Source organism: Falco cherrug, chromosome 2 (assembly GCF_023634085.1).
Source record: "Falco cherrug isolate bFalChe1 chromosome 2, bFalChe1.pri, whole genome shotgun sequence".
NCBI classification, from domain to species: Eukaryota; Metazoa; Chordata; class Aves; order Falconiformes; family Falconidae; genus Falco; species Falco cherrug.
Genome location: NC_073698.1, coordinates 60358414 through 60502592, shown reverse-complemented (window position 1 = coordinate 60502592; position 144179 = coordinate 60358414).

Sequence of the window (144179 nt, the reverse complement as noted above, 5' to 3'; positions counted from 1 at the left end):
CACTCAGCTTGGTGTCATCAGCAAACTTGCTGAGGGTGCACTTGATCTCACTGTCAATGTCACTGACAAAAATGTTAAATAGCATTGGCACCTACCCTTGAGGAATGCCAGTTGTCACCTGTTCCCAACTTGGACATTGAGCCATTGATCACAATGGCTTCTATGAAGTTGACCACAACTTTTCTATGAAGAGTGTGGAAATGCCATTAACGAAATGAGGCACAAGTTGTTGCTTTGTCTGGATGTTCTTTGGCAACAAGATCTACCTTCTCCCCACAGGCTTAGGTTTCTGAACTACTTTTATCATTATGTCCTTAAATGAGCTACTTCTCACCCACAAAACAGTATGTAAGGAAGTAGGAAATAGCATAAATTAATATAAGAAAAAGAGAGAGATGCAAAAAAGGTCTAATTTCTCCTTACCTTTTAAAATGAAACTTATCTGTGGTGAAGAAATAGGAAATGTCATTTAATATCAAAGGAAATTGCTCAAGAAAATGCTGGAAAGTGAAAGCAAAGCTCGTTACATTAGCTGGAACTGGGCCCGAATTAGCTCTTACCCTATATGACTAATTTATTGTCACAGAGCTATAGGTAGATACTGCAGTCTTTGAATACATAAAAGACGATTGCTGTTATTCATGTAGTAACATTCAAATTAGAGTGTCAGCAACCATCAATTTTGTCACTAATGTCTCACTAGTTGGATGTACAAAAAAAAAGCAAAACAAAGCAAAAACCCCAATGAAATTCAAAAAAAGTAAACTTTTTCCATTATATTCTTCTTTTAGATGTATCATTTTTTACGTTTCCAGAGAGATGACAAAGGTAATAAAAATGGATTATTTTTTTTTTAAATAAGATAACTTAGAACTCTTGTTTACTTTTCTCTTAATCTAACATAATCCTCTAAGAATCCTTATAAGACCACATAAAACATTTGGTGGCTTTAAAGGAATAGTAGTTGAGTACGAGTTTTTCTCAAAGTTATTAGTTCAAATTTATCGTAGGTTCATAACAAACTCTAATTCTTTCCCAGACTTTTTACGTCTTTGTATGGCCTGTAGAAAATAAAACATTGATCCTGCAATGGCTCCTTCTACAGCTTATGAATATTTCTTTAGAGACTTGGGTGGCACAGAGAGAGAGGGACTGGGGTGTGATTTGCCTTGTTCCATTATGGCTCTAGGACTGTACAACCACATCACCTGTTTATGAGGAATGAGGTTTATGCCAATTGTGAGTACTGAGTATGGGGCCCTGAGTACACCCACAGGCCCCAATGGCCCTGCTCAGCCTCACCTGGCACCACTGTCCATGGCTCAGGAACACTATTGCACCTCAACCTAGGGCACTCAGGCAAGGTCTGAATGACACCACAGGCAAGTCATCACCCAGCCTCATCCCCTGTTGCTCCTGACTTGGCTGGACAACCCAGCATGACCTGGGAATTTATCTTTCCTCTTGCCTTTGCCTGCTAGTTGTGGGCCTGTGGTAGGCCCTGTTACTGTCAAAGGTTGTGGGCCTGTGGTGGGACTTGTTACCATCACCGCCACCATCACCACCCTGACACTGCTCCCCCTGTGCAGGTGCTGTGGGACTGCACACTTGAGCAAGGGTCAGCTTGTTTCAACCCCCAGCTTATCACCCTTTGTAGAGCAGCCCTGCTCCAGCTCCTCCCTGACATGAGATACCTACCACATATCTATCAGGTGTTAAGAAACAGATGTTTTTCTCCCAACTGTCTCAGGTCTTCTTGCCATTGCTAAAAAGTCCTGTATGTGTGTGGAACACTAATTGCTAGGGGAACATGCATTCCCTTTGCTCTACCTGGAGTTTTGGTATGTGATTTATGTCTGGTACTAGTGGGAGAGGACCAGGCCTGAGTACACCAGTGATCATGTCAGTGCATACTATACCAACTAACTACAGACACGAGGTAAAATCATCCCCAAATCCCCCTTTCTACTTTACTAACACAGGTAGGCTTGTGAGGTCCCATCATGAAGACAGTCCAAAATCATAACTGTGATCACTGTGAGAAATCACAGCAGATAAGACAATGATGAAGAAACACACATAATGAAGTGTAATCTGATTCTTTGGCATGGGAGATAAAGAACTTGGCAAGAAAAAATGTGTGGCTTTAGAGGTAAACAGATGTAGATGTGAGATGTGCTAAGGTCCACCTTCCTGTTACTTAAATGAGACTATGATGGGGCAGCTCATGATGCTGCTTATCTTTTCCACCAGCATGTATTCTGAGGGATAAAAAAATGGGTATATTTTGCACAGGATCAAAACCTGCTCATTGCAACTACAATTTTATCAATGAAAATGTATCCTGATACTTAAGTATCTCTTATTCCTACTAAATGAATATCAAATTGCTCTCTGTACTCGAACTTTTGCAGCTCCACGTAAATTCTAAGAGGATTCATTTATGATGGAAAAGGTTAAGTTTTCAGTAAGCTTTCCACTCTAATGTGGACATTCCTGCACACACTTCCTTCATTGTTAGAGGTTATGCAATACAGTTCCCAGCTTAATAAAAAAGACCTTGAGATGAAGCAATAGACTTGCTGTATGAATATTTCTGCAAATATGTGCACAACCACCTGACTACATGATCTATGAGCAAACTTCATACAGTTCTGAAAGTGTACCTGCCTTCAGTCACCCACAGCAATTTTCTAAGGTGAGCTGCATTTTGCATCTTTCTGTTTAACAAAGATTGCACACTAGCCAACATGCTATCATAATCACAAGACCTAATCAATGTGTGTCTGACCTCCCAAAGTTTATCCGTTAAAGCTTATTATAAACAGCAATGAAAGATGTGAAGCTGGAGCAGTATGAGATCATCTGTTCACACTGTGCTCTTTTATAAGCATCTTCACCAGCTGTTCCATGATTTTTCTTAGAATGGTGATAGTATTAGACATGTAGAAAAACCCTGAACTAGTTAGTCACTTAATCAAATTCTATACAACTCTAAGACAGAGGCAGTCTAGCAATGCAGACAAAACTTGTAAAAAAAAAGCAGTATAAAAGAGAAAGAGCAAAGCCAGTCATCTGATCTGCCTTGCCAGTCCTCTAAGTAACATACAGAAAAAAACATTAAAAATCTAATATTGAAAGGGAATTGATGTTTTTACTGTGACATTTACAAGTATTTTCAACTTCATAGGTTTGGTTGTGAAAGTAATCCCTGGAGAAGGAGAATCTTGAAATGAGAGAAAAGCAGCCATTCCTTTATAAAGTATCAACCCTTTTAAGGTTTTCTGGTTGTTTCTAGACCTATCTCTTCAGGTATACAATGAAAAACGTTGAGTATATATCCTTCCTCCTTGTCCCCTCCCAACTAAGCATAACTGAGACTGTAAAGTCTAACCTCATAGAATCACAGAATGGCTGAGGTTGGAAGACACCTCTGAAGTCATCAGGTCTAACCCCCTCTGTTCAAGTAGGGCCACTGAAAGCCAGTTTCCCAGGACCATGGCCAGATGGCTTTTGAATATCTCTAAGTATGGAGACTGTGGACCATCCCTGGGCAATCTGTACCATTGCTCAGACACCCTCAAAGTAAAAAAGTGTTTCCTGGTGTTCAGGTGGAACATCCTGTGTTTCAGTTTTTGCTCATTACTTCTTGTGCTGTCACTGGGCACCACTGAAAAAAGGCTGACTTCATCTTTGCACCCTCCCTTCAGGTACAGTCCTGTTGTACCATCAGGTAAAATTCTCTCTTTCTTTGTAGGAGACATGCTCCTGTCTCTTCAGCATCTTACTGGCCCTTTGCTGGGTGCACTCCAGTATAAGCATGTCTCTTTTGTACTAGAGAGCTCAGAACTGGACAAAGTACTCCAGGTGTGGTCTCTCCATTGCTGAGAAAAGGGAAAGGATGCACCTGGGGTGGAGTAATGCTAGGCACAAGTATGAACTGGGAGAGGAGTGGCTGGAGAGCGGACTTGCAGAAAAGGACCTGTGGCACTGGCAGCAGGCTCAGGATGAGTCAGCAGTCTGCCCTGGAAGCCAGAAGGAAAACCACATCCTGGGGTACATCAAACACAGTATAACCAGCCAGTCAAAAGACATCATTACCCTGCTGTATTCAGCCTTGGTGCAGTCTCAGCTTGAGCACTGTGCGCAGTTCTCAGTCCCACAACTTAAGAAGGATGTGAAGGTCCTTGAATGTGTCCAGAGGAAGGCAACAAAGCTGGTGAAAGGGCTGGACGGAATGTCCTATGAGGAGTGTCTGAGGACACTGTGTTTCTGTAGTCTGAAGAAAAGGAGGTTGAGGAGTGACCTCCTTGCTGTCTACGGCTTCCTGAGGAGGGGAAGAGGAGAGGGAGGTGTCGGTCTCTTCTTCCAGTTATCCACTGATAGGATGTGGTGGGAATGGTTCAAAGCTGCACCAGAGGATGTTTAGACCAGACATTAGGAAGCATTTCTTTCCTGGGAGGGTGGTCAAAGACTGGAACAGGCTTCCTAGAGAGGTGGTCAGTGCTCCAAGCCTGTCAGAGCTTAGGAGGGATTTGGACAACACCCTTAACAACAGGCTGTAACTTTTGATTAGCCCTGTAATGGTCAGGCAGTTGGACTAGATGAGCATCGTAGGTCCCTTCCAAATGAAATATTCCTATCCTATCCTATCCTATCCTATCCTATCCTATCCTATCCTATCCTATCCTATCCTGTCCTACTTTCAGGTCTACCTTCATTATGACCTGGACCTAAATACATGGTATTCCATTACCACTCCTGGTTGGAGTTTGAATCATATGTATCAAATATTTAATTAGAAAACCTTCAACAGTATCTCAGTTTGCGGGGGAAAGTATGAAACAGCCAATGACAACAAATTTGTAAGATTCACAGCTTGAAAGACTGGTTTCAACAGAGTAAGACAGGGGACCTATACCTGGAGGGATGATATGTAAGCGTGGGAGAGTCCTTTGGTTTCTATGAAGCTATGGGTAGTTCATTGCCATTAACTCACAATCAGTTATTGGGAGACACAGCCAAAGATATAACAAGCCTAATTTTTAAAAATAAGTCCTTCTTGTATGTTGGCATTAATTCCAAAAAAAGAGAAGGAAGTGTACGACTCTCAAGTAAAATGTTATCTTCCAAGTCCTTTGTATCATTTTCATTTTGGAAACAAGTGTACCACATTGGGTAGTAAAATCTTCATCTTCAGAGAACATTCATCCAGGGGACAAAGTCACATCTACATATGGCGTCTTCAAGCCTATTATCTGCTAATACAGTGCCAAGTTTAATTTTTATATCTATGATATCTTATTCCAAATGTGAAATATGACAGAAATCTCATAAGCAGTAAAAGTAGTAAATGACAATTTAAAAGTGTACCAACTGCATCTGCCTTAGAAGGAAAAATAGACGTTTTCACCTGTCCCAACTAAACAACACAATCAGAACAAAAAAAGACATTATTAGAAAGGTATTAAAATTATGTGCATGACGCTAACATTATTGAAAGTCTAATATCAGTTCATATCTGTGTATCCCTTAGGTCGTTATTTCAGCGCAGTTTCTTGCTACATGCATGCTAAAATTATAAATCTCTTTGAAGTGTTTCTAATGAAACACTTTTTGGTGACATTATTAGATATATTCAACAATTCAGCAATGAAATATTTGAATACAGTGCCAAACTTTTTTTTTTTTTAGATGAAAGCGTTTTTATTTACTATACTCCTTTAACTAAATGTTGTTCGTTTTTTTTTTTTGAAAAAAAACCCCAAACGACAAACAAACAAACTAAAAAAAAACCAAATAAACAAACCAAAAAACCCAAATAGGAAGTTGATTTTCAGAGGCAATTTGAGGTTATCCAGTAATATAGGAAATACAAGAATGTCACAGGTAGATAGTACAAGGCAAACCTATCACAAGACAATGAAAATCATGTTATAGTGAGGAACATGATATTACAGTCAACACAACCACATTTGTTTATATGAAAGTTAAACATTCTTAATAGTACTTCACAGCATCTTAAACCATTGAACATCTTTCTTTCTCAAAATCCATCAAAAAAAGGAAAGCCAAACAAAACAAACAAACAAACACCACCCCCCCAAAAAAAAAAAAAAAAAAAAAAAAAAGAAAAAAAGAAGAAACCCACAAAACCCCAAAACCTCAAAAACCAGGAAGAAAGCAAGCATATTCACCTCAGCTGATAAACACTCTACGTGTAAATGACACTGAAAAAAATATAATCTATATTTGACTTCCAGTACATGACCATCGAGGTTCATGAAAAGTTTATCCTTTAAGAGCCAGTAATATGCTGACAAAAAAATTTGAAGACTTATATCTGATAAATTGCAAAAATATATTTCCTGATTTTTTTCTTTTATTTCTTCTGATATAAACATTGCCTCCTGGATGTGGAAATCTTTTGACACTACTATTTAAAACATCAAAAGGAAGTGAGTTATGTCTTTCTCCAGAAAGATATACATCCTTTATACCTTTCTGGTTCAAGCTCATAATGTTATCTTATTGCCAGCTTTTTATGGGAGATTAAGTGCCATCATGTTTTGGACTATCTCATAAAAAATGCCATAAAGGTACTGGTGATAATGGATTATCAATTCCATTATCGTCTCCTCAATAGTATATTAGAGCATATAGATTAAGCCATCCATTCTCCAGAGGTTTTTGTAAGAATCTTGATCACAAGAACACATCCATAGAAAGTATTGTAAGAGAGGCAGATAGAAAATATCCAATTAGCATGAGTGATGAAAGTGTTAAGAAACAGTTTCTGAGAGTCCTGAAAACAGCAGAAAATGTAGAGGAACAGTAGAGGAAATTTGTGAAAGTTTAGGGAAAGACTGCTAAAAGAGTATAGAAAATAAGAAATTATCATTTGGCTTAGTTATTTTGTCACCCCTCAATTTGTTGTTTTGCTTCCAGTGGCGTAACTTGTGCAAAATTAATCAAAGGGTAAGGGATATAATTACAAAAACAACAGACAGAAGGTGGGTAGCATCACTATGGCTGTATGTCTAGTTTAGGGTATATATCTAGTATAGGGGACCCAGAAATATTTCCTATGTTTGTGTTTTATGCAAATCTCGGCCTTGGTCTAAGAGTCAGAACTGAGAGATTTCAGCCTCCTTCTCACTCTCACAATTATTCTCATAGAAAGGAAATTCTGGAGGCCTTAGTCTTTACTAAGAATACGAGTTCAGGAATCCCAGGTCCCAAAGACCAGGGGGCAAATCTGGAAAAAGTAAGATGCACCCTTGGTTGAAAAGGATCAGGTTAGGGGATACTTAAGTGAACAGGACATACTTAAGTCCATAGACCCTAAGGGGATCTACCCATAAGTGATGAGGGAGTTGGCAGATGTCATTGTGAGACCACTTTTGATAATCTTTGATCGATCATAGCAATTGGAAGCAGTGCCTGCAGACTGGAGGGAAGCAAACATCACTCCTATTTTCAAGAAGGCAAGCAGGACCCAAGGAACTGCAGCCCCATTAGATGCACCTTGATCCTTGGGAAGGTGATAGAACAACAAATCCTGTAAACATCTACAAGCATATGAAGGACAAAAAAGTCATCAGGAGTAGTCAGCATGGATTCACCAAGGGGAAGACATGCTTGAGAAATTTGCTAGAGTTCTGTGACAAAATGAATGGCCTAGTAGGTGAAGGGAGAGCAATGAATATTACTTGCCTGGATTTCAGTAAGGTCTTTGGCACTGTCTTCAATAAGATCCTCATAGACAAAGTTTTTAAGTATGGGCTGGATGAGCAGACAATGAGGTGAACCGAAAGCAGGCTAAACAACAGGGATCAGAGGGTGGTGACCAGTGGTAGAAAGTCTAGTTGGACACCACAAAGCAGCAGTGACTCCAGGTGTTGATACTGGGTCCAATTGTGTTTAACAAAGAATCATGAAATGACAGAATCATAGAATTGTAGAATGGTTTGTGTTGGTAGAAGCCTTTAAAAACCATGTAGTCCAACTACCATGCTGTGGGCATGGACATCTTGCGCTGATCAGGGTGCTCAAAGCCACGTCCAATGTGACCTTGAACATTTTCAGTGATGGGGCATCCACAATTTCTCTGGGCAACCTGTCTCATCATTCTCATTGTAAAAAAATTCCCCCTTATGTTCAATCTAAATCTACCCTCTTTCAGTTTAAAACCATTGCCCCTTGTCCTGTCACTACAAGACTCGGAAAAAAAGTCTTTCTCCATCTTTATTATAAGCCCCCTTTACATATTGAAAGGTTGCAATAAGACATTCACGGAGTCTTTTCTTCTCCCGGCTGAACAACTCCAATTCTCTCAACCTTCATTCATAGGAGAGGTGTTCCAATTTTCTGATCATTGTTGTGGCCTTCCTCTGGACCTGCTTTATCAGGTCCATGTCTTTCCTGTACTGGGAACCCCAGAGCTGGACACAGGACCCCAGGTGGGGTCTCATGAGAGCAGAGAAGGAGAATCACTTCCCTCAGCCTTCTGGCCACACTTTTGATGTAGCCCAGGGTATGATTGACTTTCTGGGCTGCAAGTGCACATTGCTGGCTCATAACAAGTTCTTCATCCACCAGTATCCCCAAATCTTTCTCTGCAGGGCTGCTCTCAGCACATTCATCCCCAATAGATAAATCACAATTTACTGGGACATCCAATGACAACAGAGAGGAAAGGCATATTCAGCGGAATTTTTGATGGCCTTAAAGTCACTCACTACTCCAAACTGCACTGCTTACTGTGGAGAAGAGTTAATAAGATTACCACTGGTTGTCATTTCTATTATTCAGATGGTTGATGACAGTCACAATTGTCTATAACAGGGCACAAAATAAATGAATATTTTCATCCTTAAAAGGTATCTGCATGAAAGAAAATAAGCGATGAGACAGATAAGACTATACAATGATCAAGATAAAGTTGACAAATAGAAATGTGAGAGATGGTTTTCTTTTTATTTTTCTCTGATTTCCTCTTTCTTTCCTTTTCTCTCTCTCTTTCTTCCTTTCTTTCTCTCTTCCAGTTTTTTTCTTTCCTTCCATCCTTTTTCCTTCCCTTCCCTTCCCTTCCCTTCCCTTCCCTTCCCTTCCCTTCCCTTCCCTTCCCTTCCCTTCCCTTCCCTTCCCTTCCCTTCCCTTCCCTTCCCTTCCCTGCATTCCCTGCCTTCCTTTCTTCCTGCCTTCCTACCCCTTAGCTGCTCTACATGTGTTTATAAATCAGTGCTCTAGGCCAGAGAACAAGTATTTTAACCCCTTCAGGTAAAAACTGTATGTACAAGTCTGGGTTTCCTATGATCAGTTCCATCAGATAGTGTCCTTAAAGCATCACTGTCTATATAAAACTAAGATGGCTATATTTGTACAGTACTCTCACAAAGTGCAACTAAAAACTTTTTCACTGAAAATGAAAAGAGATTTTTATACTTGTTTCAGTCTGACTGAAAAGGTTTAAAGAGTTACAGGTTCCCAAGTGGATTGCTTTTCATTAGTGCTAAAAGACTATTTTCCAGAAGAAAATAAACAACCCCCCCACATGGGTATACACATTCTTACATATTCATACACATCACAGAACATGTGAAAACTATAAATTATAGGTATCATGATAGAATTGTACATCAAAACTTTTTATAGTTTTTTTCTTATATGAGTAGAGGAATAAACATTTGAGAGATGATCCCGTCTGTGAGTATGTAGGAAAACGTTTAGAATTGTATTTTTTTTTATTTACAAAACATTGCATATAGCCTATACCCTTATAATGCATTTCTCTTTTACAATACAAAGAAGAAAAAAAAATAGAGAAATTGTAGCCTCACCTTGATAAGATCTGATCAGCCAGACAGGGCAGAAGTGTGACCATATCTAAAATGTAATCTCAGCCATCTTGACAGTTAGATACAGCTTAGAAACAGAGGTACATAGTGACTTTGAACCAGCCTGATCAAATTGTTTTTGAAAGATCCTCACAGTGAAGAGTACATTGAAATGTTATACCTCCAATCATTGCTTCAGAAGCAGAGTCCGACTTCCCTTCTGATAAGCCTTGGCACAACGCCACGAAAGAAGCAGGGGTCAGCTGGATTCTTGGTATAAAAATCCTGTGAAGCCAGTAAGGATACACTGCAAAGACATATGGCTAGAAGGTGAAATCCTGTCTTTTGTTAAAATACCACAAAAGACTGTTGCATTAAACAGATATTACTGAAGTAGACTAGTTCTCCTTGTTTGGTATTTTAGCCAACAGTATTAGATAAATAAAGAACAAGCAGGCAAAAAGTTTATTAACATGGTACACAAATCAAACTTCCAAATAATATTTAATTTTGGGCTTTAGATAACTGATGTGACCATTCTTCCAGTAAAAATGAATTAAAATCACCCTGTATTATTTTAGTATTATTTAATAATATTTAGCAATCACTAAGCCTCAGTTTGTGTGTTTGCAGTGTAATAGAATGAGATCCTCTAAAGAGGTTTGTGTATACTGCAGTCATTTCTATAAATCATAGATGACATTTAGCAATATGGTATCTAAGGTTCAAATTTTGCACCAAATTTAAACACCTACATAAATAGGCATTCTGAAATCAGATGATTATGCCACAACCACTTCTAAGTCTGCATAATTTTGTGCTTTGATGGTAAAATCACGTGGTAAGACATTCATTACCACTTGAGAGGTAGTAACTGAGAAATGAGTAAAACTGTTCTGGTTCTTAAAGTTTGTGGGATGTTTAAATATTTCACTGAATCATGCTGTATTTGTCAAAGCATGTATTTCTGAATTTTAGTTCTAAAGATTTTAATTGCACAGGAGCAAACTCATACCCAAATACATATCTGAGTGCAAGATTCTCATAACTTCATAGTAAAGGATGAGGAAAAACTATTAGCAGACACTGAAACAGAAAATCTATAACAATATGTCACTCCAAACAGCTATTAAGACAGATCATAGCTGCATGCACAAGAGGAGAGAAAGCTATCTCACAGTGTAACCAAATTACAGGACCACACAGCTGCTTCTGTCAGGACCAACAATTACAACCTACAATCTGGATATTTTCCATTCATGACATATATCACTGTTCCAGGGAATTTCTCAGTTTTTTTAATAGGATGGCTAACCAGCGATTAGCCTTTATCATTTAAAATTTTAATATGCTAGAGGAATAGCCAAAAATTTATGCAGACTTAAATGTGTGTTTCCAGCATTATCTCACATTAGAGGGTTAATTACTTTCTTTTTCTTAATATAGAACTGCATTCAGTTGCTAAGGAAACCGATGATTTCTTCATGTCTACAAGTACTTGAAACCTTTTGGTTTCATTGTTTTCAGGGCTGTTTTCTGGGAGGTTTTGTTGTTGTTGCTGGTTTTTTTTTTCATTAATATTAAATCAGGAAAGGAGAAGTAACACCAAGACTTGAAAAGGCAGGGTGACCTAGCAATGGCCAGATTTGTGATGGTGAGGCAGAACAGTGTTGCCTATGGGGAAATGAGCTGTAGGCTCTGCCTTTGCTTCCTTCCAGAAAGCAAAGTCAGGAACAGTGAGCGTGACCTGACTTTGAGCCTGAAACTGGTGGTGACTCATGTTTTGATACAGGTCAAGATACTCTGTCCGTTGACTACAGCAAATCATCTTTCCTTTCACATTCTTCTTTAGGTGTTAGATGTAACAAAAGTGTATACTTCGTGGTGGAAAACATTCAAGTTAGCTCCAGTTGGCAACAGTTCTGGAACCAGGGAACCTGAACAAAGAGAACAGTCCTGAAACACCTGCTCTGGTACCATGCAAATTGTCTGAAACTCAGAAGTAGATCATAACAATGTGCTCTACTGCATCAAACAAAATCATCCCAAGAAAATGCATGGTAGGCTACTAACCAGAAAGATATGATTCAACTGAGAAACTGTTTTAATATCAAGAAGAAAATGAAAAAAAGGAGCTGGGGGAAGGAAGGAAACTAGAGAAGTCCCTTTGAAGAACGCTCCATTGAACATTGATGCTGGAAATGGAAATGTAGAGTGAATATAATATTTTACATTTTTTTGAGCCAAATTTAATTCTTTGATGTCTGTTATGTTCCAGTACTTAAAGTATTACATTACCCACTTTTCCACAAGGCAAAGAATATTATTTAACATTGCAATGTATAATAACATGTGATCACTTTATTATAGTTTTGCCTGGCAAGCATTTAGTGGTAAAACTGGCAACTGAACTACTTCAGAATTTACCCAGAAGTGGTTCTAAAAGAAGTATGCTTATTTCTACCTCTTACAAGGAATGCTATGAATATGCTTAACCACAGGAACATATACAGCATCATAAAGGGAGAAGCTGAATTATAAAAAACAACCAACAATAACCAAGCTTAGGTTTCTTCTGTGAAAGGGTTCATAAAATTAGATAGGCATGATTTGGCCATTTAACTGCATTTTAAGTCCCTAAAGCTATCCAAAAAATCATGTCTGTTTGTCTGTCAGTACAAACCTCTTTGTGTATAAGGGTCTGAAGTAATGACCTTTTGTCCTGGTTTTGGCTGGGATAGAGCTAATTTTCTTTTTAGTAGTTGGTACAGTGCTGTGTTTTGGATTTAGTATGAGAATAGTGTTGATAACACACCGACGTTTTAACTGTTGCTAAGTAGTGCTTACCCTAAGTCAAGGACATTTCAGTTTCCCATGCTCTGCCAGTGAGCGGGGCACAAGAAGCCAGGAGGGAGCAGAGCCAGGACAGCTGACCCGAAGTAGCCAAAGGGATATTCCACACTGTAGAACGTCATGCTGAGTGTATAAATTGGAGTTGGCCAGGGGACACCAAATGTTGCTCAGGGCCTGGCTGGGCATGGGTCAGCAGGTGGTGAGCATCACTCCACCCACCCCCACCCACCCTTGTTTTTTATTCCTTTCTCTTTCACTCTTCTTTTCGTTACAGTTGTTCTTGTTATATTTTATTTTATCTATTTCAATTATTAAATTCTTCTTATCTTAACCTAGAAGGTTTACCCTTTTCTGATTCTCCTCCCCATCCCACTGGGGGTGGTGGGGAGTGACTGAGTGGTTGCATGGTATTTAGTTACTGGCTGGGGTTACACCAGGACACCTTTTTATAGGCTTACAAGTATGTGCTAGCTCAAAGGCAAACCCCTTCAACACCTTCAGTTAACTGTTCATCTGCCTATTTCTGCTATTGACACCTTTTTCGGCAACGGTCTCAGCGCAGGTCTACTTACTAGGCTCTAACCTGAAGATACTCATGGAGCAACAAGTGCTCTCCTAAGTGCTCACTCTATGCAGCTTAGCTAACACATCACAAGACAAGCAAATATCCAAATACAGCAAGAATTAGTTGAGGTTTTTTGGGTTCTTAAACTAATACAATTTTTATCATTGTAGATTGTAGGATATTCTGGCTGAAATGGGACAACCCAAATGGCTCCTACAGAAAGAGATCTGGGAGTTCACGTTGATGGCAAGTTGAATATGAATCAACAGTGTGCCCTGGCAGTCAAAAGGACCAACCCTGTGCTGGGTGCATCAAGCACAGCACAGAAAGCTGCTGGAGGTAGCTGATTGTCCCACTCTACACTGCACTGGTGTGGCCCCACCTCAAGTACTGGTGCAGTTCTGGGTGTCTCAATATAAGAAGGGCATCAAACTGTTAACACGTAGAAGGTCGAACAAGGTGGTGAAAGGCCTCAAGGACAAGATGTACAAGGAACAGCTGAGGTCACTTGGCTGCTCCTCTGGAAGAGAGAAGGATGATGAGGGGTGCCCTCATCACAGTCTACAACTTCCTCAAGGGGAGCAGCAGAGGAGAAGTTGCTGATCTTCTCTCTGGTGGCCAGTGATAGGACACAAGGAAATGGATTGAAGCTGTCAGGGGAAGTTCATCTTGGACATTAAAAAAAGGTTCTTCACTTAGAAGGTGGTCAGTCAGAGGAACAGGCTTCCTGGGGAAGTGGTCATGGCACGAAGCCTGTCAGAGTCCAAGGATCATCTGGATGACACTCTTAGTCATACGGTTTAGAGTTAGGCAGGCCTGTGAGGAGCAAGGAGTTGGACTCTGTGATCCTTATAATTCCCTTCCAACATAAGATATCCTATGATTCTAAATAATTTCATTTTCTGGAATAGTTAAATATATTCTGAGAAAATCAGAAAGATGGTAAATGAGACACCGAGTCATTAAACAGTTTCATCAATTGCAGTTGAAGCAATTTTTTGAAGCTTGGGATCCATGGAAATTGCTAGAAGTCGAATAATTTTAGAGGTAGGATTTTTCCAGTAACATCTGGGTACTGCTCAGGGTATTGTTCAATAGATCGGCTTTTGTGAAACTTGGTTTTAATCATATATAATTCATAATTTGTTAGATTTTTCACAATTATATTCAAAGCTGTAATGGAAAGCATAGCTTTTAGGAAAAGTTTTTGCAGAGCTGCTGCAGAGGTTGTCCAGATCTGTTTGGGACCAAATTCCCTCTGGTCTGGACCATAGCTACTGTTTATGGTGATAATGAGAATAACTTTACCTACTGATGATGTTTTCTAAGTATAATATGCATTATAAAGGATATATTTTTTATTTCCTCTGATGATCTTCAGTTTTATCTAACTTCCCTTTATATTTCAGTAGTTTATTTATGTTTATTTATGTTTAATTACATATCAAATAATGCATCTTTCATTATAAGTCCTATTAATGGATTAAAATGTTCTTCATATTGTACATCACACATCCCTAGCATATACTATCTTAGTATTTCTAAAGAAGCTTTAAAATAATGTATATTGATAGAATCCTCAGGAGTAAAAGGCAAAGGCAAAAGCAAAGGAGAGAAACTTGGATATAAAAATGAGTCTTAAGTACCTTGGATACACAGTGTCTGAGAAAGGATGTTACCATTCAGAGTACATAGAAGTCGCTCAGATATTAAGGATAGGAAATGATATATGCATCTAAAATAGATTATGAAAGTAAAAGGTCTTTTTTAAGAAAAAAGATTTACCACTGCATTCTGGCTGTTTTGTGTAGCTTCAGTGGCACAAAGCAGTCATAAACTCAACTTTAGTAGGTGATTCAACTATCACATAATCATAGAATCATTTAGGTTGGAAAGATCTTTGAGATCATAAAGTCCAACTGTTAAACCAGGACTGCCAAGTTATTCCACCATGTTTCCATGATTGCAGCTATGTCATTGTTTTCCTGCTGGGCAATGGTTTCCAGCTCCTCCTTGTTGCTCATCTTGCATGCACTGCTGTAAATGCATTTCAGTTGGGCTATTGATTCTACCACATTTTTGGCAGGAGGAGCCGCATTCCGTGAGGTTGTTATAACCCAAAAGCAGGACCCAGGACTTCTCCTTGTTGAACCTGATACAATTGGACTTGGCCCATCTGTCCAACTTGTTAAGACCCCTCTGCAAAGTCTTCCTACGCTCAAGCAGTTCAACACTTGTGCCCAAGTTGGTGTTGTCTGAAAAGTTGCTGAGGGTGCACTCAAGCCACTCATCCAGATGATTGATAGTTATTAACCATGTTTGGCCCCAGTAGTGAGCTCTGGGGAACACCATTTGTGACTGGTTACTAACTGGATGTAACTCCACTTACTACCACTCTTTGGGCCCACTCACCCAACCAGCTTTTAGCTCAGTGTAGCGTATATTTGTCTAAGCCATAAGAACCCTGTTTCTCTAGGAACATGCTGTGGGAGGTGGTGTCAAAGGCTTTACTAAGGTCCAGGTAGAAAACATCACAGCCTTTCCCTCATCCACTAGGCGAGTCATCTTGTTGTAGAAGCATATTAGGCTTGTCAATCAGGATCTGCTTTTCATAAACCCATACTGGCTGGGCCTGATCCCCTGGCTGTCCTGTACATGCCACATGATGGCACTCAAGGTGATCTGCTCCCATAGCCTTCCCCAGCACCAAGGTCAGGCTGGCAGGCCTGTAGTTCCCTACATCCTTCTTCCTGTCCATGTACATGGACATCACATTTATTAACCTCCAGTGCTGTAGGACCTCTCCAGTTTGCCAGGACCATTGATAAATGGTGAAGTGGCTTGGCAAATTCTTTTGACAGCTCTCTCATCACCCTCAGGTGGATCCTATCCAGTCCCATATAAACTATATTTAGAGCTGATTTGCAGAATGCTCACTCTCTTCATCTTAGCTGCAAAAAATTATTGAACACCTAATTTTGACATGGCACTCACCATTTAGTGATCAATATGAATCAACAGCTACAATACAACATAAGAGCGCACATGCCTACTTTCTCACAATTAATGGGTAAATAAATGCAGTAAATCATCTACCTTGGTACAAACTGTGGTGAATGTGATAATTCTTTAGTGGTGAGCATAAATGGAGCTGCTATAGCATCTCAGATAATTCTTTTGTTTCTGCCTTTACTTTTATGTGGCAAATGCAATGAGCTTTGTAACTGACTGTTTACTTGTCAGGCTGTATCTGTCAACTAACCTCTGAGCTGTTTTTTGGTTTTGTGGGGGATTTTTTGTTTGTTTCTTTGTTTGTTTTTGGTTTTTGTTTTGTTTTGTTTTGTTTTTCTTTTTGTGTTTGTTGTTTTGTTTTGTTGGTTGTTGGGTTTTTTGGTTTGGTTTGGTTTGGTTTGGTTTGGTTTGGTTTGTTTGTTTTTTTTTTAATACTGAAATAAGAACCTACAGTGACTCTAGTCCTGCTTTAAATATTTTCTTTTATTGGAAAACAAACCAGACCGAAAACTGTAATTAGTGTGAGTTGATTCCAGTGTCAAGAATGATAGCAGATGACAAATTGAGGAAAGAGCTAAATAATATGCATGTTCCTACTTTAATGCCTTCAAGGTCAGAGAAATATGTTTTTTAATCCTCCACAAGAAAAAAAAAAAAAAGTCCCAAAACAATGGCATTCTGTTTACTGCCAAATAACAAATATGCACCAAAGCAATACAAAAGCCTTCTAATTCCAAACTGACAAAGTGTGGGAGACTTAAATCTGACATACTGTTTTAACTCTATCATTAGTTCATTTTTCTCCATTTGTAGCATGGTCTAAATGAAGCATCTAGCCCAGCTGTGAATTTTATTGGTCTTTTCTGTTCAGGGACTGAACAATCTTAATTTTATTTAACCTTATTTTTTATTAGATTGACCACAACCACAGTGGAGAATTGCATTTGCCATTTTACAGAAATATTGAAAGAAGAGAGTTCCTTAACTTGCACCCAGTCTACTAATCCAGTCAATAATGCAGACTGGCCAATAGGAAAAGCAATTGCCTGCAGCTATTGCAGTCATGATTGAACAGGACAAGCAAGTTCCTTACTTCAAATAATCACTCTCACTATTTCTAGCAGGTCTGTTACATATGGAATGAATTTTGAAAATTTAATAAACCATCATCCTTCATGTGTAGCCTGACACTTCTGAATTATGGACTCAGAGACTGGAGGCTTGAAAAGAGGAAAGGTGATGTCTGTAAGCAAAATAGGGTCAATGTAGACAATGCACGTATTCATACAACTGTACAGTTTGCAGCAGATTGCCTCTGCATTGTGAAGCAAGTAATACTTTTGAGCCAACCAAGACATGTATGTACCTCTCTTCACTCTGATCATTTAAACAAGCAAACAAAACACACAGAAGCCCAACAACAGAAATGCAACAGCAACACATAGCATTAAAACTTAAGATGCTTACAAATAAAGAATGAGAGCCAGTCCACTTAAACTGGGACCAAAGAGTTTTCCAAGGATCTTCTAGGTTACTTCTTACTGATTTGGGTAGCTGAGGTGGAAGGCATCCAAATTGGTGTCTCTACATTTAACATATAGCTCCCATTAGAGCCAACAGAGCAGACACAGAGATCCAGCTGACAAGTCACAAGATTCCTGGCAGGATGAACTAAATCACTCGAAGTGAGTCATGTGAATCAAACAATGTTGTTATCCTTTCAGATGTTCCCATTTCTTCTCAGACCTAATGCCAAAATTAAGCACCTAAATTACCAATTCATGCTTCTAAAAGAGTTAAATGCCTTTACTTCATGTATCATCTCCAGATAAAATGTGTCTAGATAAATGTCATCTTGTTTCAGGGCTCACTTTCAAACGTAATGTCTTTCCTTTTGCCTCTTTGAAAGATTATGCTTATCTCACTGGAGAGCTGTTTTAACCAGCTGGTGTGTTTTTCATGTCACTGGGGGAAATTTTTATCTCACTGGCAGCATCTAGGTTTTTCTGATGTCATCAACAGAAAGCATGATAGTCAAGTGTTCTGGACTGGTTTAATTTATGCTTTAAGGTCTGGGTCCTATCATGGGCTGTGATCTGGTTCACAGCAGGAAATTCATGTTTTGCTCCAGAACGGTGTGAATGAACGTATAAGCAATGTGCCTAAGCAAAGCACCAGCAAAAAAAAAAGGGACGAAGGGAGTGAGCCAACTCTATAGTATTAGTGAACCTTTGCACAGATCAGGATTAGATTTATCTTATAGATTTAACTGTATTAGTACAGTGCTTGTGACTGGAGTGTGATCATTCCAGGCTATAAGTGCACTCAGTGAGCAGAAGCTGACAACTCTCAGAGAGGATATTGTCTGCTAAAGATTGTCTTAAAAGGCTAACCTTTTTCTCTAGGCGACACAAGGAGCTAAGGCTGACAAGTCCTCTAACACTGGCATCTCAGTTTACTGCCTAAACTGTTTGGGGTATGAATACTGCTTCTTCTTGGCACAAAGTCCTTTCTTTAAAATATGTTCCATAGAAAATAAAGATTCTTCTTTGTCCAGTGATTATTTCTATGTACTTCTGTTTGTGGAATCATATTTTGAGACACTCAAGAAAAGGCTCAAAATTTTCAGGAATTCATTAGGACCAAAGTTCTGAATTTTATAATGAAATGAACAACATTAAAGCATATTCTGAAGGGTAGTAACATATAATCCTAATAATATATTCATTGTGATCATGTGATACAGTTTCTTTCATTGAATGTTTAAATTGAATTTGCATAAAAAGAACAAAGCCTTAAAATATATATAGACTTGTCCCAGTAGCAAATTTCACCTTGGGATTTTCTACATTCCTGAGCCATGAAAAATAGCTGCTGGTTAATTCTGCCCTTCTGGCATGACTCAGTAATAGAGTAATGATGTGCTTGAGATATCATTAAAAGTCTGAGCACTGCTTCTGGAAGTTATTCTCCTATTTAAATAGCCTGAGAAAGAAAGGTTGAAAATCTTTACTTCTTGTACCTCTTTTATAATTCTGTAGAAATGGACTGGGAAAAATAAACTGAACCAATATATATATTATTAAAAAGTAAACAATTTCACAATATTTGTGAAGTCTTGGGCCATAATATATACATCATTCATTATTTTGATTCATAACTGCCATGTCATGGCATACCATGCCATAAAATGTGCTTTTACATGTGAATTTTAAATAGGAAAGGAAAAGTGATGGGAAAACAGCTATTAAATTTCCTATTTGGAAGATGAAACAATAGGAGGTTTAGAAAGACAACTGCAGATATTAATAATTTGCTTATTTTGAATTCATAGTTATGTGTAGAACTTTGAGTAAGAAGTAACATCTGGCTTACTGTATTAAGAAAGTAAATACAATACAATAATGTTTACCATACATTCTCAAGGCAATGGATTTAGTGGATTCATTTTTCAGGACGATGGATCCTATGTTGTACAACTATGAAGAGAAACACTGAAAATTAGATACACTCCTAGTAAATGTGAGTATACTTTCCCTACCACCTTGAGAAGAACAATAACTATTTTAAAGTTGAGAATACAAGAGAAAAACAACATTTTATCTTTTTATGTTAGTCTATTCAAAGGTAAACAGTTTCTTCTTCTTTCCCTGAAAATACACAAAAGAAAATGACCTTTTTTGTCAGGTTTTTCTTCATCAAACCTGGCTGTTAAGCACTGAAAGCGTGTAGCAGTAATCTGAGACCTAGCAGAAAAATGACTTAACAGAGGGTAGGAGAATGTGGTTGCATTTTGTTTTCAAGGTGAGTTTTCTTATTAATTTGGATTATGGAAAAATAAGAAGAAACATGAAGAATTAAGTATTTATTTTAAATTCAAACATATAAAGAATAAAAATATTTCTTCCTTTCTTTTAGGGAGAGAGGAAAAAAATGATGCAGCTGCAGAGCACCACAGTTTTAGCAGTGAAAAACATGTTTCTTGCAGGATGAGGTCTGTTATAAAATTGAAACACTGTTTTCAAATAGATTTTAAGTTTAACCTAATATTTTCACCTATCCTTGCTCTTTGATACTAAGTAACCATCAAATATTTTTGATTCCTTCAGATAATAATTCCCTCTTGCTTCCATTGTTTGGAATTACAAAAAAATGTAAAAATGTGAGTCTTGGGGAAAAGTAACAGCTGAATGCTTCTGGGATATTAGTAACATTTGTGCAGAGTTCACTGAATATAAGATGAGCTCAAGCTGTCATGCTCTGCAGTGAGTTTAGTACCCACAAGACTCTCCATGTTATTTGATTTTATTGCAGTTAATATACAGGATAATTTATTCTAATATTGCTGAGTTTTGGGGTTGTTTTAGGTTTTTTCCCCAAGTATATTCATTAGTGTGGTTCTGGGTGGTGATGGTGGGGGGTGGGGTGAAGAAGCTTAACATTGCTTAAGTGAAAGTGCACTATGAGCCAATAGTCAGAAATAACTAATGCAATGGAAGTCTAAGCTGCATTGCAGGTACATTACTTTTCCCTAGTAACAACTAGTAAATTCCTGGATCTGTCCAGTTTGTACTTGGCCCAGATTCATGGTATCAAGTGTACCCTCAGTTCATCTGACATTTCATCCTTTTCTAAATAAACAGTATTACATGGGGGTTTTTCTGCTCAGTATCTCTGAATACCCTTAATAATATAAGTGGTTTGATCATGAAAGAGGAAGCAACCCATGTCCCAAAAGTTAAGCAATGCCCCGGCCCTCCCACCCAACTCTGATAATCCTAATATATATTATCAGCAAATAAAGAGTCTTCCCTCCCACTTAACTCATCTTGCCTAAATTGCAGTACATTCTGTAGCATTCTCCACTTGCAGAGTAAGCAACTGAGTGGAGGAAAAGGTCTTTAAACAGTTTTCTGTTGGAGCCTCAAGCTACCACCCAACCATGTGGATGCGTTCTAGACCCTTTGTCAGCAGTTGCCTCAAACGAGAGTTTATCAAAGGGCCTATTAACTGGTCTTCATGTAACACTCTGCTCTCCCACTGTTTTGTACTTTTAGAACTGAATAAAAACACAATCATGCAGGACTATAGGCCACTGAAAAAAATTTTATTCCAATAGCACAAGTATGATATATTTTCAGATGTACAGGTAAATAGCTGTTCTATGTGAATCCATAAGGCAGCTGGACAGATCTCTTAAGTGTAAGGTTCCCCAAGACATTTTATGAAGCACTACTCTGAAGCATGGCGTCAAGGGCATATCAAGACCTTTGCACAGCTGTTTGTAACTATGCAATTAAACCTAAAAAGATGTTATGGCACAAAAGAAAAAATAAAGTGCATAGCTTCATTAAGTGATTGTGCTTAATGCAGGCTCATTACAAATGTGTTTAGGCAACTGAATAGTATAAACACAAAAAAATAAGGAGACTCTTGTCAAGTTGTTACCAATCATGTTTAGAAAGACTAGTTTTAACAGTAAAAAGTATGCTTTTTAGCAATCTGTATGAAACTCTCTAAAACATTCATTATGCACAGTATTGTGTTGTTGACCTTTGTTCTGATAACTCTCCAAGCATTTACGTTAGTTAATATACTTTTACCTTTGCCTCAATGGTAATTACGATAAACTAATTATATGCACTAGAGTACCTATCATTTATCTTCTGTTTGAGTTTTTTACTGTTATAGCAAAAGATTAACTTTAAGCAAAGAAGAAAATTAAGTAAGATTTAGGCTAAATACAAGGAAACAAAATCAGCTGATGAGAATTGTATAAATCTATGTATTGGAATCTAAAATACTATACCACATTTAAAAGACAAGTAAGCCTAACAGTTTGATTCTCAGGGGTGTTTCTGATCTATTCGATTTATAGCAGAAGCAGAGTTTAAAGATTCTCAACACCTTTCAAAATTGCTCTGCTTTTAGTTGGGTGCCCAGATGAAGATTAAGGAACGCAACTTCAGGCATCCCGCTATGACAATTTTCACTTCTGTCCTTTTTGCTCTCTCTTCTAATGCCAGCAAAAACCTGGTGGAAATATACCAATTTAATAAAGATAAAGTCTAGAAAAAAGAAATTGCTCAGAATTCCAGCTGGGTTTTCCACTTTGCTGGTAATTATCATAAGTGCCTCCCCACTACTGGAAACAAGAAGAGAAACTGCTGTTATTGCCACTTACCTGCTCTCTGTGTTGCTTTTTTTATCCACAGTAGCTCCCTAAACAAGTTATCCAAAACCAACAGGCTGTGAGGTTCAACTACTATGCACTCATTTCAAATGCTTTTGAGTGCAACAGTACCCATGCTCTGCTTTTCTTCTCGGTTATTAACTTCTCTGCCACCACATAACATGCCAATAGAAAGATGGTATTTCACAGAACTGAGGAAACAAAAAAAAAAAAAACAACCCCAAACCAACCAAACAAACAAAAAAACCACCCTAAAACCAAAAAAAAAACAACCCAGAAGGACACAGGAAGCAATGAAGTATTGCTACTCAGGGCTCTAGCTAACTGAGCCTTACATATGTTCCTGTTAATACATATAGCTTCTTACCTGAGCGTTGGCATCTCTTAGTAAGGAATTGACCAGGAGCTGAAGAGGTGCTCAGATGCATGTGGATCATAAAAATATTCTACTGTCAACCGACTACTGGGCATGTAGACAAATAAAAAGTAGAGAAAGGACAGAAACAATTTGAGAGGCCAAGTGGAGCAGCCACTGGAGAACAGTTACCTACCAGCCTAAATCAGAGGTGCTCTGAAGCCCCGAGCAGCCCAAGATCAGAAGCAAAGGGGAAGGCCAGCACTCAGAATGACTGTGCCACCTTCACTGGGAATTGCCACCAAACACGGACCCCAGGTGCCCCTCTTAAAAGCCTGATGACGCATCAGAGTAAAAGACATTATAGATCCCAAAATATTCCCGCCTGACTGCAGAAGCTAATTGTGCAGCCTAGTCAGCTTAGACTCCCTTTCATGTCAATGGGGAGAGATAAACACATTGAAGAAGCAGTTCAGATTGCACGTGAGATAAAAGTACTTTCTTGAAGGGCCCCTTCTACCTATTTCCGTTGACTATAGAGGGAACTTAAGCTGATTAGGTTCCTAGTTTAGGTATTAAATCAACAGCTGAGTAGGAATAGTTTGATCTCCGTGGTTGTATCATATGTGTCTAAACTGACAAGTAGAAGTACCACTGTTGGAATAAGGTAATAAAATTGTGGTAATCTCTTTTCTTTTCTTTTCTTTCTTTTTCTTTTTTTTTTTTTTTTTTAATTTTATATTTATAATCTATACTGTTTCCTCTTGTGGATTTCAGAAAGGAATTCACTGTACTGGATTAAAATGAAACAACAATATCCACTGTTTAAAAAAGTAACACAAGAGAAATCTAGAGGTTACTTCTGTAAAGTATCTACTCTGCATTCCATTTTAAGAGTATCATGACCTTGAAACTAGGTTTAGTTTCTAAAAAACAAATTAGTACTGATTTTTGAATAATACAAATGAAAAGAAATTATTTTCTCAAAAGATTATTCAAGAGAGACATAATGAAAAATGCAGGATGTTAGATGACAGTCCACATGCTCATCTGTTTAATTGCAATGTTGTTACATATAAAAAAATTTGTCAGTGTTCTAAAGTTACCTCTACAGTTTATACACAAATAAATACCTTTATAAATGCAAGTATCTTCTAGCATTCAGTACTAGAAAGGATATCTGTTGTCCTGTAAATTATCTTAAAACTACCAATTTAGTTTTAAGTGGATGAATCTCTTCAGTTAGACCAAAAGAAAATGATATTAAAAAGAATTCTTAATCAATTTAAAAGTCAATTATAGACATGAGGCCTTTCAGGATTCTGAACTTTGTACATCTTCATTACTGAAGTAAGTGAGGTAATGAAAGCATGAAAAATAGTCCATTTTCTAGGAAACATTGATTTTTTTTTAATTTATTTTTTTTTACAGGTAAACCATGAATTTTTTTGAGGTGAAATAACATAATGAGTGACTGAAGGGAATGCAGTTCTGCAGACATAACAAATCTACATCTTAGCAAAGCATTTGGTAAAGAGTCTTATGAAATATTACTCTGAAAAATTGGATTTCCTTGGATACAAACCGTATGATATAGCATGAAAAGTAGCTCAATAGCCATAAACAGTAGTTAATGATGAACGACAACTTATCAGATAGGAAGAGATGTCTAGAGGCATACTAGTGTGGAAGGTTTCAGCCTCCTTCTTTGTCTGACATCTTCATTAATAATTTAGAATGGAGTTCAAATATCATGTTAATGAAACTCACAGATGATGCTAAATTGAGATGTGATGCAAACAGAGAATGCTAAAGATTAAAATGGGATACTAGGTGTGAATCTGCACAGCTACTGAGTATCTGGCCCTTCCACTGACCTGAAATTTGTTTTATACTCTACATTGTGCATGTATGAGGTTCTTGAATCATTTCTGAAGTGAAGTTCCTCCTCGATTCCAAATTGGTCCTAAAAATCTTTTTATTGCCATTGGAGAACAAGCTATCCATAACAATCACTAAGAAATACAGTGACATTTTTTGCATAACCAGAAATAAATATATGAGAAAGAAGAAGGTAGATATCTGTACAGGAATATATATGGAGAAAGAACATTTTAACAGAGTAGTTGTTGCATTTAAATATGTTTAAATATGAAACACAAGAAAGAAATAATTAATATCATATAGTAATATATTTGACATGAAATATATTATGTATAACCAGTCATACAAAAATGCTGAAATTATAGGGAAGAAAAACCCAACTAATTCTGTCCTGTCCTTTGCACACAGGAAGATCAGCAGGAACTTAAATTTGTTTGCTTATGACTGAAATAGTTGATGGGTTACTGTGTGATACTACAGTACTTCATATTTAGTTTCTTCATTTTGGTTGTATTTTTATCTCCTAATGACATACAGTCATATATTTCTTGTCTGTGTAGAACTGTGTTTGCATCCATGTCAAACTAATGCCTTCAGTCAGGTTTGCTGGGGAAACAAAATCACCTTTCCTTTTTTGATTCTTTCCCCTTTCCCATGAGGATCATATTACAGGATCAGGCATTGTGTTCTTGTAATACAGGCTCGGTGTGGCTGCTGAAATGAAATGCTATTCTTAGCTAAAAGAACACAAGTACTGAACATTACACAAAGAATACTAAATTCCAACAGAATCATTTTTATTTGTGAATGCTTAGATTTATACATATTCTCTAAATGTAGATTTTGGTTTCTTTAGATTCATTAAGTTTGTTTAGCATATTTTCATACCTTACTCAAGTAAAATGTGTTACAAACTTTTTCCTGTGCCCCACTCTTGAAAATTTTCCACCCATGCAGAATTAGACTTATGTCGATACATGAAACTCTATCAAATGTAGAGTCCCTCGCTTTTTTTTTTTTTAAGAATAAAAGAACAAAGCAACCATTTATTTAATGAGTGCCAGCTATATCCTTCCACTGATTGTTTTTTATTTTTTATTTGTGTCTTTATTTTTTATTTTGCAAACTTTAAGGATACTGAAGGGGTAAAAATGTCTAAAATGGAAGAAAGATGTGAAGGATTTTGGAAAGGAAATTACAAAGTCAGTGACAGAATTTTTTGGGGGGGTTATATGGTATAGTGCAAGCCAGTGCATTATGCACAGTCTTTTGAACAGGAAGTAATTATTTTCAGCTTCCATATACTCAATGAAATGCAATAATAAAAAAAAAAAAATCCCAGAACAAAAACAAAACAAAAAACCCACACTTGATTAGTCTTAATTAAGTAATCTTAAGTTCTTGAAAGACTTTAAACTTTTTCAGAACTCTTATAAAGGTAAAACCTCCTTCCTTGTTTGCACAAGTGGATCAGGTGTGTCATTCATACTCCAGAAGGACTTGCTACATGGAGGTGCAACCACCACTGTCATGAGACTGTTGAACGTATTTTTAGGGAGGAGTAGGCTTTTGCACAATAGGAATTTACCAAGTGTTCTAATTTATAATCTTGGACAGCTGCTAATAGTTACCATATACTTTGGAAGTATATGATACACATACCATCACAGATTGTGTTAATTCCTCTCTAGACAAAAAGAAATATGCAGCTTTATTAGGACTCTTTATGTACTTTTAAGTAGCATTTCTACCAAATATCCCTTTTGAAAATGTATGAAGAAGGAAGAAGCATCATAAAATGATGTGCAACTATAAAAGGAGATAATAAAAAAGTTTTTAAAAGTTCATCCTTTTTTATTATCAAACAATTATGAGTGTGGAGGATTAGTCAGATATGCCCAGTTATGCAATTTGCAAATGTTCTCTTGCAGAAACAGACGTAGCATACACATTAATAAGATATACTGCATATATAGCTTCTAGTTCGCATGCTTTGGTTACAAACAGAATGTCATGTCTTAGGGGACAGCATGATGGCATTGATGTTACAGGCAATAAAAAGCAGGAACAGAATGAATAAACCTTTATTGGCTTGTAATTTCACTGTCTCAGTACTTTTTGAAACCTGAATGTTGCTTGCTACTTTATTAGAAGCAACTCTGTTGCCTCAGTGCCAAGAAGTATCAGCTGAAATTAAGGACTGAGAAATCCCTATTGATTGTAACATTACTGTGTTACAAAACCAATTTACATCTCAATTCTTAGAACACTTGAAGAGGCTCAGGTAGCTCCCTTATTATTGAGAGTTAAAACGTGTAAAATGAGACCTTACATTTTAAACTACATGATGGATTTAAAGTTTGTTAAATTTGTCATTACAGTGACTGACAAGCATAACTGTCATGCAAAGCATAATTTAACATGGATAAAGTACATTTTAAACTTGACTATGTTTCTGTCAAGAAATAGAGGGAACTATGACAGCTGATCTCACAAAGATGCAGTTTTAATGTTGTAAATACATTTACATTTTCTACATAACCTAGATTGATAAAATGGTGACAATAAATATGAAAGTAACTGAGTACTTTTTTCTAATCAATATCTTTGTGTATTTCAGAGCACTAACGTAGTTTAGTACACTCCTGGTAATAGAAACTGTATTTGTTATTCCCACATCCATAGGACATGCTGAAAATTTTTTTTACCTTGGCTTCACATTTTGGGGGGATAGTCTTATACAAATCACTACCATGGAATAAATGACAAGACTGGTACAGTGTCTTTTTTATTTTTTCTTTCTGTAACATTTTATACTCAAGCATATTTAAAAACCCTCCACTAAAAGCAAAATAATACTTTAAATACAGATTATTAAGATTGCATAGTCAAGTATTCAAAACCAGGAAATATTAAAATCAGATTTACCTTAAACTGTTGTCATCAGTTTTATGTGTCCTGATATATTTAACTGCACACAGTAAGTGACTAACTGAAGTAAAGAATATAATGTAGGAATACAGTAATTTTGATCAAAGATCCATCTATTCTAGTGATTTATCTGACCATGATTGTTTATGAATATCTAAGGAAGAGTGTAAGACTACAGTTTTCCCAGAATATTCCTGCAGTTTTGAGCAGTTTTTCTTTTTGTTACCACTACTCAAATCAAAACCAGTGTCTTTGTATTTGAAACATGAAAATTTTACCCACCCAAAATATTCTGTGATGTGTTTCATAAATTAAGAGTATAAAAATATGTACTTCTTTTTCTTTGCTTTTGTACCTGTTATTCTGAACATTGTTCTTATGGTTTTTGGTTTCTTTTTTTTTGGTTTTTTGGTTTTTTGGTTTTTTTGTGGTTTTTTTTGTTTTTTGTTTTTTGTTTTTTTAACACGTATTATGGAATATAAAGCCAAGAATGTGAAGTGCAGTTCCTGACCTACAGAAAGAAGGGGAACAGTTGTAATATCTGTGCTGGTTGCCTAGTGTTTAATGTTGGTGTTTCACCACCTAATTTAAGAAAGTTGTTCATTGACAACACAGGGAGGCTGCAGTTGTCTGACCTCAATGATGGGGGTTGACACACTGTAATAATGTGAAATAAATACAGAAAAAAAATAAATGTGCAGAAGATGAAGAAAATGGCCACATTCCATCTCTTAAGATTTCAGAAAGATTGCTTTGGTCTTGATGCTGCCGTATATGAAAAATGCTCGCTTAACACCTGTGGCAAAGCAATGAAATATTGAGAGATTCCCCTAATCAAAAGTAGTCCAAACTTATTTTCTTATTATGTTTTAACCATGCAAGCATGAACTTTGTTTTTAATTATTCTTCATGATCAAGAAAATCACTGAACTGCATACTCATTTTTTAACATTAAATGGCTCACTTCACAACCATAATGTTATAGCAGCACTTAGGGATTTTGCTGGATTAAGGCTTTAGCCACTAATGCAGTCCTAACTTTTTTTGCTTTGATGTTTCCTAGACACATAATGAATTTCTAACCCCTAGGACCATTCCATTCTCCACTGAACTGTAAGCTTGGAGTTCAAGTCTATTAGATGGTCTATTTGTTACTACTTAACCTGGCAGTATCAAACTGGCATCATGTTGAATTTCTGGAAGTGAACAACAAGCTTAAATAGCTACTGAAAAGGGATGTTTTTTTGTTTGTGTGTGGGTTTTGGTTTGGGGGTTTTTTGGGGTGTGTGTGTTTTTTTTTTTTTAAAAAAAAAAGCTAGAGCTCTACTAAAAATATCACTCTCTCGCTGTAATGAAGTTCTTTTATTTTAACTTTTCTTTCCTGGTGGAGAAAATATTACAGCAAAAGCTGATTCTAACACAAACACTCGTTTTATTTTTATTGATTTCTTTTCAACAAGTGGCTAGGCAGTCACTTCTGATAAAACAGTAAGTGTAAATGGATCAGGAAATACGACCTAGCCAGTAGACTTTGGACATGATGGAAATGATGAAGGTCATTCAGGGTTGCTTGTGAAATTGTTAAATCCATAACAGTAGCATAGGCTTTTATTTAGATTGTATACTCATACATAAAGCAACACAACAAAGTACTCTAAAGTATCATGAACATATCTTGCTATCAGACATAGAAACCTCTCCCTGATTTTCATAAAATTTTTGATGTGTCTCATGACAATATTTGTCCCTATAAATAATTTAATAGATGAGTATTTTTCTTCAAACAAAAAATAATGTAAGGAAATAGATTATAAGGAATTTTTTTTCTTTACAGATGGGTATTAATCTTACTTACGTGGCAATATCACGTTTAATACATAGTTTCAAAATTTACATCAAATGAACTTAAGAATAAAGAATTTTCATCAAAACTGGGGAAGACTGGGAGAGCTTCCAATGTAAGAGATCATTGTAATTCACAGCAAAAAGGGAGCAGATGTGGACTGGAAATGTGTGGCCCCTGGAGCATTATGGTCCTCGTGCAGTAAGGATCAGTGTTTTCCACACACTTCCTACATTTCTCTTTTTACAAGGCTATTGATGTACAGCCAGGAAAAAAACAATACTATGGGAAGGTATTTGACACAAAAGGAAACACAGGACCTCTGCAGGATCTCTGATTGGCTCTTCAAGGCTAGAGCTGAAATTCTGAAATATGAATTTCTTGAAGGGGTTAATATTTTTAACAGCTCTAGAAGTTTCCCTTCTATTTATTAAATGCTGGAAAGCCTAAAGCCCCAAAATCAGTTGGCATTACAAAGCAGATAAATGCACATCATCAATTACATCTTCAGAATAACATGCTTTCTTTTTAATATGAACTAGTCTTAATTCCTCTAGAACTTAGAGGATTCAGGTCCAAGTAGCCACATAATACAGAATGTATGTTTTAGTTACCTAACAGTTATAGTAGAATCTAAGCCTCCTTTAGGGACCTCAAAAGCTCCTTTAGGTGTCTGTATTCCTTATATAAAGCCTGGAGACAGGTCATTAGGTGTTTCAGACAGGATATATACAACATCAGCCACAGCAGCTGAACAGTTTTTAACCTTTACAAGGTGTTCACCACAGAGCTATGCAGGAAATTCTGTTCCTCTCCAAATCCTGGTATTACTCACAGAGCTGAAGATAATTTTCTTCACTCAATATTCAGAATCTCCCTTCAAAAGACTGACTCAGCAGTTACTAAAGGAAAAGACATTACACCCTTTCCTTTTTTCTTTAATACTGTTTAAAGAATTTTTGCATGGAAATAAAGAATGGGGTTCAATATACTCCTCAATCTGAAGACGTTCAGCCCATCATCTTTCACTTAGCAGAAAAGTGTCCTAACCATTGGATACATCTCTTTACCCTACACTTGTTATGACTGACAATTTTAAATGTTCAAAATCAGGACAGTCTCAGATAGAGAAATTACTTTTACTCAGATGTATCAGACTTGCTCAGTACAGGCCAAAGCCCTGGTAGGTGATCAGTAATCTTCAGTATGGGAGATACTGCATTCACATGATTTATTGGTCTGTGAAAAACCAACCATTTTTTGACATTCCATCATGGTGAGCATTTTAAAATGTTGCCAGTTACAACGAGAACATAGGAAAAATATGCTTCATCTATTTTATCACATGAGGCTGAGATTTTAAAAATGCAGTATTGGACATCTCGTGTAACACAGGATGCCTGGTAACACCACCTACAGAAAACTGGAACACATTGAAGAAAAAATACAGATTTATAGCCTACAGGACCATTAGTTTCAGTGATTCACAATGACTTTTCAAGTGCAACATGATTCTCTTCCTTGTTTAAGTAAGCACAGTAGCTTCAGATCATCAGGAATGCCTTACCTTAAACATGTATAAACCCAGTGCTCTCTCTTCTCTTCTGAAGCTTATCTATGTGCAACAGAAAAGAGCTTCAAATTAAGGTTCAGGAAAATGTGTGGCAGATTAGCAATGTTGGTTTTAGGGATTAAGCCTTCATTTTTAGTGTTCTACTCAGTAGGGATGAAATTAAACAGCAAAAACAGAAATTAAGCTGGAAGTAGGGACTAGGTTGCTCAAAATTGGAAGTCCTAGTAACTTAGCAAAGTAATGCTCACCACCTGCTCACTCCCCTTCCAGCCCTGCATGTGCAGGACTGAATTCTGCATAGCAACACAGAAGTACAAATAAGATGAAAGCATAGTTTCAAAAAGGAAATGAAGAGTAATTTTTCAGATCTATGCTGAATCCTACCTAAATGGTAATCTGCTGATTGGAGTCCTCTTTCTAGTTTATTGAAAAGGGAATCCTGAATTCTTCTCAATCTAGGGAGTGTAGCATGTCCAGGTCTGGATGATGGTACCTTTCTACTCATCTTTTGTATTAGAAATAAACACTTTTTGAGATGCTTAGTCCTGGTGGTGTCTGTCAGAATTGGTCATACCCTAAGGGATGTGGGCAGGAGTTAAACAGCTAGATCAATTAAAGAAGAAAAATTTTGCATATGTTCACAATTTTGGATCGTAGATGTGGTTGTACAGATAAACGGCATAAAGTTTATTCTCTCCCTCCCCCCCCCCTTTTTTTTAATATATTAAATGCCAAAAGTCTTCTTCAGTTGTGTTCCAAACTCTTATGTAGTCTTCTGGATTTTAACTTCACATATTATTCCAGACTGGCTTCTGCAGCAATAAGAAACACCGTACTTGCTCTTTAATAATTTTGTAGAACTTTTCTGTATCATTTATGTAAGCATAAGAATAAATAGTCTCTGAAATGTTATTTCATATTTTTGTATATGTTTGTGTTTTGCATAGAAAACAACATCTTCTGGCAAATCACATACCACCAACAAAATAATGTCATTTCTTCTGAGAAAAGATGTTTTGATGTCCCGGTTTCAGTTGGGATGGAGTTAACCACCTTCTCGGGAGCTATTGCAGTGCTGTGTTTTGGCTGTGGTGTGGGACTTTTCAGTTCCCCAGGCCTTGTTAGTGAAAAGGCTGGAGGGGCACAATGAGCTGGGAGGGGACACAGCCAGGCCAGCTGACCAGAACTAGCCAAAGGGATATTCCATACCATGGGACGGGCTGAGCCTGGTCTATATACCTGGGGGCTGGCCGGGGCGGGGGTCGTTGCTCGGGGACTGGGTGGGAGCAGCTGCGGGGTGCAACACCGGTTCCTCCCCTCCCGTCCTCCGGGTTTAGTATTTCCCATCCCCTTTTCACTGTAACTGTTATTGTCATAGTTATGATTGTTCTTTCATTTTTGTCCTGTTTCAACTATTAAATTGTTCTTATCTCAACTCTCAAGTTTTACATTCCTTTCCAACTCTCCTTCATCCCTTGGGGGGAGGGTGGAGCAAGTGAGTGGCTGCGGGGCACTTAATTACTAGCTGGGGTTAAACCACAACACTTGTGCACAAAAAAAACCCAGTAAAATATTCTTTTTCCAAATCTGTCAAACTTTTCAGGGGTTGGACAACAATTTTCTTTCTTCCAACTTCATAAAAAGGAGGGAGAGGCCTTTCACACTGAGGTGTCTGAGAACAATGGCCTGCAACATGCAGCTGCTCCTCACTGGTCAGGCCTGGCCCTCCTGCCCAGGAAGCCATACTGGGCAGCTCCGGCAGGTGTGCAAGGAGAAGTGTGATTACAGATAACTAAAAATAGGTTTATCTAAGTCAATTCAACCTGGAGAATAAGCTGAAGGACTGAAAGGATGATGTTAAAATATGACCGCGTATCTTTGCTGTTACTCACATGTCTTTTCTGTCATTCAGAAGAAACCTATGTAAATTGTGCTTATGCCTAAATGGACCAGTGTTAGTATACACAGTGATAACCACAGTTATTCTAGAGCAGATTATAATCATTATTGTCAAAACTGTGTTACTAAGAAAGGTTGTTCACCTGCCTTCGAATGTATTGGCTTGAATCTTGTCCGCTTGCAGGAATTGAAGTGTAGCTCTGCTAAGCCTTTAGTATTGAGACAATGCAGAGTAAGGGGGGGGGGGGGGGGGGGGGGGGGGGAAGAGATGTATTAACACCTTTTTTTTAAAAAAAAAAGAAAAATAATCTCAAAAATTAAACATCCAGTGTCTTAATTACTTTTTTTTCCCTTTTCTGTAGTATATGCTTTGAATAAAGAAGAAAATAACCATTACTTTTGCTAAGAATTAATTTTATCTTAAAGTTTCTTAAACTTTCATGGGGATTGGACCCAAAATAGCAAAATAGCCATATAGCTAGTTCTGTACTTAATTCAGTTTTAAAGCACAAAGAAATCTTCAGTTACTGATTAATTTTCAATTTAACACATTCAGTGATCATCCAGAAAAGAAATGTTTTCTCAGAAAAGCCCCAAAAATTAAAAAAAATCAAAAAAAATCAAAAACCACAAACCCCAAACAATGCATGCAATATCCAGATAATACCAAGCCCATAGGTTCTATTTATACTATTTACAAGAAATGATAGGATTATGCTGCAATAATCATGTACATTCAATATCTTATCCATGTTCTTTTCTTTGAATATAGTTTCAGCTGTTTGTGAGCAGGTTTATTAGGACTGTTTGAGCAGTTTAATGGAATTATGACTATTGCTACTGAAATAAGCACTAGAAGAATAAGACTCATAGTGTAAAAATGTAAAGAGCAAATCCAAATTATCTCTTTTTTATCATTTTTTTTTTAACATCTTTATGGTTATAATGATTTATATAAGAGGAAAATAAAACAACCAAAAAACGCTCCCAGATTTTTTTTGTTTCATTTGTGTTGTCTTTTCAGTACCAGCTCCCATGGCTGGGATCTGATATAACAACCCTTCCTAGTATTTTAATTTATTGATGTTGGTCTACATTTTTTAATACTTGAAAACTCCACAGCTTTGGGAGAGAGATATTTTTTAAAAAGTCACTCAGGATATGATCACTTAACTTAGTTTTTAATAGTGGATGATTTAATCAAGAAGATAGGTGAAACTGTTTGATACAATATACATTATCTCTTTCTGTTCTAAGGTGCAATGTGATAGGTGAATGTTCGCATTTCTCACAATACACATTTTCAGATTAAACCTCTTGATACAGCCCTAAGCAAAGTCCATATGTTGTGTAGGTTGTGTAGTTTTAAAGTCTTAATTACTTTAAAAGATTTAAGGTTCAAATAGGCTTTAGTGTAACCCATACTGGCTCCTGGTAATACATTTGCATTTCAAACTGAGATACCTGCTTACCTTAAAACTACAAATCAAGGTAATTTTCTTTGCCCACAGCTATTTGCTGGTGTGCAGACTGAGAGTAAAGCAATTTTGAAGAAAGAGCACGATTTTAAGCAGTTGTTTAATGTGAAGGCTAAGATTTTTGAACAAAGTAGTTAACATTGGTTTCCTGACATAAAACTTTAAAGGCATTTTTCATGCTGAAAAATCCACAACACCAAGTAAAAAGGAAAGCAACAGAAATAAATGCTTAGAATTGAAGTAGTATTACTTATATATTTTCAGGACAATAACTTTTCAACATACATTTACTTTCCACAGTTCAGTTAAAATATCCTTGAAAGCAGTTTTTTCATTTGCCAGCAATACCTAATATCAAGACTGTATTAAATTAATACATTCTTAAAAATATTGAAGCATTATATATAGCACACATAGGAAACACATAATTCTTTGTATGTGCTGCTCAATAGTGAAAAAGTGATTGTCTTGTCTTGTTTGCCAATAATGTCATGTTTCCGTGATTGCGTGAAAGTCTAATTCTATAAAAGACTTATTTGAAGAAACTCTGGCTACATATATATGGGCAAGTTGTACAGCTTAGTGAGGAGCAGAACCATAAAGCAAAGCGAGTGGGTGAAGACAAAGAGAAGAGTCTCTTCAGAAGCTCACCCATCATCTCATCTAAATTACTGGTGTAAATATACCCAGATCTGTGCCCCAGAAGCAAGATCTGCCCAGCAGCATTTGGAAGTGTAGGCACCCAAATAAATTACCTAGTTTATGAGGTGATATTGAGGAAAAGTTACTCTTTTTTCACAGTAATTCCCAGAAGCCCTGACACCTTATGTAAAGATTTTCCTTTCCCCCATATGAAGTAATGTAAATGAGAAAAGCAATACTAAGTTTACTTACTTAGCCATGAAAGTTGTGCTGACCATAACCACCAAATATGACTGTTACAATAGTTCTATTTAAATTTAAGCCTACTATTCAGAAGTGATGAAATGATCAAAAGGAATGCAAAGAGTTATTAGGGAATAAGAGTAAATCAGACAACATCAATTTGGCACTATATAAAACCATGATGTGCCCTCATCTGAAAGGGGCAAATCTGAAAAGCAGAATATGTTGTGCTGTATAAAAACAGATGTATGTTATTCACCTAAGCATAAAAGTACCCTAAAGAAATGTATATGAAGCATAAGGACATTTTAGTTTAATTCCGGGCTTTTATTTTCTTTCTTTCTCTGATTTGCTTTCCTATATTTTCTTATTTTCCTCTTTAAGCTTATCAAAGCTAAATCAACCTATATATCAAAGCCAAATCAACCTATATTTCTGTGTCCACATGTTCACATCCTGTATGAAATATGAATAAAAAAAAAGTAAAAGAATGAAAAAGTATCTGGAGTGCCTTTTCATAGTAACATTGGCAAAATTTTCTCTTAAGAGCTTCTGTTTGACTTGGACGTTTCTGCTGTGCAAGTAAACACCTATTCAAACATGAACAATGCAATAAAGTCAGGATAACTTGGCATTCAAATTATCCTTCTCATTAATTTTATTATTTAAAAGAAAACTGAGAGATGTACCTTGACTAATGAAACCTAGGCAGGGCCAAGAGCAATGGCAGGAGATTTAAATGCAGTGTAACTGAAACTACCACTCAGTTGCCAAGAGAGGCAGCTCCAGTGCCGGCAGGACGTGCAGCAGAGTGCTCCAGCATGGCACACAGCAGTTTCCTAAACCAGGGGAACGTCATGGGGAGCAAGACAGATGCTGGGAGCCCACAGTTTGCGAGTCAGCAGCTGTTGGGGACCTACGCAGGGCTAGGAGCAATGGTGGCCAAGACTGCCACATGTATAAAAGAAGCCCTTGATGAGTGCAATCAAGCAGGATTGTTGACAACACGGTACAGTGTGGCAGTTTGCATGACAGCCCAGCAGATCCACCCAGCAGAAAGCTACACCTTTCTAAGCTCTGCACCCACCACAACTGACACAGCTGTCCAGAGAGATCTCTGGTGGGAACACATGACCACCCAGGTGCCAAGCTGCCAGCTGTGCCCTGCTCTTATGCCAGTACCAGATGGCAAGAGTAAATATATCTGCGGGAGGTGTGCCTCCTCGGCTTAGTGATGAGCTTCAGGGGGAGGTGAATAGGCTGAGGAGTATCAGGGACGACAAGAAAGAAAGAGACTGCTGCGATCACCCTTTACCTTCCCTGAGACAAGCCCAAAAGGCAGACAGGACACATAATGCAGACAATTCCCTATCCTTTCTCTACCTGGATGAACACAGTGATTTCAGGGATAGAGGGCAGTGGGAAAAAGTTCCTGCCTGGTGCTGCAGGCACATCTCCTCTCTGAGTACCCCACCTGCCCAGGTGCCCTTGCATGATAGGTAGGAGGCTCTGCAAGTGGAACTCAAAAATAATGAGGATAACAATTTACCAAGCTTAGAGGTGTCACTGAGATTAAGTTTGCCTACACCATGCATCAAAACTGCTTCCATAAAGAAGAAACACCGGCCATTGTCACAGGAGACTCCCTTCTGAAAGGAATAGAAGGCCCAATATGCAGACCTGACACACTTAGGAAAGTCTGCTAGACTCCCTGGGACCTGGGTTAAAGACGTTAAAGCTTCCTTCACTGGTACAGCCCTCAGATTATTATCCATTCCTGATTTATCAGGTAGGCAGCGATAAAGTTGCAGCAAGAAGTCTGAGGGCAGTCAAGAGAGACTTCAGGGCCTTGGGATGACTGGTTAAGGGATCTGGAGCACAAGTAGTGTTCTCCTACACCCTTCTAATTGCAGGGGATGACGGGGGAAAACTGCAAGAGCCAGAAGATTGATACCTGGCCTGAGCCTGGTGTCACTGACAGAATGTTGGGGTTTTGATCATGGGTGGCTTTACATGACACCAGGCCTGCTGGCAACAGATGGCGTACCCCTGTCTCAAGAGGAGAAAAGGGTCTTTGCACAGGAGTTAGCAGGGCACATTGAAAGAGCTTTAAACTGGATTAGAAGGGGGAAAGGGATAAAACCAGGCTCGCTGGAGATAGGCCCAGGGGCATTACGCCAGAGTTTGAGGGAAGGTGTGTAAGCAAGGTCCTTTGGTCTGCAATCTCAGTGGAGGTAGGAGATGGAGATCCATGTGGCAGCAAAGATGCAAGAGTCATTGATGGGCTAGGAACCACGGAAGCACCTGAGAATGGTCACGTAGGGATCAGGGCTTCCTCTGCCACAAATGTGGCAGAATCAACAGCCCAACTGAAATGCATTTACAGCAGTGCATGCAAGATGAGCAACAAGCAGGAGGAGCTGGAAGCCACTACCCAGCAGGAAAACAATGACATAGCTGCCATCATGGAAACATGGTGGAATGACTCACACAACTGGAGTGCTGCAGTGGATGGCTATAAACTCTTCAGAAGGGACAGGCAAGGAAGGAGAGGCGGAAGCGTAGCCCTATGTGTTAGGGAGTGTTTTGACTGTCTAGAACTTCATGATGTTGATGATAAGGTTGAGTAGTTACAGGGAAGAATCAGAGGGAGGGCCAACAAGGCAGATATCATGGTGGGAGTCTGTTATAGCCCACCCAACCATGATGAAGAGGCAGATGAAATATGCATTAAGCAGCAGGGAGAAGCTTCCCAGTCACTAGCCATTGTTCTCATGGGGGACTTACCAGATGTCTGCTGGAAACACAATACAGCAGAGAGGAAATAATCTAGGAGGTTCCTGGAGTGTGTGGAAGATAACGTCCTGACACAGCTGGTGAGGGAGCCTACTAGGGAAGGTGCCCACCTGGACTTGTAGTCTTCTATGACAAGGTGACCTGCTGTGGATGCTGTCTGCCTAGACTTTACTAAAGCCTTTGACACCGTTTTCCACATTCTTCTGGAGAAACTGGCTGCTCACGGTTTAGCTGGGTGTACTCTTCACTGGGTTAAAATCTGGCTGGATGGCTGGCCAAAATGTGGTGGTGAATGAGTTAAATCCAGCTGGTGGCCAGTCACAATGGTGTTCCCCAGGGCTCAGTAGTGGGGTAAACCCTGTTATAATAATTCTATCAATGATCTGGACAAAGGGATGGAGTGCACCCTCAGTAAGTTTGCAGATGACACTAAGGTGGGCTGGAGTGTTGATCTGCTTGAGGGTAGGAAGGATCTGCAGAGGGTTCTGTATGGGCTGGATTGGTAAGCCAAGGCCCATTGTACCAGGTTCAACAAGGAGAAGTGCCGGGTCCTGCACTTGGGTCACACCAACCCCACGCAGCGCTACAGGCTTGGGGAAGAGCGGCTGGAAAGCTGCCTGGTGGGAAAGGACCTGGGGGTGCTGGCTGACAGCTGGCTGAACATGAGCCAGCAGTGTGCCCAGGTGGCCAAGAAGGCCAGCAGCATCCTGGCTTGTGTCAGAACCAGTGTGGCCAGTACGGCCAGGGAAGTGATTGCCTACCTGCACTCAACACTGGTGAAGCCGCACCTCGAACCCGGTGTTCACTTTTGGGCCCTTCACTACAAGAAAAACATTGAGGTGCTGGAGTGTGTCCGAAGAAGGGCAATGAAGCTGGTGAAGGGTCTGGAGCACAAGTCTTCTGAGGAAGAGCTGAAGGAACTGGGGTTGTTTAGTCTGGAGGAGGCTCTGTGGGGGATCTTTTTGATCTCTACAACTACCTGAAAAGAGGTTGTAGGCAGCTGGGGTTGGTCTCTTCTCCCAGATAACTAGTGACAGCACAAGAGGAAATGATGTCAAGTCATGCCAGGAGAGGTTAAGATTGGATGAAGGGAAAAATGTCTTCACTGAAAGGGTGGTCAAGCATTGGGAAAGGCTCTGCAGGGAGGTGGTGGAATCACCATCCCTGGACGTGTTTAAATGTCGATGTTTTGCTTAGGGTCATCATTCAGTGGTATACTTGGCCGTCCTAAGTTAACAGACTTGGCTGGACTCGATCTTAAAGGTCCTTTCCAAGCTAAATGTTTCTGTGATCCCATGATTTCGACTGTCGTTGTTTAACTCCAGCTGGTAACTAAGTACCACACAGCTACTCACTCATTTCCCCGACACCTAGAGTGATGGTGAGGAGAATCAGAAAGGAATTTATAGCTCGAAGGCTGAGATAAGAACAACTTAATTAGTAAAGCAAAAGCCGAATACACAAGCAAACCAAAATAAGGAATACATTCCCCACTTCCCATGAGCAGGCAGGTGTTCAGCCATCCCCAGAAAAGCTGGGCTCTACCATGTGTAACAGTTACTTGGGAAGACAAATGCCATCAGCCCAAATGTCCCCCCATCCTTCTTCTTCCCCCAGCTTATATATACTCAGCATGGCGTCATATGGTATGGAACACCTCTTTGGCTAGTTCAGGTCAGCTGACCTGGCTGTGTCCCCTCCCAATTTCTTGTGCCCCTCCAGCCCTCTCACTGTCAGGGCCTGAGGAACTAAAAAGACTTAGTACAAACACTACCCAGCAACGACCAAAAGCATCAGTTGCTATCAACACTGTTCTCACACCAAATCCAAAACACAGCACTGCACCAGCTACTAAAAAGAAAATTAACACTGTCACAGCCGAAACCAGGACAATGATGTACCTGAAAAGAAATTTTAAAACAGTTTGAGAATATCTATATATGTTTAGGGCCAAAGTTCTTTTGAATTCTGGGTATCTAGACACCTAACTGTGTTTAATAGCAAATCAGGCTGGCTGTAGCATTCTAGATGAAGCCCATTTTATTTCAAGGATGAGAAACAATGAGCAATAGATTTCTTGATGCACTTACCTCAAAGGTAGCCCAGTCAAGCCAAGGTGCACATGTCATCCATTCAGGACTTGTTTATCTGGAAGAAATTATTTTTCCTTTTCATGAGAGCATTTGGAAAAGTTTTATGGCTCTCTACACTGCAATTCTTTCATTGAGTTTCTCCCTGCAGAGTGGTAAGTGACAATGACTAAGTGAGAGAAAGCAGTGGTACTGGGAATTTTTACAAGTACAACTCTGGATCCACTAGTCCCATCCAACTTCTGTCTCCTTCTAAAATCTGTCTGCATTCTGATACACACTGAACTCCAATGAAATTGCCACCCATTGATGTGACTGGGGTTTTTTTCTGAGATATGGAAATAAAAAATGTAACTTTATTTCTAGTTTCTGTGCTTCCTGTGTGTCAGGGACAGGATATGATCTGCTAGACTTTGCTCCCCAAATGTCTGTAAGATTTACTATATGCTCGAGAAGGATTAAACCTCAATACTCAGTATACAATGTTTCAAATATACCAGGAAATACCTGGGATAACAGATAATTTATGTTTAATTAACATAAATTGACACAGTTTTAGGTATAAATAGTTCATAAATTCCCGGTAACAGAAGTGTCAAAAAATATGTTAACTCTGTCTGCTAGTATTCTGCAGCCTCTGAAACCTAATGTGGCACATGAAAAGCAAGTAAACACATTCAGGTTACCTAGAGAGTTTACAAAACACAGGCTTGTGTGATCTAGGCTGTCAGCAAAATAAGGATAGAAAGAGACATTCCTCATTCCAAATTAAGCACACAGTCAACAACCAAAATCCATGCTATCACTTACTCTCTTTTTCTAGTACCAATACTCTGCTTTTAAGTTCAGAATCACTGGTCTGTCTTAGAATTACAAGTTGCTTTCTTGGGTATTCATTGTTGTGGAGTGTAAATGCCTACCATCTAAATGCAACTTGGATCATTTACATGCATACAGCAATCTGGAATGGAGACAAACCCCAAGCTGTGCTTTGAAAAAAAACCTCAACCACATACTGAAACTCAGCCTCAGGAAGAATACTTAATCCTGGCAATAATATCTGAATATCAAAACTTAAGCTAAGGACAAACTCTGTAGTCTGCCAAAGATTTTATTTCTATAGAGCAGTAAATATGAGCAACATGCATTCTTCAAATATAAACAGGGGTTTTTTTCATTTTAAGAAAAAAAATAATGATTGTAAGAGTATATATAACATGACAGTTAGTGATTCCTGGAATAGATGTATTGTAACTAGAAACTATCAAATACATCTTTTGACCATTTTTTGATTGATTTGGTGTTAGGTATTTTGTTTTCTTTTTCCTATTCACTCACCCTTAAAACTTCTATAGGAACATTTAACCTTAGTTTCACAGTCACACTGGGAACATGTACAGGAATGAATTTTAGATCTACATATGCAAATAATAATTTTGAAACTCCTGTGGAATTATCTATTCAAAAACTGGCGGAAAGGGAGGGAAGAACTAGGAAATTTATTGTTGTATATTATAAAGTTGTATGTTATAAAATGTATAATGTAACAAACAGTCAGCTCAGACTGTCAGCCCATTAATTACATAAAAATGTTTTTACAATGTAAGGGAAATCAAGACTAAGATAAAAATAAGGAATGAACCCAAATCTCAGGTTTAACATAAATAGTTAAAAAAGGCATTGAGATTATTTGGCAAAATAGGAGAACAGTACAGGAAACAGGTAAATTAAAAGCATATTAAAATTAAACCTGCTTCATGAGCATAGAAAAGAAGGGTATGCTGTAGTGTTAGTAACCCCTTTTTATATTCCCTAATTTTACGGTAATACAAAACAACCCAAACCAACAAAAAACCCCACACCACCATCATAAAGCAAAACAGGCTTTATTGTCACATCTGCCACTTTCATTGTGTCCTGAAATGCCAGCAGCCTTTGTTGGACCTTCACCTTTCTATCATGTGAAATGACAAGAACAGACCAACAACAGAGAAGAACCTGGATGACACTGCTGTCACCGACAGTTTCAGCTAAGTCATGAACAACAGTCCAGATGAGATTCAGAGCCCTGAAATGTAGATGTTTAAAGCAGAGCTGCCTATGTATAAGCTAGGTATCTGAGCTTCCATCAAAGGCAATGGAGATGAGGTGAAAACAGTTAATGGAGATTAGTGAGCTGTTTAACTTACACTAAAGTAAATAATTACATTTCAACGTTTTAAGAGCTCTCTAGGTTTCATTGACTGGAGCTCTGTCCACTGCCTCTTTCACAAAAGCAAGCTTGAACATTTAGCTGATGTTGACATCTGGACATACATAAAGGAAGCATAAGCTGTATCCTTAATTGCAGTTGTGACCTTGATCATGCTCCTGCCTTTTTCCTCCTATCTTTTTAACTTGACCATATTATTTTTTATTGCTTTTCTTTCACATTTTGCTGTCTGTTGAAAAAAACTGACTTTGTTAATTAAATCAGATTTTGCAACACCTTTTTGTATATCGGCGGGCTAAACCACAGCAAAAATTAGTGTCTTAAACAGGTGTGGCTACTGGAACTCCTCCAGATCCAAATGTCTGTCAAGATGATGAACGAGCACTATAACTGTCTTGCAGGAAAGCTGTTAACAGGATTCAGCATTGAAACAGAAGGCAACCTTCATCTTTCACACTTTTTTCACCTTATCCTTTCATGTGTATTTGTTTTGTTTCATTTTAAAGGAAAAAGCACAAGATCAAAACTACCACAAATTTTAGTAATCTTAGTAGACTTAATCAGATAAATTGAATAGAATAGACTATTTCATTTGGAAGGGACCTACGATGCTCATCTAGTACAACTGCCTGACCATTACAGGGCTGATCAAAAGTTACAGCCTGTTGTTAAGGGTGTTGTCCAAATCCCTCCTAAGCTCTGACAGGCTTGGAACACTGACCACCTCTCTAGGAAGCCTGTTCCAGTCTTTGACCACCCTCCCAGGAAAGAAATGCTTCCTAATGTCTGGTCTAAACATCCCCTGGTGCAGCTTTGAACCATTCCCACCACATCCTATCAGTGGATAACTGGAAGAAGAGACCGACACCTCCCTCTCCTCTTCCCCTCCTCAGGAAGCCATAGACAGCAAGGAGGTCACTCCTCAACCTCCTTTTCTTCAGACTACAGAAACACAGTGTCCTCAGACACTCCTCATAGGACATTCCGTCCAGCCCTTTCACCAGCTTTGTTGCCTTCCTCTGGATACATTCAAGGACCTTCACATCCTTCTTAAATTGTGGGACTGAGAACTGCGCACAGTGCTCAAGCTGAGACTGCACCAAGGCTGAATACAGCAGGGTAATGATGTCTTTTGACTGGCTGGTTATACTGTGTTTGATGTACCCCAGGATGTGGTTTTCCTTCTGGCTTCCAGGGCAGACTGCTGGCTCATCCTGAGCCTGCTGCCAGTGCCACAGGTCCCTTTCTGCAGGGCCAGTCTCTCCCAATTCATACTTATGCTTGGCATTACTCCATCCTAGGTGCAGAATCCAGCACTTGGACTGGTTTAATTTCATGCTACTGATGATTGCCCAGTGCTCCAATCTGTCTAGATCCCTCTGCACGGCCTCCTTTCCTTCAAGAGTCAGCAGCACATCCCAGTTTAGTATTATCAGTAAATTTGTTAGTGGTGCATTCAACTCCTGCACCCAGATCATTGATAAATATATTGAACAGAACTGGCCCTAGAACTGAGCCCCAAGGAACACCACTGGTGACTGGTCACTAGCCAGATGCAGCCCCATTCATCTCAACTCTGTGCTCTGCCCTTCAGACAGTTCTTCCCCCAGTGCACCATGAACTCACACAACCCACAGTTGATTGTCCAGAAGGATGCTGTGAGGGACAGTACAAAAAGCCTTACTAAAAGCTGGAAAAAACTTTACCCATGACCTTCCTTTAATGCACTAGGTGGGTGAACCTATCATAGAATGATACCAAATTAGTTAAACATGACTATTCTTTTGTGAATCCATGTTGACTGTTTCTGTTCATTCTGAATATAACAAGGAGATAAAATAGGGTTGTCAAACTGAAACCCACCTTTTTGTTTTTAATTTTTTGTTTGCTTTTCTTCATTTTTTGTGTCTTCCAGTAAAAATGTAAAAGTGTTTCAAGATGTTAGCTTGCTGTGAGCATTTGCAGTCTTTCTACACCAAACATCACTGTTCAACTACCTAACATCAGTAACAGGATCATAATAATATATATTTGGCACTTGGGATATTATACTAAAACTGATACCCAAAATCAAATATATATCACTGCCAAAATACAAGGTAACATATATTTTGTTTTACTGCAGTAGCAACTAATATATTTAAGAGTCCAAAGCACTAATGTAAATGTTCTAAATTAAAACTTGAGAGATTTTAATGACACTTACTTGTCCATAAACAAAGGAGAAAACCAGTAGAGTCAGAATCTAATTTTGTGAGGATCAATCCATGCTTCTTTCAGAATTTTTCAGTATCCACCAGCGGGAAGCCACCGAGTGTCACTGAAGTGCACGCTTTGCATCATTTCAATCCCATGTCAGAAATGGTAGCTAACAGACGCAACCAGCAGGTGCAGCAGTTTGCACAGCAGTTTCTGGGCATGGCTTTGAGATCTTTTGAGAATATATTTTGGGATCATCAGAATTCTGGAGGAACCTCAGAAAAGGATAACTACAGAAGGCTGAGACTTCTAGCAGACTCTGGTTGCTATTAAAGAGCTGTGAGCTGCTCTTGAACAAAAGATGCTTAGAGCTTTCTTTTCCACCTGACAACCGATTAAGGAAAGTCAAGCGTCTCTTCAGCAGATGCTAAGCAGAGGCCTAGAACACAGCAAAGAAATACTTGGTCAGTGTCCTGGAAGCAGGTGATGGGCTGAGAGCTGCATTCAATGAAACCAGAGCTGCCTGAGCTTGAGCCACACAGCAGCTCTAGTGGAAAGAAGCAAGGGACTGCAGTGGACAACTCTGTGATGGGGATGGAGGCCCCAGTCTGCCATCCTGCCCCCTTGTCTAACAAGGTTACTGATGGACAGGAGCTTGAATCCAGGACATTGTAGAGAGACTTGTCATGGTTGTCCAGCCCTTGAGCTACTTCTGTTGGTATGCCATAGGGAAGAGATACCCTCCAGAGGAATCTTGACAGGCTTCAGTAGTGAGCCCATGGGAACCTCATGAGGTTCAACAAGGCCAAATGCAAAATCCTGCAACTGTGTCAGGGCAATCCCCAATATCAATACAGGCTGGGGAATAAATGGATTGAGGGCAGCCCTGCAGAGAAGGACTAGGGAATACGGGTGGATAAAACATTAGAGATGAGCCAGCAATGTGCCCTTGCAGCCCAGAAAGCCAATTACATCCCAGGCTGCATAAAAAGAAGCGTGGCCAGCAGGCCAAGGGAGGTGGTTCTATTGCTCCACTCTGCTCTCATGAGACTCCACATGGAATACTGCATCCAGCTCTGGAGTCCTCAGTACAGGAAGGACATGGACCTGTTGCAGCGGGTCCAGAGGAGGGCCATGAAAATGATCAGAGGGATGGAACACTTCTCCTGTGCAGAAAGGCTGAGAGAACTGGAGGTTGTTCAACCTGGAGAACAGAAGGCGACAGAGAGAACTCATTGCAGGCTTTCAACACATATGGTGGGTTGTAAGAAAGACGGAGAAAGACTTGTTAACCAAGCCTGTAGTGGTAGGACAAGGGGCAACAGTTTTAAACTGAAAGAGGTTAGATTTAGATTGGACATAAGGAGGACATTTTTTACAGTGAGGGCACTGAGGCACTGGAACAGGTTGCCCAGAGAAGTTATGGATGCCCCATTACTGGTACCGTTCAAGGTCAGGTTGGATGGGGCTTTGAGCAGCCTGGTCTAGTGAAAGATGTCTTTGCCCATGGCAGGGTAGTTGGAACTAGGTGGTTTCTGAAGGTGTCTTTCAACCCAAATCATTCTATGATTCTACTGACCCCTGCTGCTCTTCTGCATGGACACCAACAATACCACCACAGGAGACCTGGATTGAAGTAAATGTGGCAACATGGCCCTGGGGGGTTAGGGTCAAGCACATAGAAGATCAAGTGGGTTTATCCTCAGTCTTACTGGTCACTGTCACCTGAATCCTGGAAAAGTGTTAGAGTAAATAGTTTGGGGAAATTATTTCCAAACTTTTTAAGGACAGGAAAGCAATTAGGAGTGATCATCATGGACTTTTGTCGAAAGAATCATGTTTGGTCAACCTCAAAGCCTGTTATGAAATAACTACAAGTATCTTGATGTTATCAACACACCTTGTAGTTAGAGAAACTTTTTTCACAGACATGTTTATGCACCTCAAAAACTCCACCCCCAAAAAGGCTCAAAAATGCTTTGTGCTGCACTTCTTACTGTTTTGAATAATGAAAAATTGTTTGCAATACAGTGTGAGGAAACAATGGGAGAAAATACACAATGTAAGCCACATTGTCACTTTGCCACACAATAAATGAAAGAAAATTCCTTCCTTACCACATTTGATGCTACATTTTATAATCCAAATACATCCTTGTACAACATACTGTCATCTTTATTTTGAATCTCTGGCAACATCTGAGTCACTTCTGTCCTTTTCCCTGAAAGAAAAGAAACAGAGAAGCAAATATTTATGAAGAGGAATTAAAGGAACAGTATAAATACCAGTAACGTTTTATAAAGGGAAAACAAACAGGAGACTGAGAACATTCAAGTTAGCATAACACACTAGGAAGAGTCTCTTTCTTACATTAGCCTTGTGTTTCTGAAGGGCACCACAGGGCAAGGATGAGCTGTTCTTATTACGGCTAACTTTAATAAGACATCATTACTCTTATTCCAACATTTCACCCAAGAGACAAGGTTAAAACCCCTAGAGTGGGCTTTGCAAAAATGCTGTTGAAAAATTATTGTTAAATCAAGTGCTGATAGAAAATGGAGGAGGCTTAAGAGGAAGCTGAATGACATAAGAAAAAAACTCTTTCAGTAGGGTACAGAGGATCAAGAAAATAGTAATTGAATCATAGGTATTGCCTGACCAGGATTAATTTCTTGACTTCAAAAGCAGAGAGAAGTTGGTTAAGGCTCAATTTTTCTCTGTCCATTTTCTCTTGCAGCTTCTGTGATGTTATCGTTTTTGGTCAAAAGTAAGGCGAGTATTGAATTTTCACTAATACTATTACTATTATTGATTTTGTATTAATTTCCAAATATTTCTTTTATTATAGCAAGCTCTATTAGGTCTATGGTGCCTTTTATTTTTCTAGAGCTTTATAATTTACCATAAGTAAAATACACAGTTAACTAGAATCTTTATGATATTTGTAAAAGGTAATGAAAATTATATGTACAAATACAAATAGACACAAGTTTTGGAAGTTTTTTTCATGATTTTGTAATTTAAATGAGATCTTAATCCTATCAAAAAGCCCCAAACAAAGGTTAAACAAACAAAAGAACAAATAAATAAGCAAGCTGTCAAAACTCAAGACATTTTAGTCTTTCCGATCTAGTAAAGGAATTTCCTTAAGGTAAGGCATGAACCACGAGTTCATTCATCATTGGACTTTGATTCATATGCTTAACACTACCTTTATAATACTTTCAAGCCTGTATGGGTTTAAATTACTTCAATGTTCAGATGAGTGCCTCTTATTTGTACTATGGAGAGATGACATTTAAATTTCCTATTCACTAAATAAAATTGGTACTACTTGAAAATGGTAGCATAACTTACAGTGTTTAAAATACAGCTTTGCACAGTTTTCTGTTATATATCTAAGTCTAAAAATTATGAAGTTACCAAATATTGTTAACTAAACAACTTAGAAAAATAAAGTATCAATTGTATATTTTATTTTATGAAAACATTGAGTCATTATTATTAATGAAATTATAACTATACAATGCACTATTATCTAACTTTATAATGGCTATATATATAAAAATATACAGAGAGATATAATCTATTTTATAATCTTGAGCTTGTGTGAGATCTTTCCTGTGGAACAGGAAAAATCCATCAACAGCTAACTAACAGATGATTCAAATGTATTTTGTAATTTATTCCTTTTTTGGTACTGGAGGAGTTAGTATGGTGCCCTTCCATGCAGAAAGAGAATGTACAGGTATCAAAAATCGCATCTGTGTTTTAGTAGGTAACCATTAGTTTTTACAAAGATTTGCTACCTTGTAAATTATCATGACTTTTGATTGTGCATTTTCTAAATATAGGAAGAACAAAATCTCAAATATATGCTCAATCAGTCATTAAGAAATATATTATAAATATTTTTCTATTATTACTTACTTCTTGTATGAGGAGGATCTATAGGTACTATCAAAACACACCACAAATAACTTTTCCTATTTCACATATCTTAGGTAGCTAGAGAAATCAAACAGAATTCACCAAAAACCTCTTGTAAATGTGTAACTTATAATATGGTAGACTTTATTCTTTTGAAGACTTCTTATTTCAGTTGGGGTAATTTACTTCTGCCTTTCATTTACATAGCAAAATAGCAGTGAAAATGCTGTCATCTTTCACAGGAATTTGGTGAGGGGGAGAAAAAATTTAAACATTACAATATATTCAAGTATGATAATAGTGGCTATGCAAAGGAAGTATTGCTACCTGCTTTCACAGTCTTCTAGAACCTCTAAACAGATGCTGAACTCTAAGCATCTGCATAAACCCATCACTGCTATGCAAGGCAAGTGAATGTTTCCAGTAATATAATTCCTACGGGACCAAACCTCAACAGAAGTTCCTGGTATAAACAGAAAATGTAAACAGATAAAGCTTTTACCAACCTGAATGAAAGCTATAGACTTTTTTTAATTCAAAATCCTCTAAATTCATATAATCTGGGGCTCGTGATACTCATGTCATAGCTGACATTCTAAAGAGTGATTCTTCCGATATTCTTGAGCTTTCTCTTTCTGATTATCCATCTGTGTTTTAATCTTTCTGAAAATGATATTCAGTTACAAGCTAAAAGCTGTTAATGGATGTGAACAAATGGGAAAAAATGTGACAATATGGTAAATCTGAGCTCCCTTTCATTTCTGAACAATAGCATCTTACTTAAGCATGAAGAAAACTTATGAGTCTAATGAATGTCATGTGCCACATTTTTGCCATCATTTATAAAGCCAGCTTCAGAAAGGTGACACATAGCAGGATCTGTTAAAGTATTAGCATATATTATTGCCATCTTTTTTTCATGTCTGTGTGTGTAAAACAAAGCAGAGTTTTGTGATGAAAATGTTAGTTGTGACAGTAAGCCCGTTTGGAAAAGTACACTACGCTTCTCTTTCCTTTTGTTCACTAACTCAACAATCCTTCCATTAATTTCTCCAATTCTGATGTTCTTTTCATGAAACCATCTTTGTCCTATATTTATGCCTAAACACACTTTAATTCAAGAAAAATTAACTAAAAATGTCACCTCTTAAAATAAAAAGCATGTGCTATCGCAAGAAGTTGCTGATTTCTACATTGCCAAATGTATACTGGTGCCTGCCACCACTGTTGGATCAGATTTATTTCTGCTCCCAATGGTATATGGCAGCTAGAATATGATTCTAGTTTGCGTTCTATGTGTGCGTGAAATTATGGAGCCATCTTGTTTTCAAAGGAAAAACCAAAAATTTTGTCTCAGACAAGTTACCCAAACAAAAACCTGCTGCAGCAGCAGATGAGTGATTATGTAGTGATTTGTAGCATAATTACTTATGAGAGACTTAACGGTTTATGTTGCTGGCTTGATATCAGTCAACTGTTTTACATAGTCTCTTATCTTTTTACCCATTTTAACAAACATAAACCTTTCCAGTCTCCTTAACTGCAAGTCCTAGACTGCTTACTATATATTAAATCATCAGATAAATAGAGTGAATCTTGGTATTCAGACAGGAAATCAGCAGGAGTTACTGTACTTTTGACTGCAAAGACAAGCATAAGAATTAATATTTAATAGGATGTCCACTTAGGATACTCTAAACATTGTTACTGGCACTTGTCCAGCTAAAAAAACAGAAGGGGGAGGAAACTACACACTGCTTATTTTAATTAGGTGAAATTATGTGGTTCAATAAAGCATGACAGCCTGCATAATGAAAGAAGAGACCCGTGTTTATGAGAGAATTATTGATGGCAAAAATGTTGGCAGCATGCATGTTTTACTGAGACAGTCGAAAGCCATTTTATTATCTTTTCATTCATAATTTCCTGCAACATGCTTCAATGTGTGAATCGATAACAAGACCATGTGGTGGGAGAACCTTTTACTTTTTTTTTATAAAAAAGAACAAGATCATTTTTCTTCTTCATTTCAGAACTAAATGTTGTTGACTTTCATAGACTGATGTAAAACAAGGTAGAAGAAAGAAAAAAAAAAGACAAGAGAACACTTGAAAGCTGTTTATTCTGTTAACTAGGATAGTACATGTGTGTTTTGGGGGAGGGAGGGACTGTAAATGTGAAAAATGAAGGCTGGGGTCTGATCAGTACAATAAATTGTAGGTTTTGCACTATAGAGAAAATAGTTGTCTGACTACAGTTTACAATAGAACTAGAATATGCATTCTGCTTGCTGTATTTCATCAAAAGAAATTTCACACAAAGCTAAAAAAATTCTTACATGGAAAATAGAGGCTATATTGGTAAAATTAACATTTAATTTCTTAGAAATGCAATGTTAGCATTTCCCTAAGATTTAGGGAAGCAGAAGTGCAGAAAGGAAAATAAAGGCTAATACATGAAATATGTAATAATATGTCAACTTTTAAACAAATAAAAGTATTTTGAAAACACTACTCAGTAAAAAAATCTACAAAAAGTTAATTTTCTAAATAAATATTGGGAAGAAGTATAAATGAACATTTTCACTAAAAAAAAATCCTTTTAGATAAGATGCTCTTTCACTTAGAAAAGAAATATAAATTAATATTTCTAGGCAGAACCAGCTTTATTATCTTTATAATTTACATTAAGGTACAATCAGCCTACTTATATTTCTATTACAGCAAATAATTTAAACCCCTTATCCCAGCCTAACCTCCAGAAAAATAAATGGCATTTGTCCTTTTTCAGATGTAATGGATTTTAATATCAGTATTGTCCATATCAGCATATGGACTAAAATGCTGCAGCAAAAATCCTTTTGTTCCTGCAAGAAAACTTAAAAAAGAGACTGTTCTCTTGAAATATTTAAGTGGTAGTTCATACAAACATACACACACACAGAGGCATACAAAGTACTCTGCTTTTAGAGGAACTCCTGCCTAGAGCAACCTTCCATGAAACCTTAACAGTAAAATATGGAGTGAGGCAGAGGAATGAGAGAAGAATGTGGTTCTGGCATCCACTTTCCGCTGAGCTCAGAAGTCAATGGAAGTTACATTATCCAAGGTCTGATGCAGGTATTCAGCATAACATTTCTTGTTGTGGTCTAGATTTAAAGGGGGCAACATTTTGTTGAGAAAATATCTTACCTATATGGCAGGCAGCTGTAGGGGATGGAAGGGCAACTACTTTTGTTGTGTCCTAGGCACCATGATATCTAGCAGCTGATTCTTACATACTTGTTTTCCTGTTTTGTTTTTTTTTATTTGTTTGGTTTTTGTTTGGTTTTTTTTTTCTTTAAGTTGAATAAGCAAATTTCCAAGCAAATCTTTATTAAAGCTATGTCATAAGACTGCCTGCAAATGTAATCTAGATAGCAAGGCTGGTTAATGAAATTAAGAAGTCCCAACAAAACTTTGTCACTTGATTGTGTAAAATAATTGACTTCAAACAAGCCCTAAGTTACACAACATAGCAACTGACTTCACCTGTCTAAGAATAATTGATGTATATTAATATACTTGTTACATGGATCAAAATCTTCAGATAAGTCAGCCCGTTAAATTCACGGTGCTCGCTGATCAGATTTTCAATGTTGAGCATCCATGCCTGTCCTCAGCTACTTTGGAGTCAACCCCTTTTTTATCCCAAGTAGGGCTTCAGGCCCAATAACTGTTAATAGGTTGTTAAAAAAAGATTCTGCGTCTGGACAGCCTTCTCTTAATTTTGTATATAGCACTTAATTCAAAACAATACTGTAAGTCCTGGCCTAAGTTGAGTAGCTAAAATATGTTCTGCCATCACTGATTTTAATCTTATATTTAGCTACCATAAACAGTGAGCTTTTGCCAAAGAAAGTGGCTAACATAGCTAATTGGCTCGAGATTTAAAATGATAACAATAATTGTTGTATACTTCTTGTGATTAGTTTAATTACCCCCATTTCCTCTGAAAGCCTCAACATTAATTCCCATTGACTGTAATGTTAATTACTGGCAGGGGCAGAGATGTTCAAATGCTGGCTCATGCTGTAAACTGAAGTCGTTGATAACTTCAGCAGATGGTTCTATGCTTTAAAGAAATGAGAGCTTAACCTGTCATTATTTCCCACTTTTTTTTTTTTTTTTAATGAGAAAATGCCAACAAAGTCAAGAATAAGAATACAAAGTATTATTTTTGATACAAGTGAGAAAAGTGCTAAAAATATGTTTCCAAATACTTAGCAGATCTTTTTGGGGTGGCAGAATAGGGCACGATTAAGGGAAGGTAATTGCAGTTCAGATAATTTCATCTTACTTGCTACTCTATTACATTCCTCATATCCCATCATAGACATTTGTTTCTCATCCTGACCTTGGCACAGACCAGGGCAGCAGAAAGAATCTTACAGGTTCAGCAGGGCTGCTATGGCTGAATATCCTGCTGTCTCCCAGAGGAAGAGGTGTTCATTTGAGATTTTAGAGAACAAGAGCCTTTTCATAACCTCAATTACCACAAGGTCAATCTGCAACTGAGCGTTTGAGCTGTACTTAGATTGCCTGGTAAGCAGCTGTGGCCCAAGAGCTATGTTGAAACCAAGTTAAACTGTCGTCAATGTCTATCTGTTAATGACAGTAGCGGAACAGAATCTTTCTAATAACTGGCTTTTTGAGGAGCCAGAGAAGGGATTTGATTCTTGAACAAATAAAGCCTTGTCAAGATTAAACTGTCATTTGTAATTCATAAGAAATGTCACTGTTTTCCTTCCATCTTTCAGCCATATAAACATATATAAGCATGTGTGTATTTGTGTGTATATGAGTACATATGCATACATATGCATACCTACACACACTATATAAAAGTATTTTTATCTAGGCAACACCTTCTATAGATTAAAAAAATCAAAAACATTACAGATGCATTCTGCTATCAATAAATATATATTAAATTTTTTGTGATAAATATATTTATGCTCTGTTATGAGATTCATGCATAAGAATTGAAAATTACTGTGTAGCTGATGGCAATCTGTCAATTGATTGAGAATCCTTCAATCCCTTCAACTTTTATTTTTTCAGTAAGGTCTCACTGTAGGTCAAAATACAGTAGAAAAAACAGAAATACAGTGTGGTTAATAAAGTAATTCAGCTAAACTAGAAACCAATGTTCAGCATGGCTATACCTAAATTTGAATGTACTAAATCAAACCCCCAAAATGAAACCAAATGGTCTAACTTAACGCCTATTACATATAATGGTAAGGCACTAAAAATGTTGTAGTCACTGTAATTTAAATGTTCGTGATGTATTAGAAACATACATTTTATGCATAATATCAACTCTTTTTGATCCTCCTTTGGAACTAAGCTCTCGCTGACAGTTACTTGAGCCTGACAACTTTCTGGGAAAAAACCAGCAACTATTACACACAGAGGATTGCATACTGTCATTTTTTTTTTTTCATTTTCTTTTTTCTTTTCTTTTTTTTTTTTTCCTTAGAAAGGAACTTTCCAGTACTTCTTTCAAAAATCTAGCTAGAAGATGTATTGATGAAGTCCATGCTTTTTTTGAGGAATGGGTAAGCAAAAAGGTAGACTTTGTAGCCTCTGCTGCATGTACTTCAACTCTAGCTTTTACTGAAACAAACAAATCACTCAATTGGGGATTACCTCACCTAACTTCAGATACACAGAGATAGAAACCTGCACCTGAGCCAGTTATCTAGAGTTCTTTTGCAGTCAGTGGATAAAAACAGGCGCTGCTACAAGGTGATTCATCTCATCCTAAAGCCTGCATCCAAACTAGGCCAGATTAATCACATTCCAGAAGTTAGGTGAGATGATCCTATTTCTACTGACTTGAACAGTAGTTTTGCTGCATAATGTGACGCAGAGCTCACACAGTCATGAGCTCAGTGAGGTGTGAGCCTAGCTCATGTCTGCGAAAGAAGGAATGTGAATTTTATACCCTGAAAGATGAAACCATCTGTGGTTTTAGCTTCTTGCAACCAAATAAATACCACATATTGACACATAAATCAGTGATCCAGAAAACAGTAAAAGATTTAATGAAACTAATGCAGATCTGAGGCATTTGCAACTGCAGCTATCATTTCCATGTTGCCTTCAGAATTTCCTAGCTGCTCTCTGTTTCCATGTCTGTAAGAGCCTCCCTCATTTGAGAAACTTGGTGACTATCCCCTACCTACATAGACAGTAGACCCAGCTGTCTTGCAAAGCCCCGTCTAGCCTGGGATTCATATCAACAGGTTTTGCCATTTCATAAATTGTGTGAATGGCAATTTTTTTTTAAGCATGAGCGTGTGTGTGTGTGTGAAGGAGGAGCATCATACTTCCCACTCCCCTCAGAAGGTCAGTAGATTTTTGCCTACTGATTTCAGTGCTTTAGCTAGAAGAAAGGGTTTTCTTCCTATGCTCTGTTCCTTCGTCTAGCTCTTGTACTGGTTTTCTGACAAATCACATCTATAATTTTTTAAGCCACAACGTAGGAGGAATGGAAGTCATTCTACCTTCAGACCTATCAGACATTTGGGTTGATAAAGCAGTTCTGTGGGAGATTTCCAACAGTTTCAGGAAAGCAGTTAATCCTGATCATCCACTTCTGAATCAAAAAGAATTATATTAAACATAAGCACAATTTATTTTTGACAGAAAAAAACTATTTTTTTTTGTAAAAGAAAGGATGCAATGCTTGCTCACAGGAAAGGATTCTGACTTGTTCATCTCAGATAAACTGAGGTAAACAGCAAATGAAATACTTATATACAAGAGAAAGTGGTTGAAGAGATAAGCATTTACATCTACACTGCTAAACTAATCTGCCTGAAGAAGTGATGCCTGGCAAAGGATTTAGACTGGTTTGAATCCGCTGTACAAGCTCTCTGTAGGGAGTATTAGCTATGTCCCTACCATATAGCCCTTGGATTTGCCTGTTCTCTGTTCACATGTGTGGTATTCATATAATGTTATAATCATAACTAGGTTTTTAGTGCATTCATTTTCTTCAGTTCAAAGTGTCTGAAATAAGTTGAAAGCTGTACTGCAGCTGACCAGAGTGATATTTGTACACTGTGTACTGCTTACATATTGCATATACTGAAGCATGGCTGGAAAGAATCTCTGAATTAAATGGGAGGTCAAAGTTATCTCTGATAGTTGTGGAAATTATCTGAGAAAACACTGTGCTCAAAATTATCTAAAAAATCACATATCCAAATATGGACATGCACCCTCCATGGGATGAGTTTTTCCCCAAAGCATTATAGATCTTTCAAATTCCCAATAAAAGATTTTTCTTTTTGATCTAAAAAAGATTTATTTGCTTTATACTCTCAATCTTATTTTCACAGTTCATGACATCATGACATCATGACATCAGCAAAACTTCTTGAGTGAATTATTGGCCAACATGCATTTCAGTCATCTTGCATTGAAGCTCATACATTTTCCAGTTTATTGTTTATTTATTTTTAATATTTCTAATTTTCCCTCAGACAGGAGTATTGAAAAAGAAAGATTCCTTTTGCTTGTTTTTCTTGAGAACTATTCTAGGATATTCTTAAATGGAAATGAGGACAGTAGAAATTTAGGAATAATTTTGCTCAGGTTTTCAGTTTCATTCAAAGCTGCTCAACTTTGAACAGAGAAGAGAGGATATTTGGCTAACAAATTTTGTCCCAGAAGGCAAATTACACGGAAGAAGATTATTGCACTGGCACCTTGACTACAAATTTGATAAAGTGCTTAGCACAGCTCATCTCTGTGCTGAGTATACTAAAAACAAGTGGAACTCCTGGGTACTGCAGAAAATATTGAAGGACACCTGATACCATTCATTGCCATTTATCTTCTTCAGTGTCGAAACTTTGTAAAACCTGGCAAAACACACACAAAAAAAGAAAAGCCAGATAGGGAACTGGTAATTGTCAAGGTCAAAAGGAGTGTTATTCTTCTTTAAAGCTGTCAGCAAAAATAGCATTCGCAAGTTCACTTCTTTTTCTTTGACTTTTTTTTTTTTTTAGCTTTACATTTTGACATTTTTAAAGTCTATGTCTAGATTTCCAAGCAAGTTCTTTCCCCACTGGAATTACAGCTTAGCTATCAGTGCTGAAGGACAATTATACGTAGAGATGGTCAGCTGGATCAGTTTACTAAAGTTATGAGTGACTGTTTTCCCAGGCTTCAAAAAGTAGGTCATTCATATCCGTCTCTTTCTTTCTGATGAAAGTACACTAGAACCTGAGTCTTAGTGTGTGCCAGGAAAACAGTTGGCACATGCTGAGACCTGAAAAATGTCAGAAAGATCACATGGTCTTATTATCACAATGAATTCTTATTCTGTAGCATGCCTGACATCTATCTTAATTCCAGCAATCACCCCTGTAAGTTGTAAAAGAATGCATTGATTTTTTTTTTATTTTTTTTTTACCTATATTGGCCTCTTACCAAGCAGTAGGTTTTGAACAGAGGTAGCACATGTGTGTATATATAAGACAGATTTTTCATGTTATAGTAAATAGCTGAAATATCCTTGACACATAGTCATGGCTAAACACTGGTTTTTACAGTGACTCCTGCACTTGTGATACCTTTTTTCCATTTTTGACATCCCCTCTTGTTTTGTTGGGTGGCTAAACATATTGGCTTTGACATTTTTGTAGTTCTAAAGAAAATACAGTTTGTCTGCTTATAATTTGTAGTCTCTGTCTTTCTGCCCCAGATACCAACAGAGAAGCAAAAAAAGAACTTCTTTTTGGACAGCAATTGCCAATCATTCAGTGGTCTGTAATCAAGAGATTCAAATCTATTCGTTAATTCTCAAAAACATATTCTGCATTAAGGCAATACTGGAGAGCAGGATAGCCCCCCTAGCAAATTTAATACTCAGCAGTTTATAAAACCATAACCAATTGCTGGCAGACACAAGGCCGCCATTCCAGTGCCCCGTGGCAGCTGTGTGAGCCAGCTTGAGTCTAGTGTCTTTGGGGACAGAGCACCACAGCAGCATACCCATCCTGTCAAGCGAATCTGTGACCAAGCCTGTTTACATCCACTCCTGTATTCACACTCTAACTTGCTACTTTTATTCTGTCTAATTGTTCTGTATAAATTGAATTACATTTAAAAGGACAAAATATCCCATCTGAACCTACCGTATATTTTATGTTACATGCTATTCATACTCCAGTGTTTCAGAGACACTCATTCAAATTCCCCCAGTGAGAAGAGGAAATTAAACATAATTTCTTGTATATGAATGACAGTTTTTCTCTTATTACCTTCTTCGGAGATAGTGATGGCACCACAGCTGGCAGCTGTTTCTTGTGCACAGTGTGGTTTAGCAGGCTTGTTTGGGGAACATCTACTAAAGCAAGTACATGGATGAGACAGGAAGAAAAATATTTAGTTTGTGGTTCCTTAGGGACCTTTAGCATAAGGTAATCTATCAAGATTTTAAGCACTGTCAAGACTTCTGGGCATGTCGAGAAACACTTTTTGGATGCCTGGAAAATTTTGATATTGAGGACTTACGTCCCTTAAGTATGCAATGAATAGCAACCAAATGCATATTTGAATCATCTCAAGTTTGCACTGTGATGTATGACAAATCCACTCATCATATCTTCCAAGTCTCAGCTCCTTGCCCATAAGCTAAGTATAATAATAACACTGTATTATCTATGGAATATTCAGTTTGCATAGTTGTAGAGGAGAGAAAGCAACCATACAAGTAGACTAAGATGTCTAATAGAAAGCCAGAATCATAAATGATGTTGAACTTTGCAACCTAAATCATAATATAAGAATTATAATATTCAAACTTTTACTAGTTATTTTCAAGCACTTTGCAAGCATTTTGACCACATCTACACCACAAATCCTTTCTGATATACATGTGATTTTTCTTTTTTAAAAATTTACATTTTTATACCAACTAAATAAAGAGAAAAAACCTTTCTTCTTCTTTTTTTTTTTTTTTTTTTTTTTTCCTTTCTTCCTGGCAGTTGATTCCACTAAGTTAACTGACATAAGCTATGCAGTCAAATTAAACTCTTGCTACCTGAGGAATGACATTTAAACTAGAAGAAAGTACCATTATAATTTAACTGAAAAATGTTTTTTTTGGTTGTCTAGGACAAAGTCTTTTCCAATCAGTTAAGGCACAAGAGCCACAGCATATCTTGTACATTTTCATGAGGTGGCATAGTACTGATTTGCTCATTATTACTACATCCCTGAGCTATCTTGTGAGTGTCTATGTGGCCCTTGGCAATTTTTGCCATTGCTTTTTTTTGCCCCATTTGTTTGATGTTAATCACAATTTTTCCTCCAGGAGTTGTCACTTTTCCAGTGGATAGCCAGCACTAAGATTTTACCCTGTCTGTGTTCTGGAAGCTGGTAGAAGCTTTACGGTATGCAAACAGGCTAAGTATATGTATAGAGTACATTGGGTAGCTGCTTGCTGACTTGATTTCTAGGGCAGTCTGAATGTAGCCATGTTAGCAGTTTTGCAAATAATATAAAAACAGAAGAAACCAACACTTTTTACATATGTCTATATCTACATCTATCTATATATGTATACATATATATATATATATAAAAGTAACACTGATCTTGGTAACTAAGTAAAAAGTTAATAACAACAACAACAAAAAATAGCTATGATGAAAACAGTTGTAATGAGTGCATTAATGAATATTCAGATCAAAATACTGTGCAGCAATACTGTATAGCTCAAAGACATTTTTCCAACTTTGAACTTTCCCTACATCTTTTACTTCAGCAAGTACAAAAGAAAAAAAAAAATTCCTCTGTTCTATCTTCATTAGTTATTACCTCAGTGGAAAAGGGAAAGACTAAGAATCTGACTCAGCTAAATAGGGTATATTCTTGCTTTTGCACAGGTATGTGTGAGAAAAGAAAAAAAAAATGTTTTGTTTCATTGCCCCAGTGTTGGTAAGACAAAATACAAGTTCTCTGGTATCAAAACATACTTACCAGTCTCTAGGGAACAGAAAATGAAATATGTTTCATTGTACTATTCAAAGCAGCAAAGGAAAAGAACTTTCTTTACCCAATCTTATATCTCCAATTTAATTAATTTTATGAAAGAAATAATAAGGAAGTTCAAAATTCGAATTTTCAGGAATTTACAACTGCTGAATATTTTCTCTTCTTACTTTACACTACATTTATTCTATGAGAACACAAAGGACTATATTCCTTTAAATCAAAGTAGTAACATTAGACCTCTAACTTTGTACCTGTGCAAGTAGTCATACAGTGCTCAAGGTGAAAACAAATCACCTGTTTTTCCTGTTACACATTTTCCTTGGAATTCACTCCCCTCCCCACCCCACCCCACCCCACCCCCACCCCCACCCCCACCCCACGCCCGCCCCGGCAGGTTTGGTATGTGGTGCATATTGTTTCTTTATTTTGGAGTACACAGTTAAAATTATGATAAGCCAGAGTGGATTGTATGACATGCTGTTACCCCCATATGGTGGCATAACAGTCATATCTAAGAAAGGACATTTTCCCAACATGTAGCTTAGGAAAGCCCTTGTCTACAGTAGCATCACTGCTGTTTTACTCCATTGGACTCAGAGAAGCAAGAGTTAAAGCATCTATGTAGAAACTGGATGATTTATTTCTATAAAGTCCCTGGGTCAGGTTCCTCACTGAGGGGAGCAGCAGCAACTTGTCTCATATACAGTAATGACTCTGGAACAACTATTTTATTGCCTAGAAGAGTGAACAATGAGGCCTCTGGGAGGCAACTCAACTTGGCTGCACCTTACTAACAGAGCTGAGAACAGCTTAATTTAGTGTAATCATAATTTGCATGATTTTTCTTCTGCAACTTCTGTTAAAATTCTCCTATGAAACAGCTCGTAAAAAATCAATGGAAGGTGCAAGAAGGGAGATAGAGGGCATATCTAGTTTCCTTCAAGTTTTAGAGGCAATCATTTTATATACAAGAAAATGTGGTTTGTCTTAATTATAACTATAGCTATGAAAATTCTAGATCCCAAACAGGAAAGAGACTTTTAAAGAAATCTAGTGTGACTGAGTGACCTACATCCCACGTGACAATTTTAATTAATATTACAGTCCTTTTCCACTGTGTGTGTTCCTTGAATACATAAAAGTGGTGGTTTCACTGCAAGGTCAGTTCTAATCCATAGCTGTGATTTGTTTGGTCACCAGTGTGAAAAAAGCTGATTAATTCAGCAGCCTTAGAAACAAGATGCCATAATAAAATAAACCTCCACCATCTTTAAGGCATTATGAATAATATCAAATATTGCAGGGAGATAAATATTATGTAGCCATAGGTGTAATGTCAAGGAAAAAGTTTTTCTAATCATGAACAGTGAGTGAATTACCTCTCTTATTAATTGGACATGTTTCTGGTGTAGTAAATTATTATACATGGGCAAGTAAGCAGCTGTGAGGAGGTCCCAAATTAGTATGAAAGACATCAGCTATTTATGCAACTATGTTTTTCCTATTAAGCTAACAACCAGCTAGACCATGTGGCCACTTTTCAGATTAATTTATAGAGGTGTAAATCTCAGATAACACTGTTGTAAATCTAGAGTAATTCCAGTGAGCACAATGAAGTTACTCACAGCTTGCATTAGTGTAATTGGAATTGGAATACAGTCTGTATTGTAATAAGGCACCAAGTATTTGGCAAAATTCACTTTGCTGGGGAAAAGCCTCTTAAGTTTTCCACTGAAATTTACTTCAGAGGCCAAATAAGAGTAGAGCTGTCTGCCTAATCCCAGGATGGACTAAGTAAATTTATACTGTGTTCTTTTCACAGAGCAGTTCATTGTTAATGGTAAATTCACTTGTGTGTGCTTCTAGGAGACTGCCTAATTCATAGGCCATTTAAAACAGAACCACTGCTGATAGCTGTAATTAGTTTCATAGCAACTCTTCCTCCTGCTGCTGTAAGTTGCTAGTCCAACTTCTGTAACAGGCATGTACCAATTAGTACAGCCTGAACCTCGTCCAATGATATTGTAATGAAAGGGTAATAGTTGAGGAACCAAGTTTACCTTTTTATTTGGTCTTGGAGATACTCCACTTGCAATTTTTTTTTGCAAAGGTCAGGTTCAGAAAAACAGTTGAATCTTGCTTTGGTCCATCTAAATTGGGCTGTAATCACACTTTCAGTTTTGTAACATTAGAATTCTGGGAAAGCACTCAATGACAGAATAATATTCAAAAGATCTGGTATGGGAGATTTATTTGGAAACATCAAATCCAGTGTCCTGCTTCATTCAAGTGTTTACAAGATTAGAAATCTAACCAATATTTTTTTCCTCCTCTTTCTGCATGCCTAGTGTACAGGTAATTTGTTTGTCAGCTGAGGAGGGAAAAAACAAATTCTTCACATCTATTTGTCAAGCAGAAAGTTTCTTTTTCTTCAGGAATTGGAAACATTTTACTTTGCTGATCCTTTGAGTTGCTTTCTATTCACTTGCTAAATTCCACATGGCTTTTGCAAGTATTTGACATACCTTTTTTGCATCTATTTATAGTTGAGTGTTCAGATACACTTAGCATTCCTTCTATCTTTTGCAACCTCAATTTTCAGTATTTTCTCCAAGTGAGAACTTGGAAATTAGATTTATAAACCAAAAAATAGACTAAAGCTTTTAGGTGACATTTCTGACTTCATCTGCAAGATCTTTTCACACCGCTATTAATATAAAATCCAGCCCATACAATGTTTGCATATGAATGTCAACTGTCTTGAAAAGCCTAGTGAACCATTCCTTCCAAAGAAAGCTTCTGCATTTTCTATAGTAAAAATTCTTGCATCTAATTTGTACAGTCTATGAGAAACAGGTGTTTTGAAGGTTTTGGAGGAGCTCATGCACTTATAAAGTGTCTAGTTCAGGCATCTTTCTGTGGTCTTTAACAGTTAATGAACATTAAGGCTACACAACCAAACCAGATTATTCAGAAATGATTCCCCCAGAATCGCATAGGATGGGCACTTGGTCCTCAGAAATGTTGTTTTGCTCCACATATCTGCTCCTAGCAAGTTGCACTAGTTCCTGACATAAGCATAACGCAGCTACCTCCCCCTCTGAAAGCATAAGTCATACTTGGTATACATATGACTTTCCTTGGAAATTCGACTTTTGTTTATATATATACATATACCAAGTATGACCAAGTCATACTTGGTATACATACAAGTTTTCCTTGGAAAAGCAATGTATGGTGGTGAAACTTAGTGCTTCTAAGTCACTGCATATCAAGGGCTGAGGAGAAAGTTTTTGGTGAGCACAGACAGTGTGCTAGTAGTAAAATGCAGGACATTGTATGACTTTGTGTTATCCCTATGGGACTTCCTTGTCATCAATAAGTCAAAGGAATGAAATTAGCATGATGACACTCAATTACGACATACCCTCTTATGACTTAGGAGATAGAAAACTGCATTTGAAAAAATACTACTAAGCAGAGCCATGCATGTTACATGGGATGTGCATCAAGGTACTTCTGATGAAAAGCACTTGAAAAGTCCTTTGTGAATATAGTTCACAACTGAGCTAGCACATCACTATGTACTCCTTGCTTAAAAACAAGGTTAAGAATTATCCCAGCAAACATACTGATTACACAAACCAGCTCCCCCTTCCTCTATCTCCCCCTGCACCTCCCTGCCCCCCCCGCCCCCAAGAAAAACCCAACCTACTTTCATGTACTAAAACCTGGAATCCTAAAACTGTCATTACAAAAAGGTGGTATATTTCCTGAATCCCAGGAAGCTGACATTGGGGTCACTCTCTTCAATCACAGAAAGAGTGGGGAGTGGCCCCCACCTGGAGAGAGAAAGGAAATAACATTCCTGTCATCCCAGATTGTTTAAGCATGTTGCTGATACAGCAATGCTATTGACAAGCAGCAGCTGTGGAAGGGGGTCTCGTTCCTGTAACTCCACTTGCAAAGAATTCCTCAAATATAGCGCTGTGATTTTCTGGAACCAAAAATATGATCAAAATGGACTGTTCTCGCTTAACATATGAAAAAAACTGTCCTTTATATAGCAGGCATTTTCTTTTTAACATATGTAAGTTTTTATGTTTTCTCTTTATGGGTGGAAAAAAAAAAAAAGAATGTTTCATATAGAAAGAATTTTATTTTGAAATGTCTTAGCTTCCTGAAAGCACTTCAGGAAAAACAAAAAGCTACCCTTGCAAAAGCCACGCAAGCGTCTGTAACCTGCACAGAAAAATGTGGGTACCACAAAAAACCACTCTCTCTATAATAGGAAAAAAAAGATAAAAAGGTACAACTGTATAGAATGCATGCTGAAATGGTAAGTGACAGAACACAGCTCATTTTGTGAACTCAGGTACAGACAAATTCAGTTAAGTCAGTGAAATGAAGCAGTTGCCAAAGTGATGAGAATGGTACAAAAGTCTAAAGAGAGGAGACTGAAATAGAAGGGGAAAATATTCACTGAAATCTCAGAGAGCAGGATCAAACCTGATGGATGGCAAAGCAGGCACTATTATGGCTTGCTGCCAGGGGAATTGCTTTGGTTTTGTTTTATTGTGTTTCCTCCTTTATCTTGTACTTTCCTTTCAAGGGCAGAAAATGAGGCGAAAAAAATTATTTTAAACTCAGGATAGTCTGGGGGATTCTGTGTCTCTTCTTAATGAACTTTGTGTAACTGCTTAACCCTATTCTATCTGTTGGCCAGCATGCAGGAATACTACTCATCCAGAAATGTCATCTAATGCCCTGTTCAAGTTCTGGAAGATTGCAGAGTTTTTGCTTACACTAATAAATCAGCACTAAAAGATGCAATAAATAAGTACGTGCTCGGTGGAGATAGACTCCAAGAATATTTAGCTGCTGAAAATGAGATTCCATGCTCAATGTATGTACAGACACTTTTCAAAAGTCCTATCCAAACTGGATGGATTTCCACAAGCTTGTGCTTTTTAGCATTCAAAAAATATGAAACACAGAAAAACATTTTAAGCAAAACTTTTAAATGGTTAAATAAATTTTCCCCAGCCAACCTGATTTAATTTTAGTGTTCTTGTTTTTTCTATAGAAACTGGAAATGCTAGATCAAAGGTAGCCTGAAAACCCATCATAGGACATTTACACAAGGTTTTCCTCTGAAACCATGTCATTAAGAAAGTGAGAAGAGACTGAGCAGAATGGGTTGAGGGGAGCTAAAAGGGAAAAGCAAGTAAAACCATGCATTTAAGTAAAAATAGACTTACAAGATCCCTCCATTAAGAAAAGAAATGTCATGAAGCAGGTTGTCATCATGGAAAACTTGGACATTCACAGTTATAGTTGTATGAATTTACATATAACTAACAATAATTTTTAAAAAAGAAAGTGTCAGACATTTAATAACAAATGATGGTACAAGTCATGTTTAGGATGAAAAATCTGTTAGAAATATGGAAAAAGGGGCAGTGATGTCTTTTCTATGGAAATTAAAATAATTCTATAGAAAATATATGGTAAAAGCAGCTGACAGTTTATCACAGCATTGTAAATATATGTCCTTTCTATATAGTTCCTTCCTCATTTGCTTCCACTGAATTAAATTTCTTTAAGGTTACTGTATAAGTGGTTTGTGTTTGTTTTTTGTTTTTTTTTTAAAGAAACAAAAACAAGCTGGTGAACAGATAACCTTATTCTAACAACAACATCTTGAATGGGGGTGGGAAGCAACCCCAACCTCCTCTGTGCACAGTCAGCATAAGTCCAGAAAGACAAATGGTTTTATTTATTCACACACTAGTAAAATCCTCCCTGCAGAGTCAGGTTCTTTAGCAGAGTTTAATTTTCGTGTTTCACTTTTGTTTCCCACAGATGTTGAAGATGCTAGAATAAGGAGCTTTTCTGGTCAGATCTTTAGACAGGCTTTTCTCTGAAAGCCCTAGTATTAAAACATAGAAGACAGCAAGATGGTATTGGGGATTTACAGAAAACAAAAAGCAGGGGAAAAAAAGTTTTTTCTTTCAAAAAGACCAATTAATCTATTGGTAATAATGGTAAATGTTTATATTAGTGTTTGTAGTATACACTTTTCCTTCAGCTTCTCCTTTCCACTTTCCTGGATAAAATCAGCAACCCACTTGGAGATGTTTGTATGTTCAGCTCACTTTTTTTTTCTCAAATGTAGCTGTTTGCATCTGAACTTTTCATGATCATCTCTCTCTGTAATAAATGGAGAGAAAAGGACTGATGCAGGGTGTAATACTTCGGAGTCACTTCAGATATCTCTGCCTTAGGACAAGACAAATCTTACCTTTTGAGCGGCATGTTTTTCTACATGGAACTATTAGGCGTGTAGGCTAAGGCATGGATATCTATGTTGCAACTTCTGGTTTTGGTGAGACAAATCATGCTCTTGACATTCACCTTCTGTTCACAAAGAATGAGTTGCCTCAATCCATAGAGACAATTCAACCAGATGAAAAAAAAGACAGCAAAATAGAAAGTACTAAAACCGTTCAAAGGAAGGCAATACCCATCAAAGTAGAGATGGTCACAGAAACACCTCTCTGAGTCACAAAATCTAACAGCTATCTAAAATGGAAAAGAAACAACCAAAGCAGTCTTCACAGCAGAATGTACACACAGTAAGAGAAATAACTTGAAATAGCAATAGATAATGGAAGGAAGATGATTTTACAAGAGCTGTAAAAACTGCAAATATATGATCCCATGCTTGTCAGTGCGCTAAAAACCAAACCAAACCAAACAAAAAAAAAACAAAAAAAAAACCAAAAAACCAAAACAAAACAAAAAGCAAAACCAGAAAAATAAAGAAAAAAGGGGGAAAGAAGTAAAATCCCAAATTACATCAATCCTGCAGGCTTCTATGACATGAAACCTGACAAGATACATCCCAGGGTCCTGAAGAAAATGGCAGATGTTGCTTAGATGCCCTCCATTATATCTGAAAAGTCATGGGAGCCATGCAAATTCCCCAGTGACTGGAGAAGAGGGAAACATCACATTCATTTTTAAAAAGGATAAAAAGGGGAAGTCTGGGAACTGTTGACCAGTCAGCTTTACCTCAGTGTCTGGGAAGAACATGGAAAAGATCTTTCTGGAAGTTATGACAAACGTGGAAAACAGGGAGTTGATTAGAGACAGCCAGCATGGCTTCACCAAGGACAAATCATGCCTGACTGATCTAGTGGCCTTCTCTGAAGAGTGACTGCATCACTGGACAAAGGAAGAGCTATGGAAAGCATCTACCTAGAGTAGGTGTAATGTATTGACTGTTAGATGAATGAGGAATTGGATGGAAGGTCGTGTCCAAAGAGTTACTGTTAATGGCTCAATGTCAATATGGAAACCAGTGATAAGCTGTGTGTCTCAAGGGTCAGTGTTGGGGCCAGCATCTTCATAAATGACATAGACGATGGGGCTGAGTGCATGCACACTCTGCAGATTTTTGGATGACACCAAACCACATGGTGCAGTTGATTTGCAAGAGAGAAGGGATACCCTCCAGTGGAATCTTGACGGGCTTCAGTAGTGAGCCCATGGGAACCTCATGAGGTTCAACAAGGCCAAATGCAAAATCCTGCAACTGTGTCAGGGCAATCCCCAATATCAATACAGGCTGGGGAATAAATGGATTGAGGGCAGCCCTGCAGAGAAGGACTGGGGAATACGGGTGGATGAAACATTAGAGATGAGCCAGCAATGTGCCCTTGCAGCCCAGAAAGCCAATTACATCCCAGGCTGCATAAAAAGAAGCGTGGCCAGCAGGCCAAGGGAGGTGGTTCTATTGCTCCACTCTGCTCTCATGAGACTCCACATGGAATACTGCATCCAGCTCTGGAGTCCTCAGTACAGGAAGGACATGGACCTGTTGCAGCGGGTCCAGAGGAGGGCCATGAAAATGATCAGAGGGATGGAACACTTCTCCTGTGCAGAAAGGCTGAGAGAACTGGAGGTTGTTCAACCTGGAGAACAGAAGGCGACAGAGAGAACTCATTGCAGGCTTTCAACACATATGGTGGGTTGTAAGAAAGACGGAGAAAGACTTGTTAACCAAGCCTGTAGTGGTAGGACAAGGGGCAACAGTTTTAAACTGAAAGAGGTTAGATTTAGATTGGACATAAGGAGGACATTTTTTACAGTGAGGGCACTGAGGCACTGGAACAGGTTGCCCAGAGAAGTTATGGATGCCCCATTACTGGTACCGTTCAAGGTCAGGTTGGATGGGGCTTTGAGCAGCCTGGTCTAGTGAAAGATGTCTTTGCCCATGGCAGGGTAGTTGGAACTAGGTGGTCTCTGGAGGTCCTTTCCAAACAAAGTTTTTCTATGACTTTATGATAGCTATTGGGGTTGAAAGTTCCAGTTACAAAGTCAAGTACTTCTCAGTTCCTACTCACACTATTCCTTTCCTAGAAGTTCTTTAAATTATTGCAAATAAAAATCTTGGATTTTTTTTTTTTGTTCATGTCCAAAAGTATAATTCTTAGAAATGCATAGAGCTAAGGCAGGCAGTATCTTTCTTTCAGTCTGTTATTATTATAATATTGGTTTCAGAATCTCTTCAGGTTTGTTTCTTCTTCAAGGTATCACTGAAATTATCATATTTAATTTTGTAAGCATTTAGAGTCTACAAGATTGAGACAGTATATAAGCTGTATAGCTGTGATTAGGAGCAGGCATACAAATAGAAAGAAGAATAAATGTAAAGGGAAAGAAATATTAAAATACAGATTTATCAGATTCCACTGTCTAAGTGCTTTCACTCTGACATCTGAAAACAGGGATTTCAATTTTCTAGTTTGCTTTGGGAACTTTAGGTCACTTTGACAACACAAATAAATGTAATGTAAACACAAGAATATGAGGTTTTGTTGCTTTTGTAATGTTATAGAAGTGCAAATCAGCTGAAATATAGACGTATAGGTTTAGCACATTATTTTCAAACAGGAAAAAAACCATGAAGCTAGTGGATTACAAAAATAAAAAGAGAAAGGGGAACTGAGCAAGGTAGGAAAAAGACAATCATGACATGAAGAAAGTAGAGATAAAGAGGCCTTGATCTCTGCACTGGGGAGTGTCAAACATAAACTTTGATTTAAATAAGAGGTTTGCATCAAAGAAACAGAGCTTCAGACATAGTTCTGCTTTCCCTTGGTCAAATCCAGCTCCTGCAACAGGAGGAAAAATGAAAAGATGTCTCAGTTGGAATGAACTGTGCAGAAAAGTCAAGTAACATGGAGGACTTGAACTTTCATTGACTTTAAAAACAGCTAGAAAAACCATTACCTCCCATGCTTTTATTTTCTTTGTGCTTGTTACAACAGTTGTTTGTTGCCACAGCAGATCCTGGGCACCAACACTCACTCTGCAGAACTAAGACTTTTGGTTGTTCTAGCTCAGAGCAGCAGCAATGAGGACAGTTGAGCTACTCAGGCATATCTTATATTTGAGCAAGAACAAATATTTTGCTCCAACAGTGAAGTCCTGAAGCTGGGTTGAAGGCCTACAGCTATATCTGTTAGAAGACAAAATGTGACTGTGATCTAAACTTCTTGAAATTTCTTCATGCTTGGAATTTTTTAATTTGACTCAGTGACAGTTTCTCAGTTTGGCTTTAGCAATGTTCAAGCAAATACGTCTCTGTTGAACTGTGTCTCTCTTGTTGTTTCATGTTGAGACCATACTGGGTGACTCATTGGTTTGGCTAGTGAACAAAAAATATTTTTAAATATTTCTGTTTGAACTATATGAAATTGTTTATGTTTGTTTCCTTCATTAAAAGAGATAAACATTGTATTTAGCCAAAACTAAAACAACTTATTTTCCCTCATTCATAAAGAGAAACTAAACCAAAGTATATGAAAATCAGGACTGGATTTGTTCTGGATTTACTTTTGGTTCTGGAATATCTTTATTTAGGAATATTGGATTTTTTTGCCTGTAACTAAGAAATCACTTCTGATTCACATTTGAGATTTTCCTAGAGAACACCTTGGTTACCAACTTCCAGTGTGTTCTGGCTGACTGTCAAGTTTTTCCTCTTGGAGCTGCTTCATGACATTTTGAAAATATAGTCACTTGGCCATACACTAAAGCAGAGGAAACAAGTGACTTTCTAACCTTGTGTCTAAAGAGAGGTGATGTGACATTTGTGTTCCAGCATTTGCTGAAATGCTTATTTATACAGAGACAGACACTACCAACAATCAACAACAATGAACAGGGGAAATAACTCTTTTTCTTGTGAAGTTTATCCATATACTTTAAGATCAGAATACAGTCTGATACAGGACACAGAACGTAATCCTAATATGCTGTGGGTAACACTAGACATTAAAGGATGCTTACTAGAATATCACTGTTGTTTGATGTGTGCTAGAGTGGCTATACTATTGGCTAAGATGCAACTGTTACTAGACTCTCCATTTTGTGAACCTAATAACTAGTAGTTCAATTTTTTGGACATAGTTTTCTCCTCCCCCACCCCCCCAACCCCCCACCCCACCCCCTTGCATACATTCAGACATTTTTGCTAAATCTTTCAGCATCTTTCCCCTGGCAGATCTATTAATAAGGAGACAGACAAAAAAAATCTTACAGAAAAAATGACAGAACAACTCTTACCTGCTTTTCACAGCTTTCAATGACTCATACACTTTTTTTCATTTCTCAAAGTCTAAGAAACTAACAATATAAAGCAATAGTCTCTTATTTTCCCTTTCTTATGAAAAACAGTTTTTTATTGTTTTATTCACTATCTCATAGTTCCATCTAACACCATTAGTCTTGGAAGCGACTTCTTCCTCAGCTTTTGGCTTTTTTCTCTGCTTCTGGTGTAGCTCTTTATGACATCTCTGTGGTAACATCAATCCTTCTGTTTCTCGAATTCTAGGTATCTGATTTGAATTCTCTGTCTCTTTTTTCTCTTACTCTCAACAGAGATATGAAACACATTTAGCACAGAAGTGGCACAACATTTTATACTTATGCAGTTATGTTAAATATATATCTATGCAGTGATTTTTGGTTTTATCTTAGGATTTTCAATACTACTTCAAATATTATTTGCCCTTACTATTAAAATAGAGAAAATCTGAAATAGGACAAAGAATTTACTCTCAGAAATGGTAATTAGTGCAACAAACAGAAATCATAATTAACACAGTGCAGTTTATTTTGAGAAACAATTCTTACCCCTTTTTCCTCTAGATATGAAAAAACCTGTTTGTAGTGGAACAACCACTTTGTCCTTAACAGACTCATGGCTACTATACCTTCTATGTCAGTCAACTTTAAGCCAGTGCAAGACTTGTTCCTTTAAAACTCAGCATATCTGCCTTAAATTTCTTTCATTATACTATATTTTCATTTTTCAGCAATACTGATTCTTGCAAAGTTTCAACACTCATTAATACCTCTTATTAAGACAAAAATGTCTTTCCCAAAACATTTCTACTAGTTCAAAGCATTTCTGTTGGTTGGAGGATGAAGAAAAAAAAGGTGCAACTCTCTTTAGCTCACACAGGGAACTTAATATGTCAAGGAATCTTACAATAAGTCAGAGTCACAGTTGTTTGCCTATAGTTTTATTTTCCCATTCTACTGATCTCTGCTCTATCATCCCCTAGCTCCTTCCTCTAGAAATATTAGTGGATTTTTTTCTTTATTTTGTACCATGTTTAACTCTTTATCCTAATATATTTTGAATTAATATAAAATTGTTCTGATTAGCTTTAGCATTTTTTACTTGGCTATTGGTTAAATGCATACATTTGTGACTATTTCACTGATACTGAGTTCACAGGATAACTCAAGGGTCAATTTCTTGAGAAAACACTTAGGAAGAATCAAAACCTTTTTTCTTTTTAACACATATCACCACATTGGTGTTGCATAACGTAAAAATGATACTAGCAACCTATCATAAGAACAGCTTACCAATGGACAGTAACAGGAAAGTATGCATAGTATATTAAAAAAATAAAATTGAGATATTAAGAATATTTGTAAGAAAATGAATCCTCCATTTTTAATTTTCTTCCTGGAGGAAAGAACAAAGTTTGATTCATAGCACAATTTGGAAAATAGAAGGAAACACTTCACGACACAGGTGGTCACACTTTGGAAGACTGCTCATATTGCACACAAAGTAAAATCAAAGTCTTGAGGATAAAATCTGGTCCAGATCTTTCTTGAATGTAGTTGAGTATCACCTCAAATTTTCTATAAATATGGTTTCATGGGTAGACTGTTACAGAACCATGAATACACACATAGATGTGCTCACATTTTATTTGTGCTGAACCACTAGTTAATTTAAATGCACATAGCTTTTTCACATTTTATATGCCTATGTTGATTTATACAATCTGAAGATCTGATCTACAATGGTTAATTTTTTTGGAGGGTACTAAGAGACGTACATTTTCATAAATCAGTCTTAAAAGAATGTGAGTAGTTGTACTCATTGTAGTGGAAAAGATTATTCCCATTTTCTGCACAGTGGTCATATGTATTAATTATTGCTGGTACCACAAAAGATCTTTTGCTAATGTTGCAACTTTGATGTGATAAATGTAAAGGACTCATTGAATTGTAGTGTAACTCCTAGGTGCAACCAATCAACTAGAATATATTCACTATGTGGATGAGTTTGGTGAATCAAAGTTGCTAATACAACTGTCAACAATTCAACCTTTCTCTTCCCAACACAGAGTTCACAAACTCAGAAGTGCCCAGTCTTAAGCATTCAGCAATGGTTATTTATATATTGTCTTTTGTGTTCTTAGGAAATGTGTGCTTTGTCATATCCTCTACAAATATTCCTCTGATATATCAAAAATATCAATGTGCAGTTAGCCTACAGAGAAACAAACAAAAAATCTAACCTTTCAAAAGCATAGTAATTTTTGAAGTATCACTGTTCAGTCCGATCTTGTATACACAGATATACATGTGAGTTTCTTCCTTCTCTGCAATGAGTAGGGGCATACTTTCCTGGGAAAGCAGCCTGTGACACTTCAGTCAGAAAGCGGCATATACTTCCTACCTGTTGCACTGTGTTGTGTCTCCAGCACTGCACATCCAATATGTAAGGGCAGGGAGTCAGAAAGAGACCACAGCACTGCCACTGATGATACTACAACAGGAAAACTGGAGAAATGGCATTATTTAAGGGAGAAAGCCTAAGTATTAGGCTTAATTTACACCTGCAGAAAAATGGCTGCAATTTTCAATAAATATTTCTGCTCTGTGTTTAGAAAGAAGCAAGCTGACGTACTTTTATCTCAGAATAATGAAGAACAAAGTTGAACATGGTTATTTCTAGTTGGATTTCACAAGGCTTGGTACCAGTAAATGACAGTCACTATTCCCCTCAGTTCTCTGGAAGTAAATTAAAAAAAAAACCAACAAACCCAAACCAAAACAACACAATACAACATTCTTGATAAAATTTGCTGATGGAACAAGTATTGGCAGCATACTAAATCGATGAGCAAGACAAAGCAGTCATACAGAGTTATTGAAAGTAAGTACTTCCATAACTCCGACTATTCAAACAAATGGCTTTAACACAGCCAGATGCTTAAGTTACATTTTTTAGGAATGAGCAATGACTTCTGGGTGGGGGGTGGGGGTGGGGGGGGTGGGGGTGGGGGAGTTCTGAGAGTGATTCAGCACACAAAAAACCAACCTGATCTCCCAAGATAAAGTTGTGACAAAAAGGTCTTGTGTGATCTTCTGCTATGTAAGTAAGAGAAGATTAAGGAAGTATTGCTAAAATAGATATCAAGATATGGAAGTCAGTATCATAAGGATATTTTTTAAAGTATATTGAAAAGCTTACAAGAGTGAAAAAAAATATCAAAATTTAAGACAAATTACTCCAGAGAAGAAGAAAATGTCTTTCAGTCAAATATTTAATGAGCTTAATCCATTTAATTTATCAAAAGAAAGACAGAATAGTGATTTAATTATTCTGATTATACATTAGCAGAAAAAATTAGATAATAGGAACTTAACAATAACTACATTTCCAAGTTGTGCAACAAAGTTCCAGCAGTAATGGTGAATTCTTCATCTCCTGAAATCCTCAGCACAGGACTGAATAATTTCAAAGGCATGTTGTAGCTGAGTACAAGCTATTGAACACTTGCAAGACTAAGGTTATACCAGCACCTCTGGTCCCCTCCAGCTTGTAAGTATAGGTTCTGAAGGACTCTAAATCTACTGAGCCCAAATCAAAACACTTGTGAATTTGATGCAAAAAGTAAAAATATAACATGCCTAGCTAGTTATTTGTTTTGAATAGCTTTTATTTCATGTTGATAAAAGATGTTTTATAAAAGATTAATTTCAGGAACATAGTAATGTCTTCACCTCTGTCATTATTAAGTCCACTCTTTTAATGAAATTTTCTTCAAGCAAAACATATTTCACAGAGCTACTCAGCCACTTTATCTTTTATCTTGTCTTCTTGTTTCAAAATCTAGCTTTCTTCTCCTCCTCATTTTAGATGTTATTATTTTAATTTTATTTCATATCGTTTGTTTGATTTTGAGGTTTTTTTAAGATCTGCAATATACTGGCATTTCCTTCCAACTTTGGATCTGTTCCTTCTGCCCTTTTTTAATTAAAATGATTTAGTAATATCTGTAAGCATGTGAGGTTATTTAATAAATATTTATCCTCTGAAACAGATTCTAGATCATATCTTTGGTTTACATTGTAGACGTAAATATTACAAATTGCAGTATATTAAGCTTTTATGTTATGGAAGAAAATGACCTAAAAAGGGTAATGTATGGCAAAGACATGGATGGCTCCAACTGTGGAATTTACACATCATGTTACTAGAAGCCTAAATTCTCTTATATTCTTAAAAGCAGGGAAAAGGGCCTTTAAATGGTCCAGAAATATCCTTATGGTATATCTGAGCCTGAAATTTCTTTTGGAACATAGAAATATAAATTATCACTTCATAGTTAGACTTACTTTTCTTTAAAAAAGGAGTATGTAAAAGCCCACTTTTTAGAATCTGTTTAATAAAGCAGTCCAAAGGAAGTGAGAGACATGAATTCAGTAACAGGCTTAGTCTTATTGACCCACAAGTTTATCCAGGAAAGTGTCCCGAACACTTTTGTGGAAAAGCATCATCACACAGCTGAAAATGCTGAAAATATGAGTGACTTGGTGGGTAAGCACTTTAATCAGTGCTATTAAATGATAGATGGCAGTGTTTCCTTCTTCACTACATTTTAAATAGAAGTAGTGGCTATTATAATTTCTGCTTTGCTAAGCATTCTCAGCAGTTACACAAGAGATCAGTTTTCTCATAATTTCAGATTTGGACTTTTTTTGTTCAGTGTCACTACACTCTGAGTCAAAGATAGCTGTAGGCACGACACAGATATGGAAACACTGAGTCCCACAGAGATACTGCCATTTCTATATACAGCGCTGAAGGCAGTGAAGAAACTTTATGGGAAGACAGGATCCTTAAGGACCTAAACCACAAGAAGTGAGGTTTTGAGCCACATAGCTCAATACAGACACTTAAATTCAATGTAAGTTCTTGATTTGGACCCAGTCTTATGTCCTTTTAGGCTCATCAGACCTCTGTCTCTACTGGGAAAAGGCTGAGCTGGACAATCTGTAGATTTAAGGCAGGTTTAGAGTCAGGACTCTGGATTACACTGTTAAATTTTTCCCAACCTGCTTTCTAAGAATTTACATTATAAACATTTGCAGTGAGCCCTATCTAGCTCCACCTTCTGCTTAACTTTTAATCTTCTTCATGACTCCCATCACTTACATTCTGTCTTGCTTCCTTACCCAAAATCTAGACACTAGAATAGTTCAGTGAGGAAGCATGAAAGTCAGAAGTTCCTAATACAGACAGGAATGAGCTAGAAAATACTGATCCATACAAAGTTTCTCACTTTACTCAGTTATGTAGTAATATAAAAATAAGTTATTCTTATGAAAATTATATAAAGAAACATTCTTAAATGAAAATAAAAAGTTGTGGCTGAAAAATAAGAAAGTATTCAGAATCTTAAAACAGATTCTTCAGTCACACCAGGTGTATTTTTTGACTGATTTTGATGGAAACTTGACATGCTAAGACATCCCAGTGTGAGTGCTTTGGCTGTGTCTTTAGCCTTATTTTTTATGGATACAAATTTCAGTCTAACACATAGGCTGGAGTGTACAGTATAAAACATACAGAAGTATAATACATACAGGAGTAATAAGTTTCTCCCATATTTCTTTCCATTACTTGTTTGTCTACTTTCAAACATACAGTTTTCTTCTTCTTTTGCATATGCTGAGAACAATTGTGCACACATGTATCTCAGCTCCCTGATGGCATAGTGATAACCTGCAGAGGCATTTATTTAAGGCTACAATGAGCAGATGAAACATCACGCAACATCTTCTCTTGCCTGAGTGCAAACAGGAAAATATCTTATAAGTGGTCTATACTCTTGAGAAAGTCTTTTTGTACATTTGGATAGACTGCAGCCATTTTCTGTGGTAAATTATTTAGATTTTGTAAATGGTTCAGTGTAGCTCTCCCTATTTTCTTGATCAAAACAGAAAAAAATATGCTTTCATATATTTTATACATATGTTGAAAGAAGAAAAAAAAAGAATATAATATAAGGAATTAAGTTTAAGGAACTGTACACAATTCTTACTGTTCCTTCAGGATTTCAGATAAAAGTAAATCTCTTCTTCTTTTTTTTTTTTTTTTTTTTTTTTTTTTGCATAAGAAAATCCCAAGTTTTCTGCAGATAACAGTAAGATGAACTTTAAGGAGTAGTGTTTAACCACGAGTAAAATTCAGAAGTTTACTTAGGATTCTAATTTCAAGAAAACCTAGACAATATTATCTTTGAAGAAACATGAACAAGGAACAATGCTAGAAACAGGGAGTTATTTTCTACAGAGAATTATAAAAGGAAAGCAATATAAAATAGCAGTAGTAAAGGCAGCAGTTATGACATAAAACAGCATTTGGCCATGAGCAGTAAAAAAAACCCCAAAAAACAGTTCCACTGAAACCAATGGTCAAATTTCCACTAGCTCAAATGGTACTAAAATTTCACTCTATTTATAAATAGGGAAATTTTAATTGAAAGTTCATTTAAAAAAACAACAACAACCTAGGTTTATGTGGGGATGAAGTTATTTGAATCTGTTAAGGAAGCTGAAATCAGGATGTCTACTCTCCAATTCCAGCATCTGACAAATTATAATGCACCCAAATTATAGTTTAGGCCCAATCTTTGTATGATATTGAGTGTCTTTTAAGGAACATTAAGAAGGCACAACTTCCATAAAAGTAAGAGCAGAGTCCTGACGTCTCTCTGAACTTCTTTTCTGTCAGAAAAAAAATATGGTGTCTCGGCATTTTCCCAGACTTTCTATGTATTTCAATACATTACATGCATTCTATATATTTTAAAATCTATTTATCATACTCTATGTATTTTTTTGATCATATTTCTATGTATTTCATAGTCTTATCTTTCACAGAAAGAGCGTATTATACTACTTCTCTTCCTATGATAAAAGATTGAGATTTTATCAGACTGGTTATTTTACAGTTCAGTGTTCAAGATTTTTGTTCCTTATGATATCCTCTTGGTACCAATAGTTTGATCAGCACACAGTGAAAAATATATGCATATAATTAAAACTATGAAAATTTATAATAACTTTTATGATGCATAAACAAAACTAAGTGTTCCTGATGGCAAAAGGAATTGCTTTCATGAAAAATATGTTTGTATTGACAGAAAATATCTGAAACACTATTAAAGGCCTACCTACGTGTCCTAGAAATGACATATCCAGCATATTCACTACTGGAGTTTTAGACACAATTGTCAACTGGTGATGTTTCACAGAATCAGATTCACAGAATGATTGAGGATGGAAGGGACCTCTGGAGGGCACCTGGTCCAAACCCCCTGCTCAAGCAGGACCACTTAAAGCCAGGCAGCTCTTGCATATCTCCAAGATGCAGACTTCACAACCTCTCTGGACAACCTATGCCAGTGCTCAGTCACCCTCACAGTAAAAAAGTATTTCCTGATGTAAAAACAGAACCTCCTGTGTTTCGGTTTGTGTGCAATGCCTTTTGTCCTTTCTCTGGGCACCACTGAAAAGAGCCTGGCTCTGTACTCCTCACACCTTCCCTTCAGTTATTTATATACAATTGATATCTCCTGAGCCTTTTCTTCTCAAGGCTGAAAAGTCCTGCCTCACTCAGCCTTTCCTCATAGGAGAGATGCTTCAGTTCCTTCAACATCTTACTGGCCCTTTGCTGGAGTTTCTCCAGTATGTCCATGTCTGTCTTTTCTGGGGAGCACCAAATTTGTCATAGCACTCCTGGTGTGGCCTCACCAGTCACCTTCCTCGACTTGCTGGCAACACTCTTCCTAATGCAGCCCTGGACACCATTAGCCTTCTTTGCCACAAGGGCACATTGCTGGAACATGCTGGCACATGGTGATTCATTGTTGGCTTATTTGATGAAGAACTAAATTATTCTGCAAACTCAGAATAATTCAGTTGCATTCAGTTAAAAAAAAAAAAAAATCAGCTAGATTTGATCTTCTTAACTTCTTCATAAGTTGAAACCTGCCTGGTGAGGAAGACTACCCTGCATGTCTCTACAGCACCGCTCTCTCTACAGCATTAAGGTCTTTTCTTGTTTCTTTTCTAGTTCTTCCAGTTGAACACCTCCAATAAGACCTATCTCTGTCTTTATGATTGGGAAATAATATGTCACATACTATCATTTTATATCTGTTTTGTCGACACTGGTCATATAGTAGATAACACTGGCAGTACCAGAATGTTTCTAGTTGTTTCTTAACACTGAACAATACAGAATCATAGAAATATAGAATATTTCAAGTTAAAGGGACCCATAAGGATCACAGAGTCCAACTCCCTGCTCCTCACAGGCCTGCCTAACTCTAAGCCGTATGACTAAGAGTGTCATCCAGATGCTCCTTGAATTCTGACAGGCTTTGTGCCATGACCACTTCCCCAGGAAGCCTGTTCTCTGACTGACCACCTTCTGAGTGAAGAACCTTTTTTTAATGTCCAAATTGAACTTCCCCTGACAGCTTCAATCCATTTCCTTGTGTCCTATCACTGGTCACCAGAAAGGAGATCAGCACCTTCCCCCTCCGCTGCTCCATGACCTCAGCTGCTCCTTGTACATCTTGTCCTTGAGGCCTTGCACCACCTTGTTCTACCTTCTACGTGTTAACAGTTTGATGCCCTTCTTATATTGAGGCACCCAGAACTGCACCAGTGCGGTGTAGAGTGGGACAATCAGCTACCTCGACCGGCTTCCTATGCTGTGCTTGATGCACCCAGCACAGGGTTGGTCCTTTGGACTGCCAGGGCACACTGTTGATTCATATTCAACTTGCCATCAACCCAAACTGCTAGATGTCTTTCAGTAGCACTGCTTTCCAAACTCTTGTTCCTCAGTTTGTAGGTATACCCAGGATTACCCCACCCCAGGTGGAGAATCTAGAACTTGGTCTCATTGCATTTCATATGGCTGGTGATTGCCCAGCTCTCTAGTCTATCCAGATCTCTTTGTAAGGCCTTTGTACCCTCGAAGAAGTCCACAGCTCCTCCTAGTTTAGTATCACTGGCAAATGTACTTAACGTGCATTCAATTCCTGCATCCTCCTGCATATTAAGGAGCACTGGCCCTGAAACTGAGCAAGTAGTTATACTTATTGAAGTATAACTGACCCTAAAATTGAACAAGTGTTAAACTTGTTTAGTCTTCAGTTATATTATTTAGTTTGGGAAACAGTGTGTGTAGATATCTTCTACTTCCCTTCAAGTCCGGTACATTTGAAACAAATCCATTGACTCACTGCCCATGTCACGGCTGAGGGCATCAGGAGAGAGATTCATGGGTTTCCACTACAGAAGATACCTGGCACATATTTCAGTAAATGGAAGGGGGATGAGCTCATGCATGCTCATGTGAAGAATGGCTTCCCCAGTTTTATCTGTAAAAATTAATAGAAATAAGACTTTGAAGAGCAACCAAAAGAACAGTTATTTTTTTCTTCTTAGCCAAATTTTTCATGCATTTACTTTCTGAAGCTTAAATTGTACTTCACTCTGTGCACATGTAGCTTCTATTAATATCACTGGAATTTGAAAAATCAGTGTAAAGATTCAATACACCTATAAGTTACAATTTCCAGTTACAAACTTGTCTGAAGGTAGCAAACAAAACAGAGAAGTCTATAAATGCCTTGATATTGACAGGTGCAAAAATATCAGAAGTAGTCTGTTGGACATATTTGAACTGGTCTGCATGTGAACACAGATCAGGCATAGCAAAGACACATCAGGCTAATTGCCACGTGCAGATTCTTTCTACTTGGTTTCAGTATTGGGCGCATTATAGTTTCAGCTGAATTTTTCCCATGTATAGCCACAATTATGCATATCACCATCTCTCTGCCAGGAGAAAGCAGGATTGCCTCAGCGATATTCAAGCCAATCCTGACTCCAGAAATATTCACATAACTCTGGAAGCTTATTTGCTTTCCCATCTATGATTTGTATTCCTGTCTCAAAACCCTGATTCAAGAGGAAAGGCTGATAATCATTAAATTGAGATAGCCAATAAATTTTTATCTTCCTCTTTGTAATGCAAATATGAAATTACTTGGTATTTAGTTGTATGTTATCAGACAATAATTTCATCTGCATATGGGCACATGTATGAGCACCTTTAATTTGCAAATCTAACTCTGTGAATGTTTTCTTTTGGGACACCATGCTAGCTATATAATTTTTATTATCTACAGGAACAAAACCAATATGGATTTTTCCACTTCTGAAACTGCATACTCCTGCCTCCTAGTAGTGCATGAATCAATTTAAAACAGAACAAATCTTACTTATCCACTTCATTGCCTCTTCCATCCCCAAGACCAGCTTTCTGTGGTTTTGAAAATTACCCAACATAACTTCATAAATTTAAATCTAGTCTAACATTTATTTTCTTAGATCCTACCTACAACCAAAAGCATGAGACAGATGGTTTTACCTTATGACACCCAAACTTCTGGACTTTATTCTAAATTTAGCCTGTAATATAAAAGACAGAAAGGAGGAAGCTAATTTGAATATTATTAATTCTTTACAAATAGCTTATATTTCTCATATATAAATCCAGATATAAATAATTGCCTCTTTTAGAGGCTATTTTAGATTAAGCATAGATCTATGTTTAAGTGAATTTAAAATTCTAATAGCTGTTGATTCAAGTAGTGGTTATATTCACCTCTGGTAAGCAGACACACAGGATGGAATTCTATTCCTTCTTCATTAATGCATTACATTTGTAGCCCAGAGTATTTAAATATTTGCTGTCTTTATGTAGTAAAGATGACACACTACCTGCAGAAATGAAAACTGCAAATTATAACCACTCTTTCCTTCTTCTTATTTTGGAAAAAAAGAAATATAAAGATAATATACTCAATAAATGAATATTAGAATGCATAGTACATGTATAGTTGCAAATAATTAGAAAACATTATGTGAAAGTATCCAAACTTTTCATTTGGAGAACATACACTACAGGAAATTATTCCAGGTCACTTTCATAAAGTTGTAAGTGGAATTATTCTGTTAAAATTTTACTTTCAAATGTGTTTTTTGTAACTTTATATATATATATTATATTTACCATAGAAAATTTCTTCTGATGCAAAACATTAAATTTCCAAAGTTGAAGATTTGTGGCTCACTTTGACATTACTAGAATTCACACAGTTTAATCCCCATGCTTTACTTTGAGAATTGATAGTATACTATTAAAATAATTTGTAATTTCCATCTATGCATTCACAAAATAATTAAACGCAGTGTCAAGTTAAGGTCTGCAGAAATGTTAATTTATTTCCCTTGACTTTATCAATAGATTAATAAAATAACACTACAAAATGCATAAATTTGCGATGCTTCATCTTACAAAATGTTTTTATTCATATTGATTGTACAGCCCTACAGCAGCTGTACTGAAGTCCATCTAGTAATAGTAACATGCTATTTTGAGGAAGACAATTCCAACACTGGAAAGACATTGTCTGTTTATCTGGCAAGAAAAGGGACTTTAAATAAATTCTAGATAATAATCTTGCTAGTATATCTTCTTTCTTTATATCTGCTATTCTTCTTTTCCTGTCATATATATGAGCAAGCTGGTGGCAAATCTGATGTACTTCTTCTACTGTAATATTTTTAGTTTAGTATGTGAATGTTGTCATTAAAAGAACAGGCATTATTATAAAGGGCAGTTGTTTCATTTTCAGATTTCAAAAGACTGAGAACTTAGTATTTGGTGTTTATAATCCATCTCCCAAATGAGTCAGATGTTGTAGCTATATTTGCAATGTTGTTGACACATGAATAATAGTCCAAATACAGTCTAATAATAACCTAAACCAAACACTCTAGACACAAGACCTATGAAAAAGCAGATTTTTGAATCCAGGAAGATATGTACAATTGGCACATAGTTGTTAATTTGTATTGAGTTTATTGTTAATTTACCCAATATTATATCTATTCTGTGATAAGTGTGCATACATTCATAATCATAATTTACTTTCATCCTTCTGCAGAAGTCATGTGTTGTAAATGGTTACTTAGAAAATTTTCTTCCTCTGTACACCTCCAGATAAGAAGCTCAGATTCAACAACTGTTTCAGCAGTTTTAATATGTGAGTAGTGCACACTGAAAATACAAAACTAAAGCACTGATGAAGTAGAAACAAAGGAAATTTTTGGGTAATAACAGGATAATATGATAGACTATTTTTATTTATTTTTAGTTAGAAATAAAAATATTTCTATAAAAGCTAAAAGACAAAGTTCACAAAAAAAAAATAATATCCTAATTAACCCTAAACCCTAGTAAAACTAGTAATTTAGTACAGGTGCATTTAAACTGTTCCAACAAAAAGATTTCCATGACAGCATAACAGAAACACAATTTTAGAGATTAGACAATTTAAGATTGGGATGCAATATGAAACTTTCCTACCAGAACTCATTTTGGAAATGGGGTAATCTGAGAAACAGAAGCTCTTCAGCAGTAATAAATCAACCATTGCAGCAAAAGTTGGCTCAATTAGATCTTGAAGGGACACTTCCTACTATTTTCTCACAGTGTCTGCCAAAATTTTCTTCAGCTCTTCAAAACATTCAAGGCCTGAAGCTTAACTGTTCTGGTCTTCAACAACAAAATAATTGCCTTTCTAGTATAACAGAGAAATCAATTTCCTTCTAATAAGACTGGTCACAGGGGCAAGGACTTCTAAGGGAAGCATCATGGACTGTCCGTGCTCTGCTCAATGGAAGGTTCATCATGGAAGGGTCTTTGGTACTCTCAGGTTCAAAAATCATATGGCATAATTTTGATGTTGAAGTGCTGTAGCTACTAGAGTTCTGAACATAATCAATTTTAAGTGTCTGTTGCTATTAGTGAAGTTAAACTTTGTGACAAAAATATTTTTTTTTCCAGGGGGAAAAACACACCTCAAAAATTCACAACTGACAAAGCAATAGTTTTTATCACTTGGAATAATCAAGGATTTGTTAAAAACAAACAAACAAACAAATTATTGTTGTAATGTAACTGTTTTATGACAGCTTTCACATCCTCATTTTAAAAGGAGAGGAAAATGGTGCATATTAGAAAAAGCCAAGGTAAGCAAGTCAATGTCAACTATTTATGTATTTTTATCTTGCTTATAGCACTGTCAGTGTTTGCTTATTTAACTAAACTGGCAGTGAGAAACCCATTTGTACTAGCAAGGGTTATTACAAACAAATTAATCTATGTAGACAGTGTGTATGATGTGTTTATGTGTGCATATGTGTCTGTGTGTATATGTGAGCACATGTGCTATGAACAAGGTAAAAGTAATTTAATGAAATAATCACAGAACTGTCTCAGTTGCAAGGGACCTCTGGAGAACACCTAGTTGAACCCGCTTGCCAGAAGCAGGGTCACCTAGAACAGGCTACCCAGGACTATGTTCAGTCATGCTTTGAATATGTCCAAGAATGGAGACTCCACAGCCTCTCCAGGTAACCTGTTGCAGTGTTTAATCATGTTCACAGTTTAACCACCCCCCCCCCAGTTTTTCTCATTTTCTAGTTTCTTTAAATGGAACTTCCTGTATTTCAGTTTGTGCCCATTGTTTCTTTTGCTTTCAGTAGGTACCACTGAGAAAAGTCTGTGTACACCTTCTTTACCATCAGATATTTATATGTACTGATAAGATCCCCCAGAGCCTTCTACAGGACGCACAGTCCCAGCCCTCTCAGCCTCTCCCCTAGTGCCTTCATAATCTTTGTGGCCCTTTGTTGGACTTGCTCCGGCAAGTGTCTGTCTTGCACTGGGGTGCCCAGACCTAGACCCAGCACTACAAGTGCATGTCACCAGTGCTGAATAGAGGGGAAATACCACCTCTCTCAGCCTGCTGGCAGCACTCTACTTAATACAGCCCAGGAAGCTATTGACCTTCTTTGACTTTCAGGCACATTTCTGGTTCACAGACAGCTTGTTGCATAACAGGGCGTCTTGTTCTTTCTATGCAGAGTTGCTTTCCAGGCAGTCTGGCCCCAGCTTGTACTAGTCACCCAAGTGCCAGAATTTGCATTTACTGTATCTGAACTTCAGGAGGTTGCTGTCAGACCATCTTTTCACCTTGACAAGGTCCTTCTGAATGGTGGCGCAACCATTTGCAAATCCGTGCTGAATTCTTCCAATCACCTTCTTGTCCTCATGTTTTAAAATCATCTACTGGAGGATTTTCTCCATCACATTACCAGGACCTGAGGTAAGGCTGAGTGGCCTTTAGTTTCCTGGATCTTCCTTCTTGCTTTTCTTGAAGATAGGAGTGTCATTTTCTCCCTTCTGGTACTAAGGAACCTCTCCTGGTCACCATGACCTTTCAAAGATAATCAAGACTGGCCTTACAATGACATCAGCCAATTCCCTCAGCACTCGTAGGTGCACCTTCTCAGTCCCACGGACTTTAATATGTCCATTTTGTTTACATGCCCCCTTACCTGGTCCTGCTCCAGTGTAGTTCCTTGTCCCAGACTTTCTCTTTGACCTCAGGGGCCTGCAATTCTTGGCAGCCAGTACTACCAGATAAAGATTGAGGCAAAGAAGGCATTGAGTACTTCATACTTTTCTGTGTCTTTTCTCACCAGCTCCACTGTACCACTCAGCAGCTAGCCTATGCTTTCCCTAGCCTCCTTTTGCTGTTTATGTACTTTTACAATCCTTTCTTGTTGCCCTTCATGTTCCTTGCCATATTCAGCTCCAGACTGGCATTGGCTTTAAAACACCATCCCTGCAAGGTTGGACAGCAACTCTATATTTATTCTGCTTCTACCTCTTTCACACTTCCTTTTTATCTCTGAGTTCAGTTAGGAGCTTCTTGCTCATCCAAGTAGATCTGCTTGATCTCCTAATTGTTGGAATAGACCTTTCTTGAGGTTGAAGGAGGTGATCTCTGATCACATTGGTGATCAGCTAGCTTTCCTGTACCCCTCTTCTCTTCAGGGCCATATCCCATGAGATTCCTTCAAGCGGTTCTCTGAAGACTTTGAAATCTCTCTTGAAATCCAGAACTGTCATCCTGCTTTTTGCCCTACTCCCTGTATTTAAGATCCTGAACTTTACCATCTCCTGGTCACTGCAGCCATAGATGTCCCTGACTTGCACATTCCTGGACAGTTTTTTCTTGTTGTATCAGGTCCAGCAAAGCACCTTTTCTTTGGAGTCCTGGATCACTTTTGCCAGGAAGTTCTCATCAGTGCACTTCAGAAGTCTCCTAGGTTGCTTAGGTCCTGTTTTTTTCAGCAGATATCAGGGTGATTAAAATCCCTGCTGAAGGCCAGGGCCTGCAAATGTTGGGTTTCTTCCAGTCATCTGAAAAAGGCTTAACCTGCTACTTCTGTCTGATTTGGAAGCCTTGTTCTGACTTAAGCCCAGCTAGCAGCTAAGTACCACATAGCTGCTCAATTACTTCCCCAGTGGGATGTGGGAGAGAATCAGGAGGCTAAAAGTTAGGAAACCTGTGGGTTGAGACAGAGACAGCTTAACAGGTAAAGTAAAAGCTGTGGCAAAAGCAAACCAAACCAAGAAATTCGCTCACTGCTTTCCATCAGCAGGCAGGTGTTCAGCCCTCTTTAGGAAAGCAGGGCTCCATCATGTGTAATGGTTGCTTGGGTAGGCTCAAAACATCCCCCCTTCCTTCTTCCCCCAGCTTTTATTGCTGAACACAATCACATATGGTATGGGATGTCCCTTTGGTCAGTTAGGTTCAGCTGTCCTGGCTGTGCCCCCTCACAGCCTCTTGTGCCCCCCCCCCCCCCCCCCCCCCCCGCCTGCTCTCTGGTAGGGTGGGATGAGGAGCAGAAAGGGTCTTGACTCAGTGTAAGCACTGCTCAGCAATAACAAAAACTTCCCTGTGTTATCAACACTGTTTTCATGACAAATCCAAAACATAGGCACCATACAAGCTACTGTGAAGGAAATTAACTCTATCTCAGCCAAAATCAGTACAGATCTACAGCAGATAACCACTATGGAAACAACCATGTTGGTCTGCCCATTATTCTTGACCCATAAACTCTTGACTGGCTCCTGACTTGTCCCAAAGTATTGTCTCCATACATTCCAGCCTCTCTCTTACATAAAGGGCCAACCACCCACCCCAGCCTTCCCAGTCTATCTGTCCTAATGATCCTGAAGCCATCCATTGCAGCAGTCCAGTTGTTAATGACATTTTCAAACACTGTTTCTGTCAGCAGGATAAGAATGTAGGAATTTCTCACAGAACTTCAAAGTCTGGCACATTGTTGATGTTTTTTCACTGAACTACTTCATATTATTTCTCCCCAAAAAAGAACACCAAGGCAACTGTGGAAAATCATTTTATACAAAACTTGCAAGTGCCACATTTGGTTCCAGAAGTAAAGATTCAAGTACCATTAATGTAGCATGTGGACTGGAAAGATTTCAGAATTTCCATCTGTTTAGGTTTACCGCAAATTATTTAAAAAAACAGATAGGCCAGCTAATTCTAACTTTAAAAGCCCTGAAATGCTCCAGGTAAATCTTTCATTTTTAAAAAAGATAGTTTAATGTTAAAAACCAAACTTCTTCCTGGGAAACTTGCTAAAAATCTCATTTAATATAAAACAAAAAAAAAGATTAGTTTATGAACCAATACAGCCAAGAAACCTCTCTACCAGGCATAGGTTGGAAAAAAAATAGTATTAAATCATTAAATCATGATGATAATTAGCTTCCCTTCAAAACAAAGAAAAAGCATGAATCTGTTGAGATATATATCATTGAATAGACCACTCAAAGTCTGGAAAAAGAATCATTGGCTTTTAATAACATAAACCTTTATGGGTTAATCCATGATGAGAAAAAAATAAGAGAGTAACTAGTGGTATGCAGGTTTGTCAGAACTAGTTCTGTCTAAGAGGTTCTCATGTACAAACGAAGTGTTCCTTTTTTTTTTTTTTTTTTTAAAGGCTCCTGTTGTGATAGCACATTGTGTATTCCCAAAGCATTGTTCTGATCTGTGCAGATCTATCAGGAAGTGTATCTTTAAAATCATCAGTTTGTGAGTGAGCTGTAGGCAAACTATTTGAAAGATATGATATACAAAGTAGTTAGACAACAAAATTTACTTCATTATTCCAGTACACACGATGACAATTCTGTTCAAAACATGGACAGCAAACTTTGGAAAGGCTGCTCACAACACACAATTCAAGATTAAAGAAAAAAAGTGTTACTTTTAAATGACCTCCCATCTCAAAAGATGTCAAACTATTTTCATCCTTTATTCAAATACTGAATAATATATGAAAAAAAAGCACACAATTTTTGTTGAATAAGCTAACGAAAAAAAATCTTTTCATACATATTTCACTCCCTGGTTAAAAGTCAGCCTTCTTCCCAGTTCAGTCCTTCACACAGTGTTTATCTTACCTGATGCTGGTAATGTCTGTTATGTAAACCATGCCATTCATAAAGATAATTATCAGGCTAATTAATTTCACATCATCTGGCATAATGGCCATGCAGAAGTTAGTTATATTTAATTTCAAAGAGTTCCCTCAACCTATAAGCTTTGACTGTATTTATTCCTCTGACTCAAAGTACAACTGCTCTATCTCCAATAACATAAGTTTTGGAAGACTTTTGGAAATACAGGAATGTTTGGAGAAATGACACCAGCCCTGGAGACAAAGGATATGAAAGCACAAAACATTCTGATTGTATTCACCCCACACAGACAAATCTCAATACAATGCTTGCAAAAAGGGTTGCCATCTGAAAAGATCTTGACAGGCTTGAGAAGTGGGCCCATGGGAATCTCATGTAGTTCAACAAGGCCAGCTGCAAGGTCCTGCACCTGAGTCAGGGCAATCTCCAGTATCAATACAGGCTAGGAGCTGAAGGGATTGAGAGCAGCCCTGTGGAGAAGGACTTGGGGGTACTGCTGGATGAAAAGCTGGACATGAGCCAGCAATGCACTTGCAGTCCAGAAAGCCAATAACTTCCTGGGCTGTCACCTGTAGTCCTGTGCCCAGCTCTGGGGTCCCCAGTATAAGAAAGGCATGGACATGTTAAAGCAGATCCAGGGGAGGGCCATGAAAATGATCGGAGGGCTGGTCATGTCGCCTACGCAGAAAGGCTGGGCATGTTGAGGTTATTCAGCCTGCAAAGTAGAAGACTCTGAGAAGACCTCATTGTAGGATTTTGATGCTTATAGGGGACTTATAAGAAAGATGGAATTCTTACCAAGCCCGTAGTGACAAATAAGGGGTAATAGTTTTAAACTGAAAGAGGGTAGGTTTAGATTGGTATCCTGGTTTTGGCTGTGACAGAGGTAATTTTATTCTTAGTAGCTGGTGCAGTGCTGTCTTTTGGATTTGGTGTGAAAACAATGTTGATGGCACACTGATGGATTTAGTTATTGCTTAGTTTATACTAACTCAAGGGCTTTTTTAGTTTTTCAGGCCTTGCCAGTGAGAAGGCTAGAGAGGCACAGGAAATTGGGAGGGGACACAGACAGGACAGCTGACCTGAACTAGCCAAAGGGATATTCCATACCATATGACATCATGATGAGTATATAAACTGGGTGGGGTTGGCTGGGGCCAGGGCATTGCTGCTTGGGGACTGGCTGGGCATTGGTCAGCCAGTGGTGAGCAGCTGTGTTGTGCATCACTTGTTTTCTTTCCTCCCTTCTATTTGGAACTGATTCCTCTCCCCTTCTCACTGCTTTTCATTATAACTGCTATTGTTATTATTACCATTGTTCTTTCATTTTTATCTTATTTCAACTATTAACTTATCTATTAACTATTATCTTATCTCAATCCTCGAGTTTTACGTCCTGTTCTGATCCTCCTCCCCATCCTTCTGGGTGAGGGTGTGTGAGCAAACAGCTGTGCGACACAATTACTGTCTGAGTTTAAACCATGACAATTGGATATAAGTAGGACATTTTTTATAATGGGGATGGTGAGACACTGGAACAGGTTGCCCAGTGAAGTTATGGAGGCCCTATTATAGGAAATGTTCAGTGTCAGGTTACATGGGGCTTTGAGCACTCTAATCTAGTGAAAGATATCTCTGCCGCTGGCACAGTGGGTTGGACTAGATGATCTGTGAAGGATCTTGTGACTCAAGCTGTTCTATGATTCTATGATTCTACATGGCCATGACTAGAGGTTGTAGAAACAAGCCTTTCCTTGCAGCAACCTGAGCTCAGGAAGTAGGATCTGCTTCTTATTTGCTCTGGCTGGTGATTTGACTTAGGGATTTGTTTTGTGGAAATCTACTGTCAGTTAGAATTTATGTATTTATTTATGGAAACATCTCAGTATAATGTGGATAGTGATTTCAGAGAATAATAAATCCACATTTCTTTGGCCAGATCTCATCAGGAAGAAGAGGTATAAACTTTAGATTTCCCAGAAACAGCAGTTTTTCTGATAATATTTGAACCTGGAAAGCAGCTGTGGATTTATCAGAACTCCAAAAACTCTTGGGAATACTAATACCAGGCTTGATCTCTCCAGTTACATATCTATCCTAGACTGGCAGACAGCAAAAGAGAAGAAAGAGCAATCTGACTTTAACAAACAGACCAAAGTATGATCAGCTTATGAGTAATATTAAGATATGGCAACTTTCCCAGTCTTCTGATTAACCTTAGAAGCCATGGGGAAGAAGATGAATGAAAAAAATTACCACTCTATGATGTCCTATGTAAATCTATAAGAGGAGGAATAAATAGTTCAGCACTTTCCTAATAGTTTCAGCATTCAGGAAAAACCATGGTGAAATTGCCTTGAGGTTCAGAGATTTCGACTATTTGATAAACACTGCAAAGGAAAAAGAGTTGACCTGTCAAATTTACCATCATCAGAAGACCTGTTAGATCCTGAGAAGGAAGGAAACACATACCTCTCCTGGGTCCTATTCTAGCTGCAGCTTGTTTTACTCTCACAGTATGTTGGCAAACCCTTTTATTTCAACAATAAATGTGTATTAACATATAGGATAAGCTTCCCAACTGAGAAGTGTGAATGTATCAAAAGAGACAATCTGGAATGCTGAATTTTTCTGTTTATGTTCAAAGGACAGAAATAGCCAAGTACCAAAGGTCTTGTTTACCTACATAATGTGCTGAGCATTGGAATTTCTACCATAAAGACTAAGCCTCAGAAATAGTTAGTGTCTAAAGGAGAAAAAGGAAAAAATCAAGACTGAAAATAACATGGTTGCTTTTGTTACTGTTTCAGAGTTCACCTAAATGTGCAGGAGTTGCTATATTCATTTTAGGACTAGAAAAAATGCTTTGTATCTTCTCTTTCATGATATTATACATAGCATAATATCCACATCTATAACAGTACTGTTAAGAAAACATCTGTGAGGCAAGGTTTATTACTGTAGATATGGAGCTATTCTTATGCAACTATACTTCGTTTGGGACCAAACAACTAATTACTTTTCATACCAATTTGTTTGCATCAAGTGGAAGTACCAGCTCAGGTCAGCTCTCTGCCTGTGCTCAGTTACAGGGTTTAAACACACCTCAGTTCACTACTGAACATTTCAAGGTTTTACCCAATGCCATCAAAAAACTTTCCTGTTAGCAATTTATTTAAATTGCTAGGATGGAAGGTTTGCTTTGAAAACCTGTTCCATTAGTTCCAGCTAGTCAAAACTATTGAATGTTTGAATATATGCAAGTCCACGCATAGTCCAGGGCTTTTCCTGCTATTTGTAACACCCAACAAAATATTGTTACATCTGAAGCCAAGAGGCTGACTACAGACATAATTTTGTTCTTCACACAAAAAAAACCCTCTGATTAAAAAAAGAGAAAAGCGGGGGTTGACACTACTTTTTTTTTTTTTTTCCTCTGGTCACCACTTATGAGCAGTTTTCCAGTCATGGCTCAACCAAAATATCTGTTGCCTGCAGATGACAAGACTGAGCCCAATATATGACTCAAATGTCCAAAGCCCTTATACAGTTCTGCACCTTATACAGTTCTGCACCTTTTTCTGTTTTAAAGGTTAATCCAGATCACAGCTGAAACTGAACATGTTATACAGAGGGGCTTATGTGGATTTGACTATAACGTTACTACAGTACTGAAAGTAATTCACATTGTAGTAAAATAAGTGCACATACTCTGATTAGTCTTTCCTGGGCTGCTCTCTGGGGATGTGTAGAGTAGTGTTGTGAGCTTATGAATATAAAAGCTGTCTGAACATAAATTCAAAGTACTTTAAGAAAAAGCATTTTAATCATGGCACAGTGTGTAATATAATGATCCTCTTAGCTGGAGTATAATAAGATAAACTTTAATCATAATCAGAGTTGCACTTGCAGGCACATTTACAGGACATTTTTTGCCACAATATTATGCAAAGTTATGAATTTATTTCTCTGTGTGCATGTGATTTGAATAAGATAGGGAAAACAGTCCTATGTACCAAACAAGATCATCTTATTCATGTAAGCTAGGTTGTGCTAAAATCTCTCTTAAGGCACCTTTGCTGTTTTCTACACCACTAAAAGTTAAACATATTCTTAGTTTATTTAATTCAGGTTGCAGTACCATAGCCAGTTGGCTTTTCATTGTTCTGATTCTCTCACCTGTAAATTTTTAGTGTAGTTATTACACTACTAGTAACTACAAGTAGATTGACATAGCTATCTTCCTTTACCACATCATCAAAGGAAGAGATGTTCAAGTGATCTAAATTGTAGTCACTTCTATTTTTTTATTGCAGTTCATTGTACCTAAAAGACTGAGTAATAATCAGGGCAAAGGTTCAAGCATGTGTGTGTTGGTTGTAGCTGGGATAGAGTTTCTTCATAGTAGCTAGTATTGGTTTGAGTTTTGAATCAGTCTGTGTTTTGGATTTGTGACAAAAACAGTGTTGATAATGCAGGAATGTTTTCATTATTGCTGAGCAGTGCTTACACAGCATCAAGGCCTTTTCTGTTTCTGACCCCACCCCACCAGCGAGCAGGCTGGGGGGGCACAAGAAGCTGTGAGGGGACACAGCCAGGACAGCTGGCCCCAACACACCAAAGGGACATCCCATACCATTTGATATCTTGCTCAGTAATACAAAGCTGGGGGAAGAAGAAGGAAGTGGACACCTGGACTGATAGCATTTTGTCTTCCCAAGCAACTGTCACATGTGATGGAGCTCTGCTTTCCCAGAGGTGTCTGAACACCTGATGGCAAGTGTTGAATGAATTCCTTGTTTTGCTTTGCTTGCACACATGGCTTTTGCTTTACCTATTAAACTGTCTTTATCGTAGCCCATGAGTTTTCTCACTTTTACCCTTCTGATTCACCCATCTCCGTGTGGGGTGAGCAAGCAGGTCATTTAGTCTGGGGCTTAGTTGCTGGGTGGGATTAAACCACAGTAATGTGCTACTCTGTGTTCCTGGTCACCATGGATGTACCAGTTCCTAAAAGGTTTGTTCCATTGTACTACATAGGAATATGATATTTATTTGCTCCAGGTTTCTGTCAATCCTACCAAATTTTCATAAAATGCCTTGAAAACATTTTATCTTTCTGAAGTCACAAGAATGACTGGGTCAAGAGTACAGGTATTCAGGTCGCAGAAATTTCTGGTATTCCATAGGTGCTATCTAGTGTGCACACCTGATTTCTTGCTATGGAGACGTGACAGCGGTAGGACAGGGTTATGGTGGCTGTATAGTAAGGACGGTATGGGGGCACTTAGAAGAATCTAGAGGTGAGTCCAAATCTGGTCACAGAGAGATGGTGTTGGGGCTGAGCTGTCAACAGCGAGGCTAGAAGCTCTGAGGTGAAAGCTTTGTGTCCCACAGAGCTGTACTGCAATCCAGGGCTCACTGAGCCTCCTGGCCCACCTCCTCTGCTTCCTGAGATTTTAACAACAGGGCAACCCCAGGAGGAACCCAGGAAGGATCCCGATGTAATTAAGTTTTGGGTTTAACAAAACCAAACTGAACCCAAGATGTTTTTAATGGAACACTTCCAATCTGTAACTGGTACACTTGACAAAAATACCTCCCAAGCTTTAACGATGCTTTACAATAGCACCCTAATAGCTAGATAAAAGCACCATATGTTTATTACATATTTTCCCCCATGCTTGAAGGGAATAGCTGACATTTGTAACATTCTGTTTTTGTCTATATTTGGTGCTGAATTAACTAAACAAGATATCAGTAAGAACTTCTTTTTTCCCAATAAAACTTAGAATACAATCCAAAGGTACACTTCATAACATACATTTTCAAAGATAAGATACATTTTTACACATTTTTCAAAGAAATACGGAGAAGTAACTCAGGTATAGGGGACAAAAACTATAGCCTGTTAAATTAAGCAAACCATGCTATTCTTTAAATCAGTCACCTAGGTTCTTGGATTGTTCTTGTTTGGTAAACATCCAAATAGCTAATAATTTCAAATGAGTAATACACATATATATCAGTTGAATGCAGGCTCATATTGATTAATTCAATCTTTTAGCCTAGGCATCATTACACTTAGTTTGAAATGTGAATTCTTTAATATTAAGTTGTTTGCTATTAAAGAATTTTAAAACATCTTCTCATGAATCTGTAAGGTCTAAATGCAACAGTATAGCTTACTTTGATAAGAAAGAGAATATTAAAATAACATACACAAGCATTAGAATACCAGCTTTCTCTGGCAAAAAATAGACATCAATTCACTGCTGACATAAAATGAATTTCATTGACTTCATGGCAGTTTGGCCTAAGAAAGGACTTTTGTCAGGGACTTCATTAAAGGTAAGGTTAAAGTTAAATTAATTCTTCAAGCTGGGAGTCATGTGTTTTCAAGTCCATCCCATGGAAGTATATACAAGTCCTGCTTTGATGCTTCTCACTAGAGCAACCAGCTTCTATGTACCGAAAGAGTTCCTACCTATATATGCCATTTGCACAGCCTGTGGACTTGAACTTCAGCTGAATAGTGCAATGACTTAGTAGAAACATAAGACTGCTGAACTTAGACAGTGGTTTATACGAAAGTTTAATAATTTATTAATGAGTCTAGATAAGTGGTAAGATCAGACACTACCTGCTCACAAAATGTGGAAAAATAAAACACTTCTACAGGATTTGTCTGGTAAAAAAAAGGCAGAAACTTTGTTTAACTCACTAGTGTCATAAAATGCAAATACCTGTATGTTAGTCATATCGCACTTCAGATTTTTTTAAAATAAATAAATTATTAAAACATTAAGTCTCATTATTTGCTTAAACTTTCAAATCAAAGAACACTTTTTCTGTTCTTAAATTATGCACATTTCTAACTAACAGGGAGTTTTCTCTAAATTTTGTCATATTTTAAATTTTGTCAGTTACATTATTTGGTATATTGAAGCCATCATTCATCTAGCATTGCTTATGTTTCAGAAACTCCACATTCATTTAATTAACCTGTTTTGCATCCTATCTATGTTGTTTAAGTCAAAACTCTGGTGGGAAAGAGAATATATTTGGGATATTCTGTGTAAGTCTTTTAAAAACACAGGTTAGAATTGGAGACATTTTATTGTTACAAGTACCAATAGTTACCTCCTTTTTGGGAAAAAGCTCTAAATATCTAGATCTATCTTTTCATGCTTCATAGGAAATTTGACAGCAGCAATGAATAAATAAATAAGCTCTGAACATATAACATCTGTTAAACATACAAAATATCTGCAAAGGCAATGTACAAAATAACCTGGTGAAAATACTTGAATATTTATATATACAAGTCAAGTATAAAAATACTACACTTCTTAACAAGAATACATATACAACAGTCATGTTATTAGTGAGGGTAACATCCAGTGTGGGAAAATTAATGTAAGATCTAAAAATTGAATGTAACAGTGTAATCAGAAATATTTTCACACACCCACACAGTATGCTAGTAGCTAAGATGGGGAATTATAGCAAAAAGAGAAGTAAATAAATTCAGTGACTTCAGCTGCCTGTCAATTCTTCCTACCTTTTTTAAATAACTTTTTTTTTCTAAGTTCAATTTACATTCTGTTTCTTATTGCAATTTCCTTTTCTTTTGTAAGCTTTTCCCTGTCAATACAAGAAGAGGCCTCTGCAGAGCACTAAGCTGCACATTCCTGAGTGGGCTTGGGGCATGAGCTGGGTGGAAAAGAGGGAGCTGAGCAGTGAGGAGATGCCTTGCCACCAGATCCAGGCTGATGAAACACAAGGAAAAAAGGCTTTTAGACATATGTAGGGAAAAGAAACAAAGAGAAAGGAAACAGGACTGATGAAATATGGAGCCCAGGGAGAAGACAGACATTTCTTTAGGGGTCACCCTTGCCTTTGAGCTGACAAAGCTAGGTAAAACAGCAGGGGCCTCTTGCAGGGAAGACATTCAGGACCTAGCTAAAACCTGATGGTAGTCAAAAGGAAAAAAAAAAACCAAAACAACAACACAACAAAACATGCAAAGTATGTTGCAATCATTCTTATATGTGAGAAAGGGATTATGTTTATTCGAGGTCTGCATTATAGAGACTCTCCCCATCGGCCAGTAGCATGGCAAAATAGGAATGGCTTTGCAGAACAAAACCATAGTGCTGAAGACCTCATGGCTAAACTCGCTAGCATTTCAGTGGGATTTGCTTCAGAATAGCTCTATTGTGGCTGTATGTCAAATTCTTGTTCTTGTTCCAAACTAAAATGCTATCAAAAGCACACCCAGAGAAATCCCCAGAAATGGTGCCATACATTATGCCAAACCAGATATGACTTACTGAAAGGATGCTAGCAGGAAATACTGACGATGCAAACTCATTCTGAACCCTAGGTAAGAATCATTAAAAAAATTATTGGATAAGAAGTGAAAGTATTTAAAACCCAATAAATTATCTTTGAAGGATGTGTATGAAAAGGAAAAAGAAAAAAAATAACATACCGAAAAACTACCAAATGGGAAAAAACCTCAGCAGATTCCCACACAGGCTATATAAGAATACATAACAAAGATACTGCACCATGGAATGGGTGGGTCAGTGTCTCCCTTCTTATATTCCTGTTTTTATATGTATGTATACACTTGCAAAGACAATGGAAAAAAGGTAACTCATAAATTAAATAGTCTGTCTGTCTGAGCCAATGTTACAGAAAAATCTAAGAATAGTTATTAGATAATATTGTTAGACAAAGTCTCAGTATAATCTACCCATTTAAATGCTCTTTTTTATCTTTTTTTTTATTATCCTAATATCAAATGTAACATATTGCTATGGATAGAAAGGTATTTCTTATTCTAGCATTACATTTAGCCTAAAGTTTCGATGAGGGAATAATGCTTAACTTCTGTCAACGTACACTACACTAAGTCCTGTATATTATCACTCCTCCATCCACTTTGATCAAGCTAAGTAATTTCTAACACTAATTACATTCTTTTATACCATGCAAACTAATTCCTATAAGCAAAAAGAATTATTCTGTAATTTATACCAAAGACATAATAATGACACTTGGGGTGGGGGGTGGGGGAGCGCGGGGGCGGGTGGGACACCAAAACAGAGGAGAGAGCTACTGAGAAAATTCAGATAGCATTTATGAGAACAACTGCTAGGAGTCATACACTCCTATAGCTCTAAAACTCTGAAATCCTGACAGTCTAAAGAGAGGGAATTTAAATATGTGTGAAATATATGTACTGTTTTCATTTAGTAGATGTGGGGCATTTTTGTACAAAAATGGTCACATTGTCCATCAGTAGACTGGATTAGTAGGGGGCTGAGGGGAGTGTGTGATGTCTCCAGGGATCCCCTATCTATGATTGCCACAGTGCATAAAGATGCATACAAATCCCATCTGCCTCTGAGGTAGGTAATATCAGATCTCAGATGGAAAAATCCCAGAAGTCCTGCAAAGAAAAACTATAGGTAATATTTTCTCTTGAAGTCGTGCAACAGAGAAAGGTGATAACAGCTAGAAATGGCATCATCACAAAGTCCAAGTACTTTCAAAATACATCAGCACTGGAGAGTGATGAGCACAGCTGGATTATTGTCGTACCATTCCTTTCTGTGAATATAATTAGCCAGAGTCAGTCCTGAGGCTGCCTCACCCGTACGCAGCGCAGACAGCTTGTTGGACTTTGAAGCAGCCTTGGAGCCGCACTGCACAAAGGATATAGAAAAATGCTGATAGACACCTGAGGGATGTATGTAGTTTTCTTTGCAAGAAAGCATTTTACATCTGCATAGTGTGCTACCCTTCTTGAACAGAAGCAGAATATAACTGAGTAAAAAACTCATTTAACAATAAACTCTGTCCATTTGAGAGAGATTTTGTGGTTTTAACTCTGTCAGCATAGCTAAAGTTATTTTATTTCTGCAGAAGCAAGATCTTAGGAGATGACAGAATGTGGTATCAGGAGCGTATTACTGTTCCTATTTGCACATAAAAAGCTGGAGGTGGGCAAGTGGCACTGGTTTCCCAAGGCCACATGCAAATATAATGACAGAGTACAGAATGTGTCCAGTTGTCTCTCTACCAATTTCACTGATCTAAATTAGTATCTTTTGTGCATTTTATCAAATTTGCCATACTTTGTGGTCATCTATACTGCTCTGTTCTAAAATGATGAAAGCTTAGTTGCTAAAACTGTTGATTTTACTGGAAGGCAATTTATAATATGCTTGGGTTTGACCATATCTGTCATTTTTGCTTGACTTCAACTGTATTAATAAATCAAATTTGAAAATGAGACTACACAGCTAATTTTACTTCAGGATTCTATTTGAAAGAACTTGAAGTTCAGAATGTTTTCACTTTGGCATCAGGCTCCTTGTTTTTTTGATGGGCAGCTGTATAGTTTTAGACTTGAATCATTTTTGTATCTATCAACTCCTAGTTTCCAAGATTTATTTCTTTGTTCACTTGATTTGTACATTATTGCTATGTGGGATGGAATTTCCGAAGGACCGTGCTTATTTTAAAATGTAAAGCTTATTTGAATTTGTGGTGAATGACAATTTGTTATCTGCTGATCTTTTAAACTAGGATAACTTCAGTGAAGAGATAATGAAGACTTTTATTATTTTCAATATGTTGTTATTGTGTATTTTGGGTTTATTTACTAACTTTGGGCCAACATATTTGGAAATCCTTGCTGGAGCAAATATGGTAAAGTAGGGAGCTGTAGTATGGTTTTCTGGCTACACACCACTTCCTTAGTTTTGGTCCATTAAGCTAGGTTTTCTGAAATTCAAAACTGGTAATCCCTGGCATTGTTTCTGCATTTTCTTATTCTTGTTTCTGCAAGAAAGGTAAAAACAGAGGTGAAAGCTTATTCCCTGGGTTTTGTTGTTTTTTGGGGTTGGGTTTTTTTTGTTTGTTTGTTTGTTTGGATTTTCTGGGGGTTTTTTTGTTTATTTTTAATTTGTTTCTAAAATCTTATTTCTTAAGTGCTGGGGAGTGTGATCAGATTTGGTGGTCAAATTACCATATCATTTGCAAATCTGTTCAGTGGATTCACGAGATTAAATCTCGTTGTCTAAATCTGACACTTTACAATCCCCATATAGTAAATACAGTTTATAACACAATTCAGCTGACACATACTAGACATGTACTTGGAACAAATTAAGTGTTTTTCAGGACTGTCTATAATTTTTTGCCATGCTTTCTACCAGCATCAGGTGACTACCACATATACATCTTCAACTGTGCAGATGTCATCATTTAGTCAGATAAGTTCCACTCTACGAAACTTATTTCAAAATATGTTGAAGAAAAAATCACAAAGAAATTGAACTTCAGATTTCATTCTTCAACAAGATGCTTGATCTGTTATATTTACAAAATCACCTACTTAAGCTAATTGTGCTCTAATTTACTGCATCTGTAGAAAGGAAATATAATGTTCAAAGTAAAGAAACATCAATATTAATTCATTATGATTAAATTACAATGTCCTTCAGAGACGATTCAGTGTTTGAATGAAGTTGAAACATCACAGAAATGTTCTTGATAATTTATCATTACTAATCTCTACTAAAAAATAATACTTCTGATATCCAATACTATGTGAGTTTCTTTCACAGCTTTAAAATCATGACATAGAAATTTGTAACCTTCAAAGTGTAATCACTTAAAAACTGGAATGACAAAAGAATGAAATCTGGGAATGCCTGCTAGATGATCCATCATAGAGAAGTGGCATAAATAAGTTATATGTATATTTTTGTATGTTTTACCTGTTGACTTTTCTTTTCTTTTTATGTCTGGTTTATTTGTTTCACTTATATACTAGTTTTGGCTACAAACATATAAAACCATTCAATAAGTCATATATCATGACCCAGCATGTAAATTGTTGTTACTGCCTCAGGACTGTCTTATAAAGTTCTATGCACAGGTTTATTAGTACTTCTTGGTTTCTTTCAATCACAGGAGCAATTTTATAAAGTCAACAAGAAATTCCAAAGACCAAAGGAAGATGTATTTTATCCATCCTGTTATATTTTTTCTTTTCTTCCACTTGCTAATCACCACTTAAAGACATTCACTGACTATTTCATGTAGTAGTATTGTGTTTTTTCTTCCATCATCTTATGAATGGTTGTGAATGGAGCGGATACCTTATACATCTCCATTTATTGCTTGCATCTGTGTGTAAATAAGACAGAGCAACATCAATTATTTAGCTCTGAAAGCAAATGATATGGCTTTGCATTGCAAGAGCCGAACAGTGTAGCTGTCACCAGACTTCCTTTTGGGACTGATCCCTGGTGTATACTCTGAAGATATTTAGTGTTGCCTGCAAAACAGGCAGGATTAAAAATTATACCAGAAAGCATATTAAAGATTTGGAACTGTGGATGACCACTATCCAGTGACCAAGACTCTTTCTTTACTTTGCTAACATAGGCATGGACAATAAAGTGTACATAAAGGCATTTTCTGGGAGACTTTGTGGTGGGAAAAAAGCCCACCTGGATGACTTAGAGTGTGCAGAAAAGGCAGATTCTGAAGTCAAGGATCGTGAGAAATCATGTCCAGTAGCAATACAGACTGGGGGATGAATGGGCTGAAAGTAGCCCTGTGGAGAAGGGTTTGAGGGTTCTGGTGGATGATAAGCTGGACATGAGCAAGCAATGTGTTCTTGCAGTCCAGAAAGCCAGACATATCCTGGGCAGCATAAAAAGAAGCATGGCCAGCAAGTCAAAGGAGGTGATTCTCCCTACTCTACTCTACTCTACTCTACTCTACTCTACTCTACTCTACTCTACTCTACTCTACTCTACTCTACTCTACTCTACTCTACTCTACTCTACTCTTTTGAGATCCCATCTGAAGTCCTGTGTCAAGCTTTGGCATTCCCAGTACAAGAAAGACATGGATCTGTTAAAGCGGGTCCAAAGGAGGGCTACGCAAATGATCATAGAGGTGGTCACCTCTCCTAGGCAGAAAGATCAAGAGAGTTGGGATTCAGCCCGGAGAAAAGGCAGCTCCTGGTGGACCTTATTGCAACCTTTCACTGCTTAAAGGAGACTTATAAAAAAGATGGAGAAACTTTTTACCAAGTCTGTAGTGACAAAACAAGAGGCAGTGGTTTTAAAACTAAAGAGGAAGGATTTAGATTGGACATGAGAAAGAGACCTTTTAATATGACAGTAATATGACACTGGAGCAGGTTGCCCAGGTAAGTTGTAGATGCCCCATCATTGGAGGTGTTCAAGGTCAGGCTGGATGGGGCTTTGAGCAACCTGACCTAGTGTAAAATGTCCCTGCACATGGCAGGGTGGTGGGACTCCGTGATCTTTGAACTTCCTTTCCAAACCAAACCATTCCACAGTCCTATGATTACTGGTGCTTTGTTTCATGGTTTAATTCAATTAATTACTTGAGTATTCCTTGTTATTTCAAGCATAGTTTCATGTCCTTGTCCACATCTTTGTAATTTTAATTTCTTTGTTGGTAAGATTCCTTTTTCTATTTCCTGTTTCTGTTTCATATGGACTAGAAAAGCAGTTATCACTTTAGTATTTCAGTCAGTGTTTCAGACCACTGGATAAATGTAAACACTTGTGTTTTACTGAGATCTGGGCATAGAAATTTTGGCACAGAACTGTGCTAAAACAGGTACACTTCTGCTGAACCAGAACTGTTTCCAACCACCTTGGGTCAATCTGCACTGATCCACAAAAATATGTCCTATAATTATTTCAATGAAGTTTAGACCCTTCACATGGTCACTTTTTAGATTTGTGATCCCTGACTCCAATTTTCCTGGTGAGATAGTAGAAGTAATGGGAGAAGGGTTTTGAGGAAGTAAATTGCAGGTATTCTTATCTTGTTTTCCCATTTCAGAAAGATTCTTCAGTAAATGCCAGTGTTCTGGAATCTCCATGAAGAAGAGAGAAGACCTACATTTTAGATTGGTAGTAGTAAATAGTGTAAAACAGGTTTCAGAATAAAATTCCCAGTGCCTCTTTTTTACCTTCACTCTTAAAATCTCCTTAGTGTTCATTTCAATGAATCAGTAATTATTCCAGTTCATATTTCTCCATCTACCCAAGGGACTTTAGAGCTAACAGGATAGTTGCTCAGGTCAGTAACCAGTTGATTAGCCATGTGATCACAACACTTTAACCTCGAGTTTTACCCCAGAAAGAAATCTACCTATAATATCCTCTGTTAAAGATCTCAGAAACAGCAATCATTGTCTTGGCATACTGGAAAACAATATTTAGCTATAATTTCATTAAGTCTTAGAGTTTATTTTGATATGCGATTTGTTATTATTTCCCACATTTTCATTGTCTCCTCTTCCTTAAGGCTTATCACAGATTTGCTGACATTTCACACACCAACAATTACCTCTTAGAACTCTGCCTTCATTCTCTTAATCTCTCCTGTTCCTTTTAATTCCTGAGAGTCCTACTGCTGTCTTTAATCCACCTTGCTCCAGCTGTGTTTTCATTGGGAGCTCTCCAGGTGTTCTCTGATTCCAGGTAGAAACTACCTCTGTTTCCCCCTTTACCATCTAGTGGTATCAATTCAAATACCAAATTAATATTTTTTTCAGATTATGGGCTTTTCACTGTCTCACTTTAAGTTTGACATTTTGACTTTGGGGTGTAGGGACAGTAATGCTCTACTGAAAGATCAAAGCAGCAGGCACAATTTAAATACATTAACATGTGAGAGGACTCATGATAGCAAAACAAACTGGGGGAGCCAGGGATTAAAAACTGACTCTAGAAAAGTTAGATTAGAAAAGCAAAAAAAAAAGTTGCATGACATTTTGTAGATTCACTTCTGTAGGAAAAATCTTTAATCCACATTGAGGGAAGGAGGTGGGGGGAGATTTGTCTGAAGCAAATGTTTCTCAAAGTATGTCATTGAGGGGAAAATCCAAGAGCCTGTCAAAGCAGTTTTAATCAAAAACATTCCACTAGGCCTAATAATTAGTTACTAGAGCAAATTTAAAGTAGTGTAGTCTCCCTCATTAGAAGTTTTAAACTGAAGACTTGACACCCCCATTAAGCCTGACTGATGCTGCTGCTAACTCGTGCAGGTAAAAGGAGGAATGTTTTGTTGAACTTCTGTTATGGAAGCAGTCAGGCTAAATAAGTAAAAGTCTTTTCATCCTGAAATCTGCTGAAGTTATTTTGGTTATAATATTTTGTTTAAATCTGTTCTGTTATAATCTTTGTTTCAACTTTGTTTCTATGTCTCACTGTTCTGGAGATTTGAATTAGACCTATTTTTTAAACACTGTAAAGTTTAGTGGGTTCACTTGCCACTAGGATAAGTGTTTTCAGCTCCTAACTTTAGCTGTCTGTCCACAGCATGAGCATCTCTCACTGACTGATGACCTGTCACTGTTCAGAAATTGCCACCAAAACAGGCCTGAATGCTGTAACTTTCATAAAGTATACAAATTGGTGAAAGATACCTTTTGAAAACATTTCATAACATTAATGGGCTTGACTTTTCTTAAAAAATAAAATATAATTATCTTTGGCTTTGTTCATGTAAACAACATAGGATCCTACTTAATCTAAGAATAAAGAGGCTTAGATCATGTATCAAGAGATAGAGAGATGCTTGACTTAGCTCTCATAAACAGAAAGATAAAAGAGATGTGAAGAAATAGTTTATAATGAAAATTAATTGGTGTAATGGTTCTTCTCAGGGGAATTGCAATGATAAAAGAAAACCCCTGCAAACTAACAAAAATATCCATAAAAATTGTTACACAGTAGAACTAAACATAGACAGCAGGCATTACATAAGAGAGGCTTTTAAGAGCTGTCTGGTGTATCTTCAAGCTGGCATCATTCTCATATCATCAAACAGTTCTTTAGTGGGAAAAGTCGTTTCTGTTACTGGTTACTGAACCCATCTTTCCAAAGGACATAACAAGATTCCTGCCCCTTCCTTGTCTCCCCAAAGTGGGAAATAGACTACACAGCAGATACAGTATGTGGACAGAAAAGAGTTGACTTAGCAGAAACTAATTAATTTCTGTCCTGTGTGAATTTTGGGCAAGTCTTCCTGGAGGCATTCTGTAATAATCAACTACTTTTTGGGTAATCAATTCTGCAAAAGAATGTACATGTTCATTGAAAAGCCTGTCACTACTTCTCCAGCATGAATGACATAATTCATAGTAATTAACAATATGTGGAAATCATGCATCAGATAACTACCATAGCCACCAGTTTTGGCCTCTGAAAATCATACTATTATTGCTGCAAAACTAATATTATTTGTATTCACCACCCATAATACCAATTAAGAGAAGTGTAAAGTATCACCTTTTACCTGAGCACAACTTATAGGAGTCTCCATTCCCCTTCTCAATACACCCAACAACATTTCTCAGTATTGCTCTCCTCCCTATTTCTGTTCATCAAAAGAAATCTAAGTTTGATAAATAGAAATTAGAAATCCGGTATACAATGTGATGTATAGTTCAGAAACTATACATCATGGAACATACAGTGAGCTAGTATAGTGAACTACTTTAAGAAAAGTATGATTCCCAGAAACACTGCAATAGTATTTTTCATATACACACACACTCTCCTCCTTCCTTTCTCAGGAATATCTCTTTTTTTTCTTTTTTTCTTTTTTTTTTTTTTTTTTTTTTTTTTATGGACAAAGGCAAACACTTTCCATTATTCTACTTACTTATTTATGTGGTTGGAATATAGCTTTCTATTAGAAAAAAATTAGCTAGAAAACTTTCAGTCTTCTCCCCTTTTGGATGTTATCCTTCCAAATTATAGTTATTTCTAACACATCCCACTCTTTCCCTCCACAGAAGCCTGTATAATTAAACCTCTTCGCTTCTGTGCCTCCAGATAAGAGTTTTGTTCTCAATAAGCTTGATTATCAAAAGATAAGATTGTGATGTTTTTCTTTGAGAAGAGAGGATAGAAATGTCTGGCTGAGCAGTGTTTGACTTTCAAGAAACTGACTTCTATGTTTACCCAGTTAAAACCATTTTTTTTCATTGAATTCTTTCATTTAGTCCCTTAAATGTGAGCCACAGTTGTGTTATGAATGGATAAAATAATCTTCACAATGAAAGAACATCCCGTAATAAGAATCATATGAAATGAGACTAATATCAGATACTATGTTATCAGTGCATTGCAAAAGGCAGCATAGAAATTCTAAGGATCCTATAGTCTTCTATCCAAGAATAATAAACTATACTGCACTCTGATGAAACCAAAAAACTTGGATATAAATGAAAACGTCTCTTTTACAACCTGTATAAAATTGTAACTAAATGTCATTTATCAAAATACTGTCCAGTAACAGAATTAGAGAAAAAGGTATGTTCTGTGTTTAACAAATATTTCAGAGTATGGCAAAAAATAAACCTTTTAAAAATGAAACTCCTTTCTCTTAGCATGATATTCACAAAATGTTAGATGTAATGTAAAGGAGAAACAACGTGGTTCTGAAATAATTAAAAACCAATTTAATGAGTCAGGCCTTCTTATAACTGTCAAGGATTCACACGGCCTTGCAATTTTGTTGCAGTGTTCCAACTGGATTCTTGAGAAGTTAGATACAATTCTCTACTTTTGAGAATTAAGTTTAAAACACCTATCAGACTAAGTGTCTAGATAATTTTAGATAAAATTTAGCCACTGTAACATAAGAAATTCCTTTTAAATCCCAGGCATATAGGTACCTAATTAGCCATGATTTTATGGCAAGTAAATTAAAAGAAAAGCAATATTAAAAGAATTAATGTGAATCTAAGAATGACCATATTTGAATGCAAGCATACATAAACTCTTTGTAGACATAAAATAAATTTTGAAAATGCATGAATGATGCAATAACCTTAACATTCATCATATATACCTCTCTTTATCTTGTACTACTTATAGGAAATGTAGCGTATACATTTCATAGTCTCATAGGAGTGGAAGATGTCTCCTATGTCCTCAGATCCAACTCTCTGTCACTGTACTTTCACATTATAGAACAAGTTTAAATGGTACAGAAATACATCTTCCATGAAAATATGAAGCTATAGCTTTAGAACACCAGGTTGCTTCTTCCCACCATTTTGCTCACTGCTCCCGTTGAAGGCTATTCCAGAACTAAGGTTTCTGAAAAGTATGTCAAGGAGCTTTTTCAAATTTCCATCTTAGAGATGTCTTAAATCTTACCCTGCTTCACATAAAACTTCCTGCTCCATTGCTGCTGCTTACCCACTTCATTTGGTTGTTTGTTAGGTTTGGGTTTTTTTCTGAATAAGCAGCTCCTTTGAGTTTCCACTCAAAAAAAGGAAAAGATTCTCCAATTACTTTACCTGTTTTAAGTTTCTTTTCAATAACATTTCTCGCCAACAAAATGAACAAGCAGAACTACACAGGATATAGCAGATAAGAATATGTATAATGGCATGAATCCTTTTCCTTCTTTTGTACACATCCTAATATATAAATATAGATAAACTACATAATGGGACTCAAAGAGAAGGTCAATTCAGTTAATACCAAACACTGGAAGCACTTAAATGCCATTTCAAACAAACTCTTAAAAATTTTGCAGAATATGTCAAACTCTGACCTGGAAAAAGTTAATTGAACTTTTTCATACCCTAAGCATCTCTTTATTTAACACCTCTAAAGGATTTGGTCTATCACCTGATTTGTTTTAAGCATACTTCACTGAGAAGAAAGCATGGTGTTTGCAAAGCATTGCAACATTTTTCATTTTACTGAGAAGGAAAAATATGGCACCTGTGACATTATTTTATATAATAACACATTGAGTAGAGAATGTTAGAAGGAAATTCAGTTTAAGGTGCTCTTTGGTCAGAGGAAGACTCCTAGAGTTTAACTCTCTACACCTCTTTTCCCACAATGTTTTAAAAAACTATGGACTTGGATCAATCTCTACCATCAGGAAAAAGTTTCACACTTAGGAGCTGGATGGAATAAAGACACCTCCTTACAGCCCTGTACAAGAACCTACATTGTCTTCTCACTCCCCACAAAAAAAGAAAAATAAAATAAAACTTGCTTCCTTAAGGCTGTATGCCTTTAAATCTTAGCCTAAGCATTCCTATTTCACAGGCCAAACAGCTGGAGAAAGCTGTCTAGCAGGAGCAGTGCGGAGGCCTAAGTCAATCAAGTACTTGTTGACAACCATAGGTGAGCATCCATACTTTCCTTTGTGGCTCTATTTCTTGAAAATTCTGCCACTAATTTAATTGACTGTATTCATATGACACACGTCACCTAGTCAAGAAGCAACATCATACATTGTTAGAGGCAAGTGCAAATTCACTATACTCGTGTTCATTTCCACTGATTGATCAAACGTCAGTAAATCAAAAGTACACTTAACTATTTCTCCCCTTCTCTGGTCCAGTGCTTTCTGTCACACACAGCTATAACGTGTAAAAATTCTATCTTGACACTTAAACTGTTGCAATGTTTCTGGCAAGATTTAAAGGAGTTTTTCTCTTTACCCAATTAGCAATCTCAGTCTCCGTTTGAGGCTAGATACTGACGCTGATGTGAAAACACCAGTATTTAAAAAAAGAGGTCAAATTTGAAATCTATGGTTGTGGTGAACTTTTTTATGCTCAATGACCCTCCAGTCACAATATCTGTATCACACCAGTGCCCAAGTAAAAAAATAAAAATAAAAATGAGGTGCCGTACATCTTATTTCTGCAATAATTAAAGCAAAAGCAAAGTAATATCTCCTAGTTTTGTCTTTAGAAAATGGTAAAAATATAGAATCTTCATGATTTAGAGTACCATGTGTCTCTTTATAAAGAAAATAGGTTAAACATTTCAATAAGGGAAAGGATCATCCGAATTCAGCAATCTGTTATATACTACCACATACTAAGCCACTGGCAAATATAATGCAAACAGCAGGTCAGGACAGTTCAGTGAAAGCTATGAAAGTATTTAAACTGACACATTTATATGGTTTATGTACTTCTCCAGGATAAGTGTGGGAGAGAAATAGTGCTAATGGAAACATAAGACTTCTTTCTACATGCTAATTTCTACTCTGAAGTAAATGCATACAAAACTTTGGGAAACAGTGTTGCTACAAAATATACACTGCCTAGCAAATCTCCTTTACTGCACAGCAGTCATCTTCATATTCTAGCTAATTCTGCAATTAAAAATCAGACACACACAAAAGAACTTTTGAAATATATCTTTCAGACCAAGTGCTGCCACATATATTCTCTACAGGAGAGAAGCTCTGTGATCAGACGACATTCTAAAGATATGTTCATACTAAACACAAAGGTCAATGTTTCAAAGGAATGTTGCAGGTTTCAGTTGCAGGACTGACAGTTCACCTATGAATCAAAATAAAAAAATACAAATAATCAAAATATTTTTTTAACTCTGAAGTGCATGATGTCCACACTGAAAAAAACAGTCATGGTGATAATTATTTGTAACATAAGACTAGTCTTCATACAACTTCCTTCTCTGATTTCTTCCTTCCGTCAAGATAAATAGAAAATTAGAAAAGGTGAAGAGAATGATATGACAACAAAACACTCAGATAAGTTTATCTCTATATTTGGGTTTAACTTTAATAATATTTTGTGTCTAGATTTTTTTAATTTTAAATTTGACAATTACAGATTTAATCAGAAAATTTCTACCATCCAACTATTCCTACTTTTGCCCTTTGCTCAGCAGGACACTCACAACATGTAACAACAGCTATATAAAGAATTACACTGCCTGTGCCCTGAAGATATCAGGTATTGAAATTGGAAGTCTTCCTGGTAGCAAATGTTCATATTGTGTCATATTTGGACTTCATGTGTATGATTGGAAAGTATAAAATCAGTCATTAGTAATACATATGTACAATCTTTCCTTATCTTAAATTCCATTTAATGAATGAGTTTCACAAGAGTTTTATGGTTTTGAAGTGTTATAATATTATTTATCTATATATATATATATATACATGTTCATTACAGCTAGTAAGACTTCTATTTTTGCCTTGCTCTGAAATTTATTTTGTTAATGAGAACATCATTTTTTTATTAAAACCTAAAACTTTCAGACAGCAGTTTTCTGCAGTTTTGAGTTTCAGGGGTTTTAAAATTATTTTTTTACAAGTTCTGTGGAAATTAGGTATTTTTAAATTTAAAAGACTTGTGCAAAACTCCAATTTTCCACTGAAAATGAAGTGTGGAAATTTTCAGTCATTCATATTATTTGTGTTTGAAAGACCAATTGTTCTTAGCAAAGTACACATGGAAGAGAACATCTCTGCATTTGCATCGCTGTGTCAAAACCCTCTGGTCTTCCCATTTTCCAATTGCTTTTCTGTTGATTAAAAATTGTACACTGCAGAATGTCTATGGGAGAACACTGAGCTCAAGGGGAGGAGTGGGTCAGCCAGGGGACATTCAACCTTATTAATAGGCCTTTTATATGAATCCTAGATGGTAGAAACATTATAGTAACAAAATCCAGTAGTCCTTTTTGTGTCTCAAGAACTGCCACACTGTAGTGTCTATTAAAACTGCAGTCAAAAATTCAAAAGGTTTTTTTCTGATACGTACTTAGATAAGACAGCAGAGACAATTAAATTACTTGTGTTAAAAATATGGCATGTAGAAAGACGTGGGGCTTCTAGAAAATATTAAACCAGATTCAGGATTTTTCTTGTGATGATGTGGTGAACAAGAAATCCACCCCCTTCTATTGATATAATAAGAAAAGTTTTGAAACACACACAAAGGAAAGATAATTTAATTAGATATGCTAATGTTAGGAGACACACAGAATGAAAAAAAGCACCTTAAAAACCCATGTAGTAATTAAAAAATTAAAAATTACTAAAGACTACTAAGTGGGAGACATTTATACAGTTATTTTCTGTTCACATGCAGCCTTTTAAGCACATATATGTTTAAGTCACTTTTAGGCAGTCAGAACAAAATCTTGCAAATTCAGCTAAGTTAAATGGACATGAGATGGACTTACATGTGTATGTTATAATATTAGATACTTCAAGGTTAGTGTTAGCAGCTATAAAATACCTCAGACCTTGATCCTACAAAAATGGGTTTCAGCTTTGTCAGCAGAAGTGATCTGAATGTTTATTCTATTTTCACTATGATCTTTAGAACTGGCAGCTTTAATCACTGTTAGAAAACAATCTCCTCATTATGTAATATACATTTTAGCTTCACAACAAAACAATATTTAGTGGCCATCATTAATATTCATTAAAGTCAACAGCTAATATTTCAGAATAATTTTCATGCTATGATTGACTTCATGATTCTGTATCTTTCTATATAATTTAGTCAAACTGCAGGTCCACTAGTTCAGAGAACCATAGAATCATTTAGTTTGGAAAGGACCTTTGAGATCAACAAGCTAACTGTAAACCTAACACTGCCAAGTCAACCAACAAACCATGTCCCAAAGTGCCACATCTATACATCCTTTAAATACCTCCAGGGATGGTGACAACCACTTCCCTGAGTAACCTGTTCCAATGCTTGACCACCTTTTTCAGTGAAGAAAATTTTCCTAATATCCAATCTAAACCTCCACTGGTGCAACTTGAGGTCATTTCCTCTCATTCTACTGCTTGTTACTTGGGAGAAGATACTGACACCCACCTCACTATGAACTCCTTTCAGGTAGTTGTAGAGAGCAATAAAATGTCCCCTCAGCCTCCTTTTCTCCAGGCTAAACAATCCCAGTTCCGTCAGTTGCTCCTCAGAAAACTTGTGCTCTAGATCCTTCACCAGTTTTGTTGCCCTTCTCTGGTCACACTCCAGCACCTCTACGTTTCTTTTATATTGAGGGGACCAAACCTGAACACAGGATTCGGGGTGCAGCCTCACCAGTGCTGAGTGCAGGGGGACAATCACTGCCCTGGCCCTGCTGGCCACACTGTTTCTAATACAAGCCAGGATGCTGTTGGCCTTCTTGGCCACTCGGGCACACTGCTGGGTCATATTCACGCCACTGTTGACCAGCACCCCCAGGTCTTTTCCCCAGGCAGCTTTCCAGCCACTCTTCCCCAAGCCTGTAGTATTGTGTGGGGTTGTTGTGACCCATCATTCCAGCCTGTCTAGATCCCTCTGTAGAGCCTTCTTATCCCTACTGAGGGTGCACTCGATCCCCTCGTCCAGGTCATTGATAAAGATATTAAACAGGGTTGGCCCCAGTAGTGAGCCCTGGGGAACACCAGTTATGACTGTCCACCAGCGGGATTTAACTCATTCACCACCACTTTTTGTGCTTAGCCATCCAGCCAGACTTTTACGCAGTGGAGTACACCCACCCAAGCCAAGAGCAGCCAGCTTGTCCAGGAGAATGCTGTGGGAAACACTGTCAAAAGCTTTACTAAGGTCCAGGTAGAAAACATGCACAGCCTTTCTTTCATCCACTAAGTGGAAGAAGGAAATCAGCTTAATCAAGTAGGATCTGCCTTTCATAAATCCATGCTGACTGAGTCTGATCACCCAGTTGTCCTACATGCGCTGCACAATGGCACTCAAAATGATCTGCTCCATAAACTTCCCTGGCACCAATGTCAGACTGACAGGCCTCTAGTTCCCCAGATCTTTTTCCTGGCCCTTCCTGTAGATAAATGCCACATTTGCTAACTTCCAGTCAGTGGGGATCTCCCCAGTTAGGCAGATCTGCTGATAAATGGTGGAAAATGGCTCACTGAGCACCTTTGCCAGCTCCCTCAGTACCCTTGGGTGGATCTCATGTGGCCCCATCAAGCTGTGTGTAATTGGTGTAGCAGGTTGCTGACCATTTCTCCTTGGATTATGGGGGCTTCATTCTGCTCCCCATTGCTGCCAGGAAAACAATTGCTCTTACTATTAAAGACCAAGGCAAAGAAGGCATTAAGGACACCAGCCTTTTCTTCATTCTTTGTCACTATGTTTCCGCTCACCTCCAGTAAAGGATGGGGAGTGTCCTTAGAGCTTCTTTTGTTGCTAAGGTATTTATAGAAACATTTTTTATTGTCTTCTATGACAATAGCCAGATTAAGCTCTAGTTGGGCTTTGGCCTTTCTAATTTTCTTCCTGCATAACCCAATGACATCTTTGTAGCACTCCTGAATGGCCTGCCCCTTTTCCAAAGGTCATAAACTCTTTTTATCCCTGAGTTCCAGCCAAAGCTCTCTGTTCACCCAGGCTGGTCTTCTTCCCTGCTGGATCATCTTTTGGCACATGGGGACAGCCTGGTCCTGTGCCTTTAAGATTTCCTTCTTGAAGCATGTCCAGCCTTCCTGGACTCCTTTGCCCTTCAGGACTGACTTCCGAAGGAGTCTGTCAACCAGTGTCCTAAGCAGGCCAAAGTTTGCCCTCTGGAATTCAAGGTAGCAGTTCTGCTGACCCCCTTCCCTAATTCTCTGGGAATCAAAAAATGCTACCATTTCATGATCACTGTGCCAAAGATGGTCTCCAGCCATCACATCACTCACAAGTCCTTCTCTAATCACAAACAACAGGTCCAGGTGGGCACCTTCCCTAGGAGGCTCCCTCACCAGCTGTGTCAGGACGTTATCTTCCACACACTCCAGGAACCTCCTAGATTATTTCCTCTCTGCTGTATTGTGTTTCCAGCAGACATCTGGTAAGTCCCCCATGAGAACAATGGCTAGTGACTGGGAAGCTTCTCCCTGCTGCTTAATGCATATTTCATCTGCCTCTTCATCATGGTTGGGTGGGCTATAACAGACTCCCACCATGATATCTGCCTTGTTGGCCCTCCCTCTGATTCTTCCCTGTAACTACTCAACCTTATCATCAACATCATGAAGTTCTAGACAGGCAAAACACTCCCTAACACATAGGGCTACGCTTCCGCCTCTCCTTCCTTGCCTGTCCCTTCTGAAGAGTTTATAGCCATCCACTGCAGCACTCCAGTTGTGTGAGTCATTCCACCATGTTTCCATGATGGCAGCTATGTCATTGTTTTCCTGCTGGGTAGTGGCTTCCAGCTCCTCCTGCTTGTTGCTCATCTTGCATGCACTGCTGTAAATGCATTTCAGTTGGGCTGTTGATTCTGCCACATTTGTGGCAGAGGAAGCCCTGATCCCTACGTGACCATTCTCAGGTGCTTCCGTGGTTCCTAGCCCATCAATGACTCTTGCATCTTTGCTGCCACATGGATCTCCATCTCCTACCTCCACTGAGATTGCAGACCAAAGGACCTTGCTTACACACCTTCCCTCAAACTCTGGCGTAATGCCCCTGGGCCTATCTCCAGCGAGCCTGGTTTTATCCCTTTCCCCCTTCTAATCCAGTTTAAAGCTCTTTCAATGTGCCCTGCTAACTCCTGTGCAAAGACCCTTTTCTCCTCTTGAGACAGGGGTACGCCATCTGTTGCCAGCAGGCCTGGTGTCATGTAAAGCCACCCATGATCAAAACCCCAACATTCTGTCAGTGACACCAGGCTCAGGCCAGGTATCAATCTTCTGGCTCTTGCAGTTTTCCCCCGTCATCCCCTGCAATTAGAAGGGTGTAGGAGAACACTACTTGTGCTCCAGATCCCTTAACCAGTCATCCCAAGGCCCTGAAGTCTCTCTTGACTGCCCTCAGACTTCTTGCTGCAACTTTATCGCTGCCTACCTGATAAATCAGGAATGGATAATAATCTGAGGGCTGTACCAGTGAAGAAAATTTCCTCTTCACATTTTTAACCAAAAGTATAATTAATTATTTTTATTTTTTATTAAGATTCTTGGGTCCTGTCCTAATATTGTTTAATATACTTAAGAAATTAATCTCAATCTCCATCTTTTGTTTTATAGAATCCTAAAGTGTTATATATTTATTATTGTGTTACAACAGTGATTCTTTTAAGATTCTTTTAAGAAATCATTCTGGTACATTTGTACTTCTTTCTTCTTAGAATCTATATTTTTCATAATTTATAAAAATGTTTTTGGCTAGTAGTGTTTTTCTGCCATCATAATCAATGGAGAGATTCTTATTAGAGGCTAGAATCAGGAAATCTGTCATCATGGTGCACATTCTGGCAGCTTCTGAATTAATAAAGGAAAAAGCTCAAGTATATTGTTTGCTCAATTTATAAGCCAACATCATTAATTTTGTAGATATTGTAATAGGGGGCATAGCTGGAGTTTGGACAGCTTTTTGATTCTATGAGTAACTAAACTCACACATTTAAACCAGAGGGAATTACGAAACAAAGTTTTCATTGCAACCTTTTTTTTTTCTTTTTTTCTTTTTTTTCAATTAACCAAGTGAATGCTGCAAGAGAAGTAATAGCCATCACTAAAACAGTTTTGGCTGATGTGCTGGGGCAACTGGCAGCAAAGTGTCTGTTTCCATAAAAAGATAAAGTTACCTGATCTGGTAATATCCATTAGTGAAGATCAGTGTGTGGTTTATATAGATCTCTTGCCTTTACTGATGGAATGTTCCGTAATCATTTTTATCTTCAGAACCATAGAAATGAAAATGTCCTTTTGCCACTGCTGTTATATTCCAAACTAATAGAAAATATTTAACGTATCAGATTAATAACTATAATAAAGAATTAACTACTGCTGGTATTCGGGAAGCTATTAAAAATGCATATCAATGATACTTCAGATTAAGTATAGCAGTTCTTTAGTTTCCGACTCTTTTTTTCTTTTGGTAGATAAGGATTGTTTTGGGGGAAAAAGAAAAAAAAAAAGGCACAATGGAAACCTCATGGACATAAAAGTCAAACACAAGTTTGTAACATAACCAATAAAAATAAAAGAAAAAACTCAGCCAAGCAAGCTTGTATTCTACAGTATATTCATTAGTTTTCAGATAAATGCTGCTACTGTGACATAAAGTAGCTAAATTAATTCACTGCTGGAGTTTAATACAACTGTAAACATTTATGTAAAACATATATTGGATACCTACAAATGCCTAGAACTACTGGCACTTTTACTGGTCTTTGCTTGAGTTATTACCCTTTAGTTAGTACCTGACATTCTTGGTGACATTAATCAGATGTTTCCAATTACTTTTTGCATTGCAGCTGATGTTTAGCTCCTCTTCTTTTTGTTTCATACCTCTAGCTTAATTATAGACAAGCAGCAATGGAGACTGAAAATGTATTTGTAGTTGCACAGAGTTCAACAAGATGAATACCAAAACCCCCTACCACATACCTGCTGCTCCTTCTCTCTAACATTTCTAAAGCATGAAGGATAGTAAAGATATCCAAGGTATGAGCACTTTTCAGAGAAGCTACTGTGAAGACATCATAGACAGTTAGATGCAACGAGATCTGAGGATTGCTCATCAGAGGCAAACAGATCTAAAGTACAAGTTATGTAAGAAGGCAACGTGTGCATCCTCAGGTATAGGAAACTATGCTGTATAGAAATATTCAGAATTTATATGGATCAATCTTAAAATTACTTGCATTGTTTGTTTACTTGGTTGGTTGCATTTTTATTTCCACACTGACAACTGGTGTTGATTAGCTGATAGAAACCAGAACATAGGAACACCAGAGTAACTAAAATATGCCCATATAAAGGCATTTGAAAGCATGAGGTCATGCATATTTCTGATGAAATCTATCAGGATTAAAAGATATCTCTCCAAAGTTATACCTTTTAAAGTGTTTGGAATGCCAGACAGCTTTTAGGTCTGTTTTTGTAAGCTCCTTGAGTTTCTCCTATCCCAACCGCTGCCAGTGTTTGTCACTCCCACTTGCACAGGCTTCTATGCTCTAAAGAGATTCTTTAATAGCATAAAGATTTTCAGCACAAAGTCTACCTATGTAGAAAAGCCAGAAAATTAGGTATAAATCAAGTACCCTTCACTCCTGTAGATATCTTGAAAACTTTTCTAGGAAACAAATTTTATTTATTTAAATTTAGATGGGTAAGCACTGCTATCTTCTGACAGAAATTAATCTAATTACCATCTCGGAGACCTTTATTATTTAGACTAGCAGATTTCTAGGAAAGTTCAAAAAAATTTGACCCCTAAGACTAATTCCATACTATGCTTTATTTAATGCATTAATGCACTGTTTAGGAGAGGTAGGGCTATGGTCCCTCTTCCCAATGTTGTTTTTGTTCTTTACCTAACCATGGTACCAATGTGAAGTACTCAAGCAATGCTCCATCAGACCTGCCTCCTTTTTTAACCCTGTTGTTGTATCTATAATCTTCTTATAGACAAAAAGATGAACACATCTTATATGTGCAAGCAAGAATTAATCATTAGGGTAATTAAACTGTTATTATTCTTAGTCCAGTTACAATGATACTAGTAGACTAAGAGTCGACATTATCTAATTAATATTTAAAACAATCTTATTAACGATATTACAATTAAAAATTGCTATACAGGAAAAAAAGTCTTTTGGCATCTACTGCTGCATTAGGGTTCCTGTTCTGCTGCTTCTCTGGGTTTTAAACTCAACAGTTTCAGTCAGGGCTGGGGAAAGGGAGCAGTGTCCTGAATCATTCATCAGAAGTAAGATGTTAAAATTAGGTGATTCCTCCTTCTCTTTGCTGGGAGGCCTCTGATATTGATGTCGACAACTACTTTCTCCTCAGTTTTGGGTCTGGTTGTGGCCATGTTTATCAAAAGCATGGTCTATAGCATAATTTTCCCCTTGTTCTTTCTATATTGATGATAACTCTGGGTTATAGAGTTCTAGATCTTCTTCTTTGATGCTTCTTCTTTGTCTTTTCTGTTACTCTTAAAATCGGTTTTGTCTGGTGCCAGGGTTTAACCCTGTCCAGCAAATAAGCCCCACACTGCAGTGAATTCATTCCCCACCACCCAGTGGGATGGGGAAGAGAACTGGAAGGGTAAAATCAGAGAATGTGCAGGTTGAGAAAAAGACAGTTTAGTGTAAGTAAGGCAAAAGAATCGCAATCAAGCAAAGTAAAACCAAGGAATTAATTTGCCAGTTCCCATCAGCAGGCAGGTGTTCAGCCATCTCCAGGAAAGCTGGGCTCTGTCACACATAACAGTTACTTGGAAAAATAAAATGTCGTAACACTGAACAACCCCGAACTTCCTTCTTCCTTCCCCAGCTTACATGCTGAACATGATATTCAATGGTATGGAATATCCCTTTGGCTAGTTCAGCTCAGCTGTCCTGGCTGTGTCCCCTCCCAATTTCTTATGCTCTCCAGCCTTCTCACTGGCAGGGCCTGGGAAGGTAAAAAATCCTTGACTTGGTATAAATACTACTTAACAACAACTAAAATATTGGTGTGTTATCAATGCTGTTCTCATACTAAATCCAAAACACAGCATTGTATGGCTAATAAGAAAATTAACTCTATTGCAGCTAAAACCAGGACAGTATCCACCCCTTATTCTATAACATTTACATCATGCTCAGGTCCCACATTGTCCAACACATTCTCATCAGCCATCACTCCCTTCCCATCCTTTGATATAATACACAGATATCATTCCCCTAGTCTATCCACCACCCCTGTAAAATGTCTGCAGAATGTCCACAAATGTCCACAAACTGTACATTGAGTTCATTTAGTCTGTGACTTTGGGCTGTGTCTGTTATGGTGGTCACTCAGGACAGGAAAGGTAGTGTGTTCCATGGAGTTAATGGGCACCAAAGCCAGGTCAGGTCAGGCCACTGCTGCACTTGCACTGCTTCTTGTAAGGCTTGTCCTCCCTCGGTTCAGGTGGTTTCTGCTGTAGTAATTCCTATAACATGTAACTCAAATAACGGCTTACAACAATTTAAGGTGCATGCTTTGTACTTCCATTACAACCTCCACCCCGGTCCCTTTGGACCAGACCATCAGATTTAACACTGCAATGAACTCCTCCCCTTGCTTCTGCTTCTGCTTGGACTTATCCACAGACTGCAGTCCCTTAGGGTTGCACCTCTTCCAAGTGGAGCCTGATCTATGAGCCACAGTTTCTTCAGTGGTATACCTGTTGCAGCATGGACTTATCCATAGCCACAGTTGCTTTGAGATGTACCTGTTTTGTTGTGGGTTTACCCATGGCCTGCAGTGCCTTCAGAGACAGACCTGCTCCAGCATGGCCTTACCCACAGTCAAGTAAACCTGTGCCAACATGACCTTACCCATGGCTGCAGTCCCTCCAGGGGAGTACTTGCTCTGTTGTGGGCTTATCTATGGCCATCCATCTTAAGGTGCCCCAGCATGACCTCATGTATAGCCACAAATGCTTCGAGGTGTACCTTCTCCAGCATGGACTTATCCTTGGGCCACAATCCCTTCAGAGGTGTACCTGCTGTGGCACAAACATAAACATGGCTACAAATACTTCAACATGTACCTGCTCTGGCACAGACTTATTCATGGCCACAGATGCTCCTATGTAGACTCATCCATAGGTCACAGTCCCTTCTACTCAAGTTCATAATGGAATTCCAGCCTGTCCAGTACGGCATCACAGAAACAGCAGTAATGCCTTGGCCATCTACCAGCCCAGGCACATTGCCATTGCTGTTATCAAAATGTTCCCAGGCACAGAACAGTAAGACAATAGGCAGTGCAGCGGTACAAGAAGCAAAAGCAAAATTCAGCCACTGACAAGCACCAGACTCTAATAGATGGTAAGACAAGCAAGCCCCATGGCAAACACAGAAACCTGCCCTTCAATAGCTAAGCAGCAATAACAGCTATACATTTGATCTTGTACATTCCAATCAAATTGTCACCTCAAACCCTTTGAGCCCCATGTTGGGTGCCAAAAGGACTGGTTTGGTTTAACCCCAGGCAGCAACTAAGCACCATGCAGCTCACCAAAGTTCCCATTGCCAAGAGTGACTGAAAACTGTTGGGTCACTTGTTCATTGTTAGTGAAGACACCAGAACCATCCTGCAAGCTGATACCCTAGGACCTTACTCCTCCTTTATGCAGCATGATGATTTTCATAGACAGTTCATCCTACATTGCATGATTACTTATTATTCCTACCTATATCAAAAAAATTAACACTAGATATTCCAGTCCGGAATTATGCAAAACTAACCAAAACTAAACCAGCTAACATAACTACCTGGTAGTTAGGTAATTGCCGTTAAACTAAGCAAGATAAAACAAAGCTCCAAGAAACAAGACAACAGAAAAAATAAGCCTATTGAACCCAGTTTTGAGGCTCGTCTTGTTTGTTTTCTGTTGCGGGGCAACATCTTGATTTGTTCTTGATTTGAACTGTACTAGTAGAGTCTGGTGAGAAAGTCTGCTTCTAGGAGGTAGTTCCAAATTTCTCCTCTATACACTTATTTGAAATTATGTCCTACTACCAATAAAACCGATGGTAAAATTTTCTTGTTTCTGCTGTACAGAAAAAAGAATTATAGTCATTATGATACTTCATCATAATGAAAGAGGTCTTTTTAATCTGGCATTCATTTCCTAATGTTTATTCATAGTAAAAATAAAAGAAACCCCCCAAGTAACAAATATAGGGAATATGGTATTTACAGGAAATTTCATACTAGCCCTCAAATGGGGTTACCTCACACTCTGAAACAGGAGTTCATACACCTAGAATTTTAAGACTTATATAGATTATTGGTGATCTCATTTTCTGTATGAGTTTCCACTATTTTCTCTTAATCATGATTAGCTCAATGATAACTTGAGGTAGAAAATCCCAAAAGCTAAACAATTATCTCCTTTTATCCAATTTAAACGTATCTTCTAATGCTTTCAGATGTCTTTTCTTGTTTTAAGGGACGCAGGGGGGAGAGAAGGAAATGTATCTTCAACTTACATATTAATTGTATTCTATGGTTCATGTCTGCTTTGTTCAACTTAAAAAGCAATTTTAAAAAACCCATGAATATGTGGAGTTTTTCTGCATTTTCAATATTGATCTGAGGTCTTGCACACCCTCCTTGAGGTAATAAACCCCCTTTTTTACAACTGACCTTTGAAAGACAAGAAAGAAATAGTACACATAAAGGTAAAAGAAAGCCCAAATTAAAAAAAAAAAAAGAAAAAAAAAGTATAATAAACTTGCTAAAAATGTTTAGCTTTAATTTGCAAATAGAGATGTTCAATATATTATGAAAAATAAGAAACATATTGGTAATTATATCTGTATTACCGCTACTGAAGAAAAAGTCAACAGCTCTGTTACATATCTTAGGTTTTAAACTGCTTCACAGTTTTCAATTATTATGTATCACATTTTGGACAGCAAATACAATTTTATGATGGGTGACCTTATCTTTGTCAGAAAAAGATGTACATTAGAGCTGTACATCAAAATGAAATACATTCTTTATAATTCTGTCACTGTTGCTAAGGTAGAATAGCATATCTGCATATAATGCATACCATTTACCTTTGAACACTGAAGGTTAAAAAAAGTGAAAAGAAATGATATAACAAAAAAATATAGCATTATTTATTTTAAGGTAAAACTGGGAAACAGTTACCAATAAAATAATTGTTTTCAGTATTTTGACTTAAAAAGTATCATCAGTTTGTTCTTCAATCTATTTATTTTTATACACAGGCTATTTTCCATTTTTTTTCTTACCCTATTTATCCTATGAAGAATGAAGCAACATATCTTTAGCTGGAATTCTGTATCAGATGTACCCAGTTATCTATAATTCTTGAAAGAGAATAGATGTAATACTATGTTATAATTACCAGGATACTCAGTCCTAATCCAAAACAACCTATTTTACTATAATTTCTCTAGCTGTACCATACTCTTAACTACTCCTTGAAGTGTATATTTATAACATTTTGACTTAGCTTTGGTTTTGTCTTTGGACACAATGTTATATGATTTAGAGAGACTGCTATATAGATTTATTTCTTGAGATTAAGTCCTTCAACATTGCCTCTTTTAATGTATGCTTATTTAATGTATGCTCAGGGTAGTGGTCAATGGCTCAATGTCCAGATGGAGATGGGTGACAAGTGATATCCCTCAGGGATCTGTATCGGGACAAATGCAGTTTAATATCTTCATCAATGACATAGACAGTGGGATCAAGTGTACCCTCAGCCAGTTTGCAGATGACACCAAGCTGAGCGGTGCAGTTGACACACCTGAGGAACAGGATGCCATCCAGAGGGACCTGGACAAGGTCAAGACCTGGGCCCATGTGAACATCATGTGGTTCAATAAGGCCAAGTGCAAGGTCTTGCACCAGTGCTGGGGCAACTCCCAGTATCAATATGGGCTGGGTGGAGAATGGATCGAGAGCAGCCCTGCGGAGGACTTGAGAGTACTGGTGCATGAAAAGCTGGACATGAGCTGGCAGTGTGCACACACAGCCCAGAAAGCTAACCACATCATGGGCTGCATCAAAAGAAATGTGGTCAGCAAGTCAACGGAGGTGACTCTTCCCTTCTGCTTTGTTCTGGTGGAACCCCACCTGGAGTCCTGTGTCCACCTCTGGATTCCTCAGCACAGGAAAGACATGGACCTGTTGAGGCAGGTCTAGAGGAGGGCCACAAAAATGATCTGGACTGAAGAGGGAATGATGAGCAGCAAGCCTACATTGCACCCCAGTTGCCCTGGTCTGTGGAAAGATCCCAAGGTCAAATGTGAAACTTACAATGTAAATCAGGGAGGTATACAAACCTTTTTTGATTGTTTTCAGAGAAGTATAGTTTACATACCTGGTCTAGATGCACTGGGATTTTTCTATACTTTTAAATTCAGACTCTGCTTTGATAATTAAACACATACCAGAGAGACTGTGATACCGAAATTACATTACAAGATAAACTAAGTATTCAGAAGGGGATACATGCAACATTTAAAAGTATCAACTGATTCTCCTTAAAAGAAAATGCTGCTATACATTAAGATAAGTGGTCTTGCAAAACTGAGGTCCAACAGATACTTCGGAATTTTAAACAAGATTACTCAGGTGTAATGAAAGTTACTCTTTCAGACATTTATTATTCATTGATTGTATTTCAGAAGTCACAATCCTGTATGAAATAACTTTCTTTTTGGCAACCAGTGAATGTCCTCTGAAAAGATAATTAGTAAGGACAGAAATCTGGAAGGACACAACAGACACAGCTTGAGACACTAATTTTCTACCTGTTGAGAATGCAGTGGCTGTGCACTTTCCTTGCTGTGTTCCGAACCACACAATCTAATAAAGGTAATTGAAAACTGAAAGAAAGACTGAGAAGATGAATAGTATACCACATACCTGAGGACATTACATATAACGCTGATCTCAGTCAGCCTAGCTATAGAAGTCAGAACATGATGATGTAAGATTTGTAATTGTAATATTGTCTTATGAACAGACATGTATTGATAATTAAATCTGTAAAACTACTTGTTTTATTTGTTCATTACCCACATCCTTCTATTGCTTTTACAACACTACTTAACAGAATATTTTAAATTGGAGACAGCATTGTGCTTCTTTCAAAAAAAACCAAAACCTATAAACTATGTATATTTTTGTCTAATTGTGGGAAGGGAAGGGAAGGGAAGGGAAGGGAAGGGAAGGGAAGGGAAGGGAAGGGAAGGGAAGGGAAGGGAAGGGAAGGGAAGGGAAGGGAAGGGAAGGGAAGGGAAGGGAAGGGAAGGGAAGGGAAGGGAAGGGAAGGGAAGGGAAGGGAAGGGAAGGGAAGGGAAGGGAAGGGAAGGGAAGGGAAGGGAAGGGAAGGGAAGGGAAGGGAAAGGGAAAGAAGGTGGGGAAAAAACAAGCAACAAAGCAATCGTAGGTTTCTTTAAAAACAAATAGCAAATATCTTTACTCACAGTTTAAAATGAAATATGAAGCTGAGGTAAATTACATAAACTGTCAGACACAGTCTACTGATTTGCTATAGTTAGACATATTAAATGGTAAACAAATGGGCAAGCAAGCCTAGAAAATATACCTTGTGTTTCAAGAAGATAAATCATGTGTTTTCTGGCATACTTAGGTAATGCACTTGTAGCAGTGGCTGAAGTTTCTTAAAAAAATTAATAAGATAGAATAGTTTTGCATATAGATAAATACAGATACAGATTTTAAACAAATATTTATTTTATTTATTTTTATTTTTAATAAATATTATATCCATAAGAATGAACGTAAATAGTAAGAATAAACAAAGAGAATGTATGTCTCGTTAAGTATTTTGCAATGAGAATGGTGAAGAACTGGGAGCACACAATTACAATTCAAAAATCCAGTAATGACTGAAATGTCAGCAGTTCCATATTCATGGAAGATTTAATGCCCGTTAGGTGAGGATGCTTTTCAGAAATCAGTGATTTCCCTCACAGAATTTACCAAATGCTCCATGGTCAAGCTTTGTACTAAACTTAGTTGTTGAGTGAAGAATCAAACAATTCTGGAAATGGGAATAATATTCCAATATTTTACCCAAGAGGTTTATGACAAACTCCTTCTTGTTCCTATTCTATTAATCTCCACATCAATCGTATTTCATTAATCTTGAAACAAATAGTAAAATTGTCAACCCTTTAGTACTTTAGCATGCTGCAGATACTTCATATCAAAGTCAGTTGCAGACAAACAGCTCCAAAAACCTACCCTAAGAATAAAGCTACATAATGATGGCAAACCTTTAAGTGCTAAAAGTTAAAAAAAAGGGGGGAAAAAAAAAGAAAAAAAAAAAAAGAAGAGGAAGATCCTCTTTCCTTTTTGCTCCTTTCTTCTGCCTTTATTCCTTGCCTTGCATTTCCACTGCATTCCCATATGCTTCCAGCAGTGCCTTCTGCAAGCCTTACAACGATCACTCACGCTGACTTTGTAGCAAGTGTTCTCCAAGGCCATGAAGTTGAATCAGCTGATGGCAGGTTCTGAAAAGTGCCAGAGTTGGTTCAAGGTATATGGCAATAGCTTGTGGTTGGAAGCAAGGAGCTGGAGGGTGCTAAGAATCAAACCTTTTAATAGTGAGAAGCTACTGGACCTATTTAATTTTTACGATAAGTGATTCAGTTAAGATCATGCAACAAGCATGTTAAAGAGCAATAAAAACTAGGACAGAGTAGCTTTGTTCCGAATTTCCCTCTTTAACAACATGACTTCTGATCCCTCCAGTAATAAAACCTTAAGTATGCCCCTTAATATGTGCCATGTTTTACTGTACATCTGTGTGCCATAGTTTTAATATGACCACATACCTTTTATGTTTTAAGAAGTATAATAGCAGTCAATGCAATTTACATATCTGTTTCAGTTTCATAATGTGAATTAGAACAAGAAAGGAAAATTTTTCTTTGGTTAGAAATAAGGTAAAGATCTCATTTAAATGTCATGTTTTGTGTGAGCAGTATCCCATAATCTATCATCTATAACCCAAAGTTTGTTTCTAGTTCACCATCAGGGTCTTTCAGAAAAGAAAAAGTCATATTAGAGAAAAGGAGGTGGAAGGGAAATCTGTAAAACTTACTAGATAGTAAGGCACTGGTCATTTCAGGAGGAAAAAGTCAGACCAGACACAACTGCACTCAATTTTATGCCAGTTCTCCAACTCCGAGCTCCTACAGGTTTGTTAAAAAAATAATCAAACCAAGACTAAATGAGCCATATTTCTCTTAATTTCTTTACAGAAAACTTTTAAGATGACTACTTTTTTTTCCTACTATTTTCTTTTACAGATCGAACAGGGGATTTTTAAAAGTATTTAAGACTAAAATATAGCCTTTTTTGCTTTTTTCCCCCTTCACTCAAAAACGTACAAGGAAATTAATGTTAAATGTTTATAACACTATCTTTAATTACGACAGTGGAAGCTGAACCCCATACTCAAACACTCCTGAATGTTGAGAAAGAAGTGTGTATCTGAGCTATTTCTGACTCTTGTCTAGAGTACTTAGGCTGTACTTCTGCTGCTTTCTAGGTTCATTACATAATTTCATTTCTTTCATCTAAACACACATCTACTAGCAGGGCAAGGATTATTGGCAGCAAACTTTCCTCTCACTGAGGTCAGTCTCTGATGCTGAAAATGGTGGATAATAGAGAGGGAGGCTTCAAAGGGAACATCAAGACATTTTGAGAGCAACAGGGGCAAATTTAAGGGAGTTAATTGACACTGCCATAAAAATGGGAAACACCTGAGCAAATACATCACAGATCAAAAGAGAGAGAAATGACCTACAGAAAATCAGAAGGAAAAGGAAACAGGAAAATAAAACACATTCCAAAACCTAAGAAACTCTGCATGTAGCTTTGTCACAGTAGTTATATAGGTGTAATCAAGCTGCAAAAATCAGATTTTGTACACCGCAGAGTTCAGGGTATTAAATCTAGTGTTTTGATTCACACCCTTTTATACTTGATAGTATAAGCTTACTGAAAAAAAAAAAAAAATTACTATGCCCTCTAATGACTAAAATATTACATTTGAAAAGCTTTTTTCCTTAATATCCTAAAGATAAAAACACATTTTCCTCACTCAGTAGGGAATATATATGAAGTTTGATTACTTTTTCCATTATTTTTCCTTCTAAAATGACTAGAGGTTTGTTCTAGCTACACTTAAGTTATGTCTATGAATGACAAAGTTAACATTTTGCAAGACACACAATTAATGCCAGTTGGCAATAAAAAGATGAAATTTCTCTGCCCTCCTCTTCAATAAAAAATAAATATTTTAGTTTGTTTAAATTTTATTTTGAAGCCCTAGAAAATTGGATTCCTTAAAAACTTGAGAGCATGACAGGAAGAACACAGATTAGAGGAAATGACACCCAGCATAAAGAGGGCCAGATACTGAAAGTAATCTTGTGATGCAATGAAACATATTGTAGGTGTTTGTGTATATATATCTTTAATTGCATATATATGCTCAACTGTTTTCACTCACATTCTATTCTCCTCCCTTCATCTTCGTTTTATATACTCAATTGCCAAATCCTCTGCACAGTGAGCTTGTTTTCATAGTTACTGCAAAGCACTGACTACCTTTAGAGTGCTATAAAAAGTAATAATAAGAAATGCATCATTTCTGGAAGGTGATTACTCTGAAAATAATATGTCACCCAGCAGTCACTTCCTAACTAATGATTACTGAGATACTTTCATAATCAGAAATACCTCCAAAACTTTGCGGTTAAATGTCTAACATGACAATTTTTGTTGTAGTTAACACAATGACTAATAAACATCCCACTTAGCTGAGCTTTTTTACATTCTGGGTAATTGCAATGCTAATTATGATCATCATAACTAATTCTTAGTTATGATGAATGTCAAGTTAAAATGTGAATGACTTAAAAAGTGTATTATGCTGTAGAGCTTTTCATCTAGAGCAATTTTTATTTCCAACAGATGAGACCAACTGAAAATACTGGTCACTGTCTGGACCTAAAAACCTATTCACAGTTATTGCCCAAAGTCTGGGAATTCAGGACAAACTGTCAAATATAGCAGACCATATGGATGAAAGTAAGTAAGAGTAATAAAACTAAATAGCTGTTGCATGCCAGAGCTGAGGGAACTTCTAGCTGGCAGTTCTGCCTGTGCTGAACCTTCCAACGTGTGACTATGCCCGCAGCTCTCTGTTGTCTCAAGTCAAGGCCAGGCAACCAGAAGTATGATAATGTTGTTTGCGTTATAGTCAACGGTGTAACTTGACAAAATGTGGAATTCCCATCATTTGGAGTATTTATCAGAAGTGAGGACAAGGGCGGTTTTTTGGGTTTTTTGGATTTTTTTTTTTTTAAATATGCAATTTCAAACCACATAGCTAGAATATATAGTAGTGTCTACTCTGAATTTTAGACAGGTAACTGATGAGTAAGTCTACCTGTTGTAGGCAGATGTCTCTAAATATATAAGAGAAGTAATGCCATGTAAGCCTGTCTGTTCTGTCCTTTGGCCATACAGTCTTGGTCTCCAGGAATTCATTAGCTACAGTAAATGTTAGATTTATGTAATCTATGGTGATGTGTGCAGCAGCTCACAATTTTACTGAAAAACAAAAGCATTTAAGTTTCCATCTTCCATTTTTAATGGGATTTTTAAAATGATCTATTTATAACATCACATTAAAGTAAAACCTAGGTGAACAACTGTCAATAGTGTAAACATTGACACTATAACACTCCAGGTCTTTTAGCTGTCTGCAACTGGTTCATCAAGAGACACAAATTTGAGTATACTCCTTTCAATTGCTTATGCCATAGACAATGTCAAGTTATATTAGCCATTATCAGCCATGGTCTCTGCTATCAGACTACGATGAGTATGGGGAAAGGGATTAACATTCACACTGGTATTAGCTATCATTACTCCACAGAAATGGAGTTATACACACCCCCAAATATAGAACTAAATATATCAAATACTTATGACTCAGGAGTTAAAAATATTTTGACCTAGGAAATAAAATGTAAAATAACATAAAAAACACCACAAAAATCCATCTAGTTTTGAAAAGACGCTTTCTTGTAAAAAAAAAAAAAAGATAAAATCGAGGCCAGAGGTGACATCAAAAGGAAAAAAAAAATTCAGTGGATGACATTGACAGTGCACTAATTAATGTGACTGGCTATACACATCTAGTGGCATTTAACATATCCCTCTGGAGCATTCACATGGGGCTGTCAGATAGGACACAGGAACTACAGGAGACCTATGCCATTCTGGAGCAATAGCTGTCAGCCAGGCAGGAACAGGACTAGAGAATAGTATATGCTTCACTGAAAGTATTGGATTTTTCTGTGTGTGTATATAAGTTTGTGTGTATGTGTGTTTATATATACAATATATATACATGCATATAAATTTATGTAATTTCATATTAATGTATAAATCAAACAGAAAAATAAAATACTCAGATTCTTTGAACTTCATGAAATGAACCAGGGCTTCAGACTACACAGACCGAAAAAGTCTTTTTACAAAACACATACAGAAATAATCTTGAAGTATTTTTACTAGATCAGACTCAGAGTATATTTTTTGTCTTGGACTTCACACATTCTCAGTACTTGCCATTTGTTATAAAAATAATGCTTTTTTTTTTTTTTTTTTTTTGAACTGGAACAGTATTATCTAATACTTAGCAAGTGAACATCCAGATAGTTAGACAAAACTTCAGACAAACCATGAAACAAATGAAAAATAGAATACATGACTACTGCATAATATTCTGTAGGATATCACAGCCATACGAGACTTCATCACACACTAACATCTCCTACATACAAAATTAATTTAGGGTCTTGGTTCCTCAGAAGAACCTAGACATGTCAGGCTCTAGATCAGCTAGCCTCCACTAGTGTCTGGCTCCTCCATACACCATTCCTGTGGAGAACAACTCTCCTTAAGGCATATTACAGTAGAGGGAGTACCGCAGTAATTTGGAGTCTGTCGCACCATTTGCTACTCAGCACCAGCAGAGCATAAAAGTTTGTGCCTACAGTATCAGATTAATGTGTTCATTGAATTCACTGGGTTTAGAGAAAGGAAGATGAAACTGTGCTTTGCTCTGTTATTTACCAACCTGTTTAGCATTAGATTTAGTCTAGAACACAGAAACTGGGAGGAACTCAGTGCACCAAGTTTCAGTGCTTTCTCATCACAGATGTTACATAAATATATTTATCTCTGTATTATAAACAGTTCAGACTTTTTTAATCTGCTAATTCTATTGGGAGAATATGGAAGGTGAAGGTAAAATAGATGAGAGAGCAACAAGAAAATTGCATAAATGTATTGTCTGGAATCTAATCCAGGAGATCTCTGAAAACTGCTCAACAGGAAAGATGAAGTGAGAAAGGACTCAGAAGAGGCCACATAGATGCTGAGACATTTGTTTTCAGGTCTCATATTAAGCTTCTCATAAATCTCAAGTTTATTTTAGATTAGATATTTGGTTTCATAAAAATTAACTGCAGAAATAGGAAATGTTTTTAGTTTGTTCATTTCAGGAAAAAGATGGGGATAGTTCTTCCTCAAGACTTGGAGTCTTAGGGTTTCAGTGTCTTAATATTGCTAATAATTCTTATTGTTACTAGATCCCACTCAGATCATATATTTTGGAATCACATTCTCTTTCAACTGTATATGATAGGCATCCTGCGATAACTACTACATATGAGTTCTTCTTCCTAAATTTATAACAAAAATTCACACTAGTAGTCCTTGCACTGTGGACTGTTAAATTTCAACACATTTTGTTGACTGATATAATCCAGAGTGTTAGCACAAACCAGACTTTATGGAAACTCATAATCCTCAAAAACCTTCATCAGTGCCTGTTTCCCCTGCTTTCTGCCGTGCCTAGTGTTCGACTCTGCATCTCAGCCTTCATTTTCCAGGAGGTTATTTCCCAGAAACACAGATTGAGCTCACTTTGAAAAAATAAAATAAAAAAAATAAATCTTGAATCCCAGTAATCAAATACCCCTAAACTGTTCTCATAGCTGTAGTATGGGATGGCTTCTAATCTTTAAAATCTCTTTATTTCTGTGTGCCTGGGAATTCTGAGCTTCCATTTCTACAGCTGAGTGTACTCACATTTTTTCTCATACAGTGCCGGTTATCCCACTGACAATGCAGTCCAGTTCCTGAATCAGCTTTAGGGTCAGACTGTGAATTTTGCCTAACATGCAGGTTTCAGCAATGCATATTTGACTCTTCTTGTTGTGGATATGAATTTCCGCGTTTTTGTCTTTTGTTCTTTTGCAATACAAACCTGTCTTCAGTTCTGTAATTCAGTTTAGTTCCTCCTAGCTCTAACTCTGTTGCTACCATTGATATACTTTTTTTCTTTTGTGAAGTAGAGTTTTGTTTTGTTTTTAAAATTTATTTATTGATTCACTGGTTTTACGTTCCTGATCTTTTTTTTTTGATGTTTGTTTTTCTTTTTTTTTTTCTTTTCCTTTTATCCTTTTTCTTTTGTCCTTTTTGCTTCCCTCTTCATGGTATTATTTTTCTTTTTATCTCAAACACTTAACAGAAATAGTATGGTCTTATGTGACTGTTTAGATAGGGAAAAAAGATAAAAAAGAAGCTAGCTGTTGTTGATGACATCCTACTAACATACTAATTACAAAACTGTTTCCTGAAAGAGCAGAAATTTTAAGAAATTAAGTTTTAGTACCTCTGACCTAAGCTAGTTGTAATTGTACTTTGCAGGAGTTAATGTTACACAGGGCAAATCAATTCAAAGTCAGACAATGATTCTTTTCACAGTTCCGTGGGATTAGATCTACACAGTAGTTCAAAAGTAGGAGAGTCCAGAGTCTCTTTTTATTAACCATTGTCACAAAAAGCTCTCCCAGTGCTGTTGTCTCAGGCTCAGGTGCCCAGGGCTTGCATTAGCAGTGCTCTGGCATCCTCTGTCAGATGCTCCTTGCATCTCCTTCATAACCACAAATGTTATTTACCAGTGAAAATGGGTCCCATCTACATGAAAGCTACATCTTTATTTTTGGAAAAAACATGCTGTACAAGGAGTGGAGATAGTTAGTGTGGCTCCTATTTGATTATATTTCCACCCTGTTATGTATTTAGCCAACCTACTTTAGGGTTTTCTACTCCATTCTTTTACTTGCTTTCAGAATTGCCTACTTGTCTATACCTTTAATGTTTTAAAAAGCGTTTTTGAGGCAGACCAAGACATTTGGGGACATAAGTTCATTCTGAAATGCTTAACGTGTTCAGCTGTCTACTGGGATGGAACCCGACAAACCAGAATGTCATTCATTTTCCATTTAGGCAAACCTATAAATAAATGTCCTGTTGTAGGAGTAGACTCTTAGAAAACATCACACATCTCTGTGTGTGAAGATACAAACTTCTTCACTTTCTCAATTTCATTTTGTTATTCAGTCAGAATACCTGACTCTCTTATTTGGGAAACAACTATGAATCAGCTTCAGACTGACATCTGTGAGTCAATTACAGATGATTTGTAAATATATCAGGTTTTATTCAGAGATTTTAGTTGTAACAACCTATTATCAAGAGATGAAAACAGGCTGAGAAACATGCATTCTGTAGGTGCTAAATGATTGCATAAGCCAAGACATCACCTTGCTTTGTCATGGGCCTTTTCTTACTGCTAAAGGAGGTTTTCCTTTTCTCTTTACCTCAATTTTGCAAATCTGTGATCCAGTGCTGATCACAGTGTTAATTACAGAATTGAAGCTATTGGCAATTCATGTCAATGCAGTTACCAAGTTTCTCTAGTGTCAACACAGAATATGGTGGTAACTTTATGTTTCTTTGGTTTTCCTCAAGAATAAGGTGAGCCCAGTGTGAACACTCTAGGTTTTTATCAACATTTTGAGAAGCCTGTTTTGTGTAAGCAAATAGCCAAATATTTGCTTAATAGGTCAGTATTTCTCAATACAGCATGTCTCTGAATCCACACTAGCACATTCTCTGGCCTTGATAGATCAGGAGTCCTGACTCCAGGTTCCCAACTTCTAAGAAAAAAAAAATCTCAGAATATTTTACAGCCCCATGGAAGGTGATAAATTCTAGATCCAGGTGTAGTGTTTGAAGGAAAGACATATTTCAGCTGCTCATCATCTTTACATTGCCAGCCTCAAATCACAACAGTTGGTGGGATCACTTGTTCATTTTTGTTCTGAAAAGAAAACATGACTGTCTCTGCAATACTGTTTTAAACAAAAAGACAAGTATTGCTACTGTCCCTGTGGGAAAAGGACAAATAGCACATACTACAGTAATATTTTTGAAATGGAAAATATGTAACAGTATTTAATCCAAAGGAATGATGTTGAAAGAAATAATGCAGAAGACTTTAAAGCTGAAAGTTTGCGTTTCTGTTTGCAAGCATACATAGGTCTCATGAAATGTTATTTCTATGGCCACCTGTTACATTCTTAGAGAGTATCCAGCTATACTATTTTCAGAGTGGGTTTAATTGAACACAATTATTATATTCATCAATATCTATCTTCTTCAAAATTATTAAAATTAAGGTCCTTGGAAATTGTTTGTGTCATTTACAGTTTTGAGCAATGAAGAAAATTAATTTTTTGCATTGCAGTTAAATAAAATCTGTTCCTATGCTTAAGAGACAACAATAAGCTCTTCAGGGTATTTAGTTTTAGGGTTTTTTTGTGTGTTCTCTTTGTTTATTTTTAAACTGTCATTTGATTTGAACAGCTACATCTTAAAGAATAAGTTGCTAAAGAACAGTTTGGTACAAATCATCTTCAAATCATGGACAACTCTCTACTATGCAACAAAGAGGCACATTTGAAAACAAAATTATAATTATTCCCCTTTTACAAGCTAGACAGTTGTACTTCTGAAACACCAGGGCTTTTAAGTGGGAGCTAAATTAATCTTTATTAATCCTTGTTATCATGATTGCATAATGTCTGGATTTAAATGTCTGATGTACAGCTCTGTTTCCTGTTTCTCTGGCAATCAGAAGTGTGAAAATAAACCTTACACTTTAAAAGAAACACTTCATTTGAAAAAAAATAGATATAATCATCTGTACTATTTTTTTAAAAAAAGTTTTACTTCACACAAGAATAAATATACAGCATGTCAGAGTTTCAGACTTGCTATTTTATGTTAAAATATGCACTGCTACATGTCAGAGCTGTGAAAATGGGAGGTAAAACAAGAAGGCATTTGGCCAAATAGGTATAGCAAGATTTTTTTCCATTAAGATTTTTATTTTTTTAGAATATTTCTCCTAGAATTTAATTACAGCATTTAAAACACCCTCTAAAATGGTCTCTGTGTGACCTACTGAAACTTCAAACTACCCTAATTAATGATTAGATCAGAGTCAAAAAACAAAAACAGGTTTGAGTTTGGGTCTTCTTGTGCTTTTTTACAAGCTTCTATGTGCAGAAATGACCCATAATTCAAATAAACACTTTCAAACAACAGACACAGTGTATAATGCCATTTAAAGTACTTTCTACAGACACATCATTAGTTTAGACTTAGGTTTACATTAATTTTACTGTTGCAAATCTAATTTTTGAGGAGAAAAGGGGTCCAAACTTTATTGAACACATGTTCTGCCTAAACAGGATTAAAAAGAGTACTCAGCTGGAATAGATTTCATACTTAAGTACATTAATTCTCAGAAATGAATGCATAGTTTAGGCTTAAAAAATTATGTCAAAAAATATTTTCCCAAGCTCTGTTTGGACTCCTAAAATAATATTAAAAGTTAATTAAAATTATTATATTTGCTATTACAAAGTTAATAAACTGAGTAACAAAAGTGTATTCTTCTCGCTCTAAGGTTATTTGTTTGTTTGTTTAAATTTGTAATGTGTGAAGTCAATTCAAACTGTAGTTTCACACCACAATATATAGATTAAATGTATAGTATAAATAACTGAAGCCATATTTCCAGAGAAAAATTGACTATTGACTCCTGTTTAGACAAAAGAGTTGATAGATTTTCACCAATTCCAGTACAGCATGCTGTGACAAATGTATGTTTACTGTTTAAATGATAATACAGGCCTTGTGCAAATGTCTTTTACAGCCTTTTATGTTTCTAGTGGCTCATTCATGATCAATAATTAATTGTTCAAAGTTTCTCTAATAAGTAGCTGCTTCTTAAGGGCTGACACAATGTGTTGGGCAAGACTAACTACATCTATAGTGACATAACTAGCTGTTCTTGAGAACAACTTCCATAATAATAATCTAGCTTAGATCACATGCAAACTAGCTTCACTTCCAGGGCCTCCATGTTGCATGTCCAATGCACTGTTGAGCAGAGACAGCCTTAACAATGGTTACATCATTGTCTTTACAGCAAGTCACAGGAATTCCCTCCAGCATTTACAACACCACACATGACCTATGAGATCTTCTCAGCATCGTTACATATCACTATGAAACGTGCTGGGCGCCCCATAGTCTTTATACAGACAGAGGCTTTGAAAGTTTTACCTATTCCCACTTTGTACAGTTTTGAAGCATAAAGCAGGAGGAAGAATCCTCACAGAGGAAAAGATCTTCCAATTGAAAAGTCAGGAACCATGTTGAAACAAATGTCCATTACTTCTTGTCCCATATGTGGGGGGAAAAAAACTTTATATATATTTATTTATTGCTGAAACCTTATACATACTTGGAAGGTTTTATTGCATTTCCTTTCAAGTCATATAAGAACCCTGGTAAACTCTTCATCCTGAAATCAAGCATTGAACTTAAAACACCGTCATCATTACCATACTGGGTATCATGGTTTATCCATTCCTACTGTAGCATTTAGGAATGTTCCTTCTCTATTGCAATGCTGTATATAAACTTCTCACCTTTCATAACCCAGCAGACCTAAGTGAATTCCTCTTAAGAACAGTTTAAGAAGATAGTATTTACTAGCAATTTGTTATTAACAGGTTGAGAACAGGTATTCTCTGAGTGACTGTAGTTATCCTCCAGGTAAAGTCACACAAATCAGTTTGAACCATTTTATTTAAAACATTCTCAAGGGACTAAAAATACATAGGAAGTCAGATGGCCTGTTTCATCTGAAAGGAAGTCATCAACAACTGGATATACTTGCTGCTTAAACTGTTTCTCAGATGTAATTGATGGTATAAATCCATTCTAGTATGAAGGCAAATGTGCTAGGTTAAACCAAATCCACAGGTGTTTTACACCAGTCTGGGCTTTGTTGTGAGATATTACAGATAGTCTTTTCATTGACTTAAAGCTTTCAAACAGTGGTGACATAGGTTCTCAGTTAAGAAATCAAAACTATCAAAAGACCACTGAACTTTATGCCCATAAACATGAGGTAGCATGTTGAGTATTAAGAGCAGGGTTTTGGATTACATTTTGCCTGACTCAGCTTCCATTTACCTGTTTTGAGTTTAGTACATACTAGAGTGACCAATAGGTTTGTGCAAAATATGTTAGACTATTAATACAGGCTCTCAACTGAATTCCAATGATGATTAAGTCATAGCTTTAGTTATCTTTCCTTTTAAACAATAAGACCTCTGTTTTTTTCAAGTACACCTCAGCTATGAGAGGTCCTATATCACTGATCATTATATTACTTTATACTGGACTTTCTCCATCATTCTTTAAAAGTGATACTAAAAGTCAACATATTACAGCAGCTAAAACTTTGTTGGTAGACTGAAAAATCATTCATACTTCTGTACGTGATTTTTAAGATGTATGAGCAACTGTGTATAACTTTTATTTTCTTTTAACCCAAGAGTCTGACATTGTAGCTCATTTTGATTTTGCTGGGATGTCATTCGCAGGATTTTTACTTTACAAAACCATAACACTTATTCGATGCAGAATGAGTAAGCCCAGGTCTCATGAAGAAAATAAAACAAGGCAAAAGTAAACAAAAGAAAATTTGATTAAGAGATCATAAATTTTTTTCTCAGGTTTTTCCCCTTTTAAGACTCTAAAGAAAAATCACAATACACGCAAAGTCAAGGCTTTATAAGCTTTCATCTATTTTAGTAATTGAGACTATCTTTGACGCACGGGTACAGCATACTCAGTTAAAAAGTTTGCTTAGACACATCAGGAGATTCAAAGGTGTGGTAGATTTGATTCATTGTAAGAAATATGGCAGTTTCTTTTCTAATACTTAGATGAATTCAGCCTTAATTCATTGTTATGAATTCATTATCCTGAGCATTTCAAGAGAAATAATATTGTGAAATACTCAATTATATGAACATGAGAAAAACAAAAGAGTTAGTATCAGTAAATATCTTCAGAGTTTGTGGCCAAAGTTTGGAAGAAAATTTCGGTACTGTACCTTCAACCATCCCTGGCTTTAGTAACTTCAAAATAAAAAACCCCAAAAGCTCCTCTAGGTCACTTTGCACCTTCTCCTTGGTTAAATTGGTCTCTCTTCCTGCAGCTATGATATCATGTTGCATATTTGGAAACTTGACATATGTCACACTGAGGACAAGAAGATTAAAGTGCTTTCCTTTTCCACTATTTTCCTGACAATTAATCCTATATTGCCTCAAAACCTGGAATATGCAGCTTGCTTAATAATGCTCTTTGAACTTTGCAGTGATTGATCTATTGCAATTAAACTTTGAACTCTGAATATTACCAGGTCATCTTATTGTTGGCAGTAGCAGACCTGTGAGTCCTCTTTAAAATGAAATCCTATGGTTAAATCGTTGATCCAAGAGAGGACAAAAAACATATAATCTAAATGACTTTCCCTGCCCTCCCTTGCAGGAAGAGATAGAAACCTGGAAAAGTAACACTGAAGTGGGAATGTATTTCTAATTCAAGTATTGAATTGTGCAATTACCATTATTAAATAGGTCCAGTACTCCAGTATAGTATTTCAGAACAGAATAAAATACAAAAGTTTTTGCTAGAAACCAGGGTTCTCAGGTGCTTTGAACAGACTGTTTTCTTCAAAATGCCAGGTTACTGACACCAAATTTTCCCCCTCATATACAAGCTTTCCGGTCAAACTGAGACGCAAAAACCCTGCCCCTGCAGTAACATTCATTTCCTTAGTGGTTAGGGTCCTCAGATGAGATGTGACAGAGAGAGATACAAGCTTCTCCTCAGCATCAGGTAGACCAAGGAAAATTGTGTCTTCCATGTCTCATTGAGTCCTCTGGACACTGAAACTTGGTGGATCCCTCTAGTGTGATACACACTTCTTTACTCATTAGCTTTTGCTTTGAATTTTCCCCAGTATTTGAATAACAGCAATTTTCAAAGTTTCTTATGAGATAGAATGATCACTTTTTACCTTTTGCTGTCTCAGGAAGCTATACTATTTTTACTTTTTTCCTACTTAGATTAATGACAGAAGCTCAGATAGTTTAGATACCTTCTTCTGAACTGCAGACTTCTGAACTTCTGAACGATGTGTTCACAATTATTATGAAATATGGAGGAAGGGTTGTGACTTATTTTTTGCTTTAATTCTAAGTACTTAGAAGTTCAAATATTAATCCAAATTATCCAGCTATGGAAGAAGGAACTGACAACTTTACCGTTGTAGATTTTCCTAAAATATTCCTGAATGTCATGTCTTCAGATGAGGCTATTTAAAGATGAGAACAGTCAAATAATCAGAAGGCAACAGAATATTTAAAAGGCTTGAATATGAAATAGGACTTGACACTGAATAGATGCAAAGAATTAAATATAAAATAAGTAAGTAGAGGTAGACAGAGACAATATAGAGAAGGATATAAAGACTGCTTCCAAAAGGTTCCTTTTAAATAGGAAAATAAACTTTTTTTTTTTAAGGTGTTAATCTATCACAGCATTATGTGTAGTTAGAATTCCACATCAAAAAATTCATGAAGAGCCACCGCCCTTCCTTCAGTTTCTTCTAACAGCCCATGACATCTTCTGATCCTCTTCATTTTAGACTTCTGAAAATAAGACAGAGAAAAAAGTGCCATTTTTTCATATCTGTTTTCTAGCATTTGAATAAGAATAAAAAGTAACATGCCCACAGAAAGCCTTTAAACCTTTACCACCTGCAGATTTCCACAGATGTCTGAAACTCTACTTACACTGTGAAACACATCACAAAGAGACAAGGATAACTTATGAAAGAAGAAAAAATAGTGTTTCCTGAACTTTGCAGTATATTTTTATTTTTCCACTCAGAGAAGATAAACCATTAGTTTTCACCATACCCATACAAATATGATTTTCTCTATACAGGTCCAAAAATGGGAAGGCAGTACAGCTTATTTTAGTGACTTACAAAATCCAAAGGTTGTGCCTCCCCACTTTCTTTCCAAAACTTGATTGTTCATGGGATATACAGAAAGAGTACACAATCTAAACATTTTTATCATATCTTTTGCTTCATAATCCCTATTTCATCCTTATTGGCTTTTTTAATGAAAAAGCATAACAATGAACCGTTTGTTGCTACCATACTGTTTCATGTAGCCTTCTCCTGGCTGCTGTTTTTCCAGGAGTGCCCTCTGGGCTGGGTCCCTCAGGGTGGTTTGGATAAGATGCTTTGAAAATGACTGTCAGCTTCCACTTTGCATTACAAGACACCAGAGCAGCTATGCAGTCTCAGGTAGAAGAATATAATTTTATAGAACTGATACACAAGAAGGAAAAAAGCCCCCAAAACTATAATGATTTTTCCTATACCATAGATTGGGAAAGACATGGGTGGGGCGTGTGTGTGTGTATGTGTGTGTGGAGAAAAACCCACCAAAAACTCCAAACACTTAGAATCATAAAAACATCTCTGACTTGAGGAGAGGCTTAGATGCTACCATCATAGCAAAAGATATCGTTGCTGAGGAGAGATAAAATAATCATACACATTTGAAATTCCAGTTTTCCAATGACAGTGGAAGAAGGAATTAATCTTGGCACCATTTGTTATATAATAAATACCATACAGCCTTTAACCACCACAAACACATTTTGTAGCCATCTAATGTTGATTTTCCATTTTGCTTATTTAATTTTCCCAATTTTTCCCATTGAGTGAAAGATAGTGTTTTTTATTATCTGTATAGGTTATATGTACTTATATGGAGCTGGGGTGTCTTTGGATGATTTAAAGCTTGATGGTGTCATTCTGAATGAACGGTTCCCTTGAATGAATTCAAGGTCACATTAGGGAAAATTAAGAGCAGGCTAGTGAACTCTGGAGAGTATGTTCAAGGGTTTATCTAGAAGACTAGAGTACACCCTCATCTCTGAAGAGAATTTTGTTTAGTGGAGATTAACAGACAGGAGAAAGAAATTAAAGATCAACTCTAGATTTTTAAGGTAAATTCTTAGAGACTGACCTACTCGGCCTTAAATAATGAGGTCACTGGAGAAAATGAGTAAGTATATTCTTGCTTAAGAAAATTCACAGCAGAGTGCAACAAGGTCATCCAATTTCCTATACTGTTTCACTTTAACCACAGCAATTTTTCCTGCATTTTATACACAAGTCAGGAAATGCTAAGGAAATCACTTGTTCAGAAAACTTACAAAACTTACATATTAGCTTTCCATTCCAAATATATACAACATTTAGTATGCCTATAATGAAAGTTTTTTATTATTTTAGACATTTTTAATCTCCCCCAAATGTCTTCAATGATTTTTCAGATTTACTATTAAAAAAAAAAGAAATCACACTTACTAATTCTTTTATTTTTAAAAAATTCTTTTCAAGTGTATCCCATGTATAATATATTTTAATAATAATCAAGTGCCATTCTCAAAATGAAAATATTCCTCATAGTACCAAAGAGGCATAGTTGTAATGTCTTTGGGGGGATTTTTTTTTGTGTTTTAGTTCCAACTTATTTAACTTTACCTACATATGCAATATTCTTAGACCTGGCACTCATCGTGTTACCCAGCTAAGACTGGCTAACACATCATTGCTTGTTCCAAAATGATTTGAGATTGAAAGCTTCTTTCATCTTTCTTCCCCTGTGCACTGTCTCACCTTCCATCTTCACTAGAGATATGTTATTGTCTTGTTCAGTTGACTTCACCGCATCAGCTCTGACAGGAAGATGAAGTTTCCAGTTCCATAGTATATGTCATTTCTCAAGAAATTTTGTCTGAAAGGAACATAAATATGAATTACTTTTTTAGAACCTCCTGCCAGAGTGAAAGGACTGTTCAGGGACTGAAGATATTTTTGTCCAGGGTAGAGGAAAACCTTTAATTTTCTACTGTGATTTTAATCAATGAAGAATTATACCAAAAATATTCAACAGTTGTACAACTACCATACACAGGCTAATAAAAAAGATGAGGATAAGGTAGGTTTGAATATTTTTTTCTGCATTAAATTTAATGCAGAACACACAGCCTACACGCTAAAGGCAGGGTAGATGTTATCCCCTCTATATGACTAATACATTTGCTTGTCTACTGATGCTCAAGTAATTTGAACTACTGTCAAATTTTGCAAAAGTGAAGTTAATCTCAAAAAAAAAAAAAAAAAAAAAAAAAAGAACAAATTCTCCTACCTTGCACAGAGTTCTGTATCAGCTGGTCTTTCTGTGAGTTACTGGTATCATGCTTTCTCTGTCCTGACACAACTGAAGTGTCCAATTTAGTAGGTAGACGGTGGGATATTATGTCATATTATTTTCAAATAATTGTATTATCTGCTTAGTTTAAGAGAAGGCTTCAGTAACCAGTTTTGGTAGAAAGATATTTTGAAGGCTGACAAACATATTTTATATTTAGATAGACATTGGATAGCTAAGGAAGATCATCCCAGATCAAGGATAAGTATCCAGTGCTTAGACCTCCCACAAAGACTCTCACATCACTACTTTTTTCTTCTTTTCTTTACTTCCTTTCTGCTAGTGATAAGTGTTGGAATTTATTTTCAGCTTTCTGTGACCACAGCGGCTTGACATAAATTAGAACTGACCTCCATGTGTTCCATTAGGATAGCTATGAACAGGAATGGGCAAAGACATACTTTAAACAATTTACATTAAATTTGCTATGGCTGCATTCTCTGTAACTTGGATAAAGCCAAGTTTTTAGTTCCTTGTTCTTATTTTCTGAGATGTTAAAAGGGGAAAGGTTAGGATGACAGGGAAGTCCAGTACAGCCCAATTCTCCTTTTGTATATAATATTGTTCTATAAAATGTAAATGAAGAGGATGTTTTTATGTTTGACTAAGTTGTTATCACAAATAACTACAAATGAGCCCATCCTACCTGTTTCCAAATGAGCTCATCCTACTTGAACTGAGTAGAAAAAAATGACCAAGAGGATAAAAACCAACCCTGATAGTTCAACAAGACAAATGGAAGACTCATTTGTGTCACTGAGGACTGAAAGGCAGAAGTGCTGAATCATAAGCCCAGGCTGGTTCCCCCAAAAATCCAGAAGATATAATAAAACCCTCAAATTTGTGGCTCTCTGGATTTGAGATTCCCCTTTGATAGACCTGTCTGAGAGCCAGACCTTCCCATCACTAGCTGGCTGATGCTCAATTCAACCCAGCTCTTATCAACAGGCTATCCCAGCATCAGACTGTGAAGCCAGATCCCTGAACACCTTCACAGCTCATTTTTACGGGGACTCTCAGCACAAGTGGTTTCCTTGCGGTTGAACCATCAGCTGAAACCGTTATGTCTCTGCAGCAGTCCTCATTGTAGGGCTGTCTGGTGGCATAAATCCTAAAAATACACAGGCATGCTCCAAGAAATTAATGGGTTTTTTGTGGGTTTTCTGCTTTGAATTACTATTTTACTGTCCGAGGATATTCTGCTTCACAGAAAGAATTAGAAAGAAAAAGACTTGTCTAAATTTGGATAGAAATTCTGTAATTAAATTATAGATAACAAAGAAGAAAAGAATATAATTTGTGATCTTCTTTGAAGAAATATAATAATACAAATCTTAATTAAAATATTCAGTTAGCAACTGTACTACCCAGCTCACACCTTTTTAACTTTGGGGTTTTTTTTCTTTTTTCTAAAAGTTCAGAAAATTCTGCTAGTTGTCAGTGCCTGGATGTTCAGGGTGCTTTGCATATTCCAATGTCTTGTCATTCTTTCTCCTCCCATCCATACACTGACACATGCATAACCTGCTTAACATCACATGCATTGACTTCCAGTTAATTACTTAGTCAAAATTTGATAAGAGGATTAGATAGGAAGCAGACAATAAGACACTTTATATAGAATGCCTTAATGAAATGTGAAGTTGGAATTTTACACTGTTTATGTTTTCAGAAGGAGATTAGCTTTTTCTGTTTATGTACAATAACATGGCATTATCATCAGATATAAACAAAAGAATTGTCAGGACTCTCATTAATTATGATTTGTTTATTGTTGTCAGAGTTCTAGGTAGAAAAATATTTAAGTTCTCAATCCTTCTCACCACCACCCCAAAATTACAAAGTTTTAATTATGACAGCTGATCAGCTAGGAATTTGTAAGTGGACATTATCCTTTTATTTGCAAAAGAAAATTAAAAATTATCTAATTTTAATATTAATGTATATAATGAAAAAATGACAGCTCTAAATGTAGTCAAAAATCCTTTATCTCTCTCAAAAAAGAACTCAAATGTGTTATTAATAGAATGGCTTGACCCACTGCATTGGTGATATTTTTCATAATGATTAAAAATATATAAAAAAAAATAAACCACCAAACCAAACAAGCTATATTCCTTTCAGCAAACAAAATATATGCAGCACTTCTGTTTTTCACATAATTGTAGTTAAGATTAAAGGAATGGGACTTAACTCTGTCTCCCTCTGGAAAAGATATTATAACTATAAAACAACTTCTGTAGCAGAAGCATCCAGATATACTTAATGTAGTGTTTGAAGCATCTGTTGAATTATGTCATCCAGTTTTTGTCAAAATGCCTCATCCTAAATTACCAGTTAGAGCGGTGACCTCTGCCTCTTTCTCATTAACACGTTCCAAGAGTTTTCTGTGTAATGTGTACTATGTAATTGATATCAGTACTTTTTCTACTACTGTAAGACATTTGAATTTGTATCCTTTCTGCAGCCTGGAAACTTACTTACATATGTAACTCACAAAGAGAAATCTCAATACTTGGATACTGGGGGAAGAAGTCAAAGAAAAAAATTAAAGAAAAACCAATCAAAAAATAATAATTTAAGGATCTGAAAGGATGTTTTAGGATGCTTTACCTAACTAATATTTTATCTTATTCTAATATGCTTTATTCTCTTTCTTATGGCAATGGAGAGGAAAATGATCTAATCACATCCAAGCAATGATTCATGCAATTTCAGAATAGAGTGAATGATTGCCTTTGTATGGAATAATTTGCTCTGGGAATATGCTTATTTCTATCAATTAAAGAAAGAGCAGACAACATCCTTAATTTTTAAGTGGCTACAGTTAGCTGAGATATATTTTGCCCTTATTTTCATAGCTTCCTCCAGGTTTCCCTGTCTCAGAAAAGCTCATAATTAAGTAAAGCTCAATACTAGACAGCCATCTAAACCAGTCAGAATATATATGGAATCTCAAGAGCAGACGACTTCTGATGGAAGTTGAAATATTAAACAAGTAATCCAAGTTATCTAACAGGTCAGTAGGTTGGAGGGGTTTTTTTGTCATTGTTGTTGGTTGGGATTTGGGGGGTTTTTTAGATCTCCTAATCTAAAACATGGAAGCATGGAAAGTATCATATATGTATAAAGCAAAGAGAAAATACTTCTGAAAGTCCACAAGGTCTGAATTTTCAAAATACATCTGCTCTTTGTGAAACATTTCTACTACCTTTTCTACACTACATACTTTTTATTTTCAGATGTGAGGCAGTATTACAAATGTGCATTAAAAACACCCAAGGATATAATAAGAAAATGATTCAAAATAACATGTTGGAATTTTCACTCATGAGAAGAAAACCTATCTGTTTTTAAATGCCATTACCTGCCAAAAAAGCTGTAGACCATATTACGTGATTAAAAATTAGAAAACACTAGCCAGAACACAGAAACAGATATCTTCACCTCATGTGATCTTTGTCTAATGTACCTGGAGTCTCTGAAGGACATGGTGGGAAAGGACTAGTAATTTGGCTTCTTACGAATCTGCCTGCATTCTTACCCCCAGTATGGTGCTCAGTGCCACTTGTTTCCTTTTTTCAACATCTGTGTTTCAGTTGTTATTTCGTTATCTAATGTTTCTGTTTACTATTTAATTTAATTCTCCAAGCATTCTCTTCCATTTTCCTATACTTTATCATCTCCCATGCCAGATCCTCACTCAGGCTTTGTGCTACATACCTTATTCCAGCTGTGGCTCCTCTCTTTGTATTCAAACCAGCTTATGCTTCTTGGACTCTGTAAATAATAGAGGGTGAAAGTACTACAATTTCCTTTTCTTGTTTTCAGTGTTTGTCTGCTATGGATCTTGAAGCATCTGGGAACAGTCAGAGAAAATCCAGCTCACCTGATTGCCGTCTTTGGACATTTTTTATGTGAAAGCCTAAGAAGCCTCCAGCAAAGACTAGCAAATTAATATTTTAAGCACCTTCTCATTTGGCCAATATTTTTTTTATTATTATTTTGATAAGGGCAGTAAAACATGCTCCTAATAAAAAAATAATAATTTGTAAATGTCAAATTTCTACTTTAAACTGTGGGGGTTCTAGAACTGCTCAATGGAAAAGTCAGTAATCTCTTTTTGGTATTGATTTTCCTAATAAACATAATAACATATTTCTAACTGATGTGGCCAGCAGGTCAAGGGAAGTAATTCTGCCCCTCCACTCTGGTGAGAGCCCACCTGGAGTGCTGCACCCATCTCTGGGTTTCTCAGCACAAGAAAGACATGGACCTGTTGAGGCAGGTCTAGAGGAGGGCCACAAAACTGATCAGAGGGATGGAGCATCTCTCCTATGAGGACAAGCTGAGAGAGTTGGGGTTGTTCAGATTAGAGAAGAGAAAGCTCTGGAGGGA